The 144,179-nt window shown below is 38.0% G+C and overlaps 1 protein-coding gene across 1 annotated transcript; it reads left to right on the top strand.

Moving 5' to 3' along the window:
• The first annotated feature begins 62,887 nt into the window (after window positions 1–62,887).
• CUNH1orf87 (chromosome unknown C1orf87 homolog) lies at window positions 62,888–143,894 on the top strand. The gene is made up of 11 exons (XM_012442468.2): window positions 62,888–62,994; window positions 80,516–80,750; window positions 93,194–93,334; window positions 94,138–94,401; window positions 96,219–96,334; window positions 100,646–100,811; window positions 108,460–108,557; window positions 124,201–124,265; window positions 132,706–132,785; window positions 136,074–136,281; window positions 143,734–143,894. The coding sequence occupies exons 1-11, from the start codon at window positions 62,888–62,890 to the stop codon at window positions 143,892–143,894; spliced, it is 1,641 nt and encodes a 546-aa protein (XP_012297891.2).
• The last annotated feature ends 285 nt before the right edge of the window (window positions 143,895–144,179 follow it).

The raw sequence follows: 144,179 nt of genomic DNA, 5'->3' as shown, positions 1-144,179 counted from the left end.
AATTATATTGCTAAAGACTATAAAAAAAACTTTGGAAGCAACAAAGACTAAAGAAATTGGAATTCTAGGGACACAAGAACCTTTCTAAAATAAGGTGATATCATTGACATTTTCTTTCCTTAGGGTGTGGCCCATGCAAAGGGTTTCTCACCAAAAGTGAGGTTTTTGGTGGTCACACATGGAAGGATGACAGATTGAAATATGAAGAGCCATAATAGTCTACATTTTTTGCCCAAAACGTATTTGTTGCACGTGGAAGGCTGGGGTTGATGAATTCCAAGGGTAGAATAAATTCTCCTTTATCTTTGGAGACAGGATCTTGCTGTAATATGAAGGTATGCATAAAACCTACAGCCAGTCTTCCCTCAAGATAACTGCCAGATTTTGAAGCTTCAAGGGTGGAAGGCTAAAAATTGATAATTTAAATCTCTAAAGAGCAGAACTAAATCTCCAGCAATCTTTCAAGAATAAGCAGATAGATACCCATTGACTGCTCAATCAAAATCCAGGAGGGCAGCACCTGAGGAAATGAAATAAATAAAGGTCATTTCACTAAACTGCAACAGTCTGAATCCAGTTCAATGCATGTTTAGATTAAAGTGATTGGCCATTATCCTACTTAGAAAACTGAAGCATAGACAGAAAAGAAAGAAAAAAAAATTGATAAAGTATGAAAGACATATGGGATACATCAACATAGGAAATACCAAGACATATCTTATTTGTGTCTTTAAAGTACCAAAAGAGGAGCAGAGAGCAAAAGATACAAATAAAATATTTGAAGATCTACTAGAAGAGATTTTTCAAAATGCATCACAGATAACCTGCCAACCAATTCAAGAATCTCACTACATTTCAAGCACGTTAAAACTCAATCTAATTGAATTTCTGAAAACAAAAGACATGCTATATTGTGATAGTTAGATAGATGACAGATAGATAGATAGATAGATATAGATAGATGATAGACATAGAGTATATATGTATGTATATAAAATATGTTTACACACACATACACACACTTGTGTGTGTATAAGAAGAGGTAGAGAGACAAAGACAATGCTAAAAGCAGCCAGGAATAAAAGACACATTGCCTAGCAAGGAGTAACAATAAAACTGACAGTAGCCTCTTTAACAGAACCTACAGAAGCCAGAAGAAAATGGGTGATATTTTAAAAGTGTTGAAAGAAAAATTTGTCAACCTATAATTTGTACCTAGCAAACATATTTTTCAAAAAGGAAGCCCATATAGCAATATTTTAGACAAAAAAAAGGAAGAGGTATTAATCAGCAACAGATCTAACATTAAAGAAATGTTAAAGGAATTCCATCTGAAAGAAAATGAACCCATATGGAAGAACAAAACTGTAAGAGAAAAATGAAGAACTAGAAGGGATAAATATGTAGCTAAAAATAAAACATATGGACTCATTGAAACTATAATATCTTTACAAATTTATGACATACATAGAAGTAAATTGCATGAGAATAATAGTAAAATGGGTGGGAAGGAGGTAAATGAAGTTACATCGTTTTAAGATCTGTGTATTGTCTTTAGAGTGGTAAAAGTTCTTATTTAAGATTATTGTAATGACTTAAACATTAATGTTGTAGTCTCTAAGGTAACCACCTGAAAAATAAATATGCTTAAATAAAACTGAGTAAAAGAGGAAATATTGAATAATTCAAAAATGAGTATTCAAAAAAAAAAGGAGGAAAAATAAAGCAACATGGAACAGACAGTCTAAAATAAAAACAAATAGCAAGCTAGTAAAGTCAAATCCAATTACGTTAACATTATTTTAAAAGTAAATGGATAAAACATTCCAGTTAGAATGCAGATATTGTCAAATTGAACTAAAAAAAAAAGTGCCCAACCATATGCTGTCTTCAAAGACACTGTTCAAATAATATATTTTAAAAAGAAACTGAAAGAATGGAAAAACATACGTAAACAATAACAAACAAGAAACTGGTGTACTTATATCAGAGAAATCTAGCTATCAGACAATAATGATTACTAGAGCTAAAAAGACTTTTGTAATGATAAGGGGGTCAGTTCACAGAAATATATAACCATCCTAAATTTGTAAACATGTAATAATATAGATTCAAAATATATAAAGAAAAATGTGATACAACAGAATGTAGAAATAGACAAATCCTTAATTGTAGTTGAAGAGTTTAACATGCCTCTTAGTAAGTATAGAACAAAGAAAGAAAAAAATCAGTAAGGCTATAGGAAATATAAATAATATACTTAAAGTAATTAATATCTATAGTATACTATATCTTTTTTAGTCTGTTTTCACAGTGCTATAAAGAACTACCTGAGACTGGGTAATTTTTGAAGAAAAGAGGTTAAATTGACTCGTAGTTCTGCATGCTGTAAAGGAAACATGGCTTGGAGGCCTCAGGAAACTTACAATCATGGTGGAAGGTGAAAGGGAAGCAAGCACGTCTTACCATGGTGGAACAAGAGAAAGAGAGTGAAGGGAGAAGTGCTACAGGCTTTTTAACAACTAGATTTCTTGAGAATTCACTCACTATCACCAGAACAACATGGAGGAAATTCGGTCCCATGATCCAATCACCTCCCACCATGTCCCTCCCACAACACTGGGAATCACAATTTGACATGAGATTTGGGTGAAGACACAGAGCCAAACCACATCAACATCCAACAACTGCAGATGGTACCATCTTCTCTAGTTCACGTGAAATTTTTTTTTTAAATTGGCCATAGCCTGATACTGGCAACAAGAAAAAAAAAAAAAAACCCGTTTTAACAAAACACATACTTGAGTATCTTGAAACCCTCACTCTGGGGGAAGCCACCTGAGATGTAAGAAAGTTCAACTGCCCTGAGACCATTATGTAATGCAGAAGGCTAAGCTAGTTAGTTGGAAAGGCAATGTGGAGACAAGAAAATGCCCATCCTCTCTCAACTTCACGTACTTTAAGTGTTTGAAGGATGCTTCGGGTGACTCTAGTTTCAATGACTATTTGACTAAAATCCCATAAGACACTCCAAGTAAGAAATGACCAGGTGAGTTCAATCAATGCTCCAGAGCCATGCGAGATCATGAATTATGATCTCAAACCTCTGGGTTTTGTGCTGTTTTAGTGTACAGTGTTTAATAAATGAACACGCACTGCTATTAGTATCTCTCTACCCCTTTTACCCTCAAGCAGGAAGTAGGGTACTGTCTCCTCACTTCCAGCAAAGAGAAAGAATTTTCATTCAATGTATATGCTCCTAGAACTTGGAATATGTCTCTGGCAATTAGGAAGAATTAGTAGACTTATGTGTGACTCTTCCTTGAAAATCTAGAGAATACACCATTGCTGCTGCATCAGGATTGGCCTGCATTCCCAGAATTGTTCAGGGAAATCTATGTAAATATTTCCCATGGAATGTGAGAGAAAGTCACCTCCATAACATGGAGAGAGATGCCATATGTAGGTGATGGGGGGATGGAGGCAGCAAACCACATTGCCATGTTTGTACCTATGCAACAATCCTGCATGTTTTGCACATGTACCCCAGAACCTAAAGCACAATAAAAAATATATATTTTTTTTCTTAAAGTATCATAGTTAACCAAAAATAAATATTTCAAAGAATATTTACAAAAATATTAAAACTTTTTTCTCATAAAATTAGTAGTGATTTTTTTCTTCATTATGTTTCCTTTTGTTGTTTGATTTTTTTATGATTAAACGTGCAGCATTTTTATCACAGGAATAAAAGGAGTTCCTTCCATTCTAAACTATAAATCAGAAGGTTGAACAAAAAGATTACGATAATATTTCCCAGATTTAAAAATTCTAGGCTCCTAATAAGCAGCCAGTGTTTGTCCATAATATTTTCTGCCCTTGGAAGTTCACTTACTTGAGTCTGAGAAGTCCATTGGCTGCTTGCAGAAAGGTGACTTGAAATCCCAAAGCCAGAACTTTACCAGAAAAGAAGTCCAGAAGGAGCCTGACTTGGGAGGCCACTTTCTCTAAGTACTTTTGCAACAAGCCTTGTGGCCAACAGAAAGAGGATGCAGGGTCTAAAGTGTCTGGCCAGCACTATCTCTTGCCTGATCTACATTGCTGAATCTCCACTTCAGCCATCTGCTCACCTTATTTTCTGAAAGGCAGTTTCTGGTTATTGTTGTGGCTAATATTAATTTTCTTTTCTTGAACTTTTTATGTGCTATCATGCTTATTATTTATTGAGCTATTATGCTATGCTAGTTGATTTTCATATATACTTTTTACTTCTTTTAACAACCTCTCCCATATTCACAAGAAAATTGTAGATCAGTGAAATTTAGTTTTTTGCCCATTGTCCAACAATTAGAAGAGTGGACAAACTGGGGCTTGCAAACATCTAACTCCAAAGCCTGTGCTTTCTCCCCCTCCCTGTGCTGGTTCATAAACAGGTAAAGATGGTGCTCTAAAACATGTGAATCAATGAGACATTGCTGCCCAGTCTCTAAATGATTAATATTCTTGCCTGCTCCTGTTCCAGCTTCTTGGAAGAAGGTGTTGGATCTTTGTGCTGTAACATCTATCACGACATTAACTTCAAAGTGTACCACCTGGTCGTTTGATCTACCAGTCTGCTTTTCTGACACATGCTGGAAAATAAAAGTAGGAAACCAGGAACGGTTTAGTCATACTTGTTAAACGTTTATGGTGCCAGTCAGGGAAGATGTTGACCTTAAAATTAAGAATTAGAAGCAAACATTCCATAAAAGAAATCAGTTCAATAAGAACCAAACCAGGGAGGCTGGGGAGAGGTTTCTGGGTGCCCACAGAAGACGTGAAGTTACATAAGCAGCCGCTAAATGATGTGTTGCCTCCGGCTTTCACTATTTATTGTGCAGCACCAGGGTGGTGCGGTTTTGTACTGTACATGTTTTTAATGAGAGAAGAGAGAAAACCATGCCATTTTTGTGCTTTCAAAGGCATGATAAATAGGAAGTGGTTTCAAGAGGGGCAGAAAAAGTGGGCAGTCTACTGTTGCTGCCTCCTCAGTGTGTTACGTGATGTTCAGACATCAGGCCTGAAATCCCAATACATTTGAAAGCTGAGGCAGGAGTGTTGCTTGAGGCTAAGAGTGCAAGACCAGCCTGAGCAACATAGTGATATCCTGTCTCTACCAAAAAAATTTTCAAAAAATTAGCTGAAGCAGGGGGATCACTTGCACCAAGGAGTTTGAGGCTGCAGTAAGCTGGCTATGATCATGCCACTTTACTCAAGCCTGGGTGATGGAGTGAGACACTGTCTCAAAAAAAGGAAGAAAGAAGAAGAAGAAGAAGGAGAAGGAGAAGGGGAAGGGGATGGGGAAGGGGAAGAAGAGGAAGAAGAAGGAGGAGGAGGAGGAAGAAAGAAGAGGGAGAAGGAGAAGTGGTAGAGGAGTGGAGGAAAAGGAGGGGAAAGAGGAAGAGAAAGCAGAGAAAGAGAAGAGGAAGAAGAAGGAAGAGGAGAAGGAGAATAAAAAGAAGGAGAAGAACAAGAAAAAGAAGAACAAGAAAGAAGAATAAAAAGGAGGAGGAGGAGGAGGACAGGTAAATAGAAGAATTCAATCAAGTTGTTACAGACAGACCTGACTTTGAGGTCATGTCTTTAATGTATTTATAGTGTGATAAAACACACATAACAAAATTTACTATTTTAACCATTTTTTTCAGTACAGAGTAGTTCAATGGCAGTTAGTACCTTCCCAATGTTGTGCAACCATCATCATTGTCTAGTTTCAGATCTTCTTCTTTATCCTAAATGAAAATTCCATGTCCATTACTCATTTCCCATTTCTCTCTTCCCTCAGCCCCTGCCAACCATTACACTTGATCTTAGCCAAAAGGCCGAGAAGCGATGCTGCCAACCATTAATCTCCTTTCTGTCTCTATACATTTGCCTATTCTAGACATTTAATATAAATGGAATCATGCAATATTTGGTCTTTCACAACTAATGTCTTCTTTCGTTTAACATCGTCTTGCACAAGCACATTGGCTCATGCCTGTAATCCCAGCACTTTGAGAGGATGAGGGAGGAGAATCACTTGAACCACCAGCCTGGGCAACAAAGTGAGACCCTATTCCTACAAAGATAATAAATAAATAAATAAGTTAGCTGGGCATGGTGGCACACACCTGTGGTCCCAGTTACTCAGGAGGCTGAGGTGGGAGAATTTCTTGAACCCAGGAGGTTGAGGCTGCAGTGAGCTGGGCTGTGCCACTGCACTGTAGCCTAGGTGACAGAATGAGACCCTGTCAGAAAAAAAAAAATCATGTTTTCAAGGTTTATTGATGTTATAACATGAATCAGTACATTTATCTTTATGATTTAATAATATTCCATTGTAAGGATAGAGCACATTTTTCATTTGTCCACTCAGCAGATGAACATTTGGGTTGTTTTCACCTTTTGGCTGTTGCGCATAGTGCTGCTTGGAGATTCTGCCCCAATCTACTTGGCAGGTCTTGAAGAAAGTTGTGAGAACCCACACTTTCTCCCAAGTGCCTCAAGGCTCCACGCCTTTGCACAGGGTCTATCAGTTTCAATCCACAAGGCTTCATCAGCTCCAATCTCATCTTCTCAGAGTCTCTCTCCTTCCATCCTATATAAAGTAGTTTCTGGCCCTGCCAGTCTCCATCTCAGGCTCTTCCTTCATCACAGTTGTCATAGTTTGTATTGAGGTTTTAATTTTGTTTAAACATCTGTCCCTACTACCGAAATGTCAGCTATTTAATTCATTGAGTAGTTCTCAGCACTAATGATATTCCCTGTCAGTTAGTAACTATTTAATAAATACTTGCTGATGGTAATATCGAACAAACTGGGCTTTTGAGATGTTATCAGACGAGACCAGATTGCTTACTGGACTCTATTTAAACATGGAGAGTCTGTTCACTCTGATGATAGTTTCTTTTGGTGTGCAGAAGCTCTTTAGTTTAATTAGATCCTGTTTGTCAACTTTGTCTTTTGTTGTCATTGCTTTTGGTGTTTTTCACAATAGCAAAGACTTGGAACCAACCCAAATGCCCATCAATGATAGGCTGGATAAAGAAAACATGGCACATATATACCATGGAATACTATGCAGCCATAAAAAAGGATGAGTTCATGTCCTTTGCAGGGACATGGATGAAGCTGGAAACAATTATTCTTAGCAAACTAACACAATAACAGAAAACCAAACACAGCATGTTCTCACTCATAAGTGGGAGTTGAACAATGAGAACACATGGACACAGAGAGAGGAACATCACACACTGGGGCCTGTCAGGGGGTGGGGGTCTGAGGGAGGAATAGCATTAGGAGAAATTTCTAATGTAGATGACAGGTTGATGCATGCAGCAAACCACCAAGGCACGTGTGTACCTATGTAACAAACCCACACGTTCTGCACAGCTACCCCATAACCTAAAGTATAATGCAAAATATTAATAATAATAAAAAACTCGGAGAGTCAAATACGGTATAGCTTAAATACTGACTTCAGTGGATTGTTAAAAGCTGTTCCCAGTGTTGTGATGAGCATGGTTCTGATTGGTGCAGCCAGAGTCAGAGAACTCAGAGCTTTTTAAGCCAGATTCCCTCTCATAGAATGTCGTTTGCCTAGATATTCATCTGGTTCACTGCCTCTTCTTTCTCCAGTCTTTGCTTCCATGGCCCTTCCTTTATGAAATATGCATTAACCATCCTATTTAAAATGGGAGATAATTTTCCTTCCTTAAATTTCTTACCCTTCTTTTTGAACTTGTTTTTCTCCTTTGCACTTATCACCATCTGACTATCTTGTCTATTTCCTATCTCTCCTCACTAAAGTGTAGTCTAGGAGGGCAGAAATTTTGTATCTGCTTTGTTCACTGCTGTAATTCAGTACCTTGAACAATTACTGTGCATAATAAGGGTTCATTAATATTTGGTGGATGAACGAATAAACAAATAGAACTACTTTTTTCTTAAGGGCAACGGAGCAATGTGAGTCTTTGGAAATTTGTTTTTTGCAGAGGAGTAATCAGATCCGCAATGTTTTACCTCTGAAGATTACAAGAATTTTGTAATTCCAAATTTCAGACCACTGCCTCTCCCACTAACTTATTTTCCAATGGTGTAGGTGTGCACTAGAATCAAGTGTTTTTTTCCCATCCAACTGTCCATAAAGGAAATAGGCAAACATCTTTTGAGCTTGTTTTTAAATGATTTACTTGAGTAAATACAGAAACCCAGATAGAGTTTAACAAATGAAAAATAGCTACCAATTTTAAAAGTTACTGCAGACTAGGAACCCGTACTACTGAGAATAATAGTTCCCTTCTATTTCTTGGTTACAACAGGTGAAGATCTATACAAAGTACTTCACATACTTTATGCTCATAAAAAGAGAATGATCTAGGCACTATTATTACGTCCATTCTATAGATAAGGAAACTGAAGCACATATGAATTGGATGGTAGATTTGGAACTTAACAATTCTAAACCATAATTCTAAACGTCTTAACTATGTTTCTCTTTTCATCCTATTACCCATTGAGAAATAGACACTCTTGTTCAACAGGAAGCTTGGGGCTTACTGAAGGCCAGTTAACCAATAGCAAAACCATAGTTAAAGTCAGATTTTTCTAATGTCAAAATCCTTTCTCTTTTCAGTATACTGTAATTCCTCCTCCAACAAACAATTGGAGGAAACAAAATACATAAAAATGTTATTATAAGTATCAGCCTTAATTGTGTCTGTTCTGTATGAAAATGTGAATTATCTCTCATTCACTAAGCATCCCCTTCATGCCCTTGGAATAAAGCCTACCAAAACTCCACTTTGGAAATCATAGTAGGCAAAATCTCTCAGTCTTTAATCAGCACTAAAGGCAGGTTGGCATCCCTGCCAGTCTGTAGATTTCTAAATCACATCTAGACCAGAATTCGGGGGACTCTATGACTCCTGGCTTTGAGCCACTAAGTCTTAGCAGTTATCCTGGACATTTTGGAATCTATTCTGGTTCCAAACTATCAGAAGCATGGTGTACTTCCCTAACTTGTACCCAGATACTTCTCTCCTGAGAGCACACTGCTCCCCTTCCAAAGATGTCTATGGTTCTAATTCCTGCAAGTCATAGTATCTATTATGAGCTATTTCTATCTTTTCTGATTGACTTGCCATGATCAGTCTTACTAGGGAATAGGAAATAACATCTATTGTGTACCAGGTGTCATATAAGCTATATATCACTTAACTGTGGCAGCAATCATAGGAGTCATGTTGGTATTATTTTATCTCTTTTGTAGATGATAAAATAAACATTTAGAGAAGTTAATCCCAAAGTCACCTAGCAAGTAAGAAATGAGGTTCAGAATGAACCCATGTTGCACTGTAAATCTGCAGTTAAAATTATTTCCACCCTTGGATATTTCATTGGTTTTTCTGTTGCCGAAACAAGCAAACCTCAAATTTAGCAGCTTAACACAATACCTATTTTTTAATTTTACAGCTTTGTAAGGCTGAAGTCAGGTACTGAGGGTTCCCTGCTCAGGCTGAAATTAAGGTGTCAGCTGGCTGTGTTCTCATCTGGGGCTCAGAGACTTCTTCCAAACTAATTCCTATTACTAGCAGAAGTCAGTTCCTCACGATTGTAGAGACTGAGTCCTGTTTCCTTGCTGGCTTTCAGTTGGGGCTGCTCAACTTCTAGAAATTATTCACATTCTTTGCCATGTGGCCCCCTCTAGCTTTAAGCTGGTAACAATGCATTGAATCTTTCTTAACTAACTAAGGAGAAGTTAGTTAATCTTCTAACTTCTCCTTCTAATAGCTGTAAAAAAAATTACTTGCTTTTAAAGGGTTCATGTGATTATATTGGAGCCACCCATATAATTTCTTTTTAGTCATATATCATGATTACAGGAGTGATATCTCATTATATCCACAGGTTCCATCAACACTAAGTGGGGAGGATAGTTGAGGATGCAGCTTATTGGGAATCATTCCTAAAATTGTGCCTATCACAGATGTTCTAAACCTGAAACTGAAGGCTTGTGTTTCACTGGCAGCCACATGGCCTAAAAGCAGGTATCAATATCCTGGGAGCTTTCCTGCAATCCACAAGTTTCCTAAAACAGGTAAGAGTAGATTTCCATCTTTTTTTGTTTCTCTCTCTTCCAGTTTCGTGAAATGCCTTCATTCTCTCCACGAGTTGGCTGGGCTAGACAGAGACTGACGCCAGTAACAATGTTATCTAATACATATGATGATGAGAAAGTGGTAGAAGAGAAATAAAAGTTAAAAGATACATTAATTACCACACTTCCTTCTATAATTTTTGTAGTCTTGTTAAGTGTCATGTAAACTTCAGACTGCCAGAATGAAAGCTCCACGTTGGTGCCCACAAAATGAAACTTAAAATGAAAGGGCTACTAGCAATTGGTGCTAACTGTGATTCAAAACTGAAGATAAAGAGGTCTCTTCAACTGGAACAAAGGGCACTGCTATCTACAAAGCTGCTGGCCTCTGCTTTCCCCTACCCACCACCACACACAACTTGAGACAACACAGCTGTTTCAGATTTTGATAAGTGTCCCTGAAGGAGCATACAGAAGGTAGGCGTTCTTACTTGAAAGAACAGAAGGATCCCATAACACTCCAAAGTGGAAGGGCACATCCTGGTGGAACACGTTAGCCAGTAGGAACTTTCTGTCTACCCCAGGATTTCTTGTCATCTATCAAATATCCAACAATTAAATGGAAATTTATCGCTGCTAGTTTTCTAAATAGATCTCTGTAGCCTTTCCTGAGACCCTGAAAACTTCCAGAGTATCTTGTTCTCAACTCTTTAAAAGACTGTGAATCTTTTCAGCTTATCCTGTATTGCCATTATTTTTATCACCTCTGCAGGTCTATTGTTACTTTCCTGGATGTGGAAACTGCCTAATTGTAAATTTGTATAAAACTCAATGTATGGCACATAATAATTGATTAACAAAATATTTAATAACCTGCCACTAGTCAGATCAGTGTGTTCTGTGTCATTTTTCCTGTTGTGCTGTTTTATTCCTAAATATCCTTTAAGAACAAGATTACTCCTAAGCAAATTAACACAGGAACAGAAAAACAAATACCACGTGTTCTTATTTATCAGTGGGAGCTAAACGTCTGGTACTCATGGACATAAAGATGGCAACAATAGACATTAAGGACTACTAGAGAGGGAAGGGAGGGAGGCGGACAAGGGCTGAAAAACTGACTGTTGGGTATATGGTCAGTATCCAGGTGATGGGATCATATGTATCTCAAACTTCAGCATCACACCGTATACCCAGGCAACAAAACTGCACCTGTACCTCCTGAATCTAAAATAAAAACTGATAAATAAAAAAAGGATTTGTTTTATAACCAAGAGAAAAAGACCTAGGCTACATATTGATGAGTTAATGGGTTGTATTAAGGTACTGATTATTAGGGAGAGCTAATCAGAAATTTAGCTTCTGTCTTTCCTTGCAGCCACAGTGTGAGCTTGTGAAGAGCATCTGGGATGGATTCATGAAGATCTCGTGAAAGAAACAAAACCACGAGGATGAACTGACAAAGTCCAAACAGGGACTGATAAATCCAGAGAAATGATGAGCTCCAAAGGAGGGCTCAGTGTGAGTACCAGCAACCTCTTGCACTACTCAGATCCATTTGTTCTCTCTTATTAATATAGGAGCGCCAGGTATACAAAACAATTCCATATTTTAAAATAAAGGCATTCTCTATCTTTCTCTTGGAGGAGAGGTGGAGGTCCAATAATGCACATTCAATGTGGTAGCCAGTTGTGATCTCCTGGAAGACTAAAGCAAGGGCGTTTGTAGAACAAACTACAATACCACTATAGTATAGTTTGTCTAGAGGGCACAGCTGATATTTCTCCACTGCTATCTCCACTATCCATTCTCGTTTCCCCTTATCCTTGTGTAGCATGTTAGCTGGTCTGAGCTGCTTGCATGGTATGCTGATCTCAACCTTAATCCCAAAGGCCTGAGTGGTTAGTTGTTCTACCCTGGTTCAAGTATACTTGCTGAAGTTGCTCATAGATAGTCATGACCAGGCATGGAAGTATGACGAGACACCCCAGTGATTTCCACGGATTCCAGATTGGCCTACATAGTGTGGCGGTCTCCCTTTCTTTTATAGTGACAGGATAACCTACCACAGCCACTACAGTAATGCTCTCCCTGGCCTGTTGCTCTTCTAATATATGATGAGCTAAAAGTGATGAGATGGTAGTCACAGCACTCAGTTTAGCAAAACTTATTGTATTACTGGAAATGAGTTTGCCCTCACCACAGAACTAAGATCTGTTTCCCAGCAGAACCTAAGATAAAGGAAATGAAAACACAGATTTCACAACTAGATCTCTGAGCATAAGTCAAAGTGGTAACCCTCAGTTTCATCCCTTGTTTCCCAGAGCCATGGATTTTAGCCAAACAAGACAAAGAACTGACAGTTCAAAATATATGCCTTATCCTGAAGGGTAGCATCCCACCCCTATAAGCATTGTCCCACAGCCTGTATCTGAGCAGACCCTTCAAAAGCCATCCCACCCTTCTATGAGGCTATTTCTTGGTGATAGGTGCATAGTAAGAACACTAAACCCATAATCATGAGCCCACTGTCCTGCCTTCTTTGCTTTGAAGTGGGCCCCTCAATCAGAGGCAATTTTGCTTGAGACACACATGAATGGATAAGACTTATTGTGAACTTTCAGATGGTAGTGATGGAAAAGGCTTCATAGGAAAGTAGTCAAACTCGTATCTGGAGTCTGTGTCAATTTCAGGAAAGATACATGACTTAAATGACTTCTTATTCCAAGGTAAAAAGGATTTTCATGTTGTGATCTGCCACCAGGTGGCTGCCTGGTTTTCCTAAGTAATTGCGCCCTGCTATTTGCTACTACTGGATTTGCATTTAGCAGTGACAATGACTAGAACAGTCTCAGTGAGGGAGAGCTTATATTGTTAAGTCCATACATAATCTATGTACCTGTCACCGTGGCCACCCTATTGCACAAACACTGGTGCCGAGAAAAAAATATGATTGACATCCTAAGCACAGATAATACTATCCTCTTGCATTGGATATTCTCTGGTGGCATTAAATGTGAGACACAGAGTCTTGTATATTCTGACAATTGTGCCTCCATCATGTTCTTAATGATACACATTAGACAAGTCCTAAAATTTCTTTGGTTTAAGGTTTTTTTTTTTCAGATCTAGACTTGTGCTTTTCTCTCAGCATTTGACTGACACCTGACTCTAATTATCAACCAAGAGATAATGAAAGGTAGTAAGGTTGAGTCTTGAAATTTAAAAAAAAAGGATGATCTTATGAAGCACATGCAATTATTACATGGTCTCTAGGGAAGGGGAGGCTAGTCTCTTCTGGAGAAAATGAAGGTGCTGATTTTACTGGCCAGAGGTTCAAGAGAATTTGGGGACTCAAAATTCTCACATTTGCTGATTCAATTCTTACAATCCCAGGTCTCATGGTACTACTTTTTAGAAGATTCCCTGTCTTTGGCATTGAAAATCTCCTGAGATTATGTAGGTATCTGCTTTGTAGCTCAGTCACTTTTACGTTCAGTTCTGAGCCTGATTTTCATCACAGTTGTGACTTACAACTGCAAGGAATAAGACTGCTTTTGAAAGTTGTCACAGAATCATTCTAGTTTTTAGATTATTCCTTGAGTTTAAATGGACTCTTCTGGGTCTTTCATTTTTTTAAGTAGGCCTCTGGTGCTATGAAAAGCAGTCACATCAGTTTACAACCTTTATAATTAATTTTGTTCTATACCAAATAAGGACCACATCTTCTTGGTCTTCCAATGTCTTACCCTCAAACTGTACTACCGCAATTATCTACAAGTAACAACTTGAATAATTTCAAGGAGCACCATCTTACTATCAGCAATGAGTTCTTACTGCTTTTTGACAAGAAAGCAATATAATTTTAGAATTATGTTTTCTAGACTTATTTCTAGATTTAGCTAACTCTCTTTAAGGAGGCTGAGACAAGTGATAATACTTTATTTTATTTAATTTTTAGGGCTTATACTCAATCAAATGCATTTACTTTTTATTTTTATGTATTTATGGTTATAAATACAGATTTATTAATGCACATATTTCGTAATGATAAAATCTGGGCTACTGGTGTATCCTTCACCTAAATGGTAAACATTGTATCCAATAGATAATTTCTCAATCTTCACCCCAAACCACCCTCCCACCTCCACACTCTCCAAAGTCTATTATTCCACTCTGCATGTCTCTGTATACCTATTGTTTAGCTCCTATTCATAAATGAGAACATGTAGTATTTGACTTTCTGGCTCTGAGTTATTTCACTTGGGATAATAACTTCCAGTTCCATCCATGTTGCTGCAAAATACACGATTTCATAATTTTTTGTGGCTATGCAGTATGCTATGATAGGTATATATACATACATATATACACATACGTATATACGTGTGTGTGTGTCTGTGTGTGTGTGTGTATATATATATATAACCTTATATATATATATATATAACCTTTTCTGTATCCAATCCTCCACTAATGGACACAAATTGATTTCACATCTTTACTATTGTAAATAGGTGCTTTGATAAACATGAGCACAGGTACCCTTTTGATATAATGATTTATTTCCCTTTGTGTATATACTAAGTAGTGGGATTGCTGGATAAACAGTAGTTCTATTTTCAGTTCTTTGAGAGATTGCTATACTTTTTTCCGTAGAGGTTGTACTAATTTACACTTCCACCAACAGTGTGTAAGGGTTTCCTTTTCTCCCCAATCTTACCAACATCTGGGGTGTGTGTGTGCATGTGTGTGTGGGTGTGTGTTGACTTTTTAGTAACAGCCGTTTTGACTGGTATAGGAGACTATCTCATTGTGGTTTCAATTTGCATTTCTCTAATGATTTGTGATGTTGAGCATTTTTTCATATATTTGTTGGTTGCTTGTATGTCTTCTTTTAAAAAATGTCTGTTCATGCTCTTTGCCTACTTTTTAAATGAGGTTATTTTGTTGTTGTTGTTGTTGAGATTTTTGTAGATTCCGGATATTAGCCCTTTGCACATACATGATTTGCAAATACTTTTCTCATTCTGTAGGCTGTCAATTTACTCTGTTGATTATTTATTTTGCTGTGCAGAGTTTTTCATTTAATTAAGTCCCATTTGTCTACTTTCGGTTTTGTTGTGTTTGCTTTTGAGGATTTGGTCATAAGTAACTTGCCTAGGTCAATGTCCAGAAGAGTTTTCCCTAGATTTTCTCCTAGGATTTTTGTAGCTTCCAGATATTACATTTAAGTCTTTAATCCATCTTGAGTTAGTTTTTGTATATGGTAAGGGATATGGATCCACTTTTATTCTTCTGCATATGTCAGTTCAATACTTGCATAACCATCTATTGAATTGGGTATCCTTTTCCCAACGTCTATTTGTGCTGGTTTTGTAAAAAATTCATTGTTGGTATGTGCCCTTATTTCTGGGTTCCCTATTCTGTTCCATTGATATATGTGACTATTTGTATAACAGTACCATGGTGTATTATTTACTATATAGCCTTGTAGTAAAATTTGAGGTCAGGTAATATGATGTCTCAAGCTTTTTTCTTTTTTCCTTTAAGAGGTGATACTTTATTTTTAAAAAGCAAGCTTACAGATATGATGGTCAGGAATAAAAGATGAAATAAGACAAGAAAATATGGGAAGCAATGTAATGCATTAGATCACACTAGCCACCCTTTCTCAATGTGCTAGGAAACCACATCGCAGCTTGTTGTCAGATGTGTTTCCTTGGCCTTTGGGACTTCTTTCAAAGATTAACAAAGGAAATCTTCACCTCAGAGAAATCCACAAAAAAAATAAATAAATAAATGAGAAGAAAGCTGACTAGTTCCCTTTTATCTTTCATTTGTCATTGCTCTTGGTTTGCCCTATTGCACTAGATGAACTCCTGCAATCAATACAACTACAGCATCTTCTTTGTAAATATATCTAACCTGGAAAGTTACCAAATGTTTAGAAGTCATATACATTAATAAGAAAGTATAATACAAAATAGACAGATACGGCACCTAACTTTTACCTGAAGTATTGTAGATGGCTGAAAGTCTAGGAAAAAGACTGGGGAAGAAAGAAACTACGTCACCAGAAATCCATAGACAACTCTTGGGAATCTTCTTCTGATTAACATGAAAATATGTTTAGCTATCCATAATTATTTTTAAAATCAAAAAAGAAAAATTGTAGCATATTTTATAGAATTCTAAAAACAAATGAGTGGCATTGGCATGGAAATCAACTTACAAAAATTTAAAAATATAATTTACTTAAATAGTTAAATTTTTTTTTTATTCTTTTAAAGCAAAGCAATCACTTGATGTAAGGCTGAAGCAAAGGGACAATGTAGGGAGTACCCACTCTTGAGTGGCCTTTGGGCCCATATTAAGATTGTTATATTTTTACCTAAAACATGGCCAAAAACTCACATAGTACCATCATGGATGTGTACATCTATGCTATTACTACAATGTTATCTAAAAGCCAATACATTGTATATTCCATAGGAGCATGAACTGTATGTTTTAGTCATCAATGGATATACTATATCAAACTTGGTAAGCTTTCAATTGCTATTTATTAAATGACATAGTCAGTTGATCAATTCAAAAAACCCTGAGATACTTTTCCATAGCTCAGGAATTAGAAAAATCTGATTTTTCTTGGATCACCTTCTTGAAGTCTTAATTGTATATCCAGTACAAATTACATTTATTTATTAAATGATGTTTAATAGGCCTTCCTAATCTTTCTCATAGCTCTTCTTCACTGTAGTAAATATAAACATTGAAAATTGTATAAATCCAAGGCTAAAGAATGAGACTTCTAAATGTTATGAGTTTAACACATGGGTTGGAGATAGCTGAAGTTTATTCAGAGCATCTTTGAAGGATCTATAATGTTGTATCATGTCACTGTTCATAGACTTCCAAGGGAGATTTGATTTCCTCATAAGTAAATAAAAAGACAAATACCAGATTGCTTTTTTTTGGCTTATTTAACAAATCACTCATACTGGATTCATATTCTACATACCATGGGCCAAATTTCCCTATTAATAGCACTTTTTCTTCCCACCATCTTATATAATGTTTTAGTTCACAGTTAATACCCGTAGAAAAGCAAACCCTTGCTTTGAAAGTCATCATGATTCACAGTTCAGAGCACAAATCAGATGATTCTGTACATCATGGGACAGAATTGGAAATGAACAGGTAACTGACATAGGCTCAAAATAATGAAAGCGTACTAAGAATTCCTTATCCAGATTGAACATGTCCAATGTAAGTTGACTTTGCTACACCAACCAAATGAGTGTAGATTTTTAGAGTTGATTGCTGGAGGAATGAGTGGTCAGGGAAGTTCTTAGAGAACTGCGTAGGAATGAAACATGGCTCTCTGGCCAATAAAAACAATAAAGATGTAAATAGAAACAAGATATTAGGCATAAACAAAAGAAATTAAGTGCTTCTCATCCTTGATGACATCAGACAAGAAGCCCATAATATTTGTGCCTCAGGTGGGAAGTGATGTCAAGCAGATAACAGCTAATTGGGTTGATGGCTTCTTGGTAAGCAAGGTATGGCAGGATCACAGCTTGGGTAACCTCAGTGGAACCAGGCCTGGTTAAGTGGAAAGATGGTAGTTATAATGGGACACAGCTGAATTTTCTTGTTTTGCCCAAAGCTAAATGCACACAGTGGAGTCTTGGGAAAGCTGAGAGTCTGAATGCAGAAGTCTCTAAAGTCTTCCATGCCTGCTCAGGAAAAGGACTAAAGCATCAATTGTTTGAATTAGTTGAATATCTCTTGAAGATTGAAGTTTTCCAGCAATTATTGGAGCCTAAATTACATTTATGCATTTCTCATTTAATCTAGAATTGCAAAGTATGATCTCTTGACTAAATTTCTTAACATAGCTTTAAAGTAAGAACATTTGCCTATTATTATAGCCATTCTCAGAAGTAAATACTGCTCCTTCCCACATTCCATGAAGGTAAGAACCTGGGGATGTCAAAAAAGACTTCACAGGCTGCATTCCTGTTTTTAGTGTAGACAGACAAAAATATTTTAGCAGGATTCCTTTCTCCCACACATTTCCTCCAACTGAATTGTTTAACACTGGATTTTTTCCTTCTCTATTATTAGAGAAGTGATAAATATTCTTTCTCCCATGGAATGAGTAACTTTCAGGGGCCCTCAGGCTGCTATCTCTTAGTCTCTGTCTCCAAGAGTTAGTATGACGTAACTACAAGGACCTCAGGGCTGAAGACAAGGACAAAAAGAGTGCTAATCTCAGCTCTGCCAAGAGCTCATTATGTGACCTTGAACCAATCACTTTCTTTTTGTAGGTCACAGTTTTCTAACCTGTCAAAGGAAGAGGTTTAATGAGGAATTTGTAAGCTCAATTTACAGCTTAAAGTTCCTTTAATACAAAGAGTAATTTAGAGTCTAGATTTCCCTGATACTTTCAGGCACTTCATTTACTTCAACCAAAATTAGACATTCTGGATATTAAGTATGGTTAATGCCATGGGTATGAAAAAATTTAATTGTTAACTGTTGAAATTTGTGAACTCTTCCACCTTGACTTTGGGTACCTTTGAGAAACGCTGTAAGAACTCATTTGCATATCCAACCTGATATTGGCCTGAGTGACTGGAAACATGTCTCTCAGGTAGACAAATCACTTCATTCTCATAAACGGGTCAGTCCCTGTTGCACCTCTTTGGGAATAGCCTTTCTGCTTAAGAATATTTTAAGAAGGAAATGGGAGCAATTCAATGCCCTGTGTCTTTCACACTCTGCCTCCCAGGTCCAATGGACCTTTAGCAAGTACCCAATCTGAGAGAGAATCAGGGAGTTACTAAGGCATTTTGCCAACAAGAATACATTTTGATTTAGTAATTAGTGCTTCTCAATCTTTTATTGTGCTCACTATGGCTGGTTGAATGTGAATACTTCATATATAGTTACCCAGTGGCTTTTCTTCTTCTTGTTCACAGACTCTAATATATAAAACATAGAAAGATATGAAAGGGTCCCTCAGGCAGTTTAACTCTTCATATATTGGCGAAAAATGCTTCAAATTTGGCAAATGGCCAACTTCTAGAGCCCTTTTGAATAATGCTTGAAGGAGAGAGCTTATGTAATATCATATGCTACAAACTCTCAGCTCATATCAACAACAGAGTAAGTTTTCAATAAGTGTTTTCTCTTGCTGTTATTTATTATTATTATTTTCAGGAGAAATATCAATGTCAGAAATGGCATTCTGCTTTACACAACTGTTTTCCCCAGACCACGTTCTTACTGGAATTCTTAAGGTTGAACTTCACACATGTGTTCAATGCCATCTGTTTCTCCCCCATATTCACTCTCCACCCTTCTGCACTATGTGGTCCAGAAGGTTGACCTGCATGAGCTGTTAATGGGCTAGGCTGCCCTCTAACTTTCAATTCAGTTTGGCTAAAATGGACCCCCAGCAGGAATTTAGAGAGCAAGAGCAAGGTGACGCTGAGTGTTTATTGATCTTCTGTCTACCCTGTAGGATTGTGGGTGGGTTAGTTGCTATGAACCAAAGGTCTCATCCTCCATCCAGTAGTTATATTCACACAACTATCCCTGTCTCCAGTTTTGGTGTGGCATGACTTTCATACCAGAACTCTGCCAATACACCTTGTCTCTACACTATTAATTCCATAAAGACAGTACTCTCTGTTCTGTGTTCTTTATTGCTGCATCCTCAGCACCAAGGACAAGGCCTGATATATATTAGGCATTTAAGAAATATTTGTTGAGGCCAGATGTGGTGGCTTACGCTTATAATCACAACACTTTGAGAGGCCAAGACAGGAAGATCACTTGAGGTCAAGAGTACAAGATTTTCTTGGGCAACGTAGCAAGAACTCACTTCCCAAAAAAACAAAAAAAATTGGCCAGGTGTGGTGGCACATGACTATAGTTCTAGCTACTCAGGAAGCTAAGAAAGGAAAATCACTTGAACCCAGGAGGCTGAGGCTGCATTAAGCCATGACAGCGTCCCTCCAGCGCAGCCTGGGTAACAACAGAGCAAGACTTTGTCTCCAAAAAATATAATGATTATTGAGTGAACAACAACTGTTTCTAAATATGGCTGTAGCATGGGTTTTATGGGTCCAAAGGCTTTCACAATTTTAGATATTTTCTTTAAAGTGGGTCCCATGCAAATGAAGGGTCCTAAAACCTATGATTCTCTATCTTCAACCTGCTTTTACTTGCATCTTGACTCAAAGTTTCAAGGACTCTCTCAATTGCCTTCACAGAATTATAATGCAGAAAGCACAGAATTGGGAGTCAGATACACACAGGTGGGAATTCTACTCCTTTACTTATTAGCTATGAACTTGGATAGGGAGTTTAACCTCCAAGAGCCTTGGTCTACTTCCTCTATAATACAGGAATAAAAAGTCTTCCCTTAGGGTACTGTGGTGAGGATTACTTGAGGTACTTATACAAAGGATTCAGTATTTAATAGGTGCTTGAGATTGTTCAGTCTTACCATGGTGAAGGCAAGAAGGCTCCCTTCCAGACTTTCCCAGGCTTGATTCCTATTTGTTAGGATCTATTATTTCCCTGATGAGTCCCCTAAAAACCAGCCTAAGAAGCTGCTACTTCAGGATGAGGCCAGGGCCCTGTTCACCTCAAGTCCTGGAGCCAATATTTGCACAATGGAAAGTCCAGCATTTAGCAGTTTGCCTGCTGCCAAACACCCAGCCCTGTTTGCCAGGGATTCCTTTATGTCATCAGCCATAACTCAGCCTGATCTCTGAGGCACCATTTAGATGCTTCAAGCAAATTTTTTTATTGCTTTCTGAGAGGAAAAGTCTCGCCATATTTCATTTTCTAAGTGATCTTCAAAGACATGCCAGTGGCCTTCTACATAAACATTTTATTATAGAGTTGAGTAAGCCATATTTTAAAGCCTGGAATTTTTTTTTTAATTCTATGTGCTCTGTTATTAATGTTTCCTCTTCCAGTTACTTAAATATGAATTACACCCAAATCCTTGCTTAAACAATGCAAACTTCATGAAGATATGAATATTTTCCTTATCCATCATTGTGCTCTCAGAATAGAGAATAGTACCTGACATGTAACAGACAATAAATATTGCTGAAATAATCAATGAATGATTGAGTAAAGCATGCAGAATGTAATACATAGAATGATCTGGAGGATATGGGTTTAAGATAAACTCAGAAATCAAATACAGGAAATGTTTTATACCATACAACTACAAGGGTTAAATATTTGTGAGGCAGTGAGTTCTTTATGACTGAAGGTACTAAAGTAGAAACTGGTGAACATCTGTCAGGAATTCTACAAAGAAAAATCCTGCATCAAATCAAGGGTAAGAGTTGGTTACCTTTCATTTAAATGCCAATTCTGAGAATATATGATTTCTTAAATTCATACTGCCTGCTAAGTAGTGGTTTGTAGCAGTTTGGGTACCTAGTTGACCTTGGAGCTGAATCCAGTTCCACTATACCAGATTTGGTTCCTTTACCACATTAGCTTCAGTTGCTGCATCTATAGAGTGGACATAATACTGACTTTGCAGGATGATTATAAATTAAATGAGATAATAAATGTAAGAGCCCTCTACCACCACTCTAAGTACTTATGAACTGTTCAACAAATATTAAATGTCTTCTCTACCTCCACACCTCAAAATCATGCTCTTATCAATAAAGCTAGAATACTTGAGACATTTTCAAAAATATAATACAAGGAAGAGGCTGGAACTGCAGTTTGGAAGACCTGGTCTCTTAGTCTGTCACTTAGTCAACCACCTTCATGATTTTCAGCAAGTCACATGCCATCATCAGCCTCTTATTCTTCAGCTATAACATGAAGGCCCTAGATTAAATATTTCCTTAGACCCCCTCAAGCCCTGAAGATACAATATTTCTTCAGAAAGCTCAATTCACCTACATTTTGGCACTCCTTTAATACTAAGAGTAATATTAGATAGGAAAACCTGCAGGTCCCTGTTGGGTTTTCTGACCACAATAGGCAGGAGCCTAGAATGTGGCTGAACCCGACTTGGTTTCATGAGAATATTAGTGTGTGCTTTGGTCTTTGTGAAATGCAACAAGCCATGTGTAATTCATTAGCTATAATCAACCTGTCTTGCCAGGTGGCCTCTCTGAAGCAGATCTCTTTCACAATACCTTCATTTTTTTCCTAGAACAAGGCTGAAGAATTAATACATTGCAACTATTAGGACTATAGTTCAATTTTTCAAAAGACAATATTCTTACCATGGGCCTGGTATCTCTCCTGCTGCTGCACAGTGGGGTTTCCCACTTCCTTCTCTGAATCCTCCTTCAAAAGCCCAGAAAACTCATTCTCTGCTAAACATGTACTTCCTTAACCATCGTGGGGAACAGGTCATTTTAGCCTGTCTGGAAACCCTGCAGTGCATTGTTGTGTCTTCCTAAAATCTGATTAGTTCTTCGAATAAAGAGCCTGATACCTTATCATTACATTCTTCTCCCCCTGGGAATAATTTTCAATACTAATTATATGAATAAGAAAGCACAACATTAAAGCAGGGTGAGCTTTTCAGTGGAGATGAAGAGCCAGGGTCCAGAAAAGACTCTTTTGCCTCCAACTGGGAAATTAAACTGCCCTCTCAATTTTGGTTATGAAGGGAAGAAAAAGATTTCACTCAACTGTGAAGGCAAAAGATTTGATTGATAGAGCTGTTATCCTCGGTTAGCTTTATAATGACTTCGCTTGGATAGGTTGATCTTAAGAAAAGATGATTTTGAAAATATGCCTCTGCCTCCATGTATGTCCATATTTCAGTCACAGCTTCCCTCCCTCCACCCCCAGAGCACTTTCTCACAGCACTTTCACCATTCATGAGTAGTGTTCAGGTTCCAGATGATTTCAGGCCTCAATCTGTTTTGTGGGTACACTGACAGATCCCGGTTGTATTAAGCATTAAAATGTTCTTACCCAGAGGTTTCAATGAGAAAGACATGTTTCGGCCACTGCAACATCTCCCAGAGTCTGCTACACTGACACTTCTTAGGGACATTATATAGACTCAAGTGACCGTCAGCTCAAAAGATCCCTTTGGATACCACTGGAGCTTCAGTTCAGAAGGCACAGGAATACTGTGGGCCAAAAGAAAAGACAGAGAGAGGACCACCATAGGGACACCATCCTTCCAAAAAGGATTTTGGAAAACAACCTCAATCTAGAAATCAGTGTGCTTGAGCATCAGAAGCAACAAGTACTGACTGGGCACTCACTGTAAGCTGGAGCTGTTTCACATTATTTCAACACCAAATCTGTATTTTAAGACCATCATTAGTATGTCTATGTTATAGTGAAGGGAGTGAATTTTAGAAAGCTTACACGACTGTCTCGAGGTCACAAATGTGTTTCAGAGTTAAAATCTGAATTTATATCAGCCAATACAGGTCTCTGTTTTTTTGACCATTTTATATATGTGTTTTCCAAATAAGATTAAAATTCTGAATCTGCTACTCAGCAGCTGTGTGGCTTTGGGGAATTCACTTACTCTCTCTGAGACTTTTCTATAAAATGATGAGGATGGACCTGAGGACTATTCTAGTCCACGATGCACCAAAGAGGAAGAATTCCCTGCTGATCTGGCATGAAAAGAATTGTTACAAATAATAACCAGTCATTACTGAAAGAATTGTCAGAACTAAAGGAAAGTATTCAAATTACTCTTTAACAAAGATTAAAATCACTAATCACTAAGTGAAAAGTGCCTTGCAACCATGAAGATCCAAATTTTCCAATGACCATGGGTGCCCATAGCTTTCAGGATAAAGTTCAAACTTCTTACTTTAGCCAACAAGGACCTTCATCCCTCACTTTCTTCCTCTCCTCTGCCTTCCTTTTTCCTTAATCCACAGAAGTAGATCTCCACAGCACTTCCTGCTAGCTACCCAAGCCAGTAATTGCAATTTTTCAGTACATATGCCACTTCCCTGCCTAGAAATCTGTCTCCCTTCATTCATTCAGTTAACTCAAATGTAAATTTAAAAATCAGCTCCGTGGTGTCCTCTTCCGGGAAGCCTACCTTGACTCCAGCTTAATTTAGATGCCTCTTCTTTGTGTCCTCACGCATGCCATGGAGACCTTGCTGACAGCAGTGCTTCATGATGGCTGATTGACTTGTTTTGCCCCTTTACCAGATTCAGAGCTCCCTATGGACAAGGTTGAATTCAACTTGTATGCTTCAGCTACAGTAACTGAAGCATAAAAAAGAGATTGATAAATAATTCTGAATGAGTAAATGATTAAGACGAGAACAATCTGGAAATGACTTTTCTTAAAAAAAAAGGAAACAATTTTTATTTCTGAGAAGCCCAACTTTTTCAGCCACAGTAGGGTTTTAACTACCTGTACAATTCTATGTACTGCTCCCTGCTGTCCCCTTCTCCCATCTTATAACAGAAAGAACATTATCTGAATCCATTCCGTGAGTATCTCTGATGTGTTAAAGTTATGCTCTCAGCTTTCACAAATACTATAAAAATTACTCTAAAAACTCACTACTACTTCTTATGAATTCCCACAATAGGTATTCTTGTAGAGTTTAGCCCTAGGAAAGCTTAATTTCCCATCATGAATTGGTATCTTTTCTCTTATTTGACAATGTAAGCTATATAATTAAGTGTAATTCCATTTTCACTTTAGCTTCTAGGAACTTCAGAGTCAAATTTCTCATCCATCCACAGCAACCATACAAACCTTCTGATTCACACGGTTTGTATTTTTACTTTATTTTCTAGTCTAATTCAATTCAGCTGATATTTATTGAGATCTTATTTTGTGCCTAGACTGTTCTGGAGGCTTGGTATAAACCAATTACCAAACAGGAATAAAATTCTATCTTCATAGAACTTACCCAGTTTGGAGGTATAATTTTTATGTACTTTATATAAATCAATTCCAGAATTAATGCAGTATATATGATCTAAAGTTGATGGTTTTATCTATTAAATACCTGGTCCCTTCTACCTAAGTGCCTTCATTTTAAATATATCTCTCATCTAAATTTTATAAATGCTGACATTCACTGATGTGAAATTTGTAAGAAAAACATAAAATGTTGGTGGAATTAGAATCAATTCATTTCTGACTTTCTTAAATAATGGTAATAGAAGGTTTATAGGCAGCTTCAGTAATCCCTAATCAGCATTTTGTAACACATTAGCAGTTGGTGTCTGGAGTCTGACATTTGCTGTGAATGAGTGCCTGGCAGTTTTTGTTGTAAGTTTGGGATGCTTTTGCTTAGTAATCTGTTCCTTGCTGTCTAGGAGGAGAGAACTTTACTTTCCAAGATGCCCTATGCTGTGAATGTCAACCTCCCAACTCACCACAGGGTTCACCCTCCACACCCAAAACTATTCTGGGGGTTTCCTGGCTATGGGTCAGATATGACTTGTGCTGTGATTGTGAACGCTTCTCCTGAGATGCATTTGTCAGTCTTCAAAAAGATCCAAATAGCTTTTTATTTACTCAGGACCTCATAGAGACAGCAACAGTTTAAGTTGAGAGTTGAACCTGCTTCATGGACTGAGAATATACACTTTGTGATACGGTTAACAGAATACATAATACATATGTATCATACATATAATATTAATTATATGTATGATACAGTAGGAACCTGATATTTATGTCCTAGTTAACTTCCCCAAAGGGTTATGAAAACCTTGAGAGTGAAATGGGTAAGGGAATGAGATCGATTCTATCTCTCCTTCTTCCTTCTTTGGTCCAAGCTCCTGTCTTCATCCAGGGCGCCTGCTGCTCTTGCCCAACACTGCATGTTCTCTCAAAGTATCCACCAATGGAGGCCTAAGCTGAAAATTATCTCTCACTACTGAGAGAAGTGAAAATCCATTCATGAAATCTGACCCCACCTACTCCATCTCTGTTTAACTATTTCACTCTCATTACCATATGGGTTGCACATACAACAATGCTAACTAAACCCACCTAATTCACAGGGCAAGAATTTAATGAATTATTACTGGGTATGCAAAACACACACAAAATAAAGACAGAATGTAGATAGAAACAGTGGTAAAGACTTAGATCTGTTTGTAGGTCACACCTGCTTATGTCATTGAAAGATGTTGTCACCTTTTGGACCAAACAGTTCAGTTTTTTATTTGTTTTGTTTCTTACATATTGATGGAAAAATTTGGTTTCTATACTACAACAAATTAAGTATCTGCTTCTATTTACTTTTATTAAATATACCACATCCCCAACAGATTGTTTTCTTTTCCTTTCAGATAACTGGTAGGATAATGTGCTCCCAAGCTTCTGATAATACAATAACATATTGCAAACGCATTTACTGGATCAAAGAAGCCAGTCTCAAAAGATGGTATACTGTGTGAATTCATATATAGAATATTTAGGAAAAGGCAAAACTGAAGACTGGAGAACAAATCTGTGGTTGCCAGGGTTGGAGGAGGAAGAACAGGCTTGCACAGAAGAAACAGAGCAAGGGAATTTTGGCAGGGGGAGGGGTCATCATTAGGTAAAACTGTTTTAGGAGTGTTTGTATGGACCCATGTTTTTATATTTAAAAAAAAAAACTGAATGGTATACAATCAGGAATAAGATGTATTTTATGTAAAATAATAAAAAAGGTTTAAATCCATGTGATTTGTTTGCACGGGAAGAACTTTGGTTAGGCATCTAATAATTATGGATTTGCCACACTACTTAAGATACCATATATTTACACCATGTTTAGTTATTAGTCTTGAGATTACAATGTCAAAGGCAATACTAGAATTTTACTAAGGTAGACTCAATTATTTAAGTAATATATAATCATAGAATCAAATAATTAAAAGGGTTCTTGACAGTAATTCATCATATTAACAGACTAACAAGGAAAACCATATAATCATCTCAAAAGATTAGGAAAAATTAACTGTTTTAAATATCTAACATTCAACCCTTACTTTAGAAAAAAAAAAAGCTAGGTATAAAATGGAATATCCTTAACCTGATGACAGGCGTCTACATAAAACCTAAAGCTAGCATCATACATAATGGTAATAGATTATATGTTTTCCTTTAAAATGGAGAACAAGACAAGAATGTCTGTTCTCACCACTTCTATTCAACTTTGTGATTCTAGACAGGGATGAGAAAATTGTGGGAAATAACAGATAGTTCCTTATTTTGAGTGTAATGATTTTTTTTGTGAATATATATACACATCAAAACTTATCACATTGTAGCCTTGAATGTGTGTAGTTTATACCAGTTATATATTAATAAAGCTTTTTTTAAAAATGACATTTAAGTGCAGTCCCTCCACCTGATAGCAAGCAAAGCCTAATCAAGTTCTTTTTTTAACTTTTATTTTAGGTTTGGGGGTAGATGTGAAGGTTTGCTACATAGGCAAACAGGTGCCATGAGGGTTTGTTGCGCAGATTATTTCATCACCCAGGCATTAAGCTCAGTTCCCAATAGTTATCTTTTCTGCTCCTTTCTCTCCTCCCACCCTCCCCACTCAAGTAGATCCTAGTGTCTGTTGTTTCCTTCTTTGTGTTCATAAGTTCTTATCATTTAGCTCCCACTTATAAGTGAGAATGTATGGTATTTGGTTTTCTGTTCCTGCGTTAGTTTGCTAAGGATTGTTGCCTCCAGCTCCATTCATGTTCCCACAAAAGACATGATCTTATTATTTTTCATGGCTGCATAGTATTCCATGGTGTATATTTACCACATTTTCTTTATACAATCTGTCATTGATGGACATTTAGGTTTATTGCATGTCTTTGCTATTGAGAATAGTGCTGCAACGAATATTCACATTCATGTGTCTTTCTGATAGAATGATTTATATTTCTCTGGGTATATACCAGAGATTGCTGGTAGAACTAAAACTACCATTGCTGGGTTGAACGGTAGTTCTGTTTTTCAGCTCCTCGAGAAATTGTCATACTGCTTTCCATGATGGATGAACTAATTTACACTCACAACCAACAGTATATAAGTGTTCTCTTTTCTCTGCAACCTCACCAGCATTTGTTATCATTTGACTTTTTAATAATTGCCATTCTGACTGGTTTGAGATGGTATCTCGTTGTGGTTTCGATTTACATTCCTCTCATGATCAGAGCTAGTCAAGTTCTTAGAGTCGTCATAGCCTGTCTATTTCTCCTGGAAGTAGCCAGGAAGTCACTGGGTAGAGGTAGACCTGGTAATTGATATATAGCTAACCATTACCTCCTGACAAACAGAACAGAACAAGTCAGACTTCCAGAAATCCTGTTCAATGGGGGCAGAGACAAACCATGGGATCCAATCTCACTGAGAAGTAGGAAATTATACTATTAAAAGAAAAAAGACAAAGATAGATTTGAAATCAAATTCTAAATTCACCAATTCTTGTTTCTATTATACTTTCTAAGCTTCAGTTCCCACTCTGTGAAGTGAGAACAAAAATACTTTCTTTTTTCTAAAGGGTGCTATGAAGAACAAATAAATTATTCTATGTTATGTGACATATATATATGAGGCATTCAATAAATACTGAAAAAATTCCCCTTTCTTTCATCTGTCTTGTAAATCTTTTGTGCTTCTATTTCTGTCTCTTAAAAGACTTATAAATAGGTGTTTATCCAACTACTTATTAAGTATGTTCTTTCTATCAACTCCAGTGCCAGGCAGTGTATATAATGGAAGAATCAGGCATGGCTTTAACTAGGAGGAGCTCACGGTCTAGTAAGGGAAAATAATATACAAACAAATGCTATGTCGCCATTCTACAGTCAAAGTCTGTGCTACAAAGAGTAGACCCACACAGGTAGAGTGACTAGTTTTGCTCAGCTGTCTTAGGCAAGGCTTTTTAGAGAAGGAGCAAAAAGCAGGTCTTGAAAGATGGGTAAGAATTGACCACGTTTATATAGATTTGATTGTGGATTCCAAACTGAAACAACAAAAGACATACGTTGAATTCATAACTATTACTAACAAAGTGTTTTTTATAGCTCATACTTCGTGATGTAATTCTGAATCCACATGCATTGAAAACAACTTCAGGGACTCCTGAAACATAGTAATCTGCCTAGAAACTCCCTGGCCCAATTAGAAAGGCCTGATCATTCTCTATGATCTTTAGCCTCCTTGATCTTGCTTGGGCTCTCAGAGGGGTTCAAACACTCAACAATTTAAAATTATAGAAAGGTTGTCCCCTGGAAGGACAAGGTCCATACTGAGTTTGTGTTTATCACAACATTAACATCATTTAAAGGCACCATTAGAGAAGTTGCAGACCCCTTGGGCATGTCAGATATAGACGGATGTCTGAATGTTATTTTTTCCAAACAATCTTCAGAGTGAATGAAACAAATTATCTGCCTCCAGGGAGATTGCTGATCACCTTAGACGAAGGTATCACATAATCACACCCCAACCAGCAAATCGGAAACATCTGGAATCTGAAATTTTTGGAATACACATCAGAAGGTATATATAGAATAGTCAAGAGAGTATCCTCTGAGCTAGACAAGTTAATGTGATTTAGAGCCATAAACAAGCTGTTTCATCTCCATTGCTGTCTCATGCATCTCTTTTCTTGAAGACTACTGTATTATGCTGGTTTGATTTGAAGTTGCCTGAACGCAAGAGGCATCCATGAAATCCTGCAAGTATCAGATTCTTTATTTCAAGACTTGCACTCATTTCACTGCAACATGCTGCTTCTGACAGAATGAGCATTCCTTTCTCCCAAATCCCCACCATACATCTTATCAGGGAACCCTGAGTATGCAGAACCCAGGATTGCTAAATTTTGCTGGGAAAAGGGGAGAGATTAGAGATTAGGAACATGGCTCCAGAATATGCAATGAAGAAACTTTCTACAAAAAAGAAACCTAATAATTACAAGTAGCTAAAAAGAAGCAAAGGAAAGAGAACTAATGATGTGTTTTCTACTGTGCTAATTATTTAATTAAAGCCAGTGATAGCTATTAATATATCCATTATATTGATAAACAAACTGAAGCTTAGGGTAGTGAAATGTTTAGTTAAAGAATACGATTAATAAGGAGCAGAGTACAGATTGGAATTTAAATCAACTTGACTCCAAACTAAATGCTCTTAACCACTCTTCTATTCGACAAAAAAAGAGAAAACTAAATTGTTTATACAGTATATACTTCAGAGTATGCCATGTGCACTACACAGTATACAGGGACTAACCAGCCCACAGCCAAGAATGAGCTCCTGGGCAGAGACCACATTCCCTCCAAAGTCAAAAAGTCACTCAACCCTGCCCCTGAAACTACCTGGACACCATTGTGAGTGTGGAGTGAAGGAGACATTTGGAATGACTGGCTCTTTAAACCAGTAGTGAATGTATAATGCACAAGTCTCCACACTGGCAGCAACTGACATATTGTGATGAGACAGATTAAAGTGGAATTTCCCTGCTAAGCCAGCACGGTGGCCACTCGATGGAAGGATCAGATTCATTACTGAAAAGGTAGTAACTACACTATATATCTGAACACAGTTGAGGATACAACTCTTACTAAACATGAATGACACTGTGATAAATACAGTGATGTAAACACACAGAGACCCATACAAGTTATGACAGAGAAACTTCAACTAATTTGTAAGGGTGTGGAGGTGATGTGTGAGCAGAAATCAGAAGGAGTAGGAGATATATCAGTAACTGAGTTAAGGGAGCACCCTAGGCAACGTAATAGTCTGTAGGCAACAGCCACCAGAGGTAGGAAGAAGCAGAGGAAGGCCTGAGCCTGAACTTGTCACCATTTACAGGTACACAACCAAAAGTGCTCTAAGAAAATTTGCTGGACTCAGCATGGTGGCTCTCATCTGTAACCCCAGCACTTTGGGAGGCTGGGGCAGGAGGATGGCTTGAGCCCAGGAGTTCCAGACCAGCCTAGGCAACATGGAAAGACCCTGTTTCTACAAAAAATTAAAAAAGTTAGCTAGGTGTGGTGGCACATGACTATAGTTCCAGCTACTTAAGTGGCTAAGGCAGGAGGCTTGCTGAAGCCTGGGAGGTCAAGGCTGCATTGAGTTATGATTCCACCACTGCACTCGAGCTTGGACAACAGAGTAAGACCCTGTCTCAAGAAGAAGAAAATGTGCTGAATAAAAAATAAATAAATAAAATTGTCTCTGGACTTTTATTTTTCTTTTTGAGATGGGGTCTTGCTCTGTGGCCCAGGTTGGAGTGCAGTGGCATGATCTCGGCTCATTGAAACCTCTGCCTCCTGGGCTCAAGCAATTCTCCTGCCTCAGCCTCCTTAGTAGCTGGGATTACAGGCACCCACCACAATGCCCAGCTAATTTTTATATCTGTAGTAGAGGGGGGAATTCCACCATGTTGGCCAGGCTGGTCTTGAATTCCTGACCTCAAGTGATCCACTCACCTCAGCCTCCGAAAGTGCTGGGATTATAAGCATGAGCCACCACAACCAGCCATCTCGGGATTTTTAATCAGCCAATTGGTTAAAAGCTCTCTGCCCAATTTTCTCTATACTTAGTCCTACAGAGTGACCTGATTTCTCTTCCTAACACTAACTCATTAATCAGTAAAATCAGCTTGGCTGACTTTCCATCCAACCCTCATTCTGGTTATTTTAATGTTTCAACATAGCTGGAAGTCACAACGTTTCATTTGAGTCCTGTCTGTATGTCCTCCATTTCTGCCGACATAAAAGGGCCATCTGGTGGGGACACCACATACTGAAAAGGCCGTGATGATAGAAGAACATGAGGCTGTGCTGCTACAGGACCATTTACCAAGACATGCAACTAATTAAAATCTATAACCTGTTCACTCTTCCTTTTTGAGTTGCAATTTTGTATCCTCTTTGAAAGAAGGCTTAAACATTGTCACAAAGCTATGGGGCTCTTACAATTATCCTAATAACTTTATCTAGATAGCACTTAATAGTATACAGTATGTTGTTAAATTCATTCTTTTATTTGCTTCTCCCACTTTTAACTGTATGAAGGGGACAAGACAGTTACTACTGTTCATTCTATTTTATACATTCTCATACTGGCGCACAGAGTTTTAAGGATTTTGTCTAATTTATTGCTGAGAATAAAACTATCTCAAAACTTAGTAGCTTCAAACAAAAACTATCTTATTATATTTCATGATTTTACAGTTAAGTATTTGAACCGGGCTCAGCTGTGTGACTCTTCTGCTCCAGGTAGCATTGTGATCTCTCAGTGGTATTCACCTGGCAGATGCACTGGTTTAGAGGACCAAGGATGGCCTCATTCATATGTCTTGTGCCTTGGCTGCGATGTCTGGAAGACGGGAATCAGCTGGAACTTTAGACTAGAGTATTGCCACATGGCCTCTCAAGGACAGTGGTCCCAAATTGCTTAGTTCAAAAAGATAGTGTTCCAATGAACTTGGTAGTGTTCTGCTTAGTTCCAAAAGATAGTACTACAGCACGACATTTGTGATCTAAGCTTGAGAGTCATGTTATAATTCTCTCATATTCTATTAATCAGAGAAGTCGAAAGTTCACACAAATTCAAGGGGAGAAAGCAAAAACTCTATTATGTTTTTCTTGATTTTACAGTGTTTGGGAAAAAAATTTGTTTGTCATTAGTTGGGAAGAAATGTCAAGGAACCTGTGATCATGTTTTAAGACCATCATAGGCTCACAGGAAATGCTGGAACTGTGATTTAAATCCAGGACTTTGACTCCAAATTCCATTCCATTGACCCACTATATGAAGAGTCACCAACAACCCACATGCCTGTAGGATGTAGAGACATGAGGGAAGAGGCTGGCAGGGAACTGTGGCAAACCAGAAAGCATAGACTCAGGGGCTGACCAAGACTCTGTGGCCAGTTGTGTTGACTTACCATAAAAAGCTAAAAATCCAGATTTTTATATGAAATCTCTCACTTTTTAAATATTGATAAGTAATTCATATTTAATGCACAGTTTGCAATCTCCACCCTATATCACATGATTTGAGATTTTCTGTTTTGTTGTTTGTCTTGAAGAAAATTATACAATTATTTGTTCACTTTAAAGCAAGAAGTGGCTGGGCACGGTGGCTCATGCCTGTAATCCTAGCACTTTGGGGCCAAGATGGACGGATCGCTTGAGTTTAGGAGACCAAGACCAGCCTCCTCAACATAGTGAAACCCCGACTCTACAAAAAATTAAAAACAAATTAGCTGGGCATGGTGTCATGGGCCTGTAGTCCCAGCTACTCAGGAGGCTGAGGTGGGAGGATTGCTTGAGCCCGGGAGGGGAGCCTGTAGTGAGCCAAGATCACGCCACCATACTCCAGCCTGGTTGATAGAACCAGACCCTGTCTCAAAAAATAGAAAATAAAAATTAAAGCAAGAAGTATAGATTAAAAATTCAGATTGGGATTCAGACAGCCTCAGATTCTAATTCTGGTTTTGTTACTTGCTAACTCTGCGCCTGAAAATTAGTCACTTACGCTCTCTGAGCATGTGTCCTCCTATGTAAAATAGGGATAATAATAACCCTATAGAACTGCTGTGAGAACAAACTGAGGCAATGTATGTAAAACAGTCTAGCATAGTTCATGACACACAGAAGATGCTCAGTAAATTGTACTTATGATTATGGAGAGAAAAATATCCTACCACACTATAATGTGAAACACTATGAAGAACGTTGACCAGGAATCAAAAGTCCTGAGTTTTATTCTAGGCTCCATCTCTGGATAACATTCTGAATTTTATCATTTCAGTCTCAATTACTTCATCTATAGAACTGATAGGGAAATATCAACCCTACCTACCTCAAGATGCTGGGGGATCAACAAACTACCTGTGTGGAAGAGCCTTGTAAATTGCTCCCAATGTTTAAGCCACACTTAAAATACCACCGTGGGTCATTAGACATCTTGACCCTCATCAGATGTCAGCATTAGAGAAGCAAAGAACACACTGTGAGAGATGAGTCTAAGCTACGAATCAGCAATCAGGGAGGCTAAAAGGTAGGAGGCCCCTACAAAAGCTCAGTCTATTTCAGGCTGTGAATGGATATTTTAGTCCATTTTGTGCTGCTCTGACAGAATACCTGAGACTGGATAATTTATAATTAGCAGACATTTATCGGCTCACAGTTCTGGAGTCTGGGAAGTCCAAGATTAAGATAGTAGCGTAAGGGAGGGAGGCCTTTTTACTGTGGCATCACGTGATGGAAGGCAGAAGAGCAAAGACAGGGTAGGATGAGACCAAATTTGCCCATTTATAACATTATCAACACCACCCAAGAGACTGGAGCTCTCATAGCCTAATAACATCTTAAAGGTTCCACTTCTTAATACTGTTACAATGGCAATCAAATTTCAACATGAGTTTTGGAGAGCACAAACTTTCAAAGCATAGCAATAAAGTACATGAAAACAGAAGGATCTGTACAGACGCTGCAGGAATAGGTGAGCCACATGGTGGGCACTGGACTTCAATTCTGGCCATTATTTAAATGACCTTGGGAATATCACTTAACTTCTCTGAAGCTTGTTTAATTCATCACAGATATTATGAATAATATAATCTCCTCTAGAAAGAGTTAATAAGCAGATCTACTGAACAAGCTCATGTTAATTATCTGAGATTTTCTCATACATACTCTTAATGAATGTTTATTGAATCTGACTCTGAGCCATTCTGAAGTCAAGCAGAAGACTAAAAATTTTGCCCCTTTGAAACTCAGGAGAATACACACACACAGACACACACACACACCCCACAAATGAGTGCAGAAAAACTGATAAAACCTGAAAAAACTTTGTGGATTGTACCAATGTCAATTTCCTGGTTTCTATATTGCAGTAGTATACTTATGCAAGATGTAACCATTGGGAAATAAACTAGATGAAAGGTAAGCGTGAGTCTTCTCTGTATTTTTTGTGTGTGACTTCCTAAGAATCTATAATTGTTTCCAAAAAAAAAAGTTAAAAAAAGTCAGAAGAAACAGTGGAATGTAAATGAGAGAGAGAGAGAGAGAATTTAGCAAGACATTAATATCAGAAACAAGGCAAAGAAGAGTGTTGAAAGGCCAGGAAGGTTGTGGTGAAGGAAATCCACAGATAGAACAACAACAACAATAATAATAAAAAAAAAAACCTCAGGACCCAGCCAAATCCATGACTGCAGATAAAACTAGGTAAATGTGAGCACATTTACCTAGGGAAGGTATGCTATGAAATGGGGGGAGGAAATGGGAAAAGAATAGAGATTACTGGGAAAAAAAATACCAAAAGTGGATCATGCATCACACTGTGTGTGGTTATTCATGTGTGTCCTGGAGCTTGTTCTGAGGCTAAGTTTTGCATGGTACATTTGTCTTTCTTACAGATTTGTGACTATTTTCTTGTTTATTCAATCCATAGAAAGGTTAATTATGCTAGTGACTGTGGTTGGAAAACAATTCTTGGAAAATGCTTTGAGAACAACAGGTTGGCAGTGTATGGAAACCATCTGCTTCCTACAAATGTTAAGGTAAACTTTCAAACTTGTGGGGTTAACAATTACAGATTGTATAGTAGTTTAGTGGAGTGAAAATACATACTGTGTTGATGCAGACTTTCTGGATCTTCTTGACACCCAGCCTAAAAGGAACACCGTGTTATAAGAATGGTCTTTGGGCATAGCAATACTTTGAGTAAGTCATCTTTGTTTGCATGTATTAAGGCTAACAGAACAAGAGCATCACACAAGGGAATATAGTATTTATACTGAATGTCTCCTAAGTAAATTAAGTCTCTCTGGTTTGCTCTTGCCTTGACCCACTAATGGGAACAGGATCATAGATGGAAGATTTGTTTCTCATAAAAATATTCTGTTTATTCTACAAAGGAACATAAAATGCTGTTCCTCTGACCTCATGGCATGAGCTGCTCTCAAGGGCTGCACTTGTGGTGGTTGCAGCTGCTTTGTCATAGAGCTGCCCAGTCTCCATTTCTAACAGCAGAGCTCTCCACCTCCATTCTGGAGGAGAGAAATGGAAATAGCTAATGCGCTCCCAACTTAGTAAATGCTGTCAGGGCTGCTAATCCATCACTCTAAGGGTACTCCTTAAAGAAACAGATTCTTGTTAAAACCATGCAGCTGAAGCTGAGAGGGAACATTTAAGTAGGGTGGAACTCAATATTATGAATGGCAATGGGGAGTGGACACAAATCATATTTGCTAATGGAAGTGAAAAATCTAATAGGTCCCTTGTGGTTTCAGCTGCATAGCAACACCTTATAATGCCTAGACCTTAGGTGGCTTATGTCCATTACTTATTGAGGAATGGCCATACATACATATAAATTAAGATCTTAGGCAATGTTAAATCTATAGGTAAGTAACACTCTCCACACAACATTCTCACCCTGACTGACCATTTGTAATGCATCTGTTGAGGTCTTGCAAAGCCAGAATAAAAATTGTGTTGTCTACTTCAATTTGTATGACTAATGATAAAAAATGAAACATACATCCCAGTAAGAAGACTGTAGGGCATAATTAAGAGCCCTAAATTTGGAATTAGAAAATACTTGTTTGAATACAGATTTTACCACTATATACTTAACCTTGTGCTGGGTTTTTAAACTCTTTGACTTACAGAATCTTCCTAATTAAAACTAAATAGATGGCCATATATCTCACACAGGATAACCACTGTATGTGACTAACAGCTATTTCACTTTGTGACAGATACCTATTATTCCCTCTTTCTTAGTTAATCAAGCCCCAATTTTGCTTAGGTATTCATATTTGCCCTAGCTATATATTCAGAGAAATGAATCCTCACCAAGCTTAAGTGGAAAATCATGATCAGTCTAAGCCAAACATGGTCACCTCCACTTCCTCTGACAGAATCTGGTCTAGGCATTAGTATGTGACAAAATTCTCGACAAAGAGGCATATGAAAGCAAGACTTTGGGCGAAAGAAGTCTCTAGCAAATGGATTATTCACTCTCACATAGAGCCCCCTAAAGATAAACTTCACTTTCCTTCCTCAGGATATAGTCAGCCACGTGGGATACCTGAAACCACAGCAGCCATAGAGAGTCATGAAAATAAAGCCAAGATAATTTCAGAAAGTCAGGGTAGATCAGTGGCTCAATGACAGAACAAGTCTGTGAGTTAGTAGCCCAAGAACCACCCTATCTCTGGATGATAAACTTATTCTGTCTAAGCTACTTTTTTTTTTTACTTGCAGCAAAGAAATCCTATCTGATATAATGTAAGAATCAAATAAATAATGTCCTGGAAGGCTACACTCTAGATATAGTACAAACCAGAGGTAAATGGAAGCCTTCTAAAGTTGCAACCGAGCTTCTAGTTGTCTCAGTCCTAGACTGTATTAAAGTGACCTGTCCTCTAGTTACTGTCTTGAGGATATCAGGAATTCACTCTGGAGGAAAATGACATCACTCAGAGATTCCATAAATTCCCATACACAGGTTGGGCGCAGTGGTTCACACCTATAATCCCAGCACTTTGGGACACTGAGGCAGGCGGATCACGAGGTCAAGAGATCGAAACCATCTGGCCAACATGGTGAAACCCTGTCTCTACTAAAAATACAAAATTAGCTGGGCGTGGTGGTGCACACCTGTAGTCCCAGCTACTCGGGAGGCTGAGGCAAGAGAATCACTTAAATTTGGGAGGTGCAGGTGGCAGTGAGCTGAGATTGTGCCATTGCACTCCAGCCTGGCAACAGAGCAAGACTCCATCTAAAACAAAAAGATTCTATGCACAGTGTCTGGCATTCAATTAAACATACAAGACAAATCAACAGGCAAGACTAAGAGAAAAATATAAACAATAGAAAAGAACCAGAGATGACCTAGTTTTGAGAGTTATCAGACATAACCTTTAAAATAACTGTGAGTAATATGTTTCAGACAAATAGATGAGAAGATAGAGAATGCAATCAGTGAACGGGGACCTATAAAAATCAGATAAAATTCTATGGTGAAGAAATATAATAATATAAATTAAGAATTTAATATGGACATAACAGTGAACCAGTAATTAGGTCAATAGAAACTAGTTCAAGCTAAAGAAAGAAGAATAAAGTAGCTGGAAAATTTAGAAAATATTATGAGATATATGTATAAGATAATTAAAAGGTTTAATTTGTATTATAATTTATATACAATATATATAGTTCTATATATGTATTATATATGTATATATAATTAGAGTCATGTAAAGGGGGCAGAGAAAGAAAAAGTCAAAGCCAATATTTGAAAGTTACAGCTGAAAATTTCCAAAAATTTATAAAAGACATTAAGCCTCAGATTAAGGCAGTATTTATATAAAGAAAATCACACCTAGGAATATCATAGTAAAACTACTAAAGTCTAAAACCAGAAACATTAAAGCAGCTAGAAGAATAACATTTACTTTCAAAGGATCAGGAAGTCTGATGGCTGGCTTTTCAGAAATTGTAGAAGTTTTAGGACTATAGAAATGTTATCATTAAGGTATTGAAAGGAAATAGCTATCAATCTGCAAATCCAAAATCAGTAAAAAAGTTCCACTTAAGCTGAAAGCTAACCCTGGTACCCACAGAAATAGCTATTTATGTCAAACCAAAAAATATGTACAATAATGGTCATCACAGGTTTATTTTTAATAGCCAAAGTTGAAAAACAACCAGTGTCTATCAATAATAGAATGAATATGTAAATTGTTTTATATTTATATGACAAGATATCTCATGGCAATAAAGAAAAATAAACTACTTATATTTATAAAATGTAGATGGATATCACAGTCCTAAGGTTGAGTAAATGAAGCCAGAAAAAAAATACATATTACATGACTCCATTTATATGAAATTCAAGAACAGACAAAACTAACTTATGGTAGGAGAACACAGAATAGGAGTTACTTCTGTGGGAAGTATGAGGGGGCTTACTGGAGTGCTGTGTATGTTCAAAACATTGACTTCAGTAGTACACATGTAAAAATTCAAGCTGAATATTTGAAATTTGTGCTCTCGAACGTAAGTTAATCCTCAATATTACTTACAGAAAGAAGAAAAAAGCAAAGCAAAAATACAAGCAAAGAAACAAGCTCTTAGAAAATTTGTTGTCAACAGAACCACAATAAGAAATGCTAAAGGTAGTTCTTTAGACAGCAGGAAAATCATCCCAGACAATGAAATGAAAATGTAGAAAAGAATTAAGGGTAATGAAAAAAGCTGTATAAGTAGGTAAACTTAAATAAATATTGTCTGTATAAAACAGTAATAATGTTATGTGAAATCTTATATGTATATGTTATACTACTTCACACTGGTAATATCAGAAGGACAGCAAACATGATATAAATGTTCTAAATGTTAGCAAGGTCCAAAAAGTGGTAAAAGACTAATTTATATTAGACTATAATTAGTTAAGAATTTTTGTTGTAATTTTTAGGATATCCACTAAAACCCTGATAAAATAATGAATAATTAGTTAACTGAGTCAAAATAGTGAAATAATAGACATAATAGAAAAAGTAGAACACACAAATATGCTAGTTAATGCATTAAATATAATTGGACTAAACATTTCAATTAAAGACAAAGATTATTAAATTGGATGAAACAAAACAACAGTATGTTCCTTGTAAGAAACACTCTTTAAATGTAAAGACATAGACAGATGGTGAGTAAAAGGATGACTTCTCCAGAGATGCAGGCTCTGACACAAGAATTTGAGTGCAAATACTGTAGTTAAGTATCAAGTGATGACCAGAACATATGCAGGGGATAGGGAAAATCAGACAGAGAAAGGGAGGAATACAGGATGCACTAATGAACAGTTTAATTCTTCAGGCAACTGTAACTGAATCCTGCGATAAACCACCGAGAGGTGATATAAAATATACATCACAATTATCTCAACTGAGGCATTAGGAAGCTGGGGTATTTATCCCGAAACTCACATATCTCAGTATCTCAGTATCTCAGTGGTGGAAGATTGCATCTGGAGAGCTACTAACTTCCCCATACTTCCTGCCTGCTCCACAAGTCAATTAAAAGAAAACTGTAGGAGGTGCCTTCAGAAGCACTCAGTGGAATGCTTTGTCATATCCTAGAAGAGTCAGTGCTAAGTAGCTACTGCCACAGTTTTAAAAAATATATATGATACAAACTTTAAAAAAAATATGTAGCCATTCCAAAATCAGACAATGTAGGCTTAAAGGCAAACACATTGCTAAAAATTTAAAAAGGCTATTTCATGAAATAAAGAAAATATTTCACACATTAAAATGAACTCAATTGCATAGCTTCACAAAGTATGAAATATAAATCGAAACAAGTAAAAGAAGAAATAAATCTACAATCATAGAAATATTAATAGAACTCTCTTAATAATTGACATATTGGCTGACAAAAATATCAGTAAGAAGAGAAGATTTGAATAACACAAATAACACACTGGAACTAATTGACAAATTAGTTTACTGCAAGTGAAAGCAATGACAGAATACATCTTCTTTTTAAGTGTACATAGAACATTTATCAAAATTGACCATATGCTAGACCATAAACACATCTCAACAACTCCCAAACAATTAGAGTCATACAGAATATGTCCTCTGATGTCACTGATTCATAGCTAGAAATCAGTAACAAAAAGCCTAAATAGAGAACCTCTAAGACTAGAAATAATGCAAAATATTTCTAAATGGCCCTTGTGTCAAAGAATAAGTCACAAATGAAATTAGAAAATGTTTTGTATTGAATTATAATAAAACATAATACACAAAAATTTTGCAGGGTACTGCTAAATTAGGCTTAGATGAAAATATGTATCCTTCCCATTCAGGAAAAAAAAAATGGGCAGCTTGCTGCCAGTGCTCATTTCATTTTACATAAATATGCTCTTTGAAGCTGAAGGAAATCTGACTGATTTTCAGTGTGAAAATAAAATATAAAAACTGTTCTTAAGAGTTATTTCTAAACAGAACTTGTCACTAATCCTAATGTAACAGAAGTGTATATGATGATCACTATTTAATAACTCTTTTCCATGTGGTAAATTTCAAAGCACCCAACAACGTAAAGCAGAACATCACATTCTGCACAAAATATGATCTGGCATCCTCATCGTTGTGCCAGCAGCAAACTCTGCAACTACCAGTTAGATTCAGTTTCCCTGATGTTTGTGTTATGCTATTGGGGAAATGCCTTCCAGACAGGTGAAGAGATGTGACGTCTGCAGAGCACCGAGGACCTCAAAGATGTTGCTGCCTTGCCTTGTGATGCTTTTCCAGCATTCTTTCCATCAAGGTCATTCTATGCATGGCTTGTTGTGTGCCCAGGCAATCCTTCTTGAGCAGTACATGAGAGTTCAGCACTGGAATGTTTAGAAGGTGGGGAAAGAATTTCTTATATCAAACCTTGTGCCTTTTGCACTCAGTTGAATAAGAAGTGAGCATCTGATCATCTGAGTCCACTGCTCTCATGTTCTCGTTATAATCCACAATGACACATGGCTTCTTAGTTTTCTTTCCATTTCTGTTGTCTACTTCAATCACAGTATTATTGTGCAATGTTGACAACATTGTCCCCTCCTTCTTGTCACACCGTTTTGTATTGGGGTAAAAGCTGCAGCTAAAAGTGCCACTAGCAAGTATTCTTGAGGCAAATGGGGATTAGGTTAAATGCACACATTAAAAGAAATTTTAAAAAGTCAAAACTCAGTGGTCTAATTAATTCAAAAAATAAAAGGTAGGAGATTTAAAAAAGCAGAAAATAATGAAATGAAAAAATACAATAGAGAAAATAAATTAAAATGATTAGATTAAAAGTGAATAAACATCTTGCAAGATTGATAGAAGAGAGAAACATGATAACTAGGTATGAAAAAGTATATTACAACATATATATTTTACCATTTTTTTAAAAAACAAACTTTTTGAAAAGATAATGAGAGGACATTATGAATAGTTTTATGCCAATAAATGTTAAAGTTTAAATAAAATTGCCAAATTTCTCTTTTTAAAAACTCCTACTGACAAAAGAATAAGTAGAAAATAAACTATATCTATTTTAAAAAGTTAGATCTCTAATAACTTAAAACATTCCATTAATCTCTAGGTTCAGAGAGCTTCACTGGTTAATTCTTCCATGTATTTAAGAATTAAATATTATCAATCTTCCACAAATTTTTCTAGACATAGAAAAGGTGAGCTAATGTTATAAGGCCAGGATAACCCTGATACAACAACTTGACAAGGGTATTACTGTCAGAGCAATCTCTCTTGAGACCATATAAAAATCATGAATGATAATACACCAAAGCCAAGCAGGGTTTTTTTTTAGTTCCATTCATTTAAGACAGCACATAAATAAAATAATATGATAAAGAATAAAATGAAATGATAATCTCAACATAAGAAAGCATTTAATAAAATTTAACACCCTTTTTTCTAAAAACTCCTAGCAAACTTGGAATAGAGTGAACTTTCTTAATTGAACAAATAATATTTTTAAATTCTTATATCAAATATCATATTTAAGAGTGAAATACTGAAAACTTTCTCCCTAAAATTGTGAATGAAACAAGGGTGCCTGATATTACCATTTCTGTTTAACATTGTATTTGTTGATTTGGCTGGCATAATAATGTAAGAAAAAAATTAATTACTATAGAGGAAATTAAAATGCCCTTACATATAACATGATGGTATGCAATAGGCAATCTAAACGAATATACAAATAGAACTAGTAAGTGAAACAAGTGAGATTGATATTAATTAATTACATAATTGATTTTATGTAACAGTAGTAAATGGAAAGTAAAATTTTGGAAAATACTACCATTTGCAATAACATCCAAGCCACAAAATACTTAGGAAAAATTAATGAAAGATGCAAGACTTTCACACTCACAACTATGAAACATTATTGAGAGAAATTAAAGAAAATCAAAATAAATGGAGGGATATACCATGTTCATGAATTTGACAACTCACACTATAACAATGTTAATTTCCTTCAGAATTGATCTGTTGATTTAATACTATCTCACTCAACATCCCTAGTAGAATTATTTATTTCTTTGGTGAAAAAAGACCATCTGATTCTAAAATGTGTGTTGAAATGCAAAAGGCTAAGTATAGCAAAGAAAATTGGGGGGAAAAAAAGACAATACTGAGATATTTACCTATGAGTTTTCAAAACTTGTTTACATCTACATTAATAAAGATGTTGAAGTTTTGGTGTATTGATAGATACATAATTAGAACAGAAGAAAGAGCTCAAGGATATATTTATAATATATGGTCAATTAATTTTGACAGTTATTTCTCTGAAGTGCAGTTGAGAATGATTTTTGCAATAAATGGTACTGGCTCAATTGGAAATTATTATTAAAAAATGTGAATCTCAATTATTTCCCAACAAGAAACAACAAAAACAACTATCAGTGAAAAACAGATCTAAATATGAAAATGTAGAACATTAAACCTTCCAGAAGAAAACAAAAAATACACTTTTATGATCTTAGGGTAAGAAACACAAATTCATTAAACAGAACACAAAATCAATAATATTAAAAATTATAAATTAATAACTCTTATATACCAAAAGAGTATTTAGAGAGTGGAAAGTCAGATCAAGGGGCTGTGAGTGAGGAAAAAATAAAAAATAAAAATAATTAATTTTAAAAAGAAAAAGTCAAGTGACAGAATAGAAGAATATGTTTGCCATATATAGCAAAGAACCCATATCCAGATTAAAAAAAAATAATAAGTCTACAAAGCAAGAAGAAAGAGGCACAACCAAAATAGGCATTTCACAAAGGAAAATGTCCAAATGGCCAATAAGCATATGAAAAGATACTCAACTTCATTAGATGTTAGAAAAATGCAAATTGAAATATCAAAAACAGTACCATTAAACATCCAGTAGACTAGGTATAAAATTTCAGACATTACCAAACTCTGGTAAGTGTGTAGAGCTACCTTCTATCCACTGGGAAGAGAATATATTATTTGAACTACTCTGAAAAACCTTTAGGCATTATCTAACAAAGCTAACAAAACAGATACTCTGTGACCCGGTAATTCAACTTCTAAGTATATAGTCAACAGAAATGTGTTTCTGTTTTATCTGTATATCAAGAGGCAAACACAATAATTCATAGATCCTCCCCAAACTGGAAACAACCCAAATGCTTTTTAATAGGAGAATGGATTTTTTAAAAATGCAATGCAGCAGCAATAAAGAACAAACTATACCACATCCAATACCACAGGTAATGTTGCAAACATAATTGAGTAAAATAAATCTTACCTAAGAGAATAAAATATGCAATTCCACTTAATAAAGTTCAAAAACAGGCAAAACCAATTCAAGCTGCTGGAACTCAGAAGAGCAGTGACTTTTGACTAGGATGCAGCACAAAAAGTATACAGGAAATGCTCTTCATTCTTGGTCTTGGTGCTGGTTAAATAGGTGCATTGTACTTTCTAAAAATTATTGTTCACTAGTGATTTGTGCATGTTTCTGTGTGTACATGTAATAACATGTACTAAAGTAAAACAAAATAAGTGTATATGAATATGTTTGAAATGAAACCTATGTCGAAATTAAATGAATGTGCGTGACAGTACTTTGTAAACAAGTTTTGATTGCTCAGTTATAGGGATATGGTTAATTCTCAAAATATGTTTGATAAAGAAGGAAAGAGAAAAAGAAATATACCAGATGGACTGAAAGACAGGTAGAAACGAAAGAAGAGAGGGAAATAGAGGCAGAAACTGCCAATATAGCCAAGGATATATACATCTTGAGCAGTCTTTACCATGCTAGCTATCAGAGTCACTGACATAATCTGTACTTGCATGCAAAATATACAATTGCAGCAGTCCAATAACTCCTAAGTATCAGGTCTGGGTTTTTTTGTTTCAGTCCTGCAAGGTAGGCATTTTCATATCCATTATATGAGGCTTAAAGAGGTTAGTGCAAAATCACAGACTTAGGGAAACCTGAAGCAAGAATTTCAATTATGTCTTTGTGACTTCCAGACCATATTCTTAACTTTTATCCTCTTCTGCTAACACAATAGTCAATAGTTATCTATGTAGACTTACATAAGTCTAAGTAAATAACAAGACCTAAGCTCTCCCACTTCCCAAATTTGTTTCTTAATTTTTACTTCCTTTATCTCTGGTGAACAGTGAAGTTGTCACTTGACAAAGGAAAAGCAGTAAAACATAGCACACAACGTGGTTTCCTACACAGCAGTCTGGAAATGGGTCACTAGGAGAAATGTTTTCAGGGTTTGAACTTGCAAGTGAAGACAGTGGAGCTCTAAAATCACGTTTGTATATATGCTGAATGCTAGTAACTAAAGAAAAATATTCCTTTGCTTTCAAAGCAAACCTTAAAAGTTTCTTTCCACCATTGAGAAAGATCTCCTTATTCTGCCACCTGTAGTATCAAGATCACACTGAAGACCCTTCTGCATGACATCTTTATCCCCCATGCACATCTTTCATGAAGGCAGCATTCAAGATTTCACGTATCTCTTTTCAATGCTTTGGTATTCAGTTGCCCACCCTTCTGAAAATTCTTATTAAAATCATGTTCGTTGCTCACCTACTGGGTGATTTTTATGACCTATCTCAATGAATCCTCATCACGTATCTATGGGGTAGCTTACTGGTTCTCATTTTTCAGAGGACAGTGATGTAGAGAGATGTTGAGGGGTGTGTTCAAGGTCATACAGATATTAAGGGGCAGAGCCAGAATCTGTTGGATACGGAGATCTGTCTTCCCTTTCCACACACTGCCTAAATCAGGCCCACATTGCACATTGCAATCTCGTATGAACATCTGGAATGTGAAAAAAGAGAGAGGAATATGAGCAACTCTAAAAAGCAGACTAAAACACAAAAATCTTAGTGCCCTGAGGCTAAATGGCCTATCTTTTATAATTCCACAGTCCTTAAAACCTTAGTAATTGAATTACATTATAATTATTCAGGTTTGTTTTACAATTACTCAGGTCCACTTGTATATGTATTTATTGATCAAACCTTTAGTTAATATCTATCAGTTACCATGTATTGGTCTAAGAACTGGGAATTCAAAAGGGATTATTATTGATATTATTATTATTGTTATTATTACGATGATGACGACAGCATGCTACTACTCTCATGGACTTTAATGAAAAGTCACAGTCGGTCTAAGCCACTTACCAGTAAGATGTCCCTGGGCAAGGTACTGAAGACCTAGACCTCAGTTTCCCCATTGTTCAATGTTCACAGTCATAAACCAAATCCACCTTCTTTTCAACCAACCACATGAAATCAACGTTTTGATGAAAGGTGTGTTTGGATGTCACTTCCTGCCCTACAATTGTACATATTTATCACGAAGCCTTATTTTATCAGCCAATAGCCACTTATAAAAAAATGAAATTATCCCTGCATAATAGTACTCTTGTTGGAATAATAAGGGAATTGGAACCCACTTATAAAAATCAAGTAGCAAAATGATTTAACTGTTGGTCAACTCCAGCCTGGGTTATGCTGTGGATGGGAAATGGCTCAGCTTTGAATGTAGCAGATGCTGCTTGTTTGAGCAGTACGTCTAATCGAAGCATCTACGTATATTTTCCCTCAATCACAGGAAAACAAATTGGCAGTGGCATATTGCTTTGATATTTCAACCATTTGCTGGATTTCCATCCCTCCAAGATATCCAGCATCCCATTCACGCTAAACAGAAGCACAAAGCATGAGTAGGCCAAACTAGAGAAACCAGTATTTATGAGCCTATTTGAACCTTGTAAAGATTTGATCAGCAAATATGCCAATTGATACACCATGTTTTACAACTGAAGTTGTCTTGGTCTATAAAACTTATTATAATTCTGAAGGGATTTCTGCTTTCTTTGCAGACATTTCTGTTTTACTGCCACCGAGTGGTCTAGATTAAAACTGGCAGTTTGATTGCTTGGAGTTTCAAGAAGCAAAAGAGAGTATTTTTATTTGTAAGTATAAGATACAAATAAATAATCCAGAAAGACATCTTTCTCTCCTGCCTGATTCATTCTATTTTCTCCATGTAAATAATCTAAATATCTCCCCCAGTATACACACACCTGTGCACACACACACACACACACACATACACACCCTTCTATTTTCTCCATCTAAATCATCTAACTAGCTTCCCCAGTACACACACTCACAACGCACACACTATTCCAGCCAAAATCTAGAAGACCTTAATATGGATGATGGTCTATAGTGTCAATGGGCTATTCTACCTATGTGACCTTGAATAATCATTCTTTTCTTTTTAATATCACCCCATTTGTCATAAGCTGGATTATGACCACCAAAAATTTATATGTTGAAGCCCTAATCCCCAAGTACCTCAAAACATGACTATATTTGGAGATATGGTATTGAGAGATGATTAAGTTAACATGAAACCATTAGAATGAGCTGTAATCCATTCTGACCAGTGTCCTTATTTAAAAAAGGAAATTTGTACACATAGACTACAGAGATGCAGGCACACAGAAGAAAGACTATATGAGGATACAGCAAGAAGGCAGCCATCTGCAAGCCAAGGAGAGAGGCCTCAGAAGAAACCAAACCTGCCAACACCTTGATCTTGGGCTCTGGCCTCCAGAACTGTGAGAAAATAAATGTCTGTTGTTTAAGCCACCCAGTCTGTGGTACATCATTATGGCAGCCCTAGCAAACTAATATGCCATCTGAAGCAAAGATATCAAATAATACATAATGTATAGACTTTGAAGCAAGCAACTGGTGTCTTGTTAAAGAGTCTGTGGCATGAAATTGCCTGAATCTCCAATCCTAAGAGGTCTGAACTGAAGATGATTGAAAACTAAAAGCTCCATCTGTGTAACTATATATACCTACATAGACATGTATATTTATATATGTAAATATGTATATTTACATATATGGATATATATTTATATATGTAAGTATATATGTACATACACATGCAAAATTATATATATATATACACACACAGCTTTGAGAGTGAGACAAACTTAGGTTCAAATCCAGGCTCTGTCACTTATTAGCTGGGTGGCCTATGCAAAATACTTCTCTAAGACTTAGGACTCTGTTTTGTAATGACACAATAGGAAAATAACAAAGTGTAATGGTATAACGAAGTAATACATAATTATTAAAGGGAGTAATCTTTTTTCTTTCTTATCCATACTTATATGTCACGTATTTATTAGTCAGTGTTCTCTAGAGGGACAGGACTAATAGGAGAGATGTGTATATGAAAGGGAGTTTATTAAGGAGCATTGACTCGCATGACCACAAGGTGAAGTCCCACAATAGGCCATCTGCAAGTGAGGATCAAGGAAACCAGTCCAAGTCCCAAAACCTCCAAACAAGGGAAGCTGACAGTGCAGCTTCCAGTCTGTGGCTGAAGGCCTGGCAGCCCCTGGCAAACCACTGGCATAAGTCCAAGAGTCCAAAAACTGAAGAACTTGGAGTCCAACGGTTGAGGACAGGAAGCATCTAGCACAGGAGAAAGATGAAGGCCAGAAGCCTCAGCCAGTCTAGTCTTTCCATGTTCTTCTGCCTGCTTTTATTCCAGCTGTGCTGGCAGCTGATTAGATGGTGCCCACCCAGATTGAGGGTGGGTCTGGCTTTTCCATTCCACTGACTCAAATGTTAATCTCCTTTGGCAACACCCTCACAGACACATCCAGGAACAATACTTTGCATCCTCAATTCAACTGAGTTGACACTCAATATTAACCATCACACCTCAGATCATGAAGAAAAATACTTCCACTCCTCTCTACACCCTAGAGGAGGTGCAGTTAATGCTGATCCTGAAAGCTGATATAGATTTAGACCTGTTTTTACAAGGAGAAGAATGGCCCAGCATTAAGAGGAAACAGCCTCTCTTTCTCCATTATGTTCTGCTGATGACTTAGCCTGTGACCCAAGTAGCTCCCCGCTAATTACATGTATTCAGCATCTGTTCTGCAAGATCAGCTAGATCCACAGGCAGGACCTAATCTTAACTTGGAGGAAGTAGAAAGATCCCAAATCTATTTTTGCCAAAGATCCCTGATCTTTCATATCTACTGGGCTATAAATAAAGATGATGTTTTGGCTCCCAATTTGACTCCATGTTTCAAAACCTCTACTAGTTGGAATCCAATGGAATGAAGCTTCCAGTCTTCTGACCACAAGGACCAAGAAGTCAGTGGTGTCAAGGAACCCAAAGATGGGTTCCTCAGGAAAGCACTGAGTTGATCTTGGCAGAGACTCATTGCCCTGGACAAGCACACTGGGATGTCCAGTGGAACTTATTTTTAATTTTTATTATTTATTTATGTTTTAATTCAATAGTTTTGGAGGATCAGGTCGTTTTTGGTTACATGGGTAAGTTCTTTAGGGGTGATTTCTAAGATTTTGGTGCATCCATCATCTGAGCAGTGTACACTGTACCCAATGTGTAATCTTTCATCCCTCACCCCCTCTCACCCTTCCCCAAGTTCCCAAGTTCATTATATCATTCTTATACCTGTGCATCCTCATAGCTTAACTCCCACTTATAAGCGAAAACATACAATGTTTGGTTTTTCCATTCCTGAGCTACTTCACTTAGAATAATGGTCTCCAATTCCATCCAGGTTGCTGGGAATGCCATTATTTTGTTCCTTTATATGGCTGAGTAGTAGTCCGTGGTATATATACGCCACAAAGTATGTATCCACTCATTGATTGATGGACATTTAGGCAGTGAAACTTCTTTCTGTGAGATTTAAGAGCAGCAAGCAAAGGCAGTAAAAGAAAACTCCAGCTGCATTGTACTCAGCATATAAAGTAGGGGAAAGATCCCATTCTACTGAGGTTCTATGGTTTCCTATGGAAATACTGGTTCCAAGGCAGCACAGCAATGTTTAGTCACATCAGATTAAGGATTTTTCATCCCAATAGAGTAGCATCTCCACAAAGAGCATTTGAAATAAGGGGATGTGTTTTGATGGTCACAAAAATGAAGAATGCAGTGCACTCTTGGCATCCATTCTCAGTGGCTGGAGTTGCTAAATGTCCTGCAATGTTCTGGACAGTCCTGCAAAATGAAGCATGTCCCACTCAGAATGCCAGTATGCCTCCACTGAAAAGCACCCCTGTAACTTGAGGATTGGGGCAATTAGTTAGTCTTTCTTTCATTTTTTTAATATGACATTTTCTGAGCTCCTTCATATTAGGCCCTGAGTGAGAATCAATGGATCTGATATTAACAATATAGTCACCCATAAATTACAAAGCATACCGGTGAATATTCCATGTATTCTCACCACCACACCAACACTACACTTTTGTTGAATTTTTTTTCTCCCTTGAGAATATCATGGAAGCCACTTGAGAATAGCACTTTGAGGGTGTCCTCCAGGAGAATGTTATGATAATTACCTGCCAAGGATGCTATGGTCCAAAGTGCTCAAAGCATCAAACCCTCAAGAGACTACAACGAAGCTGCATTCCTTATGATTGTCACAGTGCTGAGGCCACATGGGCTTCATGCCAAAGAACGAGAGATATCTTTGCTTTTCCCTTTTATGTAACTCTTTGTCACCTGTTCACTAAACAAGTGCTACTTGTGTTCTCGCGTCTCAGAGTCTCCTCACATCACTCCTTTATCATCCACTTCTAGCTATGTATAGAACAGACTGGGGTACATGAGCAGAATACCTAAATTTCAGGCAAACACTCTAATGTCCAACCTTTTTCAGACTCTGTCCTAGATACCACATAAAATCACATTAGTTTTCTCCTTCAACAACCCTTTTACACCCATGGAAAATAATCCTTATACAAATCCATTCCCTAAGGCTTTACTTACCAGTTCAGTTTATAAGATACATGTAAATCCTAGTTTAGACTCAAATTGGAATGCCCCCTCCTATTACATATGAATTGAATTAACTATACTTTCTTTTTTTTTTTTTTTTTTTTTTTTGAAAGAAAGAAAGAAAGAAAAAAAATGAAGAAGAGCACTCCACTGTGCCGGCCAAAACAGCGGTGTTAAGATTGATGGTGCTTTTCTGCCCGGGAATCTCCAGACTCTGCACCAAGAACTGGCACGCTAAGGCGCCAGCAAAACCGCCAAGCCGGCCACAAGAGTCGCCCTGGAAACCCGTGAGGCTCCTCTGCTGGGAATCTCCTAGTCCGTGAGCAACAAATATTCATCTGAAAGTGTGGTGTCCTCTCCTTCTCTGCGCTTTCACTGGGAATTACGAGCCTGAGCTGCTAGTGATCAGCCATCTTGGATCCAAAGCACTCAACTATACTTTATTATACATGTTGCTGATTGACATAGATTAGATATCTAGAGGACAGATCCATTGACAGATAGAGAGAGGGAGGGAGGAAAGCAGTGAAGGAAGAAGAGAGGGAGGGAGAAAGGAAGGATGGAAGGGAGGAAGGAAGGGAGGGAGGAAGGAAAGGAAGGAAGGAAAGAAGGAAAGGAGGAAGGAAGGAAGGAAATAAAGGAGAAAGAAAGTTGATGGGTGCTTGGCACACACCAGACTCTCAATTAACTTTGCCTATTATTAGTAATACACGTTGCAACAATTCTGTTATCAATGTCATTTTTAAAATGAAGAAACTGAGGCTCCAAGTCACAAGCAATTAGTCTGTAGCTTTAGGATTCTAACTCATCGCTGACTTCAAAGCTCAGGCACTTCTGATTAAATTCTACAAGCTCTACATTCCACCCTATGTAAAACTCAGACATTTTGAGGCCATGTGACCATGTACCACATATAGAAGACTGTATGAATACCCATTACTTATGTGTGCTTCATTCTGTAAGCGTGGGTTTCTGTCTCATCACATTCTGACAAGGAGGTTAAATTATCATGGTTGGACTGCAGTGTGCAGCCGAAGCCAAATGCTGCATCAGCTGCATATCAACAAAGCCTACTTCACACTTGAGGTACACCAATTTATGCTATTCTAGAGATAACAGGCAGATCACAGAAACAAGTAGGTATCTTTCTTCCACATGTACTGTGGGTGGATAAACTGTAAACAACATTTTCTTTATTTGAAAGTGGTAAATGCAACAGATGGGAAAATTTCTGTTAATAACATATCAGCAATCATGCATATCTGTATTTTGTTTGTAAATATAAATTTCTTCTGAATCGTGAATTTTCTGCAAGTGTGGGTGTGATAAACATTACTAGGGCTCATTATTATCCACTTCTCTCTTTCCAAGCACAGGGTGTAAGGGTGTCATTGATTCAGGCCAATGGAGTGCATGCAGCAACAATGTGAGTGTCTCTCCTAAGGCAAAGCACTTCATTCCAGGTGGGTGACCTTCCAGCACTTTCTTGTCTTGCCACAGGCATCATGAAAGCATGTGTTGAGAGGGAGGTGCTGTAGGGTCCACATAGACCAGATTGTTGAGCCAACACATAGGGAATAATCATCCTGGAGAATTGCCCAAATCCACAACAGAATTTGTGTGAATGAAAATTACATTTTTGGTTTCTTAAGCCACGAAGCTGTAGGTGTTGTCTGTTAACACAGTGTAACTTGGCCTCTTCTGATTAAAACAGTGGTTAAGGTTATTTCATTCATGCTATAAGATAACACATACATCTCTCTGTTGTAGTCAAAAGTAACATAAGCATTGTCATCTGATACTCAAAGTCTATAATCTGGCCCAAACCTACCTTTGCGATTTTGTCTTCTGCATTCTCCAAATGAAACTAGATGTGATTCCTTGGCCACATTCCACTTCTTGTTTTTTTTATGTTTCTACTTATGTTATTCCCCTGTGTAGTGTATTACCTTCCCTTCTCCCATGTTACTACCTGTCTTTTAAAGATTCAACTCATCTGTTAAGTCTTCAATGAAATCTTTCCCAATCCTACAATTTTGAAGTGATTTCTCTTTCCTTTGAATTTTTGAATTTACTTTTTGTTACTCTTCCTTATTATATATCATATCTAATTATTATTTATGAGCATGTTTTATCCATCCTGCTGGCAATCTTGAGAGGGGCATTTGAATCTGATTCATCACTCTATCCTCAACAACTTACCATGGTGCCTTAAAATTACATTCAATAAATATTTGATAGACATAGAGGTACCGGTATTATGAATTTAGTAAGTTTTATCAAAAAATCAATTTGGGCCACTTGGGGGTGTCTAAAGGGGTCAAGAAGTATTCCTTTACTCAATCATTTTTTTCCTTCCCCTTTAAAAAAAGGGAGAGCATTATCCTGACCAGGTCATGTTTATTAGTGGGTGGCAATATTGAAAAGTCCTGTATATACACAAGACCTCTCTTCTAGGCCAGGAAGCAGTATCAGGAAATAGAGCCATCTTTCCTCTTGTCCCACAACATTTAGGAACTGGGGAGTTTATGGCACTTGGGCTTGGGGGTTGGTAGTAAGAAAATTGGAACCGAAAGAAGAGTAGCAGCAGCATTAACTTTATTGGGAATGTAGAGTGTACCAGAACCTGTGCTAACTGCTTTATGTACGTTATATCACTTGCTATTTCCAAGAGCAGCAGGGAGATGGTATCATGTGGTGGATAATGCACAAGCTCTGTAGCCAGACTGCATGTTTTTAAATTCCAGCACCATCACTACCTGAAATCTTGGACAAGGCACTTGACTTGTTTCTGACTCAGTTTCCTTAATTGAAAAAAATACTCCCTACCTATTATGATAATAAATGTGTTGATAAATAAAAAACACTTAGAAGAAGGCCTGTACATGATACGTGCACAATAAATATTGCTTAAAAAAGAATAATATCACTGTTATTATATTCCCTTTACAGATGAAGATACTAAAGCATAAATGCTAAGCTCATTGCCCCAACACTTGAGGGTAATAATTGACAGAGCCAAGATTTGAATCTAAACCTTCTGGCCTCAGAATCAACATTCTTAATTTTTCTAACATACAGCCTGAGGCCTCCAGCATCACTGGGATAGAATGTTACAAGGAATATTCATGCTCTACCTGGCTGGGTGGAACAATGGCCAGACCTGATAACTGGTGAGTTTTATTTCAACCTTGAGTTTCTCAGTGTCTTAGTCTGTTCAGATTACTATAATAAAAATACTGTAAACTGGATGGGCTATAAACAACAGAAATTTATTTCTCACGATTCTGGAGACTAAGAATTCCAAGATCAAAGTGAAGCAGATTCAGTGTCTGAAGAAGGCCTGTTTCCTGGTTCATAGACAGCCTTTTTCTTGCTGCATTTTCCAATGGTGGAAGGGCAAGAGAGCAGTGGAGTGTCTTTTATAAGGACACTAAACCCATTCATGAGGTCCCTACCTTCATGAACTAACCTCCTCCCAAAGGCCCCATCTCCTAATACCATCGCCTTGGGGGTTAGGGTTTCAACATATGAATTTTGGGGAACACATTCAGTATGTAGCACTGTGGTTCTATTCACAGATGTTAACACTTAAAAGCAGGTAATGTTCTTAACAATCTAGAGCAGAGTAAGCTAACAGCAGAGGTGGCCAGATTGTCTTTATTTGGTTTAGAACTTCTTCTCTGTGGTCATTCTCGTGAACTTTATTACAACCACCTTTTCCAGGCCTCTATTGTTATACCATAGAATTTTAAAACATAATCCTCCAACAAGATGCTTTGGAGTCAGGCACGTGTGAATTTGAATCATTGCACTACCATTTATTTGCTGTAAGATCTTGGGCAAGTTATTCAACCTCCCATCAGGTTAACCACCATTGGGTTCCTGCACCTTATAACTGTCTGGGTACTAACACTTCCAGTAGCTCCTACTAACAATTTTGTACATGAGTCTGCCGCCCACCAGCTCCATTCCCCCAATACAACAATTCATTGGTTCAGATATTTCCTGACCCAATTTGGACCAACCGTAATTTCTCCTCTAGCAAATGGAACTAAGAAATTCTAGGTTTTGCCAGCCCCTTGGGCAAAAATGAAACTGGTGGATTATAATTAGTGACATTCTTTCTGGTGATTATTTATGGGCATGTTTTATCCCCCAGCATGTGGCCTGGAGGGATGAGAAAATGCTAACCCTTGCTACAGAGAAGAATAAACGAAGCTGATACACAGAGGAGCAGAGACAAGAGTCCAACAAAAAAATTCCCCTCCATGGTCCCTGACTGCTCCAGAGGCCTGGGTTCATTTCTCTACTTAGTTTCATGAGAAATTCCCTTTTTGCTGCAGTTAGCTATAGTGGAGTTTCAACTATGTACAACCAAGGTCCTGGACAATGCAACCTTCTGAGGTTAGATTCCTCGTCAGTAGAACAGAGAAAATAATACCCTACCTCCCTTATAGGATCGTTACTGAAATTAAATGAAGTGTCATGCATAAAGTGCCTCATCCAATGACTACCCCATGGTAAACCTTAAATAAATAGTAGCTGCTATGATAACGTGCTTATCATAATCACATTATACTATTGGAAGTCATCCATCATATGTTTCTTTTCTCTCATGTATGTTATATACATTTGTGATCCCATACTATGTACTATCACTGTGTTCAGAATGGGCTATTTGGGGAGTAAGACATATTTATTTATCATCAACAATTGAGCAGGAGAGAAAGATTCTAAAGCCATAATTACTATCAAAATACTAGATTTAATAAAACTGCTGGTTTACTAAAAAGAGTGACCCATCTGACTGGGGGCGTTGAGGATAAATGCCTTTGCAGGGTCAGTAACATGGACGCGATCTTAAGAGTCAGAAACTGAGTCACACAAAAGACTTTTCAGTCAGAACAACAACAAAAGGACTCTGCAGAGGCATGTGGGGGTAAAACTCCACGGAAGGCTGAGGAAGGGCAGGTAACTCCCGCTGAAGTTTATTAGGTTGGGCGAGAACGTGGAACGTGAGTTTGGGGGGGTGAGCAAAGCCAAACCAAAGAGGCCATAATAAAGAACGTGAACTCTAGTGGTCTTTAGCCCTGTAGGGTGACTAAGGTTAACAATAATTTACATATATTTTCAGACAGCTAGAAGAGAAGATTTGGGATGTTTTCAACACAAAGAAATAATAAATTTGAGGCCATGGACACGTTAATTATGCTGATTTAATCATTATACATTATACACAAGTATTGAAATATCACCTGTACCCCATAAAATATGCACAGGGAAAGAAGTAACACTAATAGCAGTAAACTCTTGCAGTACCACACACTATTCTAAACATGTTAACTCATTTTATCCTCACATTATGGTACATATTGATATTATTCATGAGGAAATAAAGTCACAGAAAGGCAAAGTAGTTGCCTGAAATAACATCACATTAAATGAAAACCAGGTTTTGGACCCTGTGAAGGGTTGAATGATTTTTCCCCCCCAATTTATTTGTTGAAGTCCTAGCTCTGACCATCAGATCTCACAATGTGACCTTATATATAAGTTGGGCGGTTGCAGAGGTAATTAGACACACACACAGGGAGAACACCATGTGAACATGAAGACGGAGATCTATAAGCCAAGCAACGTCACAGACTTCCAGCAAACCCTCAGAAGCTAGGAGAGAGGCGTGGAACAGATCCTCCTCCACCACCATGTGAAGGAGCCAACCCTGCCAATACGTTGACCTCAGACTCCTAGCCTCCATAACTGTGAGACAATGCATTTCTGTTATTCAATCTACTCACTTTGTGGTACTTCATTATAGCAGCCCTAGAAAATTACTACAGGGACCAAAGTTGGCCCATCTAATCAGTATGCTACACAGTCTTGTTTTTCCAGAGCCAAGAGAGCATTTTAAGGAGAAAAGAAACTTGACCATATTTGCATTCTATTTGAAGTCAGGTTGCCTTTGCTTGTCTTTTTACCTGAAGTTTCCCATTACTCATAAAGATTAGTGGCTTGGGTCCTGTATGTCTCTTGGAGAAAAAACAAATGTAATACCCCCATATCTTTGTAATACAGCTCAGTTTAACATCAGTATTTGCCTCTCCTCTATTTGGACAGTGACTTCACTGCAAAATGCCTCAATTTTATAGATCTATGATTAAACTGTTTGAAAGAGCAGTTCTTTATTGCTTCCTATTTATAAACTCATTCTACTTTGACTTATAAGGGCAAAAACAAAACATTGGAGACCATTTTTTTCCCTTCCTTATCTGTTTGATGGTAAATGTAAAATTGTGAAGTTTCAGGTGGGGGTATTCTTTGGTCCCCTTATTACAGCTATTCATCTTTCTTTGGAAAGAAAAGAGAGAGTGCTGACTCGGATGGAGATGGTTCTGCAGAATCTTTCTCTGGTGACTCGTAATCTAAAGCTGTTGAATCCAAGAAGGCAGCTTTAACCACAGTATTTAATCTTATGGAGACATTTATTGCACAGCTTTTTTTTTTTTTTTTTGCCTTGTTTAATATAAACCACTGGAGAGATGTTTCGTGGTTGTGTCATTTCATAAAGTAGAGTGTAAAGTAGAAAATACCAGATAAGAAAAGACCACTCCTTAGGAATTCTGTCACAGAATCTGCATTCTGTAAGGAACGTAAAGCCTTAAAACATCAGCAATAAAAAATATTAACATTAATACATGTTTATAGTAACAATGGCTGACTAACATCCACAAAGGAAGTATGGAGGAGGGGCTATAGAGTCTACTTCTAGAATCACCTGGATTTTTTATTGTGCTTCTTACTTTTCCTAGCTACATTCCCTTCAGTAAGTTCTTTACCTTCTCTAAGCCTCAGGTTCCACATCTCTGATATGAGAAAATATTCTCATATAGTCTTTTTTCATAAGGTTGTTGTGAAGATGAAATGGGATGTTGAATGAAAAGCTCTTAACTCTGTGTCTGGCACATACTAAATATTCACTAAATATTAGCTGCTGTTGTTATAGGTAAGAATATAATTTATTATAAGCTATTGCATGTCAGGGGCCTCCAGGTACATTATCTCTAATCCTGATAATAAACTTAGAGGCTAATTATTATTGTCTCTACCTTACAGATAAATTCAAGGTCACTTGGCTAGAGAGTGGCAAAGCAGAGGTTCCCTCTAGTCTGAAAAATATATCAGATTTCACCTGAATACGATCAAACTGGTAGAAGAACTGCCCAATAGAAAGCCTCACACCAATGCCACTATGTTTCAAGTTGGCATTTGTAAAACCTATGGAGTCAAGATAAGGTCAAAGGATAATCTTTAGTAGAACAACTAATTTGGTCAAAACCAATTTGCTCCTTCAAGCTTTATCACAGAATTTATAGGAAAACTCAAAATTCCATCCAATCAATTAACTGTATCCCATAGATAAAATTTAATAACCCGAAATTTAAGAGTCTCTATGTTAAGTCTCTTTGAATAAAGATTAATGAAACTCATCTAATATCAGGCATCGTTGGATCCAGGCTCTTTGCTTTCCTGTCCTTCCCTACACTGTCTCTGTTTTCAGTTCTGCTTTTCCCTGTGGCTGACTTATTCTTTCTCTCTGAAAAATTGCAGTATGTGTTGATGCAGGTATTTGCTAAAGGCATCAATACCTTATCCTCACAGTCTGGTAATCTTAACAGATAGACATTTTTTTTCTTCCTATATGTGTATACAATTGATCCTTGAACAACAAGGTTTGAACTGTGCAGGTACACTTATAGGCAGATTTTCTTCCAGCTCTGCCACCTCCAAGATAGCAAGATTAATCCCTCCTCTTTCCCCACCTCTTCAGCATACTCCATATGAAGATGTTGAGGATAAAGACCTTTATGATGATCACTTTCATTTAGTAACTACATTTTCTCTTTCTTGTAATTTTCTAAATAAGATTTTCTTTTCTCTATCTTACTTTATTATAAAAACATATTATATAATACATGTAACACATAAAATATGTTTTAATTAACTTTATGATATTATCAGTTAGGCTTCCAGTCAACAGCAGTCTATAAGTAGTTAAGTTTTCGGGGAGTGAAAAGTTATATGCAGATTTTCACTGCAGGAGGAGTCATCACCCCTAACCTCTGTGCTGTTCAAAGATCAATTGCATTGGTCACCGATAAGAACTCGGGCCTTTTTTAGTCATAGAGCATAATCAGTTATATGAAGAAGTGAGATGGAAGCCACACTTTGATTGACAATGCCTACAATGACTCCTTGAAATGGGAAAAGAAGTTCCCAAAGAAAGCATTCGATTTACAGAAAGAAAGAATAGGGAAGCGTACAAAGTAGACAAAACTCCCATGAGTACCATGTTCATAGAGTATTTTTCAGAAAGAAATTTTAATATTTACTTTTGGTCCTATTCTCCTTCATTCATTCGGTCAAAATATTTCGTTGAGCACATTGTAATCTAGCCACAGTTCTGGATATTTAAAAAACACAGAAAAGAAAAAGAAAAGTCTAGTCCTTTCATAGCGTGACATTACATTTTCCCATGAATGCTATAATAAATTACCACATACAAATGTACTGTCTTACATTTTTGAGGGCCAGATGCCCAGAATCAGTCTCACTGGGCTAAAGTCAAGGAGTCAGCAGAGTAGATTCTTTCTGGGGGTCTTGAGGAGAATCAGTTTCCTTGCCTTTTCTAGCTTCCAGAGGCCACCTGCATTCTTTGGCTCATGATCCCTTCCTCAAATCCCTGTATCCTCTTGCTCCCATTGTCACAGGTACTTCCTCTTCTGTCATCAAATCTCTCTCACCCCACTCCTATAAAGACACTTGTGATTACATTTAGGGCTTATATGAAAAATTTAGATAATCTTCCCCTCTCAAATTCTTCACTTAACCACATCTGCAAAGTTCCTTTTGCCACATAAGGTAATATTTACAGGTTCTGGGGATTAGAAGGTGGACTTCTTGAAGGAGGGGCATTATTCAGCCCTCCACAGCATAGCACAAGAAGCCGCAACAACCAAAGCAAATGAATACCACACGCTCAGACAAAGAAAGACGTATTTCCTAAGAGAGAAACCACAAGTTATCTATAAGATGAAGATGCCACTTTCAGCTCTGAAATCCAGTTTGGCTTCTTGCAAAATAATAGCAAACATTTATAGTGCTCATTATGTGTCAGGCATTGTTCTAAGTTCCTTTCTTATATAACTTACTTAAACTTCACAAAAAGTCATCCTCATTGTATAGAAGAGGAAACTAAAGCACGGAGATGTTAAGCGATTTGCCCAAGATTACATTGAACTCGCAGGGCAAGGATTTGAACTCAGGGTATGTAATTTCCAAGTGCACATACCATTTGAGATCCAACTTAAAGAATGGATAGACAGGCTGACACAACGAGAAATGGAAGGACATTATAGGCAGAGGAAACAAAGTGAACAAAGACACAGAGGCAGAGATATGAAACAGAGATTCAGGCCAGTGAGTAGACTGGGTTGGATGCAGCATAACAAGTGTAGTAGAAGTAGTGGGAGATCGAGCTAGAGATCTAGCTTGAAGTCAGGTAGTGAAAGGTCTTGAAACCACAGATACCTGCTATGGCTGATGAGATCTTTCAGACATTTGAGTAGAGGAGGAGGCTTGTCAGAGTTTGGCCGTGGGAAGACTGATCTAGAAGCAACATGAAGGCGGGGAGGGAGGAGTGAGAAGGCAGCTAACTGGGCTCCTCTGCTCCTTTAGTACTTGGTATATCATAGAATGTGGCCATGTGTCTCACCCACTAGAGAGTGAGGCCCTGGAGGGGAGCCGAGTGTGCTGTCCACCTCTGGCTGCTTGTGTCAGTGGATGATACATTTACCTGTAAAGCACAGTACAGCTAGAGGTTAGGAGGCAGCAGTACAAATGTTGGGGCTACTGCTGCCTGTGCTGCAGATGAAAATACTTTTTGGGAGTCCATGTAAAATGTCTTTACCTATGTCTGCTGAAGTTTCTTTTAGTGTAATAACAACTGTCTGGAAATTTAGGATATGCAGATCTATATTCTAAGCTTAGCTCTGTACTTGATTTTGTGGGGTTTGGAGTAATTTACCAACACCCCAACTTGTTTCTTTTCTCTTTAAAATAAAATAAGACTATTTTATTTGCAACTATTACCTTGTGAAGTAAGAGTTATTCAGCTCACAAAAGGGATCTGGCATAGAGATAGTACTCAATGTTATTATTATCAACCTATGATATTCTGATTTAATTTAGCCACCAACTCCCAGTTAGGTCCTGTTATTATTTTGCCCCATTTTACAGATGAGGAAACAATCTCAGGAAAAAGAAGGGATTTACTCAAGCCATAACGTGGAGACGTCTGGATTTGAACCTCGAATCTCTCAACTATGTGCAAACTCACAAAGGGAAATGAAGCCTCAGAGGAAGGGCAGGACAAGGGTGACCACACAGGTGAGCGAGATGGGTTTCTGGAAGGACACCCGCAGATCTCCAAGGAAGACAGAAGGCACCGATCAAAAACACCTAGGCTCTTCACCCGTCAGTAGCCACAACCTGGGTTCATTGCCTCGGAAGTGGAGAAAAACCTGGTCCCCGCCCAGAAACAGCCTTCTGCGTCCTTAGCGATCAGGGCGGAACAGGCGCCTCCCGCAAAGCAGGTCCTGTGATTGGCCGGATTCCTGGGCTCAGTCCCCACGCCCCGTCCGTCCCCCAGAAGCACGGACCGCGCACCTCTGAGCTGCCAGGGTGGGAACGCCGCCCTAGCGGTAAGACCCCTCTCTGTTCTCTCCGAGGAAAGATCTCAGGGCCGACGCGCAGCTTCGGGCAGGAAGGGGACTTGAGGATCACTAATTCTGGGTCTGGACGTTTCCAGACAGGTGCAAAGAGGTTGCAGGTCCCTGGGATGGGGGGTTGCCCTCGCACAGCAGGTCTTTAGTATTGGACTTTGGGGACACCGTGGCCTAGCCATCAGACTCAAATACTGGAAACAGTCCTGCCCTTCACCTTCATTCTTTCCGTAATCCTTGTCAGATAACACACCCTCTCTGGGCCTTAATTTTCCAATCTGTGAAGGCGCCTTTGCAGTAATTATTTCTAAAGCCCTTTCAGTCTCTGGGTGATTCTAAAAGGGAGTGTTCAGCTTGTGGCTAGGTTTACTGAACTTCTGAGTTTCCCTTGACATCACTCTGTTTAAACACCCAGTGCTTATCTTGTGCAGGAATTAAATTTCGGATTCCTTGGATTGTTGTAGAAAGAGATCAGTGATCACAACAAAAGTCTCTCTCCCTTGTGTACGGTTTTCCTTCAGATGCATTATCTCCTTGGATTCACTCCCACATCCCTGAAAACAGACCCGGAATTATGCTGATCTCATAAATGGGAAAACTAAACATCAGAACTGAATATGGATTCTTCATATGTTACACTAATGCCCTAGTTTCTGCTCTGACCTCACAGGAATCCCATCCTGTAGTACAGGAAGGTAGAGTCACCTAATGACTCAGTAGATCTGCTGTGCAGACCTCTTAGGTGAGATTCCCAAGTCTGCTAATTACCGGTGATGTGATACCATGTGAATAGTCACATAGCTACATTTTGCCTGTTTCCTCAACTGTAAAACAAAAATGATAACAGTAATTAAAAGTATCTTTCTCATGCCTTTGTTAGGAGTGTTAAGTGAGGTAATGTAGGAGAAGCACTTTCTCCTATTATTATTGTTTGTTGCTATTGACAAGGATGATGCAGTTCCCTAATGGAAAATCAAGAGGAATAATTTACTTATTTTCATCCCTAAGGATTTGAAGGGATTTTGAAGAGAATCATGTCTGCAGTGTGGAAGACTCCCCATGGATCAGATGCAATGCCTGAGATTATGGTGAAAATCATTGGAAGTAAACATTTTAGATACCTCATGGAGAAGCCAAAGATGTAAGTCCATATTTGAAAAATATCTATGTTGCTTGGATAATAATGAGGTTTTATTATTTTGTTTTAACCAGGAAATTTGAAGTTAAAAAATGCCATCCATGGAAAGCAAAGTCATTAAGATGCAACAGTAGAAGTAAAATAGTGTTGATAACTTCCATGTGCACTGTTTTCCTGATATTTTTCATCTTTATAATTCCCCATACTCCTTAATTACTTGGGCTGATTTTCCAAATAGATGGGAAATATGAGCATTGCTACATTTATAAATATTAATGGAGCATTGCTGCTTTTTCTCATCAAGTTTGTAATCTACCACATATAGTAATTTTGGGAGGAGTGGGGGAGGTTTATTAGTCAATTTGTTGTGGATTAAAGGAGTAGGATTAATACAGAATCATAAATTGTAAGGTTTTCACTTATTCCTGTTTGTATTTGATACTCCTCTAAGCAGGGGATTCTCAGGTTATGGCTAAGATGTCTTTCTTCTCTTCCAAACCTATCACAGTCACATTTAAGAGACAACACTCAGATCTCTCTAATATTCACTAGATGTTTCAGCACTAGCTCTTTCTTACAGAGCTTTGGTGGCTCAAAAAAGAAGGGAAGGTACTAGATCTGTTTCTTACAGTGGACATTCCGTAAGTAGTAGCTAGTCAAAAATTGCTTTTCCGTCCTAGGATTATTTCCTTGGCTCTATCTTCTATTTCAGAAACTCATAGACTGAACAAATATACAAAGATATGGTATCATTGAACGTAAGTGCAAGAAGCAATTTTTACTAAACCTGACTATCATCAGAATCACCAGGAGAGTCCTTAAAAATAAAGATTCAGGATCCAATTCAAGGTCTGCTGAATCAAAATCTCTGAATGCAGGTCATTAAGACTCTGTTATGAAGTACAAGCTTTATTAAGGCTTTAGAAAGGCACATTAGTTCTATTTCCCCACCATCAATATTGTAAGGTCCAGAGTGATTCCAAAGTGACTGCTATAATCAGTTAATGTCTGCCACTGCATAGGAACTGAGGTTTGTAGCACGTAAGTCATACATTTGGGATCCCTACAGAGCTGAGAGGTGTGAATTTGAATCTTAGGTCTGATTCTTTCTTGCTTTTTGACATTGGAAAAATGAATTAGCATCTTTGGCCTTAGATTCTACATATATGAAGTGAGGATAAAACAATGCCTATCTAGTAATAGGGTTATTGTGGGGATTAAAGGAGAAAAAGTATGCAAAGCACCTTTCCAGTGTCTATCATAAACAACATGCTTAGTAAATAATTATGCTGTTATTATTGAAGTCTTTCTATAGATATAAAACATGTAACAAAAAAATCAAACCTCTTTCTGGGAAATGCTTGATGTTCTTTTTATATTCTATGCCTATGACGCAGTTTATGTCTGTTTTGTAGATGAGGAAACTAAGACACTGTCACATGATAAGTGATTATTTTGAGATCTGTCAAATCCCTGTCACTGTCAAGACAAGTAAATAAATTAGTTTGGACACCTGGCGCAGATCTTCTACCTGCAAGACTATATTATTTCTAATTCCATTCCTTCCTTAGGTTGTTTGTTTAGCCTTATTCTCTCTGAAACCCCTTGCTTTTTCCAAGGGTATGGAGCTTAATATGTTTTTAAACGGAAAATGGGGAGGAGTCCTTAATTTTTTAAATAGTGAAGATTTAGCTTTGTCTTACAGGAAGGTGGCTTTCCCCATTTTGTTTTCTAAACTTCAAGAATCAGGAAAAAAAAGTGCATTAAATCAGCTAAATTAATTGTCATATAAAAGATGCAGTTCTCTCTCTCCTATTATACTATAAAACCTGGTATTTTTTTAAGGCAGTAAGACAGGTCTTTTGTTTGTTTGTTGTGTTTCCTATAGATTTCATGTTACTGGTGCTGGGACGACATAGGATAATTAATATGCAGTGCTAAAATATTCTTGTGTGTTTAAAACTAAGCAATTCTTAAAAGGCTTCTTGTTGCTCAGGTAAGGAAAGCACTGCCACTGTCAGGTCATTCATGTCACGGAATCTGTCTTCCCAAAAGTGTTTGTCCTCATAAACCAGGGCAAAGAGGGTGTTTTCTTTGGGTTGAATAAGTAGAACCCATTAGTGAAAATCCACTTAAGAAGCATAAGTAAGCATCAAAAAAGAAAGGCATCTCCAAAACGAAAAAAAAACCGTGTACAATTTCCTGTAGGATATGTGTTGATGATGGGATAGTATGTCAGACCTGAAGGTGGCCTTTCAGATGCAGCCCACTATATTAGCTTACTGGAGCTGCTGTAATCACATATAACAAACTGGGTGGCTTAGAACAACAGACGCTCATGGTCTCAAGTTCTGGAGGCCAGAAGTCTGAAGTCAAAGTGTCCATAGAAGGTGCCTATGAAGATGCCAGGGAAGGACCTATGTGTCCTAGGGCTCCTTTTGCTTCTGGCAGTTCCTTGGCTTGTGTAGCATATCTCCAAGCTTTGCATATCTTTCTCCCTGCATCTGCATCTTGTCCAATTTCCCCTTTTTATAAAGACACCAATCCATTAGATTAGGGGCTGACCCTCATCTAATATGACCTCATCTCAACTCATTACCTCTGTAATAACCATATTTCCAAATAAGATCATATACCAAGGTATGAGGTTAGAATATAAACACAGGAATATTGGCAGGGCCATAGTTCAACCTGTAACAACCAGTCTCCCATTTTCCAGATAAGATGAGATAACTAAGGCCTCAGTGGTCTTAAAGTGAGCGCCTGAAGTTCCAGGCTGATTATTAAGAAATAAGACTGGAATGGAGCTCTCCTTCCCTCCTTCCTTAAGTTAAACTGTGTAATTGTTCACAGATCAAAGAAAAATACTTATCTTTAGCGTATATATGTTTCACAAAGTAGATTAATCTGTACGCTTCAAAGAGTGAAACAAGTTTCCTCTCGTTTGTGCCATCATCGTCTTTCCCCTAGGTCTCTATAACAGCTTCCAACCTAGTTCTCTGTCTCCAATCTTCACGCTCTCTAATTGATGCTCTAAAGCTTTGCTCCTGAATATGTAGTTCATGGATTTCCAGCATCAGTCTTAGCTGGGAACTTGTTAGAAACAGAACCTCAGCTCCCTTCCTGGTGTATGAATCAGAATCTTACTTTAAACCTGGATTTTCAGGTGACTCCTCTGCACCTTCCAGTTTGAGAAGCCCCATTCTCAAGTATGGCCAGCGTGATCTTTCTAAAATGAAAATCTGATGATGTGCTGCTACCACCAAACCCATATTTGCCTGCCCCACCTGGGGGTACCAGTAACGTCCGTAAGGATTAATATATGCTTACAACTTCTTATGCATTTCTGTCTCCCTATTTCACTGTAAATCGTATGTGCACAACTGTATCCCCAGAACAGAGGATAAAATCTTGCACATGGTAAAAGTCTATTAAATAAATTAGAGTAACATGGCTGACAAGAAAAATAAAGGTCTAGAAATATAATGCTTAGTTGCTGTAAATTAATCCAAATCTAAAGGTCCATGCTGTTAAAATAGCATGCAGATATTACTATGGAACCCTGATGAATAACGTGCCATGTGACAGGAGACAAGTATTCTCATTTTCAAAAAGGAGATAGAAGCTAGTAATGATATATAGAGTCAGGGGCTTCTGGGCAATTTCTGGCAAAACTTTAGGCCAAAGAATTAAATATATTAGTTGTGAAAATAAAACATGAAAGTGATGATCACCAAGAGTAGGTAGGCATTGACTAAAAATAGATTATACCAAAATGGTTCCATTCCCATCATTGCCCAAATGAAGAGAATGTTAAAGACAGTATTTGTTGATTTAGGGAGCCATTGGGCACATCTTTCTCACAAAGGCCTGAAGCAAAGCAGATGACTCTAGATTGGATAGTGTTGAGATAAGTGATACACCACCAAAGTGGTGATGGAACAATTGATATAAACACAACTTGCTGGAGGTGGGGAGGATTTTTTGTGTCTGATCCTGTTCTTATTCAACAGTTTTTAATACACAATCAAAGGAAGATAGACAAATTGCTTTAGTAAATCTACAGGTAGCAGAAAGCTGAGAAGCTTTGGCAGGGAAATAAGCTAACCAACAAGATTAAATAAACAGAAATATATGCAAAGGTTATCTTTGGAGAAGTGTACATGGAAATGGTTATATGGAAAAAACTTTCAGGTATTGCCTTTATTCGAGCTTAGCATGAGTCAAGGGTATTCAGGTAGAAGGACGTGGAGTCTTACTCTACACAGAACTCAGTGGAGTACTGCACACTTTATTCCGGGTGCCACATTTTAGGTGGAACCCTGACACACTAAAGATGGGGGCAGCAGAGGTCATTATGAAAGATCCATTAAACAGAATAAAGGCCTCAGAAATAACGCCACACATCTACAAAAATCCAATCTTCGACAAACCTGACAAAAACAGCAATGGAGAAAGGAGTCCCTATTTAATAAATGGCGTTGGGAAACTGGCTAGCCATATGCAGAAAACTGAAACTGGACCCCTTCCTTACACCTTATATAAAAATTAACTCAAGATAGATTAAAGACTTAAATGTAAAACCCTAAAACCATAAAAATCCCTAGAAGAAAATCTAGGCAATACCATTCAAGACATAGGCATGAGCAAAGACTTCATGACTAAGACACCAAAAGCAATGGCAACAAAAGCCAATGTTGACAAGTGGGATCTAATCAAACTAAAGAGCTTCTGCACAGGAAAATAAACTATTATCAGAGTGAACAGGCAAACTACAGAATGCGAGAAAAAAAATGCAATTTATCTATCTGACAAAGGGCTAATATCCAGAATCTACAAGGAACTTAACAAATTTACAAGAAAAAAAATAAAAAAACAAAGAACCTTATCAAAAAGTGAGCAAAGGATATGAGCAGACACTTCTTAAAAGAAGACATTTATGCAGCCAACAAACAAACAAAAAAGCTCATTATCACTGGTTGTTAGAGAAATGCAAATCAAAACCACAATGAGATACCATCTCATGCCTGTTAGAATGGCAATCATTAAAAAGTCAGGAAACAACAGATGCTGGTGAAGATGTGGAGAAATAGGAACACTTTTACACTGTTGGTGGGAGTGTAAATTAGTTCAACCATTGTGGTAGACAGTGTGACAATTCCTCAAGGATCTAGAACCAGAAATAGCATTTGATCCAGCAATCCCATTACTGGATGTATACCCACTGGATAAATATTACTGGATATATACCCAAAAGGTTATAAATCATTCTACTATAAAGACACATGCACATGTATGCTTACTGCAGCACTGTTCACAATAGCAAAGACATGGAACCAACCCAAATGGCCATCAATGTTAGACTGTATCAAAAAAAGTGGCACATATACACCATGGAATGCTATGCAGCCATATAAAAGAATGAGTTCATGTCCTTTGCAGGGACATGGATGAAGCTGGAAACCATCATTTTCAGCAAACTAACACAGGAACAGAAAATCAAACACCACATGTTGTCACTCATAAATGGGAGTTGAACAATGAGAACGCATGTCCCCTTTGCAGGGACATGGATGAAGCTGGAAACCATCATTTTCTGCAAACTAACACAGGAACAGAAAACCAAACACCACATGTTGTCACTCATAAATGGGGGTTGAACAATGGGAACGCATGGACACAGGGAGGTGAACATCACACACCAGAACCTGTTTGAGGATGGGGGGCAAGGTGAGAGATAGCATTAGGAGAAATACCTAATGTAGATGACAGGTTGATGGGTGCAGCAAATCACCACTGCACGTGTATACCCATGTAACAAATCTGCACGTTCTGCACATGTATCCCAGAACTTAAATAATAATAATAATTAAAAAAAAGAACATTGGTAATTCATGGGAGGACATCAAAATAGTAATATTAACGAGTTTGGAATAGGTTGAATCATGCATGATTTTGAGGGTTCCAAGACTTCAGTGGAGGAAGTCACTGCAGGTGTAGTGAGAAAATAATGAGAACTAAAATTAGAAGTGGAGCCTGAAGATGGGACTGAATTGTTGCAATCTGGTGATAAAACTTGGGTAGATGAGGAGTTGCTTATAGATGAACAAAGAAAGTGGTTTTTTTTAGGTTGTTTTGTTTTGTTTTGTTTTGTTTTGTTTTGCGATAGAATCAACTCCTGGCAAAGATGCTGTGAACATTGTTGAACTGATAACAAAGGATTTAGAATATTATATAAACTTAGTTGATAAAGTAGTGGCAGTCTTTGAGAAGATTGATTGCAATCTTGAAAGAAGTTTCCCTGTGGGTAAAATGCTATCAAACAGCATCATATGTTACAGAGAAATCTTTTATAAAATGATGAGTCAACGGATGCAGAAAACTTCATTGTCGTTGTAAGAAATTGCCACAACCACCATAACCTACAGCAACTACCACCCTCGTCAGTCAGCAGGCATCAACACTGAGGCAAGCCCCTCCACTAGCAGAAGGATTAGGACTTGCTGAAGGCTCAGAGATGATTATTAGCACATTTTAGCAGTAAAGTATTTCTAATTAAGGTATGTGCATTGTTTTTTAGACAGTGCTATCGCACATGTAATGGAGTACAGTACAGTGTAAACATAACTTTTATATGCACTGTGAAACAAAAAATGTATATGAATCACTTTACTGTGATATTTGCTTTATTGTAGCACTCTGGAACCAAACCACAAATCTCTGAGGTTTGCCTGTAATTTGCATTGATATTTATAGCCAAGAAATGCAAAGTTCTGGCATTTTCCCTATATGATTGTCCTAGAGCCCATATTCTGTCATTTTTGAACCCCCCAAAACGCTTTATAATGATAAATTCTTTGTGACTTGTCTTAAACTTCTTTAAGTGTTAATGTTAACAGTTTTAAAAATTAATGCATACATGGAATTGCATCAACTTCTTTTTCACAAATATTAACTGATCATCTATTGAGTGCCAAGCCGTGGAGACACAGAAGTGTACCTAAAGTTCTAATGATATTAAACACATGATAGACAGATAAACAATGACTATTCATGTAGAGATAGTGCAATAAGGAAAAATAAAGGAACATAAGGATCTATCAGCTCTTAAAGGGTGTTCCCAGAAGCTGTCTCTGAGCAAGAGACAGTTGAACTGAGACTGTGTGGAGATAAGCAGCTAGAATTATGCAATTAGAATTATCCCAAGTTAGCTAGCAGTGAGCTAGGAGTAGTCCAGCCTTAATCCAAGTGGATGTGGCTCTACCAGATTTAAACTCTCCATAAAGTTAGTATCTTCTTCCCTCCCCTGCTCCAGAAAAAGAGGCTGCAACTATTCACAGGCCTCAAGTTTGCCAGATATTGGGCATCTGGCATTCTCATTATTAATTGTTACAAACAGATGGCACCTAAGTTGACCACCTGGAGCCCAAGCAATATATATATATATATATTTGTATAAGGTTGCCTCATGCTTGCCTCATTACATTAGTCAGGGGCAGAACTAATAGGAGATATAGATATAGATATATAGATATAGATATAGATATATATATATAGAGAGAGAGTTTATTAAGCATTAACTCACATAATCACAGGGTCTCACAATAGGCCGTCTGCAAGCTGAAGAGCAAGGAGAGCCAGTCTGAGTTCCAAAACTGATGAACTTGGAGTTCAATGTTGGAGGACAGGAAGCATCCATCAAGGGAGAAGGACGTAGGCTGAGAGGCTAGGTCAGCCTAGCCTTTTCATGTTTTCCCGCCTGCTTTATATTCTAGCTGTGCTGGCAGCTGACTGGATGGTGTCCACCCAGATTAAGGGTGGGTCTATCTTTCCCAGTCCACTGACTCAAATGGTAATCTCCTTTGGTAACACTCTCACAGACACACCCAGGATCAATACTTTGCATCCTTCAATCCAATCAAGTTGACACTTATTATTCACCATCACACTCATAAAAACTAGAACATCATCCGTCACCAAGAGTACAATGCTCAGGATCAGGGAACCCATGTACCTGCTGCTTTCCTGCCTCTGAGGTCCAACCTGCACCAAGTGATACCACAGGTATTCACCTCCATCCTAGTGACTCCACAGACCTACAGAGGAAGTAAATCATCCAAATAGCTGAAGAAAGAGCATTCTAAGGAGAGAGAATAGTCAAATAAAGCCTCTTGGTATGTTAAGAAAGAGCAGGAAAATCATTGTTTGTGGAGCACAGTGGGAAACGGGGAGAGGGGCAGGAAATAAGGTCAGAGAAGCCAGCGGGGCTCAGATCATGGCCAGTGTGGTCATAGTAGGAACTTTGGATTTTGTTCTAGGTAGTATGGGAAACCATTGGAAAATTGAGAACAATGATCCTAACATTGTATTCATGTTTCCTAAAGGATGCTTCTGCCTGCTAAGTGGTGAGTAACTTGGGAGTGACACAAATTAAAAGAGAGAAAGCATTTAGATAGTTATTATAATAATCCAGGCAGGAGATGGTAGCAGTGAACAATTATAGTCCATACATAAACTATGGATAAATTTTGTGATTGAAAAATTTAAGTATCCCATTTATTATTTTTTTAGAAACAACTAATCAATAAACCTTATCTTAGTTTATTACTTTTCTCACTAAGTAATCTACACAATAGCTGAATATCTATGAACTCGATCTCTCATTAAAACTGAACAATAATATCACAGAAGATAGTTATCTCCATTTTTACAACTTCAAAATGATAAAGTAATATGCTGAAATCATACTTCTATTAAGCCCTTTCCACTGCATTAAACTGCTTCTGTATTAATATCCTAGAATCATTTTTGTTTGTTTTTGTTTATGTGTTTATTCTAGGCTCTGTGAGAAGTATAAAGAAGCATAATATACTGTTGTTCTGATCATAAGTCTGTAAATAAGAGTACAGAGCATTATGTGAGAGAATGTTAAATAAATGTTTTAGAAAACTTGTAAGAGCCCATTGGTTCCAAATATTGAGACTATGAGGTAACAGTTACTTTTACCATTTGAATCTATATATTTTTAAAAATATAATAAAAAGTCAAAGTCAAAAACAAAATACTGTTTACAATATATGTGACAGAAAATTAATTAACTTCTAAATGCATAAAGAGCTTTTCCAAATCGATGGGAAAAAGATGAACAGCCTCATTTCAATAATTGGCAATAGACCTAGACAGGCAATAGGAGAAATAAAAAGGAACAACAGTTATGTGGGAGGAGATTCAACCTGCGTGATAATAAAAGAAATCTAAATAGTCATGAAATATTATTTTTTACAAATCAAATTCGGAATGTTTTTATAATGAATATACCCAGGGCTGGCAGGTGTTTGGAGAAAATACTCATATGATAGTGTATTTTTTAAAGTGCACTTATTGAAAGCCTTAAAAGTGTATGTACTTAGCATAAAATCTGTATCTATGAATCAATTCTGTGGAAACGATTATGGATGGGTGTAATGGTTTGGTTTCAAAGATTTACACAAAAATGTGTGTTGTGTCTGGGTCCCAATAGGAAACTGATTATACACTTAAACCAGGATAGCTTTAGTTTAAAAGGACTAATTACAAAGATGTATGCTGAGATTAAGCGAACTGCAAGGTATGGTGCAGAAATCACGGGCCAGAAGCTGCAAGGTTGGTAGGAGCACTAGGTCTGAAGAGAGGAGAGGAGGGGAATATTACCAAAACTAAAGGAAGCATTCTGTAGCTTGGGCCATCTTGAGAAAAGCAGAGTGACCTTTGGTCAAGAGACACAGGTAGCCTGAGTCAACTTTGCAGGGGGGAAAGCTTCTCCTGCCCAGGGCTACCTATGGGCCCAAACCACCCAGAATCATAAGACATAGGCACCATTTTTCTTAGAAACAGGATCTCAGTCCATCACCCAGGCTGGAGTACAATGGAGGGATCATAGCTCTTTGCAGCCTGGAACTCCTGGGCTCAAGCAATCCTCCTGCCTCAGCTTTCCAAGAAACTGGGACTGCAGGTGTACACCACAATGCCCGGCCAATTTTTTTTTTATTTTGGTAGAGATGGGGTCTGACCATGTCGTCCAGGCTGGACTGGAGCTCCTGGTTTCAAGTGATATTCTTACTTGGGCCTCCCAAAGTATGAGATTCTTACTTGGGCCTCCCAAAGTGTAAGCCACCATGCCCAGTCTCATGGGCACTGTTGATAGAGTAAGTTCACAGAGGTCAATTTTCTGTGGTTGAAAAGGTTGGTCAGGATATAGGTGCAAAAGCAACATCTCCAGCAGAGCAGCAACATTTAAATTATAAAAATTTGGAAGGCCGGGTGCGGTGGCTCACCCCTGTAATCCCAGCACTTTGTGAGGCCAAGGCAGGTGGATCACCTGAGGTTAGGAGTTCGAGACCAGCCTGACCAACAGGGAGGAAACCCCTGTCTCTACTAAAAATACAAAATATTAGCTAGATGTGGTGGTACACATCTGTAATCCCAGCTACTTGGGAGGCTGAGGCAGGAAACTTTCTTGAACTCGGGAGGCGGAGGTTGCAGTGAACCAAGATTGTGCCATTGCACTCTAGCCTAGGCAACAAGAGTGAAATAAAAGAAAAAATTTGGAAACCAAATTAATGTTCAACAATATAGGACAAGTTAAATAAACTCTTGTACATCTATATAGTGAAATAACATTAGACATTTAAAATGTTGGTGTAGAGATAGAATTATTGGCCTATAAAGATATCTGCGTTATTTTGTCAATTGGAAAAATGCAGGGTCCAGCCCCGCAGGGTCTCGTGGGTGTTCTTTTGTGTGTGGAGACTATAGATCATAGAAAAGAAAGAAGCAAGAACACAGAGATAAGAGAGTAATTCAGCTGGGCTCGGGGGACCACTGCTACCGAAGGCCAGAGTCCAGCAGTGGCCCGGAATGCCTGGACGGGCTGATATTTATTGTATACAAGGCAGGGGGGCAGGGTCAGGAGAGCGACTGGTAGGGGTCAAGCAAATCACATTCTAACAACACGGCGGGGCCACATGGGTACAGTTCAGGGGGTCACGTGGGTATAGTACAGAGGGTCACGTGGGTACAGTACAGAGGGCCCCTCCCTCTCAGGTTGTCACTTCAAGGAGGGGAGGCACACATGTCAGTATCTTTCTATGCACTTATCAGAGAGATCAAAAGGCCTTTAGGATTCCTCTGTTCTTACTTCTCACAGCTTCTAAAAATTTACAGGGAAACATCGGGTGGGAAAGTGGAACATGAAAGAGGGCAAGGATGGTGACCATTGGAGTACAGCATCATGGAGAGGTGTTTAAACCCCTGGATGTCTGTGGGCCGGCCTGACTGGTGTCAGACCTTCCTGAAGAGCTGGCAGAGCAGATTTTTCTCAGAAACTCCCCAGTGAAAGGGAAACTCCCGCTCAGGGCTTGCTAAGCAACGGGCGCCTCCCTAGACGCTAGCTGGTGTTACTGCAAGGCCTGCCTGCTAAGTAACGGGTACCTTCCCAGGTGTTGGTCTTACCGCAAGGCATTTATTCTCGCCACCTGATCACTTCTCACAATGTCCCTTCAGTTCTGAATTATATTTCACCCGATTATGTCTATAATGTAAGACTAAAGTGTTCCTGCTCTAAAGCAAAGATTAATAGAGAATAATGATGTAATAAGATTGATTATATAATTGATTATGTGATTGAATCTAATATCTATTTGGTGTCATTTCTATAACTAAGTAATCAATAAATATATAATTGCTATAACTAAGTAACCAGTAAATCTATTTGCTATCATTTTTATAACTAAGTAATCAGTTATTTATTATGCTGGGACAGACTGTGCCTTCAGTCTCTTGCCATAGTATCTGGGCAACTTTCTTCCCATAGAAAAAATTTTTAAGAGATTAGAAAGGCTGATTACAATCAATCTGTGTTTCAAAACAAAACAAAACTTCCCCTGTGTGTATATGGAAGCTTTATATAAAGAGATACGATAATATTAGGCCACCTTTAGTTTTGCCAGCTAAGATTTTGAGATAACAGATTTATTTTGATAGAGTATATTTTTTTAAATCCAACATCTTTTTATATATTCCTGATTTAGTTCAATCTGATTAAACAAAATAACGTAGCAATAATGATTGCTCCTATTCCCATAGACCATGTGGATGCATCCAGACGTGATGCAGAGAAATGTTTATGCTGCATCCTTTCAGAGTATGGATAGAAGACCTGGCTCAGAAACTGTGCCCTACAGCACAGAGATCATTGGTGAACAGGCCAGGCAGTTGCACAGTCATTTTGCTTAGACTTGCAAAAGCAAAACAGGAGAGAATGCAAGTGCAAAAGACATTAAATTTCAAGCCATTAAATATTGGCTCCAAGATTTACATTTTAGCCGATGAACATTGGCTCCAGACTGGCAAAGCTGCACTGTCCATAAAGCTCTTGGGACTAATCCACCTGAGAACATTAGGACGATGCAACAATGTTTGGTGTTTTGTTTTGTTTTGTTTTGTTTTCTGTAAAATTAAGGAATGTGATTGAGAAGAATCCTGCTTTATCAGAACAGATTTTTAATACAAATTAATCTTTGTTTTTTAAAAGTGGGGGGGGTGATTTCTAAAATTTGTATTTACTGTGTTTGGTAAATTACAAGGTGGCCAGAGACATTGCATTAATTATCTCTCTTTTTATCTATTTAAATAGATTTTCTTCAGTTCCTATCTACTACAAAACCTCGACTTTTTGAACTTTAGTTTTGCCTATCAATAAAGAAAGTTTTGGGAGTCCAGAGAAAGAAGCATGGCTTTGTACCTGAGTGATGAGGAGTGTGTATATAAAGGAGCTAGCCCTTTAACTTATGATTCACATAAAATTACTATTTGTCCAGGGCTGGTGGAGGAACACCAGGCTTGGTGCTCAATATTTTATACACTTTATCTTGATAAGGGTTATTTTTTCTCATCTTGCAGCTGATAACGTGAAAATCAGAGATTCTCAAAGTCACACATCATGAAAGAATTTATGTGTGGTGGCTGACACACAAGCATTTAGATAGAGCATATTAGCTACAATAATTACATTGCTAAAGAAATGATTCAAGTATAAGTTTGGGAGTTGAATGAAAGTATTTTTAAGATCTTTTTGAAGACTAAATTCTGTGATATTAGTACATGGTATGGCTCCATGGCATAAAACAAAGAAAAAGAGAAAAAACCTTCATACTTCGACACAATAACATTAGCTGCATTAGCACAGTCTTCACATTTCAGCTTCCCTGTGGCGTTTGGTGAGTTTTTTCAGCTGTACTCCCCTCCCGTTTCCGATTTTATTTTTTATTGTCTTTTTAAAAAGAGAAAAGTCTGGTTGTCTTGATTATCTCTTATTACTTACAAATAAGAACATGCTTTCATTTACTGAAATTAGATCCCCATTCACTGTGTTGGCACACTCTAGGCTGTCTTCTCCAGAGGGTTTAGGGCCTGTTAGATGGCGCACAGTTGGAAATTGGTGGCATTGAGTCACTGCCAAGGCTGGCAGACCTTTAAGATGGCATCTGGTGACCTTTTGCTGAGCCCCCTGGGTCCTTCATTTGAGATTTTATGTTCTCAGCAGGGGTGTAATCCAAATCAAATGTGAGATCTGGTGAGCTGGAGTTATATGGGAGGTGGGGCCAGCGGGGCATCCCTACTTTGCTTTGGGCAGAGGATGCTACCTGACGCCTTTGCAATGTTTCTTTCTAACCCTGAGACTCTGTGCTCTAGTGGAGGGTGACTCTAATGGGCTGGTTTGCAGAAAGAGCCCAGTGAGAGAGGGAACGATTGGACAGTTTTTTCCTCATTTATTTATCATCCAGCAACACAGTAATCTTCGCTAATTGCTCTCATTCCTGGATGACACTAAACTCTTCACGGCACCCCCAGAGCAGCAGCTGAGGTCAGAAGTACATATGCAGAAGCTAGCTGTGTCTTGCTTCCAAGATAGTATTGATGGCTTTTTTTTCCCTTCTTTTGAATGGCAAATTTCTATTTCCAGTAATGTAGGTAGATAGTATACAAGCCCAGAATAAAGAACTGTGAGTTTGTGAACAACATAACAACCAATGCGTGTTGACAAATTGTTTGTGCTAACCACAGACACATGCAGTTTCTCAGCTAGAGTCATTTTCATAATTTTTAAAGTGCCATGTATTTTTTTTAAATACAGCTTTTACTTGAAACAGATTTAACAGGTTATTTTTGGTTTTACATCTACAGTGGCTCTTCTAAAAGACAGGCAGATACATTTTACATATCTCCAGCAATTCTGTCCTGACACAGCCCACAAAAGGATTTTGAAGGTGATTAAAGCAAAGATAATCCATCGTCCTTGCCTTTATCCAAAAGAGTTAACTCCCTGCCCCATGACCATTTTTGCCTTCAGACCTTGCACTTCCTACTTTGGTTACCTGCTCCTGTACTTTCAGCTCCTCACATAATCCCAAACCTCCATGGACCTTCCCCTGACTCTACCGGCAATAGGATCTGAGTCTGTGCAATGAAGTAGACAGGTTTAAATCCTGGCTCCCCTACTGAAAAGCCATGTAAATAGAATTAGACCAATCACGTCAAATTTCCTGGTCTTATTTTTTCCATCCTAAAATAAGAATAATAGGAACATCTGACTATAGTGTTGATTTAAGGAATACATAATCTAATGTATATAAATAATTACAGTGTGGCTGTCATGTTAAATGTTCAGCAATACTATTATTTTTGTAACCATTGCAAACCACAGTTATTTCTGTCTCTTATGAACTTCAAATAGTACTGAATCCTTGCAATGGCCATTTGGCATTTATTTATATGCTAACTGGATATGTTTCATATTACCTACATAAATTTTATACCAATCTAATAGTTTATAGAAATGTAATATACCTATGTTGACATAAAAGTATACATCATAAGTCTACCACTCACTGAATTTTCACAAATGTGATATACTTGTGCAAGGAATATCCAGATCAAGAAACAAAATAGTACCAGCATCCCAGAAATCCATTAGGTTTTCTTCTGGGCTGTACATCTCCCCTCAAAGGTAACCACTATCCTGACTTCTAGAATCAAGTTTTACCAGTTGTTAGCTTTATTGTTTGCATTCTCTTTGGATAACCAAATGAAATTTGAATTTCTTCAGGGCAGGGAACATACATGTTTTCTCTCATTGCAAAAACTATTTGTCAAATATACAATCTCCTTCTCATATTCCCGTCTTGCACTATTATCATTTGATTGTGTTTTTCTGGCAAAGCCCCAGTTCTGTGTGAGCCCTACTGTCTGCCTTCTCTGCATGTCCACGAGGACTACTGGGTGAAGTGCTATTCACCCTCTCAAACTGATTTCACAAAAATCCACGGTCTCCAACCTTAACTGGCCACTCAGTTGACCCAACCAACATGTCTTATTTTTCTGATTATCTCTCTTCCACTCTTCATAGCAGCTCTCCCGAACCATCTGCCCTTAATTCAGACTTTCTATCCCACCCAGAGACCCAAGGTAACTATACCTTGTTATCAGAGAGAAAATTCAAGCTGTCAGCAACTCGATCAACCTCTTGTCATCAAATGTACGAATTTGCCTACATCCTTACCTATTTTCCTACAACCTTATCCTGAGGTTTCCTTTCTGCCTCGGTCCTCTCAATGACTCCCATATCCTTTTGTCAAGATCCATCTTATATCATCAATGATATTCTCTCCTTTTCTGTAGTTCAACTGGCTATTCACCATTGGCATTTCAACAGGTTAAACTCCCTACCATCTTTGAACATGATAATAACAAAGTCTTATCTAAAACCCTAAATTCCAGATCAATCATCACCCCCTCTTTCTCCCTTCGTGCAGCCAAACTTCTTCAGAGATGTCTTTATACTTCCTGTCTACAGTTGCTTATCCCTGCTCTTTCTTCAATCCACTTCCGTCTAGCACCCACCTCCATTACCTCATTGAAATTCCCCATACCAAGATTCCTGACTCCATCCTTATGTCTAACCCAATGAACTCTTCAGAATTTTCCTTTCTCAGCAGCATTCAATACTGTTGTCCTCTCTTTGGAAACATCCTCATGCTTTTCTACAAAGCCTTCCTTCTACTCTCCTGATTTCTCTTCTACTTCACTGGAAATTTTTTAAACCACTTTTTAAGACTCTTGTTGCCTCTTTAAATGTGGGTGTCCATCAGAGTTCTTTCCTAGGCCTTCTTTTCTTCTTGTGCTACCACCACCAAGAGGGTGACTATAAAAATATACATACATTCAAATTATTGCCCATGATTTGGTCTTCTTCAAATCAACAAGTATTGGAGTTCAATAAGTATTATTTAAATCAATGAATATTATATTCAGATAACATGATATGCTTGTAAATAGATCTTTTCCATTGTATCTATAAATAACAGCTAGAATTTATAGACTGCCTTGTAGGTACAAGGCATAGCTATTTTGAAACTTATTTTTTCTGATTATAAAATAGTATTTTCTTATGTAGAAAATTTAGAATAATACTACTATAAAATATAATATGACATGATATAGCGTAATAGAATGCAATGTAACACCCTGAGTTCTACCACCCAGAGATACTTACTGTTAACTTCTGGCACATTGTTTTCCAGATTGAATAGGCACACATATTACACACATGCATTTTACACAGTTGAGACAACCATATTTTCACTTATTTTTATAAGTGGACATATACTTGTGTCATTAAATTATTCATAATTGTTTTAAAAACCATACACACCCTATCATGAGCAAAGAATGAAATAGTCAAACAGCTACCTATTATCAACTATTTAAAGTTCTCCAATTTTTTGCATTTTTCCCTTAATACACATGCTTAAAGATTGTTCTACAATGTCAGAGTTTCCGCTTCTTGACCCTTAATATGTTTTGCCTTCACCCACTGTAAGAATTCTATCTTCTATCTGTCTTCTATGTTTAAAATGGTACCTTGTTACTGTTTTGATTGGTAAGTCTTTTTGTTATTAAACAAGGTTGAACCTTTAACTTTGTTTGTTATTTGAACTACTTTGAATCGTCCTACAGTTTTCTTTCTTTTCTCTGTTTAATATTAAACTTAAATGAAAGGCTACCAGGAGAAAAGGAAGTGTCAAGGGGAGAGGCACAGAGCAGAACTGGAGCTGACAAACTGTTTTGACTTTCTTTTCTAAGGCTGAAAGTACCCGTTACATTTACAAGTAAGAAATGTGATAACCTTTAGGGTTCGATTTTTATACTGACCATTGCTTACAGTAAGGGCTTAGGAGCAGATGGATAGATTATGAGTATAAGGAAGAGGGAAAGGAAAAAGGTAAAGACTGAAAGGATAATATTAATAGCATGTTCTTGCTATGGTTCATGATACATAGACGAATAACCAATGTTTACTTCCTCATTCCACTGTGCTGAGTTACTGCTGTTCACAACACCAAACTAACACCTTCCATTCTCATGCCAGCCTAGCGCGTGAGGAATCTGCCTATGAGTAACAAAGTACAAAATTCTTTCTTCACAGCAAGGAGAATGAGAACTTTAATACAGAAACTCAGACAATGCACCAGGAACCAATGACTGATAACACAAGACAGATGAGCAGAGATCCCCCAGCTCCCATTAACTTTACTGATCAGCAAACCAATGATAATCCAGATGATGTGAAAGAGAACAAGCACACAGAGAACAACCAGAAATCAGAAAACAACCAGAAACTACTAACAGGAGTACATAATATCAAATTCCTGGATGGAAAAGTGAGTAACAAAAAATAACCAAGTTTATCAAGATAATTTATTAGGAAAATACAAATAAAAACATAGGTTCACACAAAAACACACTGTACAAATGTCCACTGATACATTTTGCAGGAGATAGAAATTAGAATCATTTTTTCCATCTCAAAATGAATTTCAAGGTCATTTTGTATATTGTTATCTTTGCTGTCCAACAATGGAGTTGGTCATGACCACCAATGAAGTTGGTCATAACAACTAATGGAGTTGGTCAAGCTATTCTGCCTGTGGTTAGCTCAGTGATACTCAGCAATACAGTGATAAGTGTTACTATACATGCAAGTTGGGGTGTGTTGGAGGGTAAGAGTCTGCTTCTATATTATAAAAAAATAATAATTTATTTTTAAAATACAATGCAACCACATCTAATTACAAAAAAAATTATAAACCCCAAACTCTGTTGATAGAAATATATATCACTGCACTCTGTTAACAATCAACCAAGCAATTCATAACAAACTAACTTGATAATGATGAATCTATATGATTAGTAATTTGTAATTAAAAAGCAAATAAAGCAGCAATTGAAAACTGGATCTAAATCAAGGGAAAACTAATGATTCATTGATAACAAAGTACCATTTCCAAAATTGCTGAAATTGCAATTAGACAGATACATAGAGTAGGAGTTTTGCAATGCTGCCAAGCATTAAGTGGCAGCCAGATATTTTAGTAAAATACTGAATTAGAGTCTGCAGTAAACTCTAACATAACTATTTTTAGTTTGTAATTTTAATAGCCCTTTTCAAATCACTGAGCTACTAGCTAGTCTTTAGTCATATGAGAAAATGAATGCCTATGGATTTGTGATCTTGTGCTCATAAGAACCATGCAAAGGATCAAATTTTGGAGTGGTTAGCAGCCTATCTATGGACCTCAGACTATACTCTGTAAGTTCTAGTTGAACACTGAAGACCAGAAATGAAAGTGACTTTCCCAAAACATGAGTGGCACAGATGGAGCCAAGACTGAAGCCTCTTAGTCTCCATTTGGCTGAGTCCTTTTATTTAGGCCTTGTTTACAGCAAAAGATAGTGAATCTGCAGACGTGATATAATCCATTATGAATTTCCAAAGACCTTGGAATTTTTTACCCTGATTTTGATTCTGGCATTAATATATTTGTTGCTTTTGCTCCCAAAGAATGACCTTGGTAATATGGTTATAAAAGACTTTATTATTGACTGATTGCTTCCAGGTAAATTTTATTATTTACTCTTTTAAATTAACCCTGTGAGGCAGATGCCATTGTTATTTCTACCACCATGGCGTAGACGATAAAACCAACATTCAGAAAGCATAAAGCGACTCATAAGTATACAAATAAGATATTCATCTAGGTTTTCTTTTTCTTCTTTACTTAAATTTTTACTGATCTTTCTAATTATGAAACATTGCATAATCATGTAGCAATTTTTGAAAAACAGAAGGCAAGTATATATAAGAAAAAAAGATCAGCTAGAGAATACTAGTGGTTTTCTTTCCCTTTCTTCCTTTTTCCTCCATGCATAGATATAGAATGAGAATCATTATATATACTCTTTGTTATTCTACTTGATTCACTTCATATCAAAAATTCTCCCCTTGGCGTGAAAAGAATCAACCTACGCATCATCTTTAATGGTTCTGTGAGAGTTGTACTCAAAACTAACACTTAGATGGATAGCATTTACCATGTGCCAGGAATTATTCCGAGCTCTTTACAGATATTAACTAATGTACTATTCCCAAGCACCCAGTGAGGTAGGAACTCTTACTATCTTTAGTTCATGGTTAAGAGAGCTGAGAAACAGAGAGATCAAGTGCCTTGCCAAAGTTATAGAGCTGAGAAATTGCAGACCCACCATTCAAGCCCAGGTTCTAGGTCCTGAGTCACCAAACTGTATACAGTCCTTTCTACAGATATAACACAGTTCACTTAACAAACGCCTTATGGGCACTTAAGCCATTTCTAGTTTTCCTCTTATATATAGAAATCTGTTTCTTGACACTCCTCCTAATACATCAAGCTGCTCATTCCTTCCATGGACTCTGCATTCGCCATTACCATACGTAGCATGTTCATTAGGTAAACTGTTCTTGACCTCCATAATCTGGATTATTTGCTAGCTCCGCAGTACAGGGAGAAAATTTGCCCCTCCCCTCCCAGAATTCAACAGGGTTTCTGGTGGGAGGCTCAGCGGGGGCTAACACCCAGCCACCAAACAAGGAAGGCCTTGTGGGAGGTGTGGGGACCGACTAATTGGTTCTGTCTGCCGGGCGGGCTTGTGGTGCTGGCCTGCCAGATGGCAGCCACAGTTGCCTGGTACAGAGACCCTCATTACCAGCTTGACTAAGTGGTAAATGGAATCCTGCCGCAGTTGCAAAAGCACACCAATCAGAACTCCTTCTACATCTTTATCAGTCACATATAGATGAAAATAAGCTTTTCTGCCTGGGACGTAACAGGCAATCTGGACCAGCTGAATTTGCTCCAAGAGAGAAGTTGCTGATAAAGATTGAGCTAACATGCGTGAGGACGAGCAAGTGTGAAACTCTTTTCCAAATCACAGAGTAAGTTCGAAGAGTCTCACTGGTAGGAAGTAAGTAAAACTGAAGATGTTAAGAGAATCCCTCGTTTTGTGTATGTAAGAGTAGTGAGATATCTTAGAAACAAACAAGTACAAACCTTCCTTTCACAAAGGAAGAATGAGAGGACCAGGGAGCTGAAATGCTCCAAGGTCTCACAAGAAAAGAGCTTGGCTATTCTGACTGCTGGCCCTAGGATCTTTGTGCCTCCAAATTCTGCTTTTATGGGTATTTTTTTTTTGAAAAAATATGTATTGTTTATATCATTTCTCAGAAGTATCAGCTCTGCTTTCTCTCGGAAGAATAAAAAGGAATGTATGACTAGCAACAAACTCAGTAGCAAAGTTTCAAAGATAAAATTGGAGTGTGCTTTTTGCATCTGGCAGCATGAAAATGAAAGTGTTTGTGCTTCAATTTTAATAATTGTCTCAGTTGATTGGGAAGGTATTCTTTTCCAAGCCCTTTTGTATGTTTTCCTTTGTTCATTCTCCACAATAGCCCTGCAAGGTAGGTAAAGGCACATGATATTATTTTTATTTTATAGATGAATAGACAGATGTCAAGGACATTTCTACTTGGCTGTGCATTTGCAGCTCAGATTCAGCAAGCTCAAAGTAGAGCCTTTGATCTTGGACTTCTGGTGGTCTGTGTCTTACAGAATGGTCTCACCCCTCTCTCAATTGTATCAGCAAGAAACCTGAACATACTTTCCTCCTCTCTCTCCCTAACGCTGATATCCAACCAATCACAGAGTTCTTTAAATTCTACCGCCTTCATGTCTCTCAAAACCTTCTCTTTCTTTTAGTTCCTCTGTCATAACCATAATCAGACCACCATTTTGTCTCACCAGGGAGATTTTAATTATATTCAAACTGACTTTTCTCTCTTTAAATGTCTCTCTCTCTATTGGTCAGCTATTGTGATAAATACTGCTGTGTAGCAAATCACCCCACTACTCAGTGGTTTATAACAATAATCATTTATGCTCACATCTACAGATGTGAGCTTAAGCAGCTTTTATTTATCTCAGTTGGTTTGGGCTGGGTTTGGCTCTAAACTGTGGATTTGATTCAGCTCTGCTTTGTGTTTTCTTGTTCTGAATCCAGTGAGCTCCTCAAGGCATGTCTTTCTCATAATGATGGAAACGTTTTAAGAGAAAAAACTCAATCACACAAGTACATTTTAAGTCTTTACTTTTTGCTTGTGTCAAATCCACTAACATCTCATTAGCCAAAGCAAACCACATGACCAAGCACAACATGCATGGGGCAGGGATATATATGCTATCTTTTTTAGGAAGAACTACTTGATCAAATATAAACTCTGCTTAAAACACTTAAATGCCATTATTAAATCCCCATTGCCCTGGTATAAAATTCCTACTCCTTAACTTAGCATTCTAGCTCAACTTTGTCTATTCTCAACACTTTCATCCCCATATCTCACTAAACTGAAATTATATTCCATAGAGTTCTGTTCCTTTTCACCTCAAATCCTTTGCCCATGCTATTCTTTTTAGGTAAAATTCTCTCCCCTCCACCTTTATTTTATTAACTCATAATTAAAGTGTCTCAACTACATAGCAGCTCTATCAAGAAGCATTATTGTCTGATTTCCAAGACTGAGGTAAATGCCTTTTCTAATGTATTTCCAAGTGAATCCGTGCATACTTCTATGGTGAATGTTGTCATACTATTAAAATAAACTGTTTCCTTCTCTGTTTCCTTCCACAAGTCTGTAAGACCACTGAGAATAAGAATTGTTGCCTGTTCATTTTTGTTTCCAAATGCTTTTCTCTGTATATTGGCTCAAAGCCAACATCTAATTTAATGGCAAAACACTAGAGTCTTTCTTATTTCAGTTTGGAAGAAGTCAAGAGTGCCTCTGTCTCCACTGGCTTTTAATATTAGGCTGGAGGTATTTGCCAATGCAATTAAACAAGAGAAAGAAATTATAGGCATATTACTTATAAAGGAAGAGATAAAACTATTTTCAGAGGATAAGACTGTATGTCTAAAATCTCAAGATAGTTAATGAAAATACTACTACAACGATTAAGAGAATTTGGCAAACTAGAAAGTTATAACATCAATAACACAAATCAATGGCCTTCATATATGTGAACAAAAATGAATTAGAAGATAAAATGGAAGAAAAGGCACCATTTACAATAGCAAATAAATGTAGAAGTAAATTGACTAAATAAATAAATCAAATGTCCAGGCATAAACTTAACAAGAAATGTCCAACCTTTATGAGAATGAAACATAAACTACTCCTGAAAGACACAAGAGTAGATTTGAACAAATGGAAAAGCACGCTGTTTTCTTGTACATAAAATGTTAACATAATCAAAATGTCAATCCTCCCTGAGGTAATTTATAAATTTGGTAGGATTCCAATAAAAAATAGTATTAGGTTTTTATTTTGTTTTGTTTTACAACTAGCCAAATTGATCAGCAAGTTAATTTGGAATAACAAACAAGCTTGAATAGTCAGGAAAACCCTGAAAAGAAGAAAACACAATGAGTAATGGGTAAGATACCATTCCCAGATGTTAAAGCAAAAAGTCTCTATATTTAAAATAATGTGGTTTTGGCACATGAATACATGAAAGACCAATGGAATTGAAAAGAAAAAATCAGTAAAAACCCACTGGCATATTGCAGTTTTGTATATGAGAAGTTTTAAGTTTGGTCTATTCCTAATATACCATACATATATAGGCTGTATATTAGGATACATTCCAAATGCATCAGAGATTTAAGTGTAAAGGAAAAAAAATATTCAAATAGTACAAGTAAACATGAGTGATTTCCTCTATCATCTGGGATAAGGGGAAATTTTCTTAACTATGACTCAATGTAGATACAATAACAGTAATAATTTTCCCCAAAAGAGTGATCATTTTCACCATATGCCAGAACTCCTGTAAGCAAAGTACATAAACACCTGACAAAGTGGGGGGGAAATCTTCAACTTGAATCATTGACAAATACATCTCTCATCTATAGAATATTCTATTTAAAATAAAGAAGAAAAAGGGCAGTAAACTATTAGAAAAATGGGCAAAATGTATGAACAGGTGATGCACAGAAAGACAAATGTAAATGTTCTTTAAACATATCAAAAGATATGGACTTGCTTTTAATAAGTAGAATGTAAATTAATTCTATCCTGAAATATATTTTCTCATTAGGAAAATCCAGGAAATTGATCACATAAATTGGCAAAATCCATATATTGATAATATACCTTGTTGGAAGGCTATGGGGAAACAGATAAACTGCTACAATGATTAAAAAAAAAAAAAAAGTTAAATGGAAAAACCATTTTGGAAGGAAAATTGACAATAATTAGCAGAACTACATCTACATTTATTTTTTGACAACAAAATCTCACTTTGAGAAATCTATCCCAAAGATACACTTGAAAAATATAATATTAAAAGATTTATACAGAAGATATATACCAAAAAATTATAAACAACCTAAATACCCATAGATAATGGACTATTTGAATAAACTAAGGTACATCCATATATGGAGTACTATGAAATTGTAAAAAGAAATGTAGAATATATATATATATATATATAATTTTATATCTCTATGTGGAGTAATGTAATGGGATGCATTAGTAATTGAATAAAAGTGAGATAGAAAAAATATATATAGATTATTCTACCAGGTATCTATCTCTCTATGAATCTATGATCTACATATACCTTATGTTTTTTAAAATGAAGGAATTAATTAAGAACATTATTAAGAAGTGGTTATCTCTTGGGGATAGATGCAACATGATGAAGGGGTAAAAACCTTGTAGGTTTGGCTTTGCAACCACATAAATATTTTACACTATACAATTATAAAGTAAAGTTATATGTTAAGAAAATCAATTTGTAGAAATTAAAAACAAAATAAAATGAGTCTGGTTTTGTTACCTTTTGGTATATGACAAATTGCCCTAAAACTTATTCACTGTAATCAATACATGTGTATTACCTTCTACTGTTTCTTAGGGGAAGGAATCTAAGAGTGGCTTAGATGAGAGATTTTGGTTCAAAGTCTTATAAAATTTTACCCCAGATTTCACCCATGGATGCAGTCATTTGAAAGCTTGAGCCAAACTAGAGGATCCACTTCCAAGTTCATTCAAGTGGCTGTTGACAGAGGCCTCCTGGCTGTGTCCACAGTTCTCAGTTTTTCTCATGTCAGCTTCTTTCTAGGGGTGTGTGTGATATGGTAGCTGGCTTCCCAAAAAATGAGTGTTCTGAGAGACATTGATTGTACACAATAAAATTGGAAGCTGCAATAACTTTTATAACCTAATCTCAGAAGTGACGTACCATCACTTCCACAGTATTCTATTGGTTGCATAGACCAATTTTAATTTAATGTTGGGAGGATGAAGGAGACTACAGAAGGACATGAAACCAGGAAGCAGGGACCAATGGGGCCACCTTGAAAATTAGCGACCACATGAACCTAACTATATATTAATTGGCAGTAAAATCAAACAAAATGGAACTATTGTAAATGATTTTAAAACACAACGACTTCATAGTATATCCCTAGTGGAATAATTACCATATGGAAAATATTTTGTGAAAAAATATATTTAAATGTTTTAAATAACCGTTACATTGATACTGTTATTCTATGTGTGTATATTTTGTGTGATAAAGCAAGTGAGTCATTATCTTTGTTTTTTTGGGGAGGACTTGTGATTTGGGGTATAGAAGAAATAAAATATAGATATTCTATTAATAAAATTAAATAAAACCCCTATGGTCCTACATTTGAATTGAAAAATTAGTATGAACTCTTTTTCAAAATGTATTTCCCAGTTCTGGCCATTGAAAAAATTTAGAAACAATGACTAGTCCTAAAGCAATGAGTAGCCTTGCATCTGCATTATGCTCGGTAAAATTCCAAGAGCTAATTGCAGCTTTGAGCCTGGAATATCTACTGGTTCCAAAAGCAATGAAGATATCAAAGACTTCCTAAGACTTGCCTACGAAGATTCAGGATCTAACCTAAAGAGGCTCCCACAGTTGAAAGTGGCATAATTTGGGCATCAATAAAAATGATAATTGCAGTAGATTGAAACACATTAAATATGCTTAAATGTATACATTCATAATAATTTTAAAAAACAAAAATAAAACAAAAACTCATTGGTCACCTCTGAAGAATGTTAAGGAACAAACTCTTTATTTGAAAATAACAGTAAATAAAAAAAACAAGCATTTATTCAGTTTGCCATTTTCTATGCAAACTGTACTGAAGTGATAGTTGAAGGGACGTTTCCCTTTAAAGAACGGTTTCTGTTAATAAATGAAGAAGTAATGGTGGGATAAGATTATCACCATTTTTCGAAGCCCTAATGAAAAAAAAAGGAATTAAGCAATGCATATAAGTGCTTGTAAATATGACCCAAAAAAGACAATCAGACAACATTTGCTTCCATGGGGAAATATACCACCTATAAAAATGTTTTGCCAAATAAAAGTGAACTTGAATACGAATAAGACTTTAGATTTAACTACTATTTTACAGGAAATACATGGAATATTTTTTAAAAAAAAAACAGCGTAGGGATGCCAGAAACAAAGTCCAGACTGTGTAAAACTCTACAGTGCAGACAACACAGCTTCTTCAACAATTGCAGGAAAAAATAGTAATTAAAGGGGCAGCGTGTGAAGACTAGACATTTAAAAAGATGTAAGGCTGGATAGAATGGTTCATGCCTGTAGTTACAACACTTTAGGAGGTCAAGGTAGGAGGATTGCTTCAGGTCAGGAGTTCAAGGCCATTCTGGGCAACATAGCAAGACTCCATCTCTACAAAAAACTAAAAACGTTAGCCAGGTGTGCTGGTGTGCACCTTTAGTCCTAGCTACTTGGGAGGCTGAGACAGGAGGACTGCTTGAATCTAGGAGTTGGAGGGAGGGAGGAAGGGAGGGAGGGAGAGAGGGAGGGAGGGAGGGAAGGAAGAAGAGATATTAACCTATTGCAATATATTGCTCTTATTTTGAATATACAAGCTATAAAAATAAGATTTACTAGACAACTAGGAGATTTTAAACACTGATTAGACATTTGGTGATATTGAGGAATTACTGTTAATAATAAGAAATTTTTAAGTGTTATAATGTTATTGTGTATTTTAAAAAGTTCTTATTCTTGGGTTAGTGGTTCTCAAACTTCAGTGTGCATCAGAATTATCGGAGGACTTATTCAAACACAGATTTCTGTGCCCCATCCCACAAATTTTTATTTAGTGGGTCTGAGCTGGGTCTCAAGAATTCTCATTTCTCACCAACTCCCAGGTGAAGCTGAAGCTTCAGACCCAAAGACTACACCTTAAGAACCACTGCTTTATAGACACATGCTGAAATAATGTGGACATATAACACATTGTCCGGCTTCACTTAATCTCTTGTAGGGGGTAATGCGGGTTTAAATAAAATAGGATTGTCAATTGATTGTTGAAGCTTGGTGATGAGCACAGGGGGTTTCATCATGCTGTTATCTCTATGTGTGCCTACGCCTGAAGTTTCCAAAAGTAAAAGTTAAAATGTAAATAAAATATACATTTTTACAAATATGAGTAAAATAGTCAAATGATTAATATTGTATTAATTTGTTTAAAGCACATTTCAAAATCACGTTACATACAATATTAATTTGGAAACACTTTTTTCTAAGTCTACATTTCTTAAAAAAAAGTATCAGACTTTTTACTTGATGTTTCTCATAGCTGTCTTCATTATCACTAGTGCCGATTTTTGAGCCATTTAACAGCTTTCTAAAACACCCCAGTACCTTGGTCTAAGTTGTTTAAGAAACAACTTTTCGCATCTGCAATTAATGCTCTGTCTGGAAATTTTCTTCCAAACCACAGCTATCCATTGCATAATATTAAGATGATTTGTTGTGTTCACTTCTCTTGAAAGAGAGTGTGCATGATTCCACACACACTCAAAAATAGTTTTATTTATAAGCAATCTTTAAAAGACTTGTTTACATTTCCAACTCTTACAAGTTCCAACACCCCCAGAAGAGTTAGTAAATCTGTGTTAGATTTCTGTGCTTCATTTGTACCAATTCTTTTAGGCAAACATCACACAACTAGGATTGATTGAAGTCACTTCAGGCTATAGTGTTGGTCCCCAAGTGGTATTTTGTGATTCGAAGTAAACCAAATGAGAGAAACCTATGGTATTAGAGACTTTGTAGGTGCTCTGACAAATCCCAAGTTCAGAAACAGGGAATCTTGATAAAATTTCCCATTTTATTTTTTGACATGTTGAGAACACTCTTTGCTCTGGAAAAACAACAGCCCCAAGTGACTTAAGGGAGAAATCTGAAGCCCAGTCTGCAGCAGGCCTGCACCCCTGCACCAAGAGCTCCTCCCTATTCTCCCATGCTGTTACTCTAGTCTTTCAGCAGATTCAGGGCTGTTCTGGAGGTAGGGGTGTCAGCCAGGCACAAGACAGTCCTGAGCCATATAGAGGTCATATTATGGGAGGGAGATACACAAAATACAGCAAATAAATGCATTATAAGGTTTTAGAATGCATAAAATATTTAAAATACATAACACCCATTCTTCACAGCATTCCTGGAAGTACGGTATATTTTCCTCTTTCCACAGGTGAAGCCAAAAATTCAGTCTATGATATCTAGGCCCAAAGAACTATAATGGAAGGAGTCACACCTGCCTCTTTCATTTGTATCTGTAGTGTCAAGAATAAAGGCACTTAATACATTTTCATGTTTAAATGAAAGCAAAGGCAACTGAAAGATACCTTGACCCATGGAATGATGAAGTATTAACATTTCTTTAAAACACCATCATATAGAAACACCTAAATTCTCAGAGGCAAAAAAAAAAAAATTTGGATGTGACTGAAAATGGAAACATTTTATGTTACAAATAATTTGCAAATAAACGTATTGTCCTGTGAACAATATGTCTGAAATACCTAGCCAAATATTTCACAGAGTGAAATCGCTCTGTGGACTGAACATTGACTCTCTCTCATCCTAGGGTAATTGTGAAAAGCAGGATTCAAATGTCTGTACAATTTACTAAGGAGTAAGTTTTGGACAAGTCTGCTCTAGTCATTGCTCTACTAATAATATTTTTATGGCTCCCATTGCCCTCAGAATAAAGCACAGATGCTAACAAGGCTAAAGGTAATTCATTGCCTTTCTCCTGCCTTTCTCTCTCCAGACTTACCTTTGCCTTTTCCAAAAGTTAAACTATGCTCTGAAAGCATCATCTCTCTCTTACACACAGGTATGCACTTTTGAGGTTTTCTATATCCAGTTCACTCTTCATGTAATCCTCTTGTCCTCTCCTCCTCCCTCCCCACTTGTTAGCCTATCCAAATCCAAATCTAACTTATCTTGCAAGCCTAGATTTAGATGCCATTGCTTTCAGACCTGGACCACCAAGTCCAGATCAGGTGGACCCATGGACTTTTCCAAGAGTGGCCTGTAGGATCCCTTTTCTATTATCATCATTACTTGCTATGCCTCCCACCATCTGCAAGCTCTGTGAGAGCAGGGGCTGAGTTTGTTTTTTTTTTTCACTGTAGGGCTTATGACAGTGCCTGGCCCACACTAGACAAACCATAAATGTTTCTTAAATGAAGGAATAAAGTTATTTAACTTCTGCAAGGCTTGGCTTTCCAAATGTAAAAGTGTGCTACTACTACCTACCTTGTATCTCAATTTGTACTGAGTTTTTGTTTTAATCGGATATGGTGAGATAACAGACTTGGAGACAATTATCTTTGAAACAAGAGTTCATTGCTTTTATTTCACAAGAGAATGGGGGATTCCACACCACATAGGGCCACTTGAGGACCTCAAGGTGGCAAAAGGAGGAGCAAGGATAGAAAAGCACAAGCCACAGCTTTCTCTGGGGTTTACGTGGGAAAGGCAAAGCAGGGCACAGCAAACAGCTTAGGACTGGCAAGCTGGAATAATTCCACCAGACTTTGGGGCAGAGTGACTATCCCTAGTTGTCTGAAACTTAGTCCTGGATTTATTTAGGGTAAGAGAATAAAGGCTTGGTGTGTGGGAGTTAAATAAAGGAGGTATTTGGGGGTTTCAGCTCAGGACTGGCTTGCATATGAAAGGTGCATTAGCAGGCAAGTTGTATGTCTACTTCTCTAGGAATTAGCTAGTCCTGGCAGGGACAGTTCCCGCCAGCCAGCAAGGCCCACTTTCTCAAGATGTCAAAACACCATAAAATATGAATATTTTAAAAACACAATTAATACACCATGCTCCGTGGCAAGAGAGAACAGAATTTTATTATTGATCCTACTTCTATCATTTATTCTATTGCAACTTTTAATAACATTACTCCTGAAGTATAATATTCCGAGCTTTTTAATCTCTTGTCAAAGTTAACAATTACCTTTGCTTCCCTTCCTGAACCTGCTAATTAAAAGAGCCTAATGATACCCTTATCTCTATCTAATATTAACCTCACATTTGCCTATAAATACCTTATGTTTACCTATTTTTTTTTTTTTGGCCTGTCACAGATACTTTTCTGCCCAAATGAGACATACCTCAGTGTGAATATATTTGTCTAACATGTGTTAAGTTTATAATGCTGAAATTGGTGTGAAGGCAAGCTTTCTTCAGTGATGATTCAATGACTTGATGATACATGGGCTGAAGTTCATTTAGAACTAGGAATGTGCTTAAAGAAATTGGTTAGCTTACTCATTTTCTCCTTTCTTTCCTCTTTCTCTTCCCTACGTCCTCTTCTGCTCCTTGCTTCCCTTTGTTCTTGCTCCGTTAAGATTCCCAGTCGAGCAGACATCTACTGCAGCTCTGTACCAACCGGAGATCAGTCCCTATCCTATGTGCATGGCATTCCCAGGAGAAGGCTTAGAGACTGGTCCTTGGAACAGATGGTGAGAGGCGGCTCTGACCAACATGAGGTGTGTATTCTAAGAGTTGTTGAGTTGTTTCTATTGTGCATGAAGGAGTATTATTTGTTGACAGTATTTTTTGATGTGGAGCAGATAATAAGACAGTCTGAAGGCTGGTCATAGTGGCTCACACCTGTAATGTCAGCACTTTGAGAAGCCAAGGTGGGATGATCAGTTAAGGCCAGGAGTTTGAGACCAGCCTGGACAACATAGTGAGACCCCACCTCCAAAAAAAAAAAATTTAAAGACAGTCTGAGAATGGACAAATGGACACCAGACTTTGTTTATCCAGTCAGCTTTCCAGGAGGTGTCCTGGGGAGTTCACAGGCAAATTTTAAAAATTTCAACCGAACTCCTCATCTTCCTCCAACCTCCTTCCTTTTCTAGGAATTGCTGAGCTCAGAAAGGGCCATGATGCTCCCAGTTAACTCAGTCATGTTATAGATATTGTCTTTGATTTGCATCATCCACGCTAAACTCCCAGCTGCAATAGGTCTCTAAAATGTGTTATTCTAAATTCTCATACCATCAAAGCAGTTATTTTGAAAAAGGCAAATGATGTATGTTAAAGCATTTTCTACCAGACTATATTAGAATTTGCTTTCTTCTCCTGAAGGAAGAGAGCTGATGCATTGTAAATAGTGAATACACCAGATTGAATGCTCACCTTCAGTGCCACTGGCTTGTCCTGCTCCAGGCCAGGCCTGAGAGTGGGTGCTCAGATACCAGCCCCAGTGTGCCTCTGCCTCCTTGCTTTGTTCTTTAGCTGGCTGATTGAGGAGTCCTGCTCTTTGTGTTTCATTGTATGTTAGGATATTGGCCAAAGGCCGAGTGGGACAACAAACGAAGACACTTTTCTTCTTGCCCTGGTCAGAAGAGAACTCAAGTCACGTCCTTTGAGATCCAACTTATTAGAAAAGCTTCAGACAGAGCTGAAGATCCTGGACCCAATCTCTTCAGGATTTCTTCTCCAATCTCAGCTGAGCCGCCTCTTTTTGAGGCATGAACTCCCTCTACAGTTACCAACAGTCAAAATCCTTTGTCAGAGATTTTCTAAGAGGGGCTCTCCTGAAATGGTATGGCCATCTTGCTATTGGAAGTGTGGGTTCCTTTTGTTTCTTTAATTCGTATTCACCAGGGTAACAGATTAAGAAGTTAGCTACTTTCTTGCAAATGACCTTTACCATTAACTATTAAGATTAAAAGCTTATTTATATTCATGTGTAGAAATTTCTAGTTAGAATAGAAAATAGATTTAGGTCTCTTCACTCTGTTTAATTTAACTTTAAAGGGTCTCCCTGGCCCAACTTACATTGTCAGCTTTTAACAATATTAGGGTAGTTACAGATTCAAGATAATGGGTCCACTCAAGTACATTCATGAGCTAGCTCAGTCTGCAGGACCCAACATAAGAATGGTGGACTGAACTAAGATCTCCTTCTTATCATCACAATTTCCTAGAAAGTTACAAGTGGGAGGTATCTTTGAAATTCACTGATTAGGGAACTGAGACCCAAAGGTTTTCCTGGAACTTGTTCAGGAGATCCCGAGAATTAATGGCAGACCCAATGCTAAGACACAAGTTCCCCAATGACAGGGTCAGAGTTCCTTGGGCACTGTATTTTCCAAGCTCATACTTATGTCTGAATATAAAGTGTAGTCCAAGTGTCACCAAATTCAAGAAGCCAGAGGAAAATACCCTAAAATGGGAAGAAGTAATAGCAATAAGAAAATCATTAGTGAGCATGTATGAATAGCAAGGCAATAGACAGCACAGACCTTAAAAAAGAAGGCCTGGACTTTAATCTCAATCCCACCATCATTAGCTCTGTGACATGGAGCACACTCGACTTAAGTTCTCCCATGCCTCGATGATCTCATCCAGAAAACCAGGCCAAAACCAACCTTGCAAGTTTAATCCCAGGATTTAGTAATGCAATAAATGCAACAGAATATAATTAGTTATATATTTATGAGAAGTATTTAGCAATAAAATATGAATGTATTAGTACAACCTATTTGAATATTCAGTTCAACCAAATCTTCTGGCCTGAGAGCTAGTTTCTATCAGGGACCCTATCTAGCTTTCCTCTTCCACTTCTCACCCCTCTGCTACCCTGGAGCTGTCTGTCCACCAGAGTCCCTGGGATGACATCCAGCCTAGCAGTGGAAATGGATGACATTCCTTCAGTCCTTTCCTATGCAGAAAAAAGGTCTTCAGATTTTTCACCTAGTCTAATAAATTTTTGTCTTCAGATTATCTGAATATATCTGCTCAATATATCTAAATATATCTGCTGAATACATCATATATAATAAATGTATAAGATATGTGAGAAAGAACAAGGGAGAGAGTGGGGGGAGAGGTGGGGATAGAAAGAGAGGCTAGAGGTTAGGTTATGCTGTAGTAATGTTTGTGGCTTACAGCAACAAAAGGTTTTTTTTTTTTCATTTATATTTCCATAGAGCCAGCCATAGTTCTTCTCAACACTGTCATCAGTTTAGCTCCAAGACCCAGGATGATGAAACAGCCACTATAGGATATTTTTGGACAGGAAGGCAGAAGGGGGAAAAGAGCCCTGGAGGTCACAGGGTCAGCTCACAGGGTCAGCTCCCTGGAGGTCAGCTCACAGGGTCTCTGCTTATAATTCACTGGCCAGAACTAGTCACATGGCCTTGCCACAAGACAACCAGGAAGTACAATTTTACCATTTCTTCAGGAGGGTGAATAATAATACTTGCTAAAAAGCACCAATAATTATGATATCCTATTTTTAAGTGTTTTTTTTTAATGTTTAATGGTAAAAATACGCCAAATGCATTTTATCTCAGCAGGCCTCTTTCCTTATATATAACTAAAATGAGGATGTTCTGTTTCATATTTAATTTTTAGGTTAATTATGAAAAGCTACTCTGGTTTTTAAATAGTGCAGCTTCAGACTATCCACAGCAAAATAAAGCAGTTGCAGACCAGAGGAAAACTGAGAGTCATGGCAATCGTAGCCAAAGGTACTCTTCTCCCTTTTTGTGGGCGTATTGTTCCTAAGTGTCTTAGTCTGTGTGGGTTGCTATAAAAAAGTTCCATAAATTGGGTGGCTTATAAAGAACATACATGTATGTTTCACAGTTCTGAAGCAAAGGCTGAAAGTCTAAGATCACCAGCATGGTTGAGTTCTGGGGAGGACTCTCCTGGGATGCACACTGCTGACTTCTCTCTGTATTCCCTCCATATGGTAGAAAGAGAGTGAACTGGCTTTCTGGCTTCTCCTGACAAAGATATTGCTATGATTTGAATGTGTTTCCCAAAGTTCATGTCTTGGAAACTTAATCCTTAATGCAACAACAGCACTGGGAGATGGGACCTAACAAGAGGTGATTAGGTCATAGGGCTCTGCCTTCTTCAATGTATTAATGTCATTATATCAAGAGTGAGTTAGTTACAAGAGAGTGGATTTGTTGTAAAAGTGGGTTTGTCTCTCACCCTTGCCTCTCCTTGCCCTTCCGCCTTCCACCACAGAATGATGCAGCAAGAAGGTCTTTGCAAGATGCATGCCACCAACCTTGTACTTCTTACCCTTGTGAACTGAAGAAATAAAATATCTGTTCTTTACAAATGACCCAATCTCAGATATTCTGTTATAGCAGCCCAAAAATAGACTAAGACAGGCACTAATCCCACTCATGAGGACTCATGACCAAATCCCACAGGCCCAGCCTTCTGACACTATCACATTGGTATTAGGATTTCAACATAAGAACTTTAAGGGGACGCAGTCAGTCTATGGCACTAGACTCCTAGAGCTGGCAGGGATCTTGAAGGCGTTCACTCGAACACCTCACCCGATGCAGAATCACTTTGTTCTTCCCCAGCACTTGGCTTATGCTCAGTTTTCTCTCTCTCTCTCTTTTTGTGCGCAGGCCAACATAAAAAGTTATTTGCAGCAATTACATATGTTTTTTAACATCAAGCATGTGTCTTTTTATGAGGTTGCTGTGTGAAAATGAAAAACCTCTTTATGAAATAAGAAATGATTGTGTACAAGTGCAGAGCTCATCTATAAAGTGTGATTCCAAAAAGATGTTCAGTCAGTCAGCTCCTGGGTTGCAGACACTAGCAAAAAAAAGGTTTAAGGTTCAGGCATCAATAGTCATTTCATATAATCGCACAGGAAAGAAATTACTCAAAATAAAAATACGATATGAAGAATATAATCAGAGATGAAATGCAATAAAGTATGAAATTCTCTTGTTTTCCAAAAAAAGGTGACAAATTGCAGTGGTTAGGAGCATAGACTCCATTGCAGAAGCCTGGTCTCAACTATTGTCTTTGCCATTCTGGGGCTATGTGACCTTGGCATTTCTGTGCTTCCATTCTCCAGCTGTAAAATGGGAATATCATTGATTTATAAGAGTAACTGAGTTAATAAATGCAAAGTTCTAAAAAGACAGTGCCTGGTACATAGTAAGTACTACGTAAGTGTTTTTATTATTTTTAACTGCTCTTCTAGAAGTCACTCTTTTCAGCTACAAACAATGTGACATGGTGGTTAAGAGCCATGACATTGGAGTTAAGTGTTTTACTCTAGGAAAAAGGTGGGGTGTTTTTGTTTTTGTTTTTGTTTTGAAATGTCTTTGGACCAACTATTGGACTTGATTCTTTCCTGCAGTGTGCCCTCTTTGACTGTGATAACTTCAACACTTATTGAAGTTATTGAGCTGTTTGCCAGGTTTACTTTGCTGGGCACAGTGAATTCTAGGATTGACAAGGCCTAGTCTCTTCCTTTAGGGCTCATGCTATAAAGAAAACAATACTGCCATGTGGGCGCTCCAGTCAAATATCACTCTGGGAGCAACTGTCTTACTGAGAGCCATAAAGCCCTACACATTTTTAACAATCAGAAACTACCCTTCACATAATACGTACTGTAAAATTTTGGCCCTGAGAGGTCATAGACCATGCAGTAGAATACATGGCCACTCCCTGGCAGATAAGGTCTTATGAGTCCTAGACTGGAAGCTTTTACTGATACCTAGATAAGGTTAGATCTCTGTTATACGGTCCCATAGTCCTTCCCCTTCATATCTGTTATGGTATTTTCAGTTATTTATTTGACATTTGAGATTAGGAATCATGGCTGTCCTGGCCAACTCTGTGCTAGCATAGTTCTAACATAGTTCCTGGCATACAGGAGATGCTCAGTAATATTTGTTGAATGTAACTGGCACCTCCAATTATCTAAAGAGCTCACAGAAACTTACTTTCAGGGATACCTGAATATCTATTCTATAGAAGAGGCACATAAAGAAATGATTTTTGAGCTCATCAGAGAACGTGCTGCTTTATAAAAACTATACAGAATATTTGTAGAAATGCACAACTGATGTCCTGTAATAAAGCCAGGCCCTTCATTAATTAATGTCTAGATCAGGAAAATCCCCTTCCCATGTTCTGTCAGGTAGAGCCTCTAATAGGGTAGCTCTGTGATGTTTTAAATGGTTCCAGCATTGCCAGTGGCAGCAGGGGTAGCAACAGCTCTCATCTCCTAAATTGGACCAGATGAAACAAATTCCTGCCAACAGGCCTTCTAAGAAACCCTAGCAGCTGCAGTAAATGGGTTCCATACAACACCTGCCTATTCAGTACTCAGTGTACTGAGCTAGGGACCAAAGCTTCATGAATTCCTATCCCCAGAAACTGTCCTTGCAAGAAAAGAGGAAGGGAGACTTATGATTCAGATCTGGAACAGAGACATCTGATTGGCAGTGTTTGGGTTATGTGCCCTTGCAGCAAAGATAGCCTGGTAAAGCAAATAATTGGCATTCTCCTCTGCCATAGTGAGAGGTGGACCATCTCATGAGCTGGGGAAATTTTTGGATAGGTGAGTGCACATGCAAAAGTTGGTGACCAAAATAAAGACATATGTCCACTATTTCTTCTCTGTACCAAACTTTTGGAAAATATGTATTATTAAGTAGTTCATAATAGTATAATTTGGAGCCAAAGCTTGTATGACAGTCACAGAGCAAAAAAAAAAAAAGAAAGAAAAGAAAATAATATGACCTTTAGACAAAGTTATATACATCTGAAATGAATCAATTCCAGTATGTACAAGATCCCTAGGAAACAGTAAGGAACAAAACAGACTTGACCTCTTAGAGCAGACTACTAGGGAAGTCAGACTTGAAAAAAATAAGGAAATAGAGATGTGACTGCAAGTTGAAGAATATCTATTAAGGAAAAGAACAAGGCATTATGAACAAGTGTATCAATCAGGGGTGTGCAGGAGCCAGACATGAGGGCCGATGATGCACACCTCTTCGCAACTCCTCATTCAGCGATGCACGGTGGTAGCCTGAAATCAGCCATGGTGGGAGTATTTACACCAGGGAAATCAGTAATGCAACAAATTAGGGCTTTATCTTGTGGAGCTGATTATTAAAGATTTACCAGTATACCACTGAAAGAAACCCAATTTAGATGGGTAGAAGTTGGGCAATGTCATGGACTGTCCCTCTAGGGAACTTGGTGTTTAACTTGAGACAATGGAAAACAGGAAAAGCTTCACAGAGGAGGCAATAGTCCACCTGGATCTGGAGGAACAAATACCTTTGGCTGTTAGTGAGTAAATGTATCAAATCAGTTTCATAAAATCAATGACTATAACATCTCACTCTGTTGTTTTTCAACTATTATTTAAAATGACAATAGTCAGTTAGATAGATCATCTTAATAATTATGCACATTCGCATACCAAACTGTAAGTAAATAATTACTCCCAAACATTTCTGGGTTTTCAGATATAAGGAGCAGAGTCAAGATTAATGCAGGATATTCAGCTGGTTCAGGATTTCCTCCAAGGGAACTAGATTCCCTTAGTATGGGGATCTGGTGGAATCTTCTTTGCTTTGCTTGTGGCAATGAGCAGTTTAGGATTTCATTTGCCATCAGTAATTATCTGAGTTGAAGAAAAATAAAATCAAGCAGCTAAAGTAAATTACTACGATTACTTATTTTCTGTCTCAACCTAGAAAAAAAAGTTACAAAGATAGATTAAGAATTTTGGCCTTTGTTGTAGACAGATTTGCTGCTGCCTCTTGGAAAAGAGATGATAGAGCTCACTCAGACGGAGCAGGTTTGAGTTAAACTGTGAAATGTCTGCATGCACCCTCACGACCAGGTTCCCAAGACTGAGAAGGCCTTCGTGGATGGGCTCTCTGGTTTCACAGTGTGTAGCAAAGTTGAGAGATGTAATAGGAAAGCATGCAGCTGCTTTGAGTGGATCATCCTTTCATAGCCTTCTCCCTTTCCCCTTCAATCAGCACTCCACCTCAACACTCCAGCACACAGACAGAAGTAAACAGGAGTCTGTTGGAGATTTTGAAGATGGCACTAAGGACAACCAATGGCAAACTCAACATAGACAATCTCAATCTGAGTTTTCGAAAAGAAGATCGCTCATTCTCTGGCTGCCTCCCTCCACCTAGGGTAACCAAAATTCAATTTCAGATTTGTTCCTCTATAAAGGATACTTCAGGGCATTGGGTCTATAGTAATAAGGCACAGGGCTGATCTGTATTCTGCCTGTGGATTACATTACACATTGTTTGTTTTCTTTGCCTGAGAAAAACAAGGCAGAAAAGAAAAACAAGGCTGACAAATTGTGAAATGTACAGGAATTGTGAAATGGATGCAGAAATTACTTATAGTGGGTTTTGTTTTATGTTAATAATAGAGAATATGACAACATCCAAATAACATTTCATAATGGAAAGCAACTATTTTTTCAAGGCCAAGTGTTTATTTCTCACACTCTTTCCTGGCTTCCAATGAGAACAGCATGTGGTGTGTCCCATTCCTTAGGAAAACAAAATTTTAGGGACCAATGTAATTTACTGCTGATACAGGTTATCATGCTGTTTCGGAGCATTAATTAGCAGTGAAGGTGTGCTTCATGGAAGAGAATTCAGAACCATATTAATTCATGGAACTTCTGCAGCCAAATAAACCCCGTCATAAGGCTACTTTGGATACAGGTAAAATAATTACCACCACTACTGTAACTCTATTAGCAACACCTCATCACCACTACACTTTTACTAAGTGCCAAGGGCTGTGCTAAACGCTTTGCTTACATTATCTCATGTAACACTTACAATGTTAATTCTGTACAAAATGCTACAAAATCTAGGTAACCCTTATAATACCCACTTAATAAATTTTTAAAACTAGACTTAAAGAGGCCAATTAAATCACCCAAGAGTCACAGATAACAAGTGGCAGGGCCAGGATTCAAAGTTAAGAAGAGTTATGAAAACTGAGAGCCAGAAATGGCACTTCATTAGGTAAAGGATATCTGGATGAGTCCATTATGTCCAATACACAAGAGTTAGAATTCCAGAAGCTTAGAAAGAGTTGAAAATTGTAGCCTAAAAACTTCCTGTTAGAAAAATTGGAAAATGTCTTTCATCTAGGTATACAGAAGTTAGAATTGAGGGAGTCAGAGAATTTAAAAGAATGGTGATGTTTACTAAGGAGAAAGCACATAATATGCTGAAAATGGGTTATTATTCTAGGACAAAAGCATTTTTCTCTTAACTTCCATATTTAAAATCAACTATGCAAAGGCAAAACTGTGTGTGTGTGTGTGTGTGTGTGTGTGTGTGTATGTTTGAATATTATACATGCAAGCATATTTCATGAGAAGACAGATAGAGCATTGCAGGGGAGTCCACACATCACATATGGCCTTTACTTGCTTGTGAGAAGATCTACAGAAATAGACTCTTAGTCTAAAAATTCTTAGCAGCAATTTTTTCTTAGATTAGAAACCACATAACCCAATGGTGAAGCTTGAATATTCTCAGATGATACTCATAGAATGAAACATAAACAACTTGAAAATCAAAATATATTTACTAAACCTCTATGAGTCTCAGATTTTCCACTGGCAAATCCGGGTCCCAAATATCTACCACCTGTGTCTATGTGAGGATTAAATAAAATAAATATGTGAAGGCGTTTAGCATATTATCTGATTTACGAGGCCCTCACTAAATATGCTTCCTTTCCTTCTTACATTAAAAAAAAAAAAAAAAAAAAAAATCAGTGTTTGGTGAGAGTATTACTTCCAAACAGCCTAAGAAAGGAGAATATTCCCACAGTCAAGTGATGATGGCCCCATTGAGGTCTGGTTTTCAGGGCAGACCTTGAATCTTGAATGTTCTTCTCCTGATAACAGGCCCTGAAAGCTTAACTTTGTGGTTCAAATCCAAGGAAATGGGGTACATTTTCCTTGAAGCTGGTCTGCCTTTCGTGAGCCATCTGGCATCTCTTAAGACATCTGGAACTCACTCAGAGTATAATACAGTTCTGGGAGGCATGTTAAATAGAATTCTGTTTCCCCAGATCATGAGGCAAATTGAGGCCCAAGGAACATTGGAAGCAAGAAGCAGCCACTGTCACACCTCAATTCCCTTACTCCTGAACACGGGACTTCACAGTGGACCAGGAAAGGTTGTGTCTGAGTTAAAAGGGTTTTTTTTTGGGTGAGGGAGAGGGTTGTTTTGACCAGTAGCTCTGAATTTTCTTTGGGTACAGGAGAGAGAATCATAGAATATGAAAGCTATCCAGTCTCTCTCCAGGAAGATAAAAAAAAATTTAAAGCACATCCACACAGCCACCATTTCAGAGGATTCACAGATCATCTTTAACTCCCAAGATAAATAAATGCAGTCTTAAAGGATTTCTGTGGGTCTTGTCACTAAAATCAGTGGAATTTGACCATTCACAAAGATCAGTATAGAAGCATATCAAGTATCTGTCATCTTCATTCTGTGCACTCACTCATCCTGTTCCTCTAGCATACCTTCAATGCAATTATGGTTTCTGTCAGGACTGTTGAAGCAATGTGGATACACATTCATTTATTTTTTAACTTCCTTGACCATTACCTAAGTCATGTGTAGCTTCAATAGAGTTGTAGAACCTAAGACATTCTATGCATGCAGGCTCAGTTTAACCCTTTTATACACAATCCATATTCTTCACCATTTGAACTCATTCTCTATCTGCTTCACAGCACAAACCCCTTCCAAACTGCTCCCAAGCCTGCCTCCCAGGAGAAGCTAGCTATGTTCTAGCTAGCTCCTTCTTTTTTAATTGCTCTTTCATCTTCATTTTCATGTAGCTTCTTCATTATTATTGAGAAGGAGTCCCCTTAGTGACAAAGCCTGGGTTGGCGAAGGTCAAGTTCATTATTGTGACAAGACTCTAGCTAGGACATGTATTTAAGCTGACCAGGACCTAAAGACCTCCTTCTGTAGTTTGTCAGGTTGTTTTTTCATATTTAGTATTTTCTATAACTGTACACTCTGCCTTAAAAGTATAAAAAAATATTTTTACTAACTTTCAGTCTTTCTCTTCTTTCAATGACACAGCCACCTTTCTGATAAATATGGCATATTTAATCCATTCTTGCATTTGACATAATAATCACTCAGTGTGTTCTGGGCACTGTGACAGGCACTGGGGACAACAGACTTTTATGGTTTTGGCTCCTGAATTCTCCAGGAGCTCAGGAGAAAGGCAATGTTTTAAACACGTCATCACAATTCTGTGTGATAGGCAGTAACTTTGAACACAGAGAAGGAACACCAATGTGTCCTCACCTGAAAGCTCTCCAAGGGAGATGATGCAAACACTGACTCTTAAAGGACAGGCAAGTTTGGCAAAGAATGGGGAGACAGGGGGCCGGGCACGGTGGCTCACTCCTGTAATCCCAGCACTTTGGGAGGCCAGGGCAGGCAGATCATGAGGTCAAGAGATTGAGACCATCCTGGCCAACATATGGTAAAACACTGTCTCTACTAAAAATAAAAAAATTAGCTGAGCGTGGTGGTGCACAACTGTGGTCCCAGCTACTCGGGAGGCTGAGGCAGGAGAATCATGAACCTAGGAGGCAGAGTTTGCAGTGAGCCAAGATCCTGCTACTGCACGCCCACCTGGGTGACAGAGTGAGACTCCATCTCAAAAACAAAACAAAAAACAAAAACAAACAAAAAATGGGAGGACAGGGGAAGAGATGATAAAAGTGTTCTGGGTAAAAGTCTCAATGTGAAAGCACTGACATGAAAGCTTGGCTAAATCAGGGAACTATAAGTCCTGCTCAAGTCAACTTTAGAATGGAAACTAGGAGCCAGTTTATTAAGGGTCTTTCTAAGAAGTGTGAATTTCATCCTAAAGATCCAAAGGAATCATCAAAGGATATTAAACAAATAAATAATATGATCAGATTCAATGGGAAAAAAAGAGCATTCCAATCGAATTTGGAGAATTGATTAGAAGCAGGCAAAACCAGGGGCAGAGAAATCTTTTAGAAGGCTGTTTTAATAATCCAGGAAAGAAATTATGAGGGTTTAAGCCAAGGCAGGAACAGGAGGGATAGAGACACCAAGGAGGTAGAAAAGAAAGTCTCGATGACTAATTGGATATGGGCCCTGGCTTAAGAGAAATCGAGAATGACTTCCAAGGTTCTGGCTTTGGCAACTTAATGGATAGTGGTGTCGTTCTCGGAAATAGGAAACAGAAAAGTTGTAAATTGAGAGAGGTAGACAAAGGAGTGATGAGTTCAGTTTTGAACATGTTGATCTTGTAGAGAGGTGAAAACTGAATAGTGATTTAAAACTTTTAAATATGGAGTGGAATTCATAGTAGTTAAGATTAACCAATGATGTAATGGCAAGTGAGAATGGAAGACTGAGGAGAGCACTCAATTGCCAAGGAGTAGGTAAACAAAGAGAAGCCAACAAAGAAAATTCAAAACAATCGAAGGAGGCATGTGAGTGCTCAAAAACACAAAACGAAACAAAGAGAGTTTGGAGAAGGTTGGCACGATTGGCCATGTCCCAAACTGCAACGAGATCGTCTATAAATAAGATTGAAAAGTAATCACTAAATTTAAAACCACGGAGGTTGTTAGTAACTTGGTAAACAGAGTTTAAACAGAATGAAGGGATAAAATGCAAATGAAGCTTCCTGTGGGAAAAGAGGGAGCTGAGACAGTACACACCGCTCTTTCAAGGACGATTTTGGGGAAATGAATATTTACTTCACATGTTATCTTTAATAACAGATATTTTACTTCTGATTAAAAACATTTCCTTATTAAACAGAAGAAACTACATAGAAACATTTTCTTACCAAGGGTCATCATTATGAATATTGATGTTTTAAAGGATTTTAATAATAGTCGTGATTAACATGGAACTGCTGTGATTTTCTGGTAGGCGTTTCTGTTGCGCCTCTCTAACTGGCAGCAGTCAGTTCTTAGCAGCTATCAATCAGTCTGCTTCTAGGAACCCTGATGTACTATTTCTAACATGCTGTTCATTTTAGCCTAAAGCAAAACTCAATGTTGCCAGAAGTAAGTGATCTGTTTTTAGAATAATCTCTTAATATTGATGTTTAAAAATACGTCAATATGCTCTAATCATGAAGATAGTGCAGTACTTATTTATAGAGTAAAATGGCATAGTGTGACCAATCTGACTCTTGAACTTTATTTTTTGCTAGCCTCCACTCATGCACACTTCACTCTGCAGTGAATTCAACTCATGCGTTCATGCCCTCATTTACCCATATATACATTTATTCAATAATTATTGAGCCTTTGTTTTTCAATACTGTGCTAGGCAATGGTGAAAGAAAATGAATGAAACCCAATCCCAGCCCTGAGTAAGCTACTGCCTTGTAGAAATACTCAACAAATAACAGATAATTGCTGCCCAGCCTGAAAAGGTATATGATGGCAGAATGGATAACGTCAAAATATATGCTCCTTCTGAAAAGCACCGTGCTCTGTCTCACCCATTATTTACACATGGTTTTCCTCTGCCTGGAATGCCCCCAACTCCTTATTCTTCTAGCAAACTCTATTCATTTTTTCATGTTTCGAATCAATCTTTTTTTTCCTCTTTTAAGCTTCCCTGAGATTTCTCCTCTATACATAGGAATATGCAAGTTTCAAACCCAGATTGTTTGTCTTTCTTTTCATAAAGACAAATGAAGATGAGCTTTTTGTTGTCATTTTAAAATGTCATTTTTATGATTATTCAGGTATGGTGAGACCAACAGATCAGGAGATGAGATGATTGCTACCAAAAACATAGTTTGTTTCTCATGGTTGCTGAGAGGAGAGGGCACACCACACCACACAGAGCCAGAGGAAGCACCAAGTTCTGTCAGAAGGCAGAGAGAGTGAGGGGAATGTGGGCATGATACTCTTTTGTGGGTTTTTGGGAAGGAATGAACAGAGCAGGATAAGCAGGCTTAGGATTGGCTAGCTTGCATAACCAGCAGGCTTTGTACCTGGCCCCAGAGGGGTTGCAGCAGGGAAATAGTGGCTCTATGAGACCATCCATAAAGGAGACAGTTTGGGTACGGGGCTTTGGATAAGTTGCTTAGCTGATGAAAGGCACACTTTAGGAAGGGCGGACTCTCCAAGGTCAACAAAGCCCCACGAAGGTTGAAGCATCAATATAAATGACAGGCTTAATACAGGCACTAGAACAGTGACTGAAAATAAAAGTCAAGTATCTCTTGTCTGAAATATTTGGGAGCAGAAGTGGTTTGGGTTTTGAATTTTTTGTTGGATTTTGGATAGTTACATATACATAATGAGATATCTTGGGGACAGGACTTCAAATCTAAACACGAAGTTCACTTATGTCTCATATATCACTTATACACATAGCCTGGAGGTAATTTTATATAATAATTGTAATAATTTTGTGCATGAAACAAGGTTTGTGTTAAGTACTAATGTGTGGAATTCTGCACTTGTGATGTCCTGTCAGCATTCAAAAAGTTTCAGATTTTGGATTTTTGGATTAAGGATGTTCAACTGTAGTTATATTTGGACTAAATAACTATTTAGTAACTGCTATTATTTATTTATATATTTATTTACTTACATAGTTATTATTAGGAATGTCTAATTTAATGTAAATAGTCCAAACACTAAACTCTACCTTTTTTTCCCTTCCTTCTCCCCTTCCTTCTTTCCTTCCTTGATAACCCCCTACCTCTCTCTCTCCCTCCCTTGTTTCCTCTCTTCTTCCTTCTTTCATTCCTCTATTTCACTTCTTCTCTACTCTCCCCTCTTCTCTCTTCTTTCTTCTCTCTCCTTCTGTTTCCTCTCTCCTCCCTCTGTCTTTTCTTCATTTCATCAAATATTAATCAACTGCCTACTAAGAGCCTGGCACTATTCTAAATGCTAATTTTATCATCAATCCTCACAGAATCCTGGGAAGTAGAAAGTACTAGTCTCGTTTAGTAAATGAAGTTGTAGGACATAAAAAGGTTAAGTAACTTCCCAAGGTCAGAGATATCACAGGCAGCAGATGTGGTGTTCAAATAAGATTTGCTTGATTCTATTGTTATATGTTTAACCATTGTTCTAAATATACAACAAAAGTTACCACACCCTAAAAGTTTGAAATATTTGAGTCTAAATGTCACTTACCCACCAACCTGAGAACTGAACTAGTGTACTCTAGTTCAGAACAAGATTTCAAACATATTATGAACTTCAGAAACTTCAATTACACCTCATTCATTCATTCAACAAATATTTATCTGAACATCTGCTTTCTAAACTAAGTTCTATAACTTATTAGCTATGTGACATTAAGAAAATACTTAATCTCTCCAAGTCTTTGTTTCCTCATATATAAAATGTAGATAGTAATATTAATACCACTACTACAACAAGCTTGTTTTCCAAATCAAAATGGATGATACAAAAACATTTAGCAATTTATCTGCATAATGAAGTATGTATAATTCATAGGCATTGACTATCCATTCCATGGCTGATAAAAACATAAGTTCAGAATTTCAAAACCCAGTGCCTTCTGAGTAATGAAGTATACTTCTGTCTCAACTGAATAAAAACTTGCTGGTAAGTATTAGTTGGACATTCTTACCCTAAATAATATCCTGAAGGATCTCTCAATAGTAGAAAGTACTCCTGGAGAGTAATTCTTTAACAAAATCATATAAGTTCTAATTATGAGAAAAACTTAAATACTAATTGTATTCTATTGAAACATCAATTTTGTTTTTTAACTTGCAGGTCAGGGCTATATGTGGGAAGCATGGATTATATCTACCCCTGAGCCTGCTGGAAACATTGCTTAGCCATCAAGATTTGGGCTACCAAAATGAAATAAAGTAAGTGAACTTCTGTTAAGAACTGAATATTTGTATCTACCACCCCTTCCCAAATGATATGGTGAAGCCTCAACCCCAAATATGATGGCATTTTGAGACTGCCTTTGGGAGGTGATTAAGTTTAGATTAAGTCATAAAGGTGAAACCCCTATGATGAAATTATTGTCTTTGTAACTAGAGGAACAGATATGAGGGCGTCCTGTCTCTGCCATATGAGGATACAAAAGGTAGACGTCTGTAAGACAGGAAGAGGGCCCTCACCAAGAACTTAACCTGCCAGCACCTTCATCTTGGATTTTCTAGACTCCTACCTAGTGATGATATTTTGTGATAGCAGCCTCAACATTATATTCACTTGGTCTTCTGTTAGGATACCAAACACATAGGTCTGTCTTTAGAGTAGGAGTTCTATGTGTGAAACAATCAATTTCATCGCTTGATAAGTTAAGAATGTTTGCTTTTACTGAGATCAAAGGGTCTTCTTGCCATAGAAAAAGCAGGAAACTTCCACTTACAACCTACGCCTATCAGGGACTAGATTTACCATTCCACCTTGAACAACTAAAAATAGGACAAAATATATGAAGATTCTCAGACATCGAACAGCAAGCAGCACAAAACAATGACTTCTGGGAGAAGAAAAACAAAACAAGTGAGCCTTATTGCATAGGAAGGGGGAATTCAAGCAGAGCCCAACATTCTCCCTGAGTTAACGGGACAGAGTTTCAAGTTCAAGGAGGTCAAAAAGGCTAAAATAAAGTACAGAGGAGTAGAGAAGCAAGAAATCCCCAGGGAGTCCTCGCTGGAGATTTCCAAGAGTTACCCCTAAATCTTCATGTGAGTGCTGGCTGATACATTCATTTGAGGCAACTACCCAAGGCCAGGGAAAGTAACATCCTAGCAAAATGAGGTAGAAACATTATTAGATCTTACATGGGATTGGGAATACTTCATGTTTCCACAGCTGCTGAGGAAAATCTCGTAACACATGTGGTATTGAGTAGAAACCTTAAAAACGTACAGCATTGTAATGATGGGGCCAAATTACCCCAGACAAACTCAACAAATCTTAAAACTCTAACAAAGCTTGAAAATGATCAAAATGTTTTTGAGCAATTTAATTACATCTAAGAACAAAGCTCCCCAATTTCAAAAGAATAGAAAATATTGAACAATCAACAATATAAACATCACAATTTCTAAAATGTATTCAAAAATTGCAAAGCACAAAAAGAAGGAGGAAAAGTAGTGTAAGGTCTGTTGTCGCCAAGGATAAAAGGGAAGAAACTGAGGACAGCACAAAAGAAATCCAATGCGAAGGAATTTATTTAGGCTCCTGGGTGAGGTTCTGCGGTCCGACAGGAGGGTCCCGGAGAAGTCGCGCGGACTCCTCTTAGACGTGGGGTTTTATAGGGAGTGAAGGCATTTGATTGGTTGTGCTCAAGGTGAGTGGGGCCCAGATGGTAAAAAATGGCGGGGAGTAGGGGCCGGATGGGACAAAATGGTAGGCAGGGAGTGGGGTCCTGATGGGACAAAATGGTATTGGATAGGTCCTGGTGAAGCTTTTTTCCGGGCTCCCAGTGAAGAGGGAGTGTGTCCCAGCTCCCGGAGAGGGAAGGGGGTGTGTCTGAGCTCCCAGAGAGGGAAGGGGGTGTGTCCGAGCTCTCTGCCAGGGAAGGGGATGTGTCCGAGCTCCCGGCGAGGGAGGGGGTGCATCCAAGCTCCCCACGAAGGAAGGGGATGCATCCGAGCTCCCAGCGAGGGAAGGGGGTGTGTCTGAGCTCCTGGCGAGGGAGGGGGGAGCGTCTGAGCTCCCTGCAAGAGGGGGGCGGTGTGCATCCATGCTCCCAGCGAGGCAACCAGCCTTACAAGTAGGACCTATTATTCAGAGAAAAATCAATTATTAGAAGCAGATTCCTAAACAACACATACAATACAATTAGTAAACAAGCATGTTAACAGAGCACTTATAAATATACTTCACATGTTCCAGAAGGCATAGGAAAACATGAACATAATGAAAGACATGGAAGATTTTAAAAATCCAAATAGGACTTCTGAAGATAAAAAATACATGTAATAATGTGAAAAACACTAAACAGTTCGCAACAGAGGGACATTCTACACAATGCCTAGCCAGTGCTCCACAAAATTATGAAGGCCATTAAAAATGAGGAATATCTGAGAAACTGCCCCAGCCAACAAGAACATAAGAAGACATGAAGACTAAATGTAATGGTTTAGCCTGGAGGGAATCAGAAACAGAAAGGGAATATTAGGTAAAAACTAAGGATGTTGGAATTTTGGACTTCAGTTAATCATAATGTGTCAATATTTGCCCATTAATTGTAGCAATAGTATCATACTAATGTAAGATACTGACAAAAAGGGAAACCAAATATGAAGTATGTGGAATTCTCTGTACTATCTTTAATGTTTTGATGTAAAATCTAAAACTACTCTAAAAATAAGGTTTATTTTTAAAATACAGTACCTAAAGGAAAAAATGATGGAAGCAATGAAATATAAAACACACAATAACAAATAAGTGGGTTTTATGACATAGATATAGACAGTATCTAAAATAAAACTCAGTATGAAAAAATTAAAGAAAAACTAACTGAGTATCATTGAGCCTGTGACACCAGCAGCCTAATACATGGGAAATTGGAGTCTCAGAAAAGGAAGAGAGGTATGAAGGGAAGAAAAGTATGTTGAACAAATAATAGCTGCAAGATTTTCAAATTTGGAGAAAACTGTAAAGACATGGACCCAAGGATCTCGATGAACTTCGGACACAAGAAATTTGAAATAATCCATGCAAAAGTTCATTGTAATCAAATTGCTTAACTCAGTGGTAAAGAAAAAACCTTAAAAGTTCACAGAGAAAAAGACAAATGACAGTAGTCTTCCACTTTCTGTGGTTTCATTTTCCATGACTTCAGTTACCTGTGGTCTGAAAATATTAAGTGGAAAATTCCAGAAATAAGCAATTTATAACTTTTAAGTTGTGCATCGTTTAGAGTAACATGAAGAAATCTTATGGTGTCCTGCTTGGTTCTGCCTGGGATATTAGTCATTCCTTCATCCAACATATCCATGCTGTATATGCTACCCCCATGTTACCCAGTAGCTGTCTTGGGCATCAGATTGACTGTCATGGTATCACAGTGCTTGTGTTCAAGTAATTCTTATATTGCTCATTAATGGCCTCAAAGCAAAAAAGTAGTAATGCTGGCAACTTGGGTATGCTAAAGATAAACTGTAAAGTACTTTATTAAGTGAAATGGTGAAAGCTCTCAATGAGGAAAAAGTTGTATGCTGAGGTTGCTAAGATCTACATTAAGAACAAATCTATTTCTGCAATTGTAAAGAAGGGAAAAGAAATTTGTGCATAGGATAAATAGGCTTCAGTAGTAGCTGTGGTTTCAGGCATCCACAATGGGTCTTGGAATATATACCCTGTGGATAAGGGAAAACTACTTTAATTTCTTTCTTAAATTTTTAGTAGAAAATACCAGTGAACCCAACTGGCCCTGGTACTTTCTGTTTTGAAAGATTATTAATTATTGATTTAATTTATTTAATTAGGAAATCAACTCATATCCAGAATCTGGTCCCCCGTTACCCCCTCTATTGTTACTTAACTACACCCATCCATTTTCTTCTCCTGGATTCCTGTACTAGTCTCCTAATTGAACTCCATTTCTACTCTTATACCTAGTTTATCCTCACTTCGTCAGCTATTGTACTCTATTAACACACCTAAAAGAGTTCACATGATTGCTCTGCTCAAAACACTGCAAGCGGATGTTATTACACGTAGAAGGCAAAAAAAAAAAAAAGAAAAAAAAAAAAAGTTCTCTACACAAGCTCCCCATCACTTCTCTGGCTCCATCTAAAACTTCCTTTCCCTAATCTGTTCCAGTTACACCATGCCTCTTGTCTTCCTCAAACACACCATGCAGACATTCTCCTTAGCTCCTATACTTTGAATATTCCCTCTGCCTTGAAAGCTCTTCCCACAGATATCCTTATGCTAACTCCCTCACCTTCTTCAAGTGTTTGCTCAAATATCTCCTGTCAATGAGGCCTACACTAACAATCCTATTTAAAGCTGTGGTCCCCATCTTTTGTTCCCCTTAAGCTACTCTCCTTTTGTTTTCTTTTATACACTTATCAACCTCTAATGAATTAGGTAACTTACTGATTTATCACGTATATAGCTAATATCTGTATCTACCCGGTAGACAACAGTGCCGTGGGGAAGGCAGGGTTTTTGTTTTATTCATTGATGTATCCGAAGTGTCTAGAGCAGTGCCTGGCACATAGTACGTTCTCAATAAATATTTATTGACTTCAACTGCATTGGAGGTTGGGGATACATTGACTTGAACTGAATTACAGGGACAATTTCTCAAAATATTCTCAGGGAGGCAGATACATAAATTCTTCCCAGTCTTTATCTCATGAGCAACTTGAAGAAGACCTTTCTTACTCACCTCATCAAAATCAGGTTTCTTGTGCTATACTCTATGATGGGACCCTGTCATTTTATTTGCTAACACTTATCACTGTTTGTCATTATGTGTGTATTTGTGTGATTTGTTAGTTTAATGTCTGCATAGTGATCTTCATGCTAGCAAGGGGCACGACTATTTACTCATACTGTATTTCCAACATCTAGTCTAGTACTTGGCTGTATTAGTCTGTTCTCACACTGCTATAAGAAACTATCTAAGACTGGGTAATTTCCAAAGAAAATAATTAATTGACTCACAGTTCTGCAGACTGTACAGTAACCATGGCTGGGAAGCCTCGGGAAACTTACAATCATGGTGGAAGGCAAAGGGGAACCAAACAGGTCTTATTGTGGCAATGTAGGAGAGAGAGAGAGAGAAGTGAGGGGGGAAGTGCCACAGTTTTAAACCATCAGACCTCATGAGAACTCACTCACCATCACCAGAACAGCATGGGGGAAATCTGCCCTCATGATCCAATCACCTCGCACCAGTTTCTTCCTTCAATACATAGGGTTTACAATTTGACATGAGACTTGGGTGGTGACGCAGAAAGAAATAATATCATTCTGCCCCCAGGCCCTCCCAAATCTTATGTTCTTTTTACATTTCAAAATGAACCAAGCCTTCCCAACAGTCCCCCAAAGTCTTAACTCATTCCAGCATTAACTCAAAAGTCCAAGTCCAATGTCTCATCTGAGACAAGGTAAATCCCTTCTACCTGTGAGCCTGTACAATCAAAAACAAGTTAGTTTCTTCCAAGATACATAGGGATATAGGAATTGGGTAAATGCTCCCATTCCAAAAGGGAGAAATTGGCCAAAACAAAGGAGCTACAGGCCCCATGCAAGTCGAAAACTAAGCAGGGCAGTCATTAAATCTTATAACTCCACAATAATTTCTTTTGACTCTATGTCTCACATTCAGAGCATGCTGATGCAAGGGATGGGCTCTTAAGGCCTTGGACAGCTCTGCCCCTCTGGTTCTTCAGCATACAGCTCTTTGGCTGGTTTCACAGGCTTGCATTGAATGCCTGTGGCTTTTCCAGGCACATTGTTGCAAGCTGTCAATGGATCTACCATTCTGGGGTCTGGAGGATTATAGCCCTCTTTTCACAACTCCACTAGGTAATGCCGTACTGGGGACTCTGTACTAGGGCTCCAATCCTACATTTCCCCACTCTACTGCCTTAGTAGAGGTTCTCCATGAGGGCTTCACCCCTGCAGCAGATTTCTGCCTGAACAGCCAGGCATTTCCATACATCCTCTGAAATCTAGGCAAAGACTCCCAAACTCTTGCCTTCTCTGCACATCCACAGGTCTAACACCCCATGGAAGCTACCAAGGCTTGGGGTTTGCATCCTCTGAAGCCATGGCTTGAGCTGTACCTTGGTCCCTTTTAGCCACAGCTAGAGCAGGCACCATGTCCTGAGGCTGCACAGAACAGTGGAGCCCTGGGCCTGGCCCATGAAACCATGTTTTCCTCCTAAGCCTCCAGGCCTGTAATGGGAGGGACTGCCAAGAAGATCTCTCAAATGCCCTGAAGACATTTTCTGCATTCTCTTGGCTATTAATATATAGCTCCTCATCACTTATGCAAATTTCTGCAGCCAGCTTGACTTTCTCCCCAGAAAATATGCTTTTCCTTTCTACCTTATAGTTAGACTACGCATTTTCCAAACTTTTATGCTCTACTTCCCTTTTAAACATAAACTGCTATTTTAGACCATCTATTTGCAAATGCTCATGACTACACTTCTAGAAACAGCCAGGTCACATCTTGAATGCTCTGCTGCTTAGAAATTTCTTCTGCCAGATATCCTAAATTATCTCTCTCAAGTTCAAAGTTCCACAGATCTCTCAGGCAGGAGCAAAATGCTGTCAGTCTCTTTGCTAAAGCATAGAAAGAGTGACCTTGTCCTCATTGGAGAACACCTCAGCCTGGATGTCGTTGTCCATATCACTGTCAGCATTTCAATCAAACCATCCAACAAATCTCTAGGAAGTTCCAAACTTTTCCTCACATCTTCCTGTCTTCTTCTGAGCCTTTGAAAATGTTCCAACCTCTGCCCGTTACCCAGGTCCAAAGTCACTTCCACATTTTCAGGTATCTTTATAGCAGTGCCCCCAGTCTCCTGGTACCAATTTTCTGTATCAGTCTATTTTTACATTGCTGTAAGGAGCTACCTGAGACTGGGTAATTTAGAAGAAAAGAGGTTTAATTGACTTACAGATTTACAGCGTTAACAGGAAGGATGGCTGAGAGGCCACAGGAAACTTAGAATCATGGCAAAAAGCAAAGGGAAAGCAAGCATATCTTACCAAAGCAAAGCAGGAGAAACAGAGAGTCAGTGAAGAAGGATGTGCCACTTTTAAACCATCAGATCTTGTGAAAACTATGAAGAGAACAACATGGGGGATATCTGCCCCCATGATCCAATCACCTGCCACCCGGTCCCTCCTTCAACACATGGGGAATACAATTTGACATGAGATTTGGGTGGGACACAGAGGCAAACTCCACCATTGGCACATGATAGGTGCACAGTAAATGTCTGAGGGATTTACTTATTCATTTATTTAGCAAGCATTCACTGGGTGCCTACTATATACCAGGCACTACTCTTACATACTAGGAATATAGATATGACTAAAACAAAACCCCTTTCCTCATAAAACTTATATTCTAATGGGGAAGATGAATAATAAATAAGTTAGAATATATGGCATGTCACATGGTGATAAGAGCAATACAGAAAAACAAAGGATAAAAGTTTTGGGGCACATCAATCAATGAACATATGAATAATGAGGTTATGATATTGAGCTTAGCCAATGAATTTCCACTGTTCCAGCTTTGGACTTGAGAGTCTGCCTTCTTTAAAATCTTGGGGGTGGTTTGATGAAGGTGAGAGGGGTGGTTAAGCTGGAAATGCAGAAAACTGAGCTAAGAGCTGAGTAGAAAATTATAAGACTAAAATTAAGAATCCCAAAATAGCACCAATCTAAAGGAAGAAAAAGCAAGTATCAAAGCTCACATTATACCTATACATAGTAGAGACTCAATAGATACTTGTTGATTAAAAATTGAGATCCAGAACCAAGATCCTAAGAATCAGAAATATGAGACCAAGAGAAAATGGGGAGCAAATAAGGTTAGGCTACTTATCCTATCAACACTCTGAGTTTCTCACTGTTTTTGTGCAGATCAGAGAAGCACACAGATTTCTTTATTCACCTGTCTTTGACCTTTAAATGTTCAAGGATATCAAAACCGTAAGAACTAAAAAAGAATTGCATTTACAAGAAATAAACCTGTTTCATCCCTAAACAGTCATTGGCTAAAGCTTGCTTTGTTGAATCAAATCCATTTTGTTAAGGGCTTTGTATGCAAACCTATATCCTTAAGAGATTAAAGATGCAATTTAGACACACATTTTAGAAGCTGAATGCACGAATCATTATTTTAGTACATATTGTCCATTAATCTGCTGTTCAATTGGGAACCCATTTGGAATGTGGCTGCTTGCTAATTAGCAGGATTCTAGTGCTGAGCTGCTTCCTGACTAAATGTCCTTTAGAATCAATAAAACATCAGGAGAGATTATGGTGATGTGGGATTAGCACCATCTAACCAAATAAAATGAGTTGTGTTTCCTCCTTAAACTATCATGTTGTAAGAGCTGACAAGAGGAGCAATTTCACAAACCCTGTTACAAAGTCGTTGTTATTTTTTAACATTGAGATTTGTTTTTTTGCCATTTGCCTACCAATTAGCAGAGACATTAGTGAATGACTGCCAGGGTAAGGCGATTTTGAGAAAGACTTGATTACGATTTCAAATCTCTACTCTGAATCACCCTTATGTAAAATGAGTTCAGGTTCTGTTGGATGGAAATTATTATCCGTGTTCTTGGCCAGGAACATGTAAATCAGAATTAGCATTTAATGTTTCTGTGTGACTTTGCAATAAATGGTAATTAAGGAGGGCAGAGAGAGAACAGGAGACAAACTAATGCTCTAAAATTGTATTGGCAAAATTAAATGCTTCGAACCAGTTTAAAACACATGCACACAAGCCAAATTGTGTTGGGGGAAGGGATAAATAATAAAGCTGCTATGGAAGCTTCATGAATAGAGGGGAGCAATTGACACAGCCACAAGTAGGACTTATCATACACATCTGGCCCATCATTGAGAGTGTAATTAAGTTGAAAAAGACTGGTTTTGCTAATCCCAGGAACAACCAGAGGATTTTAGAAGATAAAGGAAATATGAGGTGTTTGATTCAGCAATTACTTTTAAAGGAAATAGGAAATGTGTTAGGTAGCAAGGTACTAGAGAAGTGCTATAGATCTGCCCATTGGCTGTGCCTTAGAAATTAGACCTGCTATCTTTTCTCTTCCAGAAAATGATAAGTACTTTATAAATATTAACTCTTTTAATTCTTGCAACTTTCCCATGAAATAGTTATATGATTTTTCAAGTGAGGAAACTGAGGCACAGAGAGGCTAAAACCAACACACAATTGATAAATGAATTCATTAGTAAGGCTAAGTCAAATGCGGGCTCTCTACCTTCAGTCTTGGCTCTTAGTCACTACACTATACTGATTCTCCTACAAGTCCTATGAAACTCAGTTTATAAGATAATGGCTAGGCACAGAGGCTTTGGCCAAACTGCCTGAGTTCCAGAGCTGGCTTCACCCTTGGCTTGATGCTGAACAGAGTTCTGGATTTGAGTTTAGTATCTCTTGCCCTCTCCTCTCCTCCAGGACCCAGGAGGCATGTAAGGTATGAATATCAAAGAGGGAGACTTTTAAGCTCCAGGGGCAGGTATGATCCAAAGAAGCCCAGAGCTTGGAAGCAACATTTCCTTACTGATGTAGGCTATCTATCACCTCTTCAGCCCCCATCTATGGGGAAACCCAGCATGAGTACTAGATGGCAACCTGGCTCTGAAATACGCTAGCTTTGGGAACTTAAGTAACAAATTTCTCTTCCTTAATTTTCTCATCTGTCAAATGGGTATAATAAGAATTCATTTGTTAAGATTTCAGAGTTTATTGCCTCTGTATCAGGGAAGGGCTGTACTTCTCTCAGTTAACTGAAAGGTGGGAAGAATACAACTTAGTACATGAACAAGAAGTCTAGAACAGAAAAACAATGCAAGTGAATGAGTATCTCAGTATCAAGGTTAAATGATGTGGTCAAAATAACCTCCTGACTTGATTGGGTAAAAATTAATTCATGTGCACCTAATACCTCCCAGACATGGGGCTACGTGCTCTATACGGCTACACAGAATAGCCTCAGGAGCCCCATGAGTTGATTTTCCTTTTAGAACCACTTCACAGATGAGTAAACTAAGGTTTAGAGACATTAAATAAATTACTCTCAAAAGTAAGCCTTCTTTGACTCTTACTTCTTTCTGAAAGACCTGTTAAGGGCTGAACTGTATCCCTCCAAGGTTCACATATTGAAGTTTTAATCCGCAGTATTTCAGAATATGACTATATTTGGAGGGCCTTTTAAAGAAGTGATAGACTGGTTACAGTAGCTCACACCTGTAATTCCAACACTTTGGGAGGCCAAGGTGGGCAGATCACTTGAGGTCAGGAGACCAGCTTGGCCAACCTGGGAAAACCCCGCCTCTACTAAAAATACAAAAATTAGCTGGCATGATGGCACATGCCTATAGTCCCAGTTACTCTGGAGGCTGAGGCACAATAATCACTTGAACCTAGGAGGCAGAGTTTGTAGTGAGCTGAGATTGTGCCACTGCTCTCCAACTTGGGTGACAGAGTAAGACTCTGTCCCCCAAAAAAAATAAATAAATAAAAAAGTGATAACTGAGTTAAAATGAGACTGTTAGGGTGGTTCCTAATCCAATCCGAATGGTGTCCTTCTAGAAAGTGGACATTTGGACACACAAAGAGACACCAGGGATACAGGTGCACAGAGGAAAGACCATGCACAGAGGACACAGCAAGAAAGTGGCCATCTGCAAGCCAAGGAGAGTGGCCTCGGAAGAAACTAAACCTACTGGCACATTGATCTTGGACTTCTGGCCTCCAGAACTGTGAGAAAATAAAGTTCTGTTGTTTAACCTATGTGATCTGCAGTATTTTGTTATGGCAGCCTGTCTTAGACCATTTGGACTGCCGTAACAAAATACTATTGACTGGGTGCATAATAAACAACAGAAATTTATTTCTCACATTTCTGGAGGCCAGGAAGTCCAAGATCAAGGCACAAGCAGATTCAGTGTTTGGTGAGGGTCCACTTCTTTAGAGACAGATGTTTTCTCACAGTGACCTCCTATGGTGAAAGCAGAAAAGGGTCTTTCTTGGCCTCCTTTATAAGAACACTCATCCCATGCATGAGGGCTCTGCCCCCATGAGCAAATCACTTCCCTAAGACCATACCTCCTAATATGATGGGAGTGAGGAGTTCAGTACATGAATGTGGGGGAGAGATAAACATTTAGACCATAACACAGCCCCAGAAAACTAATATAGTCCCTAAAGGCTAAAGGCCTCTTCAGCAATCTTCCTGTCTGGCTCCTCCTTCTGGCATATTTTATTTCCCTTGGCTGAAGTAGAGGATTACAGCATTATGAAGGGAATTCTTCAAATCATGGGACTTAATTTCTGATTCTGGTGGTCTAAGCAGAGCTGACTCTTTAGCAATATTCTATACTATGTCTCAGCTGAGCTTGGTGGGATTTCTAGGAGCTAACCAGGTGAGAGATGGGAAAGAGTATTTCAGAGAGAACGAGCAGTATGTGCTGAGACAAAAAGACAAACAAAAATAAGTTTGGAGAACTACAAACTGTTCATTATAACTAGAGCATAGATTTCAGGAGGCCAAGAAAGGTAATGGACTTGGGAGGTGAACATCAGCAAACCTTTTGACTCAAGTCTTCATAACCCTCATAGAAGAGCATGCCAACTGAAACTACCTTCATCAATATTACAAGAACGTGTCAATAAAATAACCTACATTTTGTGTGTTTTGTACATTTAGGTTTGTTTGATTTTTTAATATGTAAGGTTTTTTGTATAAAATGGCATGTACCTAACAACCCCTAACTAAAATTTCTATGAAAAAGAAGAGACAACACACGAGTAGCAAAAACTGATTGATAGGCACTCTCGTGTCAGAATGTACAAAAAAAAAAAATATTCACTAACTATAAATAAATGGAATGTGGGAAAATCAATGAGTTGTTTGCCCCAAGCTGTGCCTTACCCACCTATAAGAAGTGCAAAAAAACAGAAGAGACTTTATCCCTTCACCACAATCTTCCCCTTGATTTGGAGACCCCAAGTCTTGATAAACCAGAAAATTACACAAGTACTGTTTTCTTGTGCAGCCTGAGCACTATGGTTCCTCACATCTCCTTTTGCTTCCTCCCCTGCCCAAGCATACACACATGTATGCTTAACCGTACACCACTCTTCTGTGCCTGTTTGGAGAGCTCAGCTGTCAATAATGACAGCAGAAAATTGAAGTAAGTGAGGTGAGAAGGGAAAAATATGACTATGGTGCTTGCACTTGGTGAAGGTAATATCTGATAACAAAGTGGTAGAGGTTTGAACAGAGAGGAAGACCACTGTCAGTTGTATATGATGAGGAGCATATAGCTTATGGCATACTATACCAATTTGGGGTGTGCGATATCCAACAAATGTGGCGAGAAGATGCTATCTCTGTTCTACCAAGGTGAAATGCACCAGGTGTATGCCTGAGAGGCACCAGGAATGGAGGAAAGTTGTCAGCTGCCCTTGACTTCAAGTCTAAGTGATCAGTGAGCAAGGCCAAAGGAAATCAATGCAACTCATCTGTTGGATTGTACTGAATGTGAATACATACTCATTTGAAGCACAATACCTAATTTAAAACACACACATACACACACACACACACACACACACACACACTACCAAACATGGAAAGGGAGCCACAATTCTGCAGGTTCCAAATCTCAACAGACCTTTGAAATTGATTACTCTAAGAAAAAATTAGAAAATCATTTTTTTGAAGAGTATAAGAAGCCATGTCCTCTATTGAAATGAATTGGAAAGTAATCAACATTATGAGACATTTTATGTCCAAATGACACAAAAATGAAACTTAAAAAGCACAAAGCGTGAACAGAAGAAACTAGAAAGAACTTTGGTAAATATGGATGGTTTCAAGAAAAATAAAAGTTCTGTAGCAGAATTAAGAGACAACCAGGAATCAATATATAATGTCAAATTTAAGAGGCTTTCACAAAATCTAGAGAAATATAACAAAGAAGAAAATTAGGATAGTAGATATAAAAGAATAAGAATAGAGATTCAACATAAGAGGTCTTGGTATTGTGAAAAAGAAAACTAGAAAAAATGGAAAAAGAAAAAGGGAAGTCCCAACTAAAGAAACTTTGCAGAGCTGGTACAGCTGTACAGACTGAAGAGACTCAGTGTTATGTAAGCTATATTAAGAAAAATGTATGCACATCTATTTCAACAAAACTTTTACATTATAAAGACAAAGGCAATTATTCAGGGATCCAGGCCAAAAACCCAATAAAACTAAACCAAAGCAAATAAAGAGAAACTTAATTATAAATGACCAAAAATCAGACTGACATCAGACTTCTGCAATAATAAATGTCAGAAGACGCTACAGCCATGTACGTGGAACTGCAAAGATCACAAAAATGTAACTGAAGTTAAGTCACATTATGTTCGCATAGATTTGGAGTCAGGGCATAAATCCTGGCTGTCCCATTGATATATGTGCCCTTGGGCAAGTCACTTACACGCCTCCTAAGATGGTTGTCTCAATTAAATAAGATGTGTTTGTCTCGATTAAATGAGATAATGCACAAAAAGTACTCAGAATATTCACACCATGCCATTTTAACTTGATAAACTCAGTTAATCAAGGTGGAATTGAACTCAGGTCTGCCTGAGTCTAGAATGAGGCTCACAGAAGTCCTCCAGTCCTGTCCTGTCTGGCTTGACATTGGAGATTTGGTACTTACTTTTGTTATTAGAATTGCAGTGCCTAATATGGCAACTAGAACCCATTCCCACATTTGAGTTGTGAACAGCACTTTGAAGGTCTTGGGGTAATGTAAAAAATGGGAGAGAAAATAAATATTTTATTAGAAGGATCTTAAAAATTTTATTGGTCATGTAAGTCCTATACCATTCAAATCAAGCAATATCCAAGTTAATACTTAAAATTTTTTCCCTCAATCTACTTCCCCTGCTGTCAGCGTATAATCAAGAAGGAACAGGAAAGTTTCTGATGCCATTTTATACAGAGTCTTATGTCACATTATATCTGATATCTAAGACAACACTACCTGATAACTCCTAACAGATCTGAAAAAGTAAATGTTGTGTAATGTGTAAATATTAATGAATATAAGTTTGTTGTTGTGTGTGTGTGATTTTTTTTCATCAAAGAGTCAGAAGGTTCTGTAGCCATAAACCTGGACATTTTTAAAGGGTCTGAAAATAAATTGCAAGAAGTGCAGAAGACAGGAGATGCTTCTATTGTAGTTTATTTGCAGATCTGTGCTAATATCAGATCTTTATATAATTATTAATATTCCACAAGAGTGCTTGCTATTTCTTGTTCAACTTTCTCTTACCTTCCTAGACCTGCAGCATCTGATACAGTCGTCAGTTTATCTGACTGGCAGTCCTGCATAGTCATCACTTATCTATTCATGTACCTAAAATGGCATGAAACTCTGGAGGCCACATGTTCAAAGCCCAATGTCAGGATGCTTATCCTGACCAAATAATTTCTCTAAATGTTATATTATATATAGGAAAGGCTTCATAAAGTATAAGCAAAATAGTTACTTATTTAACTTACGATTTTCTTTAAAGATAATAGTATCATACGACATTAGAACTTCTCCTTTACAAACCAAGCTTGCTCTTTATTTTTGCTTGACTTCTTCTGATGGACAAGATGGAGAAAGATAAAGATACTTAGTTGAGGTTTGGTTGCTAGCAACAGAAACTGTCTTTTGCTAACATAATCAAGAAGAAATATTTTCAAAGGATATGAAGTAACACAAAACTGGAGGAAAATAAAATTTCAGGAAGGACCAGAACCAAAGATTAAGACAGATAGAGGCAGAGACAGAGGGAGAGAGAGAAGAAGAGAGGGAGGGATAAAGGGAGAGAAGGATAAGTAGATTGAGATTAACTAAAGGAGGTGGGTCACAACATTGGCTAAGGTAGGGTATGGGACTTTGACTATATCATAGTCCTATCCACACTGTATCCGAAAGGAAACCAGTAGCTGTCACCCCAGAGAAGAGCATATTTATATATAAATGGAGGATGGATGCTGGACAAGCGAATATAAGTGATTTTCAATGTTGAAGTTTTACTAAACTACTTTTTAAGCTTTAAATGATTACCTGGTTGTCACTTGCAGACATATTACTCAATGTAATTTAAACTTCAGAATTTACTGACTATTGTGTTCTTGCACTCAGCACCCATATTTATCCACTTCTATGATTTTTCTGCATTGCAATGCTTTCCAAACTTATGAAGGTTAAAAAGAACCTTTCTGAAACCCTCTTGACACTAAGCTCTAGAACTGTTTTAAGTTCTATAAGTGAGATGCAATTTCATGAGATTTGAAAGGCAGAAGCATCGGTGAGAGGCCAGTGGCACAGTTTACTTATTTATTTATATCAACAGCAGTAGCAACTCCAGAAACTGGCAAGTGTTTGTTTTTCCAGTGGCCAGAAATCAGTGTGTACTACCTGATGACAACTTCGTAGCTAGGGGCAATTGAGACATCAGCCAGATTTTCCTGCTGTTCCCTGATCTCTGGACCACATCTGCTGAGGCTGGACCCTGAACTTAGTGACACACTCCAACTTCCATTCTAATGGCTTTGCAATAATTCCCTATATCAAAGCACTTTCTAATAAAGATATATAAAGTAGTTTCTGTTTCCTGCATTTGACCCTAAATGATAGAAGTATCAAAAAGCTTATTCAATGTCACTAACAATATAAACAGAGCTTCATTGGACATTTTTTCAGGGCAATCATATTGATTACCAATTTATGTTTCCTTTTCTTGCACAGATGGCAGAATTTTGTTGAGATGCTGAGCAGAGCTTCTGCTGATTTGTTATCTGATTTGCCTACAGGTGGGTTCCATTATTTTTTTGCTCCAGAGAGACCTCTGTTTTCCACAGCTATTGTTGACTATGCTGCCTAGCTTGAGTGGTTTTCTTGTTGGGTTTCATCTCATTTCTCTCAGAAATGTAAACAGCTCCCCAGTGAAGGAAAAATGGGAGTGAAAATCATCTTAATGGCTATTTTTTTAGCCCAGTTGGATCATAAAAGGCACAATTCTCCAAGTTTTATTTTATCATGAGACATTCTCTAGTGGTAGCCCTTAAAGATGAATGCAGACATTTATAAATGTTAGTATTATTTATTAGAATCAGATGGACAGTCCCTTAGATCAAAGAAGCTCATAGCTAGGTATTTATTCTACTGATGTCTCAACAAAAAAACCTCTGAGATGTGTGTGTGTGTGTGTAGATATATATATATACACACACACATATATATATATGTTTAGTGTAGCTTTTTTTGTAAACATTTTTTAAAATGGAGATAATAGATCCTCCATGGACTGTTTAATTAAATTACAATATAACTAATTGATAAACTATGCAGTTGTAAAATAACATGGCTGGGTTGCTATAGGAAGATTTCCAAGACATATTATTAAGTGAAAATTGTAATGATGCCTTGGGCAAAATATTTAGCAATTAGTAACTTTTAAATATGACAGGCGAAAAAATATGCATTGATATTAATCTGCTGTTATAGTTTTTCTGTTTACTACATCCATCAACCATTTACTGATTGCCCTTTGGATCAAAATACAAAGTACTGAATGTGCATGTGTGTGTGTGTGTGTGTGTGTGTGTGTGTGTGTGTGTGTGTGTCCAGGATTAAATAAATCAGTCTGTATCCAAGTGGAAAAACCTAAGAAACCTTACCAGGTATTTCAGACAGAGGGTATTTACTACAGGGGATTGGTTGTGTAAGTATCCGAAGGCTGAAAGATAAAAAAGGATATGATGAGTACATTCATTTCCCAGGGCTGCCATACAAAATACCACAGTCTTGGTGGCTTGAAACAATAGAAGTTTATTCTCTTACAGTTCTGGAGACTGGAAATACCAGCGTGTATGCAGGGCCAGGCTCTCTCTGAACACTCTAGAGAAGAGTTCTTTCTTGCCTTTTTCAGCTTCTAGTAGCCCTAGGCCTCCTTTAGCTTGTTATTGTGTAACTCCAATCTCTGCCTGTGTTTTCACAAGGCCTTCTGTCTCCTCTGTGTCTCTGTATCCAAGCATTCCTCTTCTTTTTTTTTTTTTTTTTTTCTTTTTTGAGACGGAGTTTTGCTCTTGTTACCCAGACTGGAGTTCAATGGCACGATCTCAGCTCACCGCAACCTCCGCCTCCTGGGTTCAGGCAATTCTCCTACCTCAGCCTCCTGAGTAGCTGGGATTACTGGCACGCACCACTATGCCCAGCTAATTTTTTGTATTTTTAGTAGAGACGGGGTTTCACCATGTTAACCAGGATGGTCTCAATCTCTTGACCTCATGATCCACCCGCCTCAGCCTCCCAAAGTGCTGGGATTACAGGCGTGAGCCACCGTGCCCGGCCCTCCTCTTCTTTATCTTATAAAGACACCAGTCATCCCAAGTAGGGCCTGCGCTAATCTAGAATGACTTCTTAACTTGATTACATATGAAAAGATCCTGTTTCCAAATAAGCTCAGATTCACAGATACCAGTGATTAGGACTTGAACATACTTTTCAGGAGGACACAATTCAATCCACTACAGGGAGGTAATCCAGACATTAGTAACCACAGGAAGCAGCTACCACCTTAAGGCTGCGGGAACATGGAGAAAGGGGTACTACCATCAGAATCTAGTAGCTAGAGTCACCACACAGATGATTGTAGGGTCTACAAGGAAATGTCAAGCAGCTGGAGGAAGGATTTCAGAGGGGATTCCACACTGCTGATTCTTGGACTGCAACATAGTTTAAGGCTCTAAGAAAGTGGCTGTGCTTGGATCTCTTACAAAGCATTATGCTGTCGATGAGGAGACCATTGAAGTGACGCCATGTGGCTGTTCATCTGACCTGAGGTTTCACACATGGCTAGGGCTGAAAGTGCTGAAAAACACTGTAGCAGTAGCTCTTTTCTGATGCTAGGATTATCTGATAGGTCCTCACATGGCTTTGCTCTGTGTGTGTGTGTGTGTGCATGCACGTGTGCATCCCTGGTGTCTCAATAGGTCTAAATTTCCTCTTCTTATAAGAACATAAGTCACATTGGATTGGAATCCACACTAACAGCTTCATTTTTACTAATCACCTCTTTAAAGGCCCTGTCTCCAAATTTGGCCACATTCTGAGATTAGGGATTCAACATATAAATTTTGGAGGTGGGGGGCATGGAGCACCATTAAGACCACAGCATATGGAATAGCAAAAAAAAAATGTAAAAAGATAAATTGAAGTCTCACAAAACTAAATAACCATTATTTTTGGACACATATTATTTCTCTCTGACTCATTTTTCTCATCTCTAAAATGGGAAAATATATAAAAGAAAAATGCAAATCTGCCTTATTGATCTTATACAGTGATTATGACTCTGACAAACAAAACAGGCAACACTAATTGTTTTAGGCAATGTGTCACTTTCCAGAGCTACATAGTTGGGGTAGTGTTGCTGTTGTTGCATTGTTGTGATAACTCACTGCTTACTTACTTAGGCAATGTCTTGGTCTCTTCCCATTTCTGTACTGCTGGATCTATGATGACTAAATGGCCTTAAGCACTAAGTGAGCCATTTTTTCTGCCCCTTCTTTAGCTCCACAGGTAAATGTTATAAAAGTGAAGGAGGGGCATTATACAGAAACTAAAGAAAGTTACTTTTTATGGATGTGTAGAATTGTGAATTTTCTCTTTCCTAGGACCCCTCTGCACCCAAAGATGCTATGATAACCTAATTAAAATGACTCATTTTATGTATACTGCCTTTATTAGAAAATTTATATTATTGGGAATCATAAAAATCCTGGGAACTTGTTTTTCAATGTATACATAATTTTCACATAAATACTTAATATCTATGACTTACACTAATGACAAGGAGAGACTACTTTCTAGCAGGCAAAACTTCCTGGCAAGAACAACTAGAAGATTAGATAAAATACAAAAGAATATTTGTTTGAGACTCTTATTTGGAATTCAAATTAAGCTACCAGATAGAAGAGGGAGAAAAGCTCTCTATGGAAGGAGGTATCATACAAAATCGCTTAATTTTTCCGCACAATATGTCCACCTTCAATTAAAAATTGCCAGGGATGACATAAAACAGGACATAGATTTTGAAATAACAGTAATTAATATGTTCAAGAAAATAAATGACAAGATGGGGAGTTTTCAGCAAAGAATTTAAATCAAATGGAATATCTAGACTTAAACATATAAAATTTAAAATTTAAAAACTCGACAGATGGGTTTAACAGATTAGACATCACTGAGGAGAAGACTAGTGAACTGTAATATAGTTCAATAGAAAATAACCAGATTGAAGCATGAATGAAAAATTAGGATGTAATACACTAAAAAGTATGTAACAGTCTGGGTGCGGTGGCTCACACAGTCCTAACACTTCGGGAGGCTAAAGTGGGAGAATCATTTGAGCCCAGGAGTTTGAGACCAGCCTGGGCAACAAGGTAAAATCCTGTCTCTACAAATAATAAAGAAATTAGCCAGGCATGGAGGTGCATGCCTGTGGACCCAGCTACTTGGGAGGCAGAGGTGGGAAGATTGCTTGTGCCCATGAGGTTGAGGCTACAGTGAGCTCTGGTTACATCACTGCACTCCAGCTTGTGCAAAAGAGTGAGACCGTGTCCAAAAAAAAAAGTATATAAGAGTCGCATAGGAAATGGTGACAACATCCAACATACATGCAACCAAAGTCACAGAAAAATAGGAGAAAGAGAATAAAGCTGAAGTTGAAGCAACTGTTGAGAAGTTTCCAAAAGCAGTAAAGGACTTTAAGCCACAGATTTAAGAAATACAACGAACTCCCATTAAGACAAATATGAAAAGAGCTTAGGCCCCTCTAAACATGGTAAGGTCTAAGGTCTAAAATAGTATTTCACAAAAATGAAGTATGACCACTGTGGAGCCTGCGAATGAGAGAGAGGAAGAAGATGACACAGAAAGCAAAAAGCAGAGCTCCAGCATGGCTGCTGACAAGGGACAATTCAAAGGAAATGAAGCGTAGCCAAAGAGGCTCATTGGCACCTCTCAAACATTTTTTTAAGACTTATCTATAACTCAAGAAAACAGAAAAATGGTGAAGAGTTGGCCACCCTTTTACTAAGAAAAACAATGCTTATACTAGTTACTAATCAGAACTACTTCTATTGAAGGGACAGAAAATCAAACTCAGTTGGCTTAGACAATATAGAGATTTTGGTTTATTTAGCTGAAAATTCTGGGAGCAACAAGGGCTGCAGGAATGGTTTGGGCAGTAGCCATTCCAATGTCAAAATCAAGGATCTATCTGCCTTATTTCTGGATTTCTGATCTGCTTTACCTGCTGTTGGCATCATCTTCAGGCTCTACATGGTAGTCTCTCAATTAGACATTCTACAATAGCAAAATAGCTATGGTAGCTACAGTCATCACATCTTCACTGCACACTCTTTGGACAGGTGTACTCCCAAGGAGAGAACTTTGCTATCTAAGGAACTGTAGCAAGTATTTATTCTCATATAGAGGTTCAGATTGAGTTTTATGTCCATCGTTGAACTAACACTGTGATTGGGATATCATGATAGGCTTAAACTAATCAGAGATCAAGCCTCGACTTGGAACTGGAGAGTCAGTCCAACCAAACCATAGTGCACTGGGGTGGAGTAGGAGTAGTCACCGCAAAGCAAAACATGGTTGCTATCTTCAGAAGGGGATAATGAAGGAGAGAATCACCAGAGGAAAAGAAAAATGAATGTTGAGAAGCACACACACTCACACAAACACACACAAATCAGCTTCAGTCACATGGCATGACCCATAGGGCTTTTTAGCCCTGTGAACACTTCACCCACTTCTCTTCCTTTTTCATTCTGCCTCACCCAGGCTCTGCTCTCAGTTGTTGCTTGATGCACCAATCACTCCTGCCTCATGGCCTTTGCCTTTGCTGTAACATTTTCCTCCAGTGCTCTTTACCCATAGATTTTCACAGCTTGCTCCCTTGTTTCTCCTCTGTTCAGGATTTTATTTAAATGTCACTTCTTTAAAGAAGTCATTGGTAAATTTTCCTATCTACAATGGCAACTGTCATTACTTTCCACACCCCAATCATTGGTTTTGGTTGTGTCTATAGCACTTACCACCACCTGACATTCTTTGATGCATCTCTTTGTTCTTACCACTAGAATGCACACTCCATGAAGGAAAGATTCTGTCCTATAGTGCCTAGCATATAGTAAGCACTTAAATGTTTGTTACATGAATGAATTAGTTTAAATCACAGACATAACCCTGCCTCTGTCATCTTAAGGAGGGAACTAAAACATTCATTGCCTCGGTTTCCTCATCTGTCAAATGGGGATTTCTACCTCACAGGGTTAATTCTTTAGAATATGTGGAAATGTCTGCCATTTATAGATATTTGACATGTATGAGTTTCCTTCTCACAAAAGCTTCATTCAGTAGGTCCACTGAAGCCAGAAGCTTTTATTAAAGTCAGTTGTTCTGTACCCTGGTTTTACTTTAGAATCACCTAGGGAGGGTAAAAAACACTGAGCTGGGTTCTCACCTCCTGAGATTCTGACTTAATTGGTCTGGTATGACGCCTGAGCACTGGTACTTTTCAAAGCTGCCCAGGTGGGTCTAACATGTAGCCAGTGCTAAAGGCTACTGATTTCAAGTCATTAGTGAGGGCAGACAGGAGCGCTGGCTATGTGACTATCAGAACCCCTGGAAACCCTGTAAAATCTGGCCCTTCCCACACCTGGAAATCTCTAGAAGCCAGCTTGGCTTATTTCCTCTGGTACAAATCTTCAACTGGCAGACTAGACAGATGGTTATTATTTATCCTTCTTGCTGTGTTAGAAGGAAAAAAAAATAGCTCTGTCTCAGGTTTTTCAAACAATTTTTACATGTGCAAGCCATTATATGCTATTAGGTATTAGGAAAGAGAAAGGGAAGCTTAAAAGAGACCAAGTAGGCTAGTGTGTATTTTTTCCTGATGGAAGTTTTAGAAGTGCAGACAGCAGAGAAGAACTGGACGAGGACAAAGTCTAGGTTCTAGATCTTATTTTTAAAAGAATGATGCATTGAACAGTGTCCCAAAAAATGTCTGGCACATCATAATTCATGTTTCTCTTCACCGGGGAATCTCAATTTGCTTAAGGGCACATAATAATAATAACACAACAACAGATAATAAAGCCTTGTATTGAGCATCTGTCCTGTGTTAAGCATTTTACATAGGGTTTTTGTTAATCTCCACAATATTATTGCAAATTTCTGTAATTTCACAAATTAAAGAATTAGGATCCAAAAGCTTGAAACTGGTAAAGAGAAGAATCAGGGTTAGGCATTAGGTCTGTCTGTTCATCCTCCTCCCCTTACACCACATACTGCTTCCAGAATCTCTTTCACTGGAGAGATGTATGATTCAGAGTATTTTGAACCTTTTATCCCCCATATTAAACAGAAAGCTTTTCTTTCACATATTGGTTAAACTACAGTAGCCAATGCTACTAGGTGAGGATGGGTTCTCATGACAACTTAAATGTTTAACAGATCAAATAAGATCTGCCTTGAAGCGGCTGCTCTAACTGGATGTCATGATACTCTTCTTTTAGCCACTATTACGGTTTGCTCTATATAGCATCTGGGGTAGACATGAGAGGATAAAGAAATACAGAGAAAAATCACTCCTTTCCCAGGACTGGAAAAGGAATTGGAGAAACAACACTATATATCTAGTGACTTTATTTTTCAAACTGCATTTTAGAATACATGATCATTCATTTATTCACCATGCATTCATTGAGCATTTAATTCTAATGAGGGGTGCTGGGGTTTCAAAGAAGATTATGATATCACATGTCTTCTTCATCAAAAAATTGAGGGAGAATTTTCATAGTGAGTCATAAGTGTAATGCTAAAGCTCATCTAACTAAAGGCTTTAAAATTGATAAGTGAATTTATGTATAATAAAAATATCCTTACCTAGATAACACTATTAGTTAACATTTACTGAGCACTTGCTATGTTTCAGGTTACTTGCTTTACACTTTCTAGTCCATTTTACCCTTACAATTGCCTGTAGGTGTCATTATCCCCTTGATACAGAAGAGGAAACTGAGGCACAGAGAGGACAAGTAATTTCCTCAAGGTCATGCAGCTAACAAAGAAAGAAGCCAGGAATCAATGCCAAGGCATCTAGCTCCAGAGCTTATACTCTCAACCACTATGGTACACTGCCTCCTTTGTTTAAAATGTATTGATTGAATAAATCATTTTTACTAAAAATAGTGAGATTCACTTTAGAAATAATATATATTTGTTAATGGCATATCTGAATTACGCACTGAATAATGAAGCTGAGGCTCCCCGAAATCTGTTCTGTATGGTCATCGCACAGACTTGCAAAATACGTAAGTCACCAAGTCAGATGGAAGGTACTAAGTGATCAATGAAGGATACCTACAATAAGGCTTAGAGGATTTCCACAGGTCTTAATGTCCTTTTTTTTTCCTGCATCCCATGGAAATCTCTTCTATTCATGAAGGCAGCAGCCTGCAGCAAGTAATACCTGGAAAACAGAATCCACTGGATTATGGATGAGGCTGTTCAACCTCTTCCCATGCTGTACCACTGACCACTGAAAGGAGCAAGGAAGGAAGATGAGGAAGTTTGTGCCTGGTCCTTTGGGTGCACATGTGTATAAAAGGAGGGGCAGAGGTTCTGAAGAGGCAGAACAACAGGAAGAGGTCCCTTCAACTCCCTAAGTTATAAAAGCCTTTCTTAGTCAGGGCCTTGCCACAGGCTGTTGTCTCTGCTTTTCTGAAACTCTCTGCTCTGTGTGCATCACCACCAGCACCTTTGCCTGGATAATAACTCCTATTCAATAGTGAGAAGTGCCACGAACACAACTAAAACCAATCTTTCAGTTTGCGAATTTGTGTCACTTCCTCCAAAACCCCCGCCACTGTTACCCCTGCCCCCAAATAAGTTTAAATATGTTGATATTTTCTCATATTTTTCTTTTGTTTATAGTAACTTGTAACTAAATAATAACTTAGAGACATTGTTTGTCATCTACTTCCAAATCTGAGGTCCACCAGGGTGGGAACCAGGTTTTTCTTACTCATCAGTGTGTTCCCGTTACATAACACAGTGCCAACCACAGAGCAAAGCCTCCATTTTTGTTGTTGCTGTTGACTGGTGTATATGTGTGTGTTAAATGAAGAGACCAGGCTCAACCCTTCCATTTTTTTTTTCATTCTTGTTCAGGGAAGAATGAAAAGAAAACCCCTGCCCTTCCAGTGGAGCCTGAAGTCCCTGAGTTGTCTCAAAGCAACACTGAACATATGGTATGCACCTGGTTATATAGAGTTTGGGGGAAGGTTTTCATGAATATTTGGCCTTTTCTCTGATGCTGGACAGGGCCCTCTCCTGTCGGTTTTGGTTTTCTCCCAAACCCTTGATGTCAGACTGCCTTTGACTTCAAGATTCTCCTTGGGCAAAGAAGGGAGGCAAAAGAACTCCTCGAGTATGGGTTAGCTTCTGTCCTCGCTGGTTTGCAGAAACCTATTACCATCACTTGGTGATGGGCTTGCCAAGTGCCCCAAGAAATTGGGCTTGTAGCACATGTCTGGATGTCCTTCCAAAGCTTGTGACCAATTCACAAACTGCCATTAAAATAAAGAGTGGTTATGAGCTCTATTTTAACATCTTAATTCCAACTTCCAGAAACTGGGGGTGACCTTTTCCCCAGACATCACATTTTAAAATGTAATAGCCTCTCTGATTAAAAAGAAGAAAGAAAGAAAAAAAACCTGGCAAGCAGTTAAAACCCATTTTAATATTCCCAGCATTTCGCCAGGAGACGTTGTAGACAGAATTTAAAAACAGGCTGAGTTTTTCTGTTGTTGTTTTTTAAATGCCCGGATTAGAACATAATTCATCTTAAAATGACGGGAGGCCTCCTCATGCACTTCACACGTTGAAATATTTTAGAAAATAGTACCCATTTTGGCAAGCCTCTTGCCATGCAAGAAACAACAGCAAATGCTTTTCTCCTTGAGTGTTAAGTCTGTTGTGAATAAGATTATAAAAAATATACTTTGCTCTTTTATTTTGCCTCTTGTTTAAGGAATTTATTGCATTTCTGCGATAATTGATTCTTCTCACATTCCTGTACAAACAGAATTGATTGCCCCACTTTTTAGAAAGGGAAACTGAAGCAGGGGGTTGGTAAAGCAAGTTTCCTATTGTCCCTGAGAAAATCACTCATGCATTCACTTATTCATTTATTAAACATGTCTTGACAACCTACTATGTTCCAACCACTAGCCAGACCTCAAGGATGTCTTAAAAACTATCTCACAGGCCCAGCCTCTGGATCTCTAGTAGAAGTGATACTGAAACAGTCATAGACAACATCCAGTAGGAATGCTGTGATGGATTGAGGGGCTACAAGAAATTGCCTCTTGCCCTTCCTAGGGCTGTTGGGGAAAGCTTCCCACAGGAAGTAAACAATTAGCTGAGTCTTGAAGAACGAGTAAGAACCCAAACAATCAAGGCATGTGTGGCAAGAAGGGCTTTTAGAACAGAGGTAACCGCATTATAAAGGCAAAAAGGTATAAAACAGCTTCAATTTTTCAGGTTTTTCTTGCCAAAGAAGAAGATACATATATATATTTTTGTCCTATGCACATATATAGGACTAAAAGAAGATAAGCTGGGGAGATAAGCAAGAACTAGAATATAAATGGCTTTGTGTGCCAAGCAAGGAGTGTGAACTTCATCCCGATACAGTGGGACCAAAACAGTATAGGGTTTGTTAGTTACTTTGTTAGTTACTTGCTTGAGCCTGATTCAGGTCCCTACAAATCTCCCCTTTCCCTTGTCTTCAGTGGTCAAAGAGAGAGTGTTGAACTATCTAAAGAAATATAAAACTACTTAAAATTAATTTCTCAGATCCCAGGGCACCTGTAATCTCTCTAAAATCATCCATCAAAATGTATGCAAATGTGCATTAGTCAGGTCAGATTTCCTAAAGCTTTCATCTGATTTCTAAAGTAGTCCAATGCTTTAAACAAAGTATAAGAATCACTATTCTAATTTACTATATAAAAACTTTCTGCTTTTCCCAAAATTGATTCTATCAAAGTAGAATTCTTTTTATAGGAATTCCTTAAAACGTACTAGTTGTTTGTCATCCATGTGAGTACAATTTCATATAGCAATCCGTGATCTCAAACAAAAGAATTCTTTACATTCCCCAGCAGCAGCTTAATCCATGTTTGTTAACCAACTCAGAACTTGGCTTCTTATTGCACTTACGATTCTTTAAGGCTCTGGGATTCTCACAGCTTATATGTGAGAAGTTTGAGACAAAGGTACAAAATTGGAAAATTCAGACATTTGAAAGTTGGGGGAACACAGATGGTATACAAAAGTTAGAGGCATAATTTTATGGTGAATTAGTTAAGAATATTTAGATTGCAATGAACAAAACCAACTGTACTAGCTTAATTTATTGGAATAATAGAGAAGCATATTATGCTCCCAAAGGATAGAAATGCAACAATGAACTAAAACCAGAGATTCTAACACCAAGACTTCCTATATCTTTTTTCTTCTTTCTCTTGTCAGCTTCATATTCTCTGTCTTTCTCCACATACCAGCTTTTCATTATTTGCAGTACACAAAATGGAAAGCCTGCTAGAGTTTCAGTATCTCACACAGAATCTCCTCCATTTTTCTCTCACAAGTAGTACAAAAATGCCTGGAAAATAGGTTTGTTGGCTCATTTTGCATTAGATGCCCAGTCCTAAACTATGCAGACAGAACGTGGCAGTTCTTTCTGCAGCCGTGTGGATCAGCAGGAAGGGCAATTTCTGCAAAAGGTGGGCTGGGCAGATCAAATAATAGACGCCCACTTGCTGCACATGGTAAATGTCAGGATGCCTTACATGGCACTTCTGGTGCCGACATGTCTATTAAATTCTAAAACACCTCTATTTTATACTGGCCATGAGGTTGGGACACTAAGGTGAGCTAGCCTTTATGCCCTGCTTCTTGTCTTGAGTCTACTATAAGATGTGTGTGATCTTAGTAAACTGTTTGTACTTTCTGGGCCCCAGCTTCCTTTGCTAAATGAACAGGATTGGCAGACTAAGAGTGCTTTAACATCCTTTAAAATAGATCCACAAGCCTAAGATAATATCACTATTGTTTCAATCATCTTTTGTCAAAAACCTCAAACTCATGACCCAGAGGTATTTCTATCAAGAAGTATGAGCACTGTCTGAAGTTCACCCCCTGCAGACTCCACTAGTACAAAACAGAGTAAAACATCATGAAAAGTTTCAGGCAGTTACAAAGTTCTTTGCTTCATGCAAGTCAAAAATGAAAACTGAATAAAAATCATGATGTCACCCTTCTCTTTAAACACACACACTTAACATGTTTGTATCCAGTAAGATTTGGCAGATATGATCTTATGGCACTGAAGATTTGAAGCTCATCCTCTTAGCTTTCCAAAGTCAAACCTTGCAATAAATCTTGCTAGTTGTGTGGCCTCATCTTCGGCCAAAAGACTGGAGAAGCTCTGGGTGGTGAATGTGTTGCCAATGCTTGTGTTGTTTTGGTAGAAAACTCCAGAAGAGGAGCTGCAGCCAGAAAGTGCTCCTGCTGAAACTTCAGCCCCCAAAGATCCTCTGAACTCTTTAAAGATCAGGCCAGTCTCCCAGCCCTTGGTGAACCCAGCCGTGAAGAACAAGGTTGAAGAATGTGAAACGTGGATAGACAGGTTCAGGAAGCTGGAAAACGCCCTCTACCTGTGTGACCTGAGTAACACAGGTGAAGTATGAATTTTAAAGCTGGCATAGCTTTCTAATTGTGTTCTAGTCTAAAAGCAGGCACCTCATTTTCTTTCACCTCTTGAACAAATGATACAATTAGTATATAAACCATGTGCCCTACACTGTGCTGAGCACATCGGGAAATATGAAGATGAATCAGACCTGAACCCCATATCAGGTTGACTATAATTTCTTTGTGTTCCCAGTGCCTTCTGCACCCCACTGCCAAAAAGTAAACCCGCAATCCAATTTTATAATTCCCCTGATTAAAATGCTTCAGAGACACCACACTGCTAAGAGAATGAACTCCAAACTCCTTACCAAGGCTGTCTGGTCCCTATCCACCTGGCCAATCTCTTCTCCTACTACTGATAGTCTCTCAGCATGTCCTGCCCAGTCATAATGAATAACTTACCATGCCTCAAGCAGCCCTTGTCTCGCACATGCCTGTGCCATTTCTAACTCCCAGCCTTTCATCTGAGCTGTTTGTTTCCCCTCTACCTACCCCACCCCCTGCCAACTCCCCATCTTGTCCTCTGGCTAATCAATGCCTTAACATCTTTTATGTTTGAATTCAAACACGATTCCTCTGAGACTCCCAGACAGATCTAGGCCAACTTTCCTATGGCCTCTTAGGATTCTTAACATTCATCATCATTTGCAACATATTGTATATTTTTATTTAGGGACTTACTGCTATCTCACCAGTACACTATATTCCTTTTTATCCCTGGCACCTTGCACAGTGTTTTTATTTTAGGAAACAAATACATGAGCCAATGTGCATAAACAACCAAATTCAAGATAGATGGTGATAAATGTTTTAGAGGATGCTATGTGGGCATTCAGAGAAAGGTGAATTTCTTTCTGGCGGCGTTATCAGGGAAGGCTCTGTTAATGTTAAATCGATCATTAAACTTAAAATGCAGTTTGGTCACAAAGGAATGAAGTAGCCTTTTCTGGCAAAGGTGCAAATGCTGTGTGTGAAGCTCAGTGCAAGGTGCTCAATATAGGGGCTATTAAAAAGAATATTAAATGATCAAGATTGAAATAAAGAATGGGGCCAGATATTGAAAGATTTTCAATGCCAGACTAAGGAATTTGGAGTCAATTCAAAGATAATGAGAGCACAGAGAGTTTCTAAGCAGAGGAGTGGTGGATAAAGTTGTACCTCAGAAGGATCCTTGATGACTATGTGCACAATGAAAGAGAAAGTGAAATAAGGGAAAGTGGAAAGGAGAGAGAGAGTGAAGTCTAGAACCAGGTCAGAAACCTGGGAAGAGAGGGAGCAGATAGAAAAGCACACGGTCCCAAACTGTCATATTTACTTACGTAGCGTGGTTCATGAAGAGTTGGTGTACACATTAGTACCATCTAGAAGTAATCATATGGCAATAGCAATGTCTGTCTTTTCATTCTCTTTGTGTGTTTTTGTTTTGCTTTGAATTTCCAAGGCAACTTAATTCTAGACCACAGGAAATATAATTGCCATACCAAATCCAAGGACTCGTAATAATTATACCAAAGAGAAATAAAACCTGAAAATTTTGACTGAAAGACTCATCTGGTTGAATTATAAAGTTATTTATTAAAAATCTGTTATGAGCCCAACACCGTGTTAGAGGCTGAACCAAGAGGAAAACCAGAAAGGGTGAGACATGGTCTCTGGCCTCTAGGAGCTTAGCTTTAGGTAAGACACAGAGACTAGCAGTAGTTCAATGCCAGTAAACAAACAAACAAAATTAAAATACAACATTAAGTATTGCAAATGAAAGCACATGGCTAGGCATGGTGGCTCATGCCTGCAATCCCAGCACTTTGGGAGGTTGAGGTGGGAAGATCACTTGAGTCCAAGAGTTAGACAAACGAAGGCACAAATGAGAGTTCAAGAGTCAAAAGGAAAGTGAAGGTCTAAAAGGAGCCTCACCATGCAGTGCGAGGCGGGGACCCAGAGAGGGCTCCACAGGAGAGAAAGAACTTGAGCTGAGACTTCAGATGACGTAAACTTTGGATAGTCAGAAAGGTCATTCTGAGTTTGAAGTCGTCTTCTGCAAAAGTTAAAAGGTGAGAATGTGTATGATGGAGAAGAGAGTAGGAAAACAGGACTGGAGGTGCACATTGGATGTATAGTAAAGTTGAGAACCTATTATGAACCCTGAGGGATAGGATGAGTCTTCATTCTCTACCCAATATCCAGAGATACATGCAGAGGAGGGCATAATGTAAACTAAGATGGATGATTTAGGGAAGGTACTGGAGAGAAGTAGATGAAAAAGTTGTTGAAATAACCCTGAGTCTAGGTATTCATACCAGTGCTATGAGAGTGGTGATGAGGTTATAAGCAATAACAAAACAATTTTTTTTTAAAAAAAGACACTTCTAAAGAAACAAATGCTTAGTTGTGACAATGGATGATGGATCATAAACTTCGTTGCTAACAGACTCTCCGAAGACTGGGAGCTTTCTCATACTTCTGAACCGTTCTGAGGAAAAACGGAGTTTGTTGACTTTGGAGGCAGATTCCAACAGATTTGAAATGCCTTTCTCATGGCCTCTTCACTATTTATGTCTGTTTTCTCTGTTTCCATGAAATTCATTAGTCCCTCTTCAGCCAAGGGATGTGTCAGCCAGATCTGAGAAAATCTACAACTCTTTAATGAGGAAAGAGGATTAACTGAGGTCACTTTGTTGGTTTATTAACCCACAGTACTTAGCAGACCACCATAGTCCCATTCTAGATGCTGAGCAGATGATACCTGCTTTACCCATGGATGAATCACTGTTCTTTATTATGTGCAAAGAAATATGTAGGCCAGCATGTTCTTCATCCAGGATGAGGACAGGCCATCCATCATCACATCAGTGTTTCTGGGAATCTACTGTGCTTATTCTCTAATGGGGGTTGTCAACCAAATAGCCTTGAGGAGAAGGGATAAGGAATGACTATGAATAACTGGTCATGTTTTTTAAAGAAAAAAAGAGTGGTTGAGATAAATGTCTGGGTGAATGTTGCATTTGGAATTTTCCCAGTGAACTAAAGGCTAGATAGAAAATGTTTCAGAGTTCAAGGAGGAAGAATGCAACGAGAGCCTTAAAGAAATCCCTCTGCATGAGTCTGGACTTTACATACACTACATCACTAAATCCTCACATCAACAACATGCTGAAGGATTACTATCCTTATTTACAGAGGAGAAAGCCAAGCTCAAAGTAGTAAAACAATAGCCAGTAGGATGGTGAGCCATAACTCAAGCCCAGCTGTCTGTGAATCCCCACTACACCCAAGTCCTATGACATACTAGAAAGAGCACAAGATTTTGCTTGTTTTTTTAATCAGAAGATTTAGATCCAAATCCGGACGTCACCAATTGTTGATCCATAAAAGCCAGTCACTTACATTCTCTGAGCCTGTTTCCTCATCTATAAAATAATACTGATAATAATGAAACATAATTCCCAGATTTAAGAAAGGATCAAATGAGATAAGAGATTGAAAGTTCTTTGTAAACTGTACAGTGAAGTGGGTTTTAAAAAGGTTCTTATGGTCGGGTGTGGTGGTTTATGCCTGTAATCCCAGCACTTTGGGAGGCTGAGGCGGGTGGATAGCCTGAGGTCAGGAGTTCAAGACCAGCCTGGCCAACATGGTGAAACCCCATCTCTACTGAAAATACAAAAATGAGCCAGGCATGGTGGTGGGCGCCTGTAGTACCAGCTACCTGGGAGGCTGAGGCAAGAGCATCACTTGAACCTGGGAGACCTGGGAGATGGAAGTTGCAGTGAGCCGAGATTGCACCACTGTATTCCAGCTTGGGTGACAGAGTAAGACTCCATCTCAAAAAAAGAAAAAGAAAAAAAGCGTTCTTATTATTTCTTTCATTTTGGTTCTGGTTGGAAAAGACAGACTTTCCAACACTAAGATGGATTGTAAGGGCTACTTTATGCAGCTGTTCTGGGCATCCTCTAATGACAGAGTAAATTAGATGGATACAAATTTCATTCTTTTGGACTTTTTGCTTGACTCTAGGCATCTTCTATCAAGGCTAGAGCTTAGAAGATAGAAAATACCACTGTGATTCCTAGATGAATTTTTAACATAACTTTTAATTTTTAATTAAAATATAAACTAAATGATATAAATGTTAATAATAATCAATTATATATAATGTTTATATATTTTTAAAATAATATTGATGATATAATTATTATAATTATCACATTATTGAGTGCTTACTAGTACTGGATACTGTATGAACTTAATATTTTATTGATTTTCACACAATTTAATTACCCCTATTTTCTCTTTCCTCTTTCTTTACCTCTTTTTTTCTTCTTTTGACATTTATTTACTTGTTTATTTGAGACAGGAGCCTCACTTTGTTGCCTGGACTGGAATGCAGTGGCATGATCATGGCTCACTGCAGCTTCAACCTCCCAGGCTCAAATGATCCTCCCACATTAGTTGATGCACGCCACCACATCCAGCTAATTTTTCTTTTTCTTTTTCCTTTCCTTTTTTTTTTCTTTTTTGATAGATATGGGGGTCTCGCTTTGTTATACAGGCTGGTCTTGAACTCCTGGCCTCAAGCAATCTTCTCATCCTTGATCTCCCGAAGTGCTGGGATTACAGTCGAGCCACCACATCTGGCTACTTTCTTGCTTGTTAGGCAGGGTCTTACTGTGTTACCCAGGCTAGAGTGCAGTGGCTATTCACAGGTGTGATTACAACACACTATAGCCTTGAACTCCTAGGCTCAAGAGATTCTCCCATCTCAGTGTACTGAGTAGCTAGAGATATGGGCACACATCACTGTTCCTGGCTAATTATCTCTATTGTAAAGCTGAGGAAACTGAGGCTGAAAAGTTAAAGTAACTTCCCCAAGGTCTTACAGTCATAAACTTATTCAAAATCCACACCTTGTATTTCCAGAGGCAGGGTATGAGGAAATGGCCATAGGAAGCAAACCTAAACAGGACTGAGAACAGCCATCCTAACCAGAGAACTTCGAAGATGATTGGCCAACTCAAAGAATGAGGTTTACATAAATGAAAGGACCACTGTTTTGATGAGAGAGGTAGAAAATAAATAGGCAATGGACAAACCAGAACAGAACAGAAAATGAACATACTGGACTAGAACAGAATAGATTAGGACCCCACCTGTTGTGACCTACTGTTAAGAATAACCATTAGACAATAGTTGAGAGGGTGGCACCATGCTCAATAGTACTTGCACATTTAAAACGAGTAATATTTTGTATCTTAAACTGAGATGATAGGTACCTACCACTGCCCAACTCTAATGGACTAGTAGTGGCTTTCTGCAAAGTGACAAGTCACTGCCTCTGGATTCTCTAAGGGAGAATTTCACCATCACTCTTACAGTTATGCACACATAAAGGAGAGTAAAGGAGGTCAGGCACAGTGGCACATGCCTATCATCTCAGCACTTTGAGGCCTAGGTGGGAGGATTGCTTGAGCTCAAGAGTTCAAGACCAGTCTGGGCAACATAGTGAGACTTCATCTCTACAAAAAATAAAAAAAGTTAGCTGAGAGTGGTGGCACATACCTGCGATCCCAGCTACTCATGAGGCTTAGGTGGGAGGGGCACTTGAGCCCAGGAGATCGAGGCTACAGTGAGCCATGATTGTGCCTCTGTACTCCAGGCTGGGCAACAGAGTAATACCTTGTCTCAAAAAAAAAATAAATAAATAAAAATAAAAATAAAAATAAAAAAATAACCCCTACTTGAAGCAATCTCTTCCCTGTCATTTCATAATGTACTGTAGTGGTTAACCTGAGGCAATCAAGAGACTTGCAGTCTCTCGGCTTTAGTTTCTCCCTCTATGAAATGGGTTATTGTAAGGATTCAATTAGCTAACATTGGTGAAATGCTTGGAGCAGTTCCTGGGACATAGTAAATTTTATATTTAAATATTGGTTATTATCATTATTATTGTACCCCAGTTATTCTGCATAACTTCTCTCTCCCATGGGTCAGAGAACTTCCAGAGGTAGCTTAACAATTCTCTAAATCCCCTATATTCCCAAACACAGTATCTGACACACAGAAACTCACAATTAGGGGCTTGTATATGACTTATTGATCTTCAGTGATGCCATGATCCACATTGCAACTCCTCCCAACAACCATCAAAATCAACTCACCCAAACTTAACGTGGAAAGCATACTGACGTTGGTATTGGTGTATATAATGTGTTGGTACCAGAGCATATCCTGCAATCATACACGTTACCACCTCTATTATGCAGATTCAAAATCTGAGCTATGAGAAGTTAGATGCTGGCCGGGTGCCATGGCTCATGCCTGTAATCCCAGCACTTTGGGAGGCTGAGGTGGGTGGATCACGAGGTCAAGAGATTGAGATCATCCTGGCCAACATAGTGAAAACCTGTCTCTACTAAAAATACAAAAAAATTAGCTGGGCGTGGTGGCATGCACCTGTAGTCCCAGCTACTCGTGAGACTGAGGCAGGAGAATTGCTTGAGCCCGGGAGGTGGAGGTTGCAGTGAGCCGAGGTCCCACCACTGCACTCCAGCCTGGTGCCTGGTGATGGAGTGAGACTCTGTCTCAAAAAAAAAAAGAGAAGTTAGATGATTTACTTGTGATTGCACAGCAACCTGGAGGGAGTCACAGGACAGTCAATCCTCTACATCTTTGCATTCTGTATCTACAGATTCAACCAACCATATATCAAAAATATTTGAAAAAATAGAAATAAAATACAATAATGTGACAACAAAAATAATACAAATTTTAAAACACAATATAACAACTATTTACATATCATTTGCATTGTATTAGGTATTACATGTAATCCAGAGATGGTTTAAAGTACACAGGAGAATGTGTATAGGTTAGATGCAAACACTACTCTATTTTATGCCGGGGGCTTGAGCATCCATGAATGTTGGTATCAGTGTTGGGGAGAGGACTATCATGGACCCAATCCCTGTGGATGCTAAGAAACGTCTATAAATACGTTTAGAGAAATGTATTTTAAATATAAGCTGTTTAATCCCTCCATATTTCGGAATGTGTTTGGAGACTTTAACAAGATAAAAAGAAATCAGGACAATTAGCAATTACTTTTACTAGGCAGCCCCAGTGTTTCAAAAATTGGCCATTGGCTTTACAAGTTTCATAGCTACAAAGAAAAGTTTAAATTGCTTTAGAATTTATCTGCGGCTCTTACTGGATCCCATCTTGTTCTCTCTCCCCTAAAATCACCCTCAGATTCTTCCTGAAATCTGTGATGCATACCCACAACTACAAATATTTTTAAGATGTCACTTGATTTTTAAGAAACTTAAAGTTGCAAAATATTAGCATTTGGTCTTTACCTGGAAGTCATTCAAGCTAATATATAGTTTTCTCTGTTTTCCCTCTGTCCTCTTTAAAAATCCTTCCACCTACCCAATCCAATCACAGGAGTTCTGGAGAAGGAACGAGCCAGACGCCTCATTCACAACTACAATCTCATTTACAACCTGTCCCTGAGCCCTCAGAAAATCGACCAGGCCTTGCGCAGATTCCGTTCAGGAGAAAATATGCTCTTGGAGCCAGCACTGCGGTACTTAAAGGAGCTATGATAACAAGCCCATATTGTGAGAACAGATGTTTCCCTTATCTCCCGTTTTACCCAGACACGTGTTTCTCCCCAGCCTGAGTTCAGTGGCGGAGGCATTGTCAGAGTGGAGGCCAACGCAGCTATTGTAGATGCTTTTGATTTGGGCTTGGTTTCCGGTTATGATGCTTGCTCATAAGCAGCTCAAAGTGACCAGAGGAAACCTAGTTTTCTCTTCTGATGTGGCAAGAACCCAGCTACTTAGAATCTCCTTCTGTTTTAATAAAGCTTATTATTAATATTACATGTT

This window comes from Aotus nancymaae, unplaced genomic scaffold (genome assembly GCF_030222135.1).
Source record: "Aotus nancymaae isolate 86718 unplaced genomic scaffold, 86718_ANA_hifiasm-v0.15.2.pri h1tg000007l, whole genome shotgun sequence".
In the NCBI taxonomy this organism is placed as follows: domain Eukaryota; kingdom Metazoa; phylum Chordata; class Mammalia; order Primates; family Aotidae; genus Aotus; species Aotus nancymaae.
Note: the sequence above shows the minus strand (reverse complement) of the source record. Positions and strands in the feature narration are given on the sequence as shown.

What these genes read in the sequence shown, in the direction of transcription:
- CUNH1orf87 (XM_012442468.2), top strand. Translation starts at nt 62,888, where the DNA reads ATGTCTGCAGTGTGGAAGACTCCCCATGGATCAGATGCAATGCCTGAG. An exon ending in GCTGCCTCCCTCCACCTAGG is followed by an intron (nt 100,812 to 108,459) that starts GTAACCAAAATT and finishes TTTAACTTGCAG; the next exon opens with GTCAGGGCTATATGTGGGAA. An exon ending in GTGTGACCTGAGTAACACAG is followed by an intron (nt 136,282 to 143,733) that starts GTGAAGTATGAA and finishes ATCCAATCACAG; the next exon opens with GAGTTCTGGAGAAGGAACGA.